The 144,179-nt window shown below is 40.4% G+C and overlaps 5 protein-coding genes across 9 annotated transcripts; all 5 read left to right on the top strand.

The window, feature by feature from the left end:
• The first annotated feature begins 26,132 nt into the window (after nucleotides 1–26,132).
• rpl38 (ribosomal protein L38) lies at nucleotides 26,133–29,008 on the top strand. Its single transcript, XM_079660509.1, has 5 exons — nucleotides 26,133–26,200; nucleotides 26,407–26,433; nucleotides 27,023–27,083; nucleotides 27,468–27,590; nucleotides 28,945–29,008. Exons 2-5 carry the CDS (start codon nucleotides 26,431–26,433, stop codon nucleotides 28,968–28,970), a joined length of 213 nt encoding a protein of 70 aa, XP_079516635.1. The 5' UTR covers nucleotides 26,133–26,200; nucleotides 26,407–26,430; the 3' UTR covers nucleotides 28,971–29,008.
• A 1,055-nt stretch (nucleotides 29,009–30,063) lies between these two features.
• Nucleotides 30,064–85,129, top strand: ttyh2 (tweety family member 2). 3 transcript variants are annotated; one of them, XM_079658071.1, is made up of 15 exons: nucleotides 30,064–30,505; nucleotides 44,769–44,941; nucleotides 54,065–54,176; nucleotides 62,279–62,499; nucleotides 66,272–66,367; nucleotides 71,223–71,295; nucleotides 75,441–75,510; nucleotides 75,657–75,712; nucleotides 78,831–78,923; nucleotides 79,029–79,121; nucleotides 79,527–79,669; nucleotides 80,866–81,051; nucleotides 81,139–81,217; nucleotides 82,894–82,920; nucleotides 83,861–85,129. In XM_079658071.1, exons 1-15 carry the CDS (start codon nucleotides 30,377–30,379, stop codon nucleotides 83,939–83,941), a joined length of 1,632 nt encoding a protein of 543 aa, XP_079514197.1. In that variant the 5' UTR covers nucleotides 30,064–30,376; the 3' UTR covers nucleotides 83,942–85,129. The 3 variants fall into 3 exon arrangements, with proteins under 3 accessions (XP_079514197.1, XP_079514199.1, XP_079514198.1); XM_079658072.1 differs by lacking the exon at nucleotides 82,894–82,920 and having other exon boundaries at nucleotides 30,066–30,505; XM_079658073.1 differs by lacking the exons at nucleotides 81,139–81,217; nucleotides 82,894–82,920 and having other exon boundaries at nucleotides 30,065–30,505; nucleotides 80,866–81,069.
• Nucleotides 85,130–85,940: 811 nt separating this feature from the next.
• kif19 (kinesin family member 19) lies at nucleotides 85,941–121,046 on the top strand. Of its 2 annotated transcripts, XM_079657913.1 has the most exons (20): nucleotides 85,941–86,466; nucleotides 88,690–88,770; nucleotides 107,268–107,378; nucleotides 107,511–107,598; nucleotides 108,883–109,019; nucleotides 112,426–112,551; nucleotides 112,638–112,832; nucleotides 114,751–114,897; nucleotides 115,009–115,131; nucleotides 115,468–115,624; nucleotides 115,747–115,921; nucleotides 116,056–116,254; nucleotides 116,347–116,617; nucleotides 117,041–117,165; nucleotides 117,254–117,417; nucleotides 117,521–117,626; nucleotides 118,622–118,736; nucleotides 118,972–119,360; nucleotides 119,806–119,974; nucleotides 120,067–121,046. In XM_079657913.1, exons 1-20 carry the CDS (start codon nucleotides 86,428–86,430, stop codon nucleotides 120,192–120,194), a joined length of 3,045 nt encoding a protein of 1,014 aa, XP_079514039.1. In that variant the 5' UTR covers nucleotides 85,941–86,427; the 3' UTR covers nucleotides 120,195–121,046. The 2 variants fall into 2 exon arrangements, with proteins under 2 accessions (XP_079514039.1, XP_079514040.1); XM_079657914.1 differs by lacking the exons at nucleotides 85,941–86,466; nucleotides 88,690–88,770; nucleotides 107,268–107,378; nucleotides 107,511–107,598 and adding an exon at nucleotides 108,614–108,773 and having other exon boundaries at nucleotides 120,067–121,045.
• An 847-nt stretch (nucleotides 121,047–121,893) lies between these two features.
• LOC307024669 (uncharacterized protein) lies at nucleotides 121,894–127,975 on the top strand. Its single transcript, XM_079658992.1, has 5 exons — nucleotides 121,894–122,052; nucleotides 124,633–125,301; nucleotides 125,431–125,631; nucleotides 125,724–125,853; nucleotides 125,935–127,975. Exons 2-5 carry the CDS (start codon nucleotides 124,911–124,913, stop codon nucleotides 126,419–126,421), a joined length of 1,209 nt encoding a protein of 402 aa, XP_079515118.1. The 5' UTR covers nucleotides 121,894–122,052; nucleotides 124,633–124,910; the 3' UTR covers nucleotides 126,422–127,975.
• Nucleotides 127,976–128,305: 330 nt separating this feature from the next.
• On the top strand, nucleotides 128,306–133,370 carry LOC307024952 (rap1 GTPase-GDP dissociation stimulator 1-A). Of its 2 annotated transcripts, XM_079659473.1 has the most exons (5): nucleotides 128,312–128,780; nucleotides 129,972–130,079; nucleotides 130,706–130,828; nucleotides 130,994–131,119; nucleotides 131,783–133,370. In XM_079659473.1, the coding sequence occupies exons 1-5, from the start codon at nucleotides 128,687–128,689 to the stop codon at nucleotides 132,253–132,255; spliced, it is 924 nt and encodes a 307-aa protein (XP_079515599.1). In that variant the 5' UTR covers nucleotides 128,312–128,686; the 3' UTR covers nucleotides 132,256–133,370. The 2 variants fall into 2 exon arrangements, with proteins under 2 accessions (XP_079515600.1, XP_079515599.1); XM_079659474.1 differs by lacking the exon at nucleotides 129,972–130,079 and having other exon boundaries at nucleotides 128,306–128,780.
• The last annotated feature ends 10,809 nt before the right edge of the window (nucleotides 133,371–144,179 follow it).

The raw sequence follows: 144,179 nt of genomic DNA, 5'->3' as shown, positions 1-144,179 counted from the left end.
GAACAAACACTCTATTACAGTATGTCATAAATTATGCCATTATCCAACATATTAGATTGTCTTGTATTATCTCCAATTGAATATGGTGGAGCAGACACTAGAACAGAGCAGGAAATTAGTCTTGATGGGAAATGTGTCCACACAAAGTGGAAAACAAGTCATACCCCGGTCAAGAAATGGATCTCATTTCATAGAAAGCTGTGGGAGGGACGCCTGATGTTACACGTTTTAGCCTCATCTTAATTCAATTCCAGTCACTTCTTGAAAACATCTCTGCTTCAAGCCCTTGATGATAGTGCAAATCAATATCTGAATAAGCCTGTACACATTTTCTGCTGTGTACTTTGAAATGGTTGCATTCAAAAATGTTGCCTTTTCCCCTTATCGCTCATTCTGTCCCTTTGGAACATACTCACTGTTTAACCCCTCTCAATGCTCTCTGATTCGGGATATGCTCTAATCTCAAACCACTATCTTCAAAAGGCCATATGCCATGCCTCTCTTTTGGAGGCCGCCACAGATTGCCTCCTAGTAAGCTGTTTCTGGGGAGCTCTGTGGGGATTGCTCCGTTTGATCCATGCTACCTGGACTACAATGGAGCAGCAGAGGAGGATCCCCTCTCTCTGATCTCTTCAGCATGCCGGCAGCACACTCAGTCTTCCCCTGCAGGCTAGGCTAGTGCCTTCTGAGAAATACAACCCACAGTGTTTCGTAGACGCACCATTTCGACTCCAATAGTTCACCGTCTCAAATCCAATTGAAGCTTTGAGATATCTGTGGCCCCAGGTAAAGCCAAAGCGTGCTTCTCGAGGGCCAGTTCACTGACGATAAGAAAGCCTCCCTCGTGATGAAATACTGGCCTCATGCTTACTTTTCTTTGGCATATCTAGAAGCTTTATTTTAATGAATCCTTGGTAGAAAGTGCAGCACATGACTTACAACTTACTTGGTGTCATTTTGTGGCCAGCTTTGCTTGATATAAAAAATCAAAGGAAAGAATGAGATGATTTTTTTAGGCTTTTGTCTGCAAGATGTTTGAGAACTATGAGTTTTTTTACTAGGGATGTTCCGAATGACTACTGTCCTTGAAGTTTAGACTTAGACTGGTTGCCTGCTAGAAATGTAACAAAACACAGAAATAAGGAAACATTTGAATGAATACATTTAAACAACAATATGTTTTACGGACTAGCATTTCCGGCGCTAACGCCATTTAGCAATCGACTTGTTAACTAATGTGACGAGTCAACTAATTGGCACATGCACACTTTTGACAAGAACTTCAGGGTTTGGTTTGCATTGGGTATCATTTAGGACTAATCTCATCTTCAGATTTCTTATCAAACCATCAATGGAGCTGAAAACATTTGACAGAAAACTGTCTGAAGTGGAGTCTTTAATAAAGGTTTATGCCCAATAGGATACCAAATAATACATAGAGGAACTGCGAGACAGACACAACGGATAAGTGTGGTCAATATAGATTTTTTATCACGTTTACACTTAATTACTTTGAAAAGTCAGAGATATTAAATGAAGAAAAGGGCCAACTGGCAGGAGGTCAACAGAATACATGGTCGTCAGGGCCATCTAGGCCTTCTCTGGATTTTGTGTACAAATAATCAAACTTATTGGTAAGTATAGGCTATAACGACTTTTATACAAATGTTTTGATATTTTCTTGTCATTCTTGTCAATGAAAGGAGACCTATCATGCTATATTTAAAGGATATAGTGTATATCCATACCTATATAAGGTATATTTATACATTTTATTTTTCAAAATACCATACAGATCATTTTTTAGCCATGCCTCGTTTCGCTCATTTTCGCTCTATTCCAAGCCTGTCTTTGAAAATTCTGAGCAGCAGCTGACCCCCCTGCAGAAGAGGGGGGCATGAGCCGGCGAGAGTCACGTTACCATGTTTGCTTTGATTACGAGTGTGGAATAAACATGTCATCTCAGAGCAATGCATGTGTTCAAGCATATTATCAATTTGATCCAGAAACTGACCCTGAAGCAGCGGAGGTTTTGGTGGAGGTGCAAACATCTCGGTTGCAGCAGGACGTTTCTGAATGGTTAGTTGACAAGCTGTTGTCCCTATTTATTTTTACTCTGTTTGTTACGATGCATGCTACTTATTCCGTTCATATTTTGGCTAATTAGCAAGAATGCAATGTGTACAGTTTGTAACTTAGAGTTTGACCCAGCAATAAGTCTCTGAAAGGCGGGGGAAAGTTGTGTGGATAGAGGCAGAGCGCAGCGGCAGGCAGGCAGAGAGGAGCTGGCTGCGATAACACCCCCCCCCCCAAGGAGCAGGAATCCTGGGTACGTGAGTGTTAAAAGTGCATTAAACTGTTTTCGACAGTCGACAATCCGACAGCCGCTGATGTGCACGGAAGTCTGTCCGTTTCGTTAACATTTGAATAGCCAAATGGACGGAAATCCGTCCTACAGAATATGCGAATGAGAGGTTTGGCAATGCACGTGACCGTGGCTCATTCCCCTGATACTTGGAGAGTTGACCAATAAGCGGAGCACCTCTTTGTGACGTAGAAAAGTGTTGAAATCTGGATCTGTTTTTTTCAGATCCGTTGCAGCCCCTTTTTTAGAGATTTGGCTAAGGAGGAAAATAGAGAGGGTTGTGTTTTCTGACACTTGGTGAGTTCCCTGGAATACCGGGGACACATATTCATGTATAAAATACGTACAAAAGTGCACTTTGCATGATAGGTCCCCTTTAAATATTGATGCTGTGGCCGCAGTGAAAGGAGAATTGTTGAATCTTTTCATTTGAGTTTCTTGATTTAGTAATGGCATTCATTCTCGCAACATTAGATACCTGTTTGTGATGCAACATGCTGTTATACTGCGTTTCTGTACAATATCAATGGCTTCTATAGCATGACGTCATAATGCTGGTATTAAGAGGTGGATCTATTCAGGTAGGACACTACTGAAGGCCCAGGTGTGAAATGCACAGCCACCTACTGACAGAATATAGTAAAGTAGGAATGGCACCAGACCAGAGCCTGGGGCTTCCCCTTGGGACCGGGCAGCTGCCCAGAGGGAGACATCATTAGCTGCTAGTTGCTGCCCCTCTCTGCTCTGTAATGTCAGCCAAGCCCTTTTGAATCTGAAGACCGAGAGGGACAGGTAAGGATTAAAGATGGAGTACTGCATGATGCTGCACAATCATTTCTGATGATCGTCTTTCGTCAAGATGATAAGGTATACAGCTATGTAGTGTCACAGACCCCTGTAGCATTTGGTCACATGACCCCACTACTTTTCCTGGAGTGCATGTTGGTAAATGTTGCATTCTTTTTCCTCTGTCACTTTGATTTAGTATCAGCTCCTAAAAGCATTCAAATTCAGTTTCAGAAAAAGGCTCCCAACTTGGTGAGGAACATTTCCCACTGGATAGTAAACTTATTCAACACTGATGTTATTCATTACACAGGAAATTTTACAAGAAAAGATCATCAGATGGATTTAATTTCTGAATGTGTTCTGTCTTGCGAATGCACAAAATTGATACTAATGTTTTTCAGATTGCCTCATTACCATTCAAGATTAAAGATAGCTGGATGCAGACTAGAAAATGTTTGTGTTAAAAAGGTTGTTTTGATGCAAAACTGTAATGTGACACTGTCTGTGGGAGAAACTTCTGTGTAGCAATGCAGTGGGAGTCACCGACTCAGGAAGGAGACACGGGATGAGCTGGAGCTCTGATGTCAAACACTGATGGTTTATTTGGAGCTTCGGCCGGAGAATACACAAAACAAGTCCAAGAGCCAGAGGTTCTGACTTCACGGTAGAGTTGCCACGTTAATTCTGAAGAACTCTACCCCAGACCCATGTATTTAGCTAGTTCAGAGAGAATAATCAACATCGTGCATAATAGGATAGAATCATAACACCTCTATCAGCTGTAGCCAACAGGCAGGAACAGGGAGACAACGCACTGAGAGCACAGCAGCCAAGGTTACAGGTGCCTGAGCTCAGTCAGGACAGTATGAATAAACTGGGTCAAAGTTATGGGCCTTGGAAAATATTTCCCCAACACTGTCAATCACAACCGCTCTGTCATCTCTGTTTGATTTGTGTACAAAAATCAATAAACAAAGTTTATGTTTTGGATTTCTAACAGGTGTCCAATGTGATAGCTAACAGGTGTCCAATGTGATAGCTCATTAAAAGGATTCCCTTAACTATTCAGTAAATCTGAATAGTGCCTGCAACAGTATGCTTAGCCTCATAATCAACGCATACAGTGTTCTTTAAGGACACACACATTTTATTTACTGCCATAGAATCAAAATACCTAATTATAATCGTAAAGAACCAGCAAGGGATACGAACATCAAAGGTTAGAAAAGTACACTATTATAAGTAGTAATATGACAAATATTTACCCTAATGGGGCAACAACAAAGGATCATATGCAAATTGGGTACTTCAACAAAGACATAGCGCTGAAATAGACTATTGAACAAAAATACAAATCTAAAAACACTGATAAATCAGGCTGATTAAGTATACGACTACATATGGCTCAGCTGTTGAAGCATATGGCATTGTATTTCTCATCAACCTCAATTTAATGTATACCTTTAGGCTGACCAATAAATAGGTGCCAGCTACTCTGAATAAAGCAGTTGGGATCAATTACTGAACAACAAAGCTCCTTATTTATTCCTCTTTTATACAGTTTTTCCACATTTGAGCACAACACCAATCAACTTTTGGACTACAATACCCAGAAGTCTAAAGGTCCTTACACACAAAACTGACACCAAAGAACACCAGAGAACACGTCCCGAAGGAACGTCGCCTCGCCTCTCCTCACCTGCGTCTTGGCCATGTTTCGCACTGGAACACACCGCAAAGACTTCAGCCGACGGCCGAGTTGCACGTACGAACTGCGCATGCGTGAGTGTAGTGTGTATTCATCATTCAAAAGAGGCAACAACCGGAAGACAGACTGCGTGATACAAAGAGAGAAGAAGAACAGACTGCGTGATATAAACAAACAACAAATAGCGTGTGCGTTCCGTTTTCACTCTACAGCGAGAAGCTAATGGGGCTTTCCCGAACCTGTGTCGAGAGCTGGAGTTAAATGAAATCACAGATATGGCTTCTTAATAGTTTGTTCGGGTCCCTCACTTCCGTTTCGCTTCTCATGCACTGATACCCTAAGCTGAACAGCCAATCAGAGTGATTTCTTTGGCCGACGGCCTTTAGCTGACAGTCTCCCGATTCAACATGTCGAATCGGCGGCGGAAGGTGTCGGCACGGCCGAAAAGACACGACGGTGCAGTACACACCAAGACACACCAATCTGAGTAGGGCGACACGACACTCATCGACATCTATCGTCAACTATCAACGCCGAAAATCAGCTTGGTATGTAAGGACCTTAAAATCAAATCACAACAACATGTGTATCTGAACTCTCATTGCCCCGACTCTGACCCTCATAACTCCTCTTTCAAGCAATACATATGTTTACCAGCTCTGCTTCAGCCGGAAGGCTGCTGCCATGAAATAATCTCACTATGTGATCTCTCTTGTAGAATTTTCCCTTACAGGACAAAATGGTAAATGAGCTGAGTCGTTTCAAGGTCAAACATGCAGAGCCAGAACGGTGTTATTAAGGGTTGCATTAGTGTGAATGCAAGGGCACTTGTGTGTATTCTGTCTTTGTGAGCAATCTGTGATGAAGCCTTAGCCTGTTTCGTAAAGATGTGGATATACTGAATGTGTAACTTGATGGTTGGTGCAATAGTAAAGCTGTCTGTTTAACGTCTTTTTTTTATTATTCCTACGCAAATGTCTTTTCAGAGAAACATTTAAAATTCAATTACCTGCAGATGCGGAGAAATTACTTTCATTCTAGAACATACGTTTTGCACAACTATTTCCACTTTGTCGTTCCTAATGCAATTACAGAAAAAGTGTTAATGAAGACTGGAAATGGAGCAGTTTAGGAAGGGCAGTGGAAGGATGGGAAGACTAGAGTCAGAAAACTGATCATCGATATTGATGTCTGCCATTAAATGATAATGCCACATGCTTTTCTTGCTGCCTGGGAAAAGGACTTGGTAATATGACATTATTTAAATTGTGAGACCTGCTAGAAATGGGAAACATTTCTTTTCCACAGCTTGTTTCATAATGGTTTTGACATTCATGATTTTGTTTAGGGAATTTCAAACAAAGGGCTTATTGTAGAATGTTATACCAAGTTTCCAAAGGGCTCTTAATAAATCACTGGCAACACAGAGAAGCAATCACTGAAATAATGAAAAAGAGGGAAGGGTGTTCTCTTGAATTTATCATTCCACAATAAATCTGTGATCTCTAGTAAACAAAAGGGAAGATAAATTGCTTTCTTGTCAGGCACATCCTTCAATTTGAATTATTTCCCCCCCACTACACTTACATGTTGCACTCAGGAAAATATGGGATTCATTGCGACAGGAAAAAGGGGGCAAGAATTATGAGCGGTCAGACAATGTGACAGGTTGTAAACATGCCAACAGTTTAGCCAAAGTATGTAACCCACTATTTGCAGTTAAAACAAAAAGTGAGCACACCAGCATTATCTGATCATCTGTCATTGCACAGAAAAACTGTGTGCATAACTCAGTACAACTCAGTTAAAACAGGAAGTCTGTCAACTTTGATGGACGTTTAATCTCTTGGTCCAAGATCAGCAATTACTTTGATGACACTCTTAACAAATAAAAGTTGGCCAAAAATACAGAAGAAGATGGGTTCTTTTATTTAAACCTGCAGCTTTCAATTGAGCCAGCAGAACAATCTGTAAATGCAACAACATCCAATCATATTTCTAAAGCACATTTAAAAACAACTGAGTTGACCAAAGTGCTGTACATCAATAAATATATATTGATGCCAGTTGTTGGCAAACAATATGACATTTACACATCCAGCTGCCACAGATTGAAATTATGACATTTTCCACATATCCATCTTTAATGCGCTTAATCACATTGCATTCCATTTGTACTTGTAAAAACCCAAATTTTAGCTATCCAACTTCCATCAGTGGACATGCGCCTATGTTGTTTGAATATGTTGACAACATGGTTGTCTTAAACTGGTAATGCTAACAATGCCTAACAAAGATAATGGATTTCCGACGTGTTACTGGATAGCAGTCTACTAAAGTGTGACGTCAATCCAAACTCCAACTTCCGAGGTAAATTGAATACACTGCAAATTACCTTTACAAGATAGATGCCAACTTTGTATGTCTAAAGTTTGATGATGGATGTAGAAATAAGGTTAATGTTAAACAAAACAATAAACTGTGCTTAAAAGACCTGAAGCGCTCTGTAAGGCTGACGGGAGCTGGTCAGTTGATTGGTAAAGCCCTTTTCCACTGTCTTTGTGTGTGTTTGTTTTATTGGCAAATGCTAAATTGATTGACTATCAATGTGCTTGATTGTTTCGGATAATTATTCTTACTCCCTAACCACCATGATGAATCTTGAGGAAAACATTATTTTGAAGGCAAACCTTAGGATATATAAACCAGGAGGGTTGCATGAACATTCACAGAAGGGACTCGTGTTTAATGCAGGATCTGATATACACACACACAAGGGCAAATACATGTCTTGTACATGATCTTTAAATGTGTATATTGACTTATTGAAGTGGTCCTGGATCCCAGAGCAGTGAAGCATGACGCTTTATGTTGAGAGATTACAACGAGAACTGGGCCTCCATATCTCTGCTCCAGTCTAGAGGGGCTCAATGTTATCTGGCCTTTTCTCATTAACCGGGAGATGAAAGTGGGAGCTCCCCTTCTGCCATTCGTCCCTTAGAGAAAACCAGGACTGGGACATTAATAAAAGGCCTGAAGTCTGAGGGGAATAACTCGGGTCCTATCTCTGAGTCATTTTTCAGGGCGCTTTTCAAATAAGACTCATCTTCCACTTCTGTCTTTCCCATTTCCATGAAACCCTGTCTCAGACCAACCCCTAACTCAAACAAGAGCACTGTGTGCAAAGCAGAGGGGTTACATTTCACAGAGCCCTTAAGACAGTTATAATGTATTACATTTTAACAATAAGGCAGTTATCTTTAACTGCTTTATGTTTAACATTACAATTTAATATGTGTACAATTGTCCCAAGGCACCAAAGAGACCTACAAAAAAGAAGACATTTTACTTTTGAAAGTGTACATTTGTAATGTGACCAGAATGTGTCACTAGTATTAAGATGAAAAGTAACTGCAGTCTTAAGTAGGTCATACATGCATTCAAGAGATAGAAGAATAGGAAACAATGGCTATAAAACATGCAGGCCCAGGAAATGGTAACAAAGTGCTTAATTTGAGCCAATGAAAGTTGCAACACATGCAAAGTGAGCAATGAAATAAGTCGATTAGACTCTTGGTAGATTGCAATTAAAGTGGATGTTTACGGCGAAAAGTCCTAATGAGCCTTCATGACCTGCAGCTCCATGCAGAGATGGAGTACTCGAGTCCTGGACTCGGACTCGAGTGTCGATTTTCGGGACTCATGACTCGCGACACTGATTGACACGACTCGGAATTCTCGTGTACGATGACTTGGACTCATGAATTTTTTCCCCCACGATGACTCGGACTCGACTTGTACATTGACGCTCCGACTTGGACTCGGACAAGTTTTCTCTGGAGTATGATGTCCTCGTCATTTTGCATGCTAAGTAGCCATGTGCTTTCTGGGGCTTAATCTTTATTGATAGCATTTAAACATTCACTATAATAATTGTAGCGTCCCCGGCTGAATGATGGTCAGACTCTCCAACGGATGGTATCTGTTTATTGCACACCCTTGCTTGTATACAATCATTACCAACGTAAGAGCTTGTGCCCTTATCAGCCAGGTACTAGAAACCCAATGTAACTATTTAGTATGTTATTTATTTGTCATCTATCCTTCATTATACATGTGTGTTTACACTGCTCCTTTGTCCATTGACTTCCGGTAAAAGTTCCTTCAAATAAGAGTCCCGAGCTTATTACTATAAAAAAAGTGCAAAACAAAAACTTTATCTTAAGAAAATATTGGCATACAAATATAATCACTTCTCTAAAAAGGTAACTCATTTTAAATATAGTTAGACATATTAAAGATAATTTACAATAATAATATTAGTAATACGCTTTATATTTGTATAGCACCTATTACAAGAATTGTAGCCAAACTCGCTTCACAGCAGTTCAATAGACCCATTAGTATACAATGACAGGATGAAAGCAATGTAGAGGAGCAGCTACATTTCAACACATATATCCACAAAGATTAATACATGAAGACTTGTGACTCGGACTTGACTTGTACTCTTCTTAGATGACTCGTACTTGGACTTGGACTCGGACACAGGTAATGATGACTCGGACTCGACTACGACTCTCCCTAGGTGACTCGGACTCGACTACGACTCTCCCTAGGTGACTCGGACTTGGACTCGAAGAGTGGTGAATCGATAGTGACTAGGACTCTTGAATTGGTGACTTGACTACAACACTGGCTCCATGTATGACCTGACTTTTCTGACATAAGGACGGTTTGGCAGTCTTGGCACTCTTTTAAAGATTACAACATGTTCTACTTCTGTGTCCAGGTTCAGAAGTCATCCATGCCTGGAGTGCATTCCTGGCCACGAAACAAGGATGAGACAAACTTAAAAGATGGCAGCCTAGTTAAGGCTTGGCAAAGAAGACCTTCAATCCCCTGAAATCTACAGAGATGGATGTCTGGAAATGCTTTACAAAAGCACATCTTATGAATCTTAACAGCTCTACCCTCCCATCCGTCTGGAAAAGACAAAGTACAGAAACACACAGTTTTCCCTTGGAGGTTTGACAGAGATATCAAAGATAGACTTTGTCAATTGCTCCGTGTATTCAACCAATTAGGCCAAGACAGCCAGATGAAACTTTCTGACAGCATGACACTAATTTGAAACAACGTTTTAGATCAGTGTCTAGACTTCTTGGACGCCAAGTGTACTTTAATTTGGATCAACAGTTAGTTAAACATTTACTTGATGAAAATCCCCCTCTGGTTAATTTCAGGTAAAGTACTAAATCAACAATTGTAAAATAGCAGGTCAGACAAAAATAACGAATTTCACAATAAAGACACAAATGAGAAATGGATATTTGCTCAGCCTAAGCACAAGGGAAAGATTGAATGAAAATGTTGATTCTGGAAGAAAAGGGGAAGGTGGACAATATATTACAAATTGACTACAGATGAATGATGTGCTTTACCTGCTTTTTGTAAAACAACTTCCCATCCCTCTGTTGAATTTGGTGCTCAGATTGTCTGGTGAACTCCTATCATCAAATAACAAGAAGCAATCTTCAAAAATAATGGAGCTTGCAATGTAAGATGGAAGCCAATAAGCCGTGAAAAGAAATAGATTTACACCGTGATTATAATTTCAAATCGAAGTTTGTGGTCAATGTAGAGTACAAATATACATTAGAAAGGCATAGTCTGTGCACAACTCAATAAAGCAACTCTGAATGACACCCAAGTGATGGCTTCCCAGAGTTCAATTATAGTTTTTGCTGTGTGACAAAAAAACTTTATTTTTTACATCCGTTTCATCAAAAAGAAGACAATGTATAAAGTTTTTCATGGAAGAAATAATGTATGTTTTGCCAAGGCCATGTTTGTTCTCGGTTTCATTTGAAAGTCCTGGATGTTGAATGCAACATCTGACTTAATAAAACATAACTTGTATTCAATCTGTCTCTGGATGCCCAAGCAAATAAGTTGAGGCTTTGCTCAGGATTTGCCTTTTTGATGAGAAAATGCCAGATGAAATGAAAGCCCATCTTTCTAAATGACAGAGAATTAGCTCATAGACAGAAGATTGTGGGGGAGCCGTCTCACTTGGGCAATTTGACATAATAACTCTATCTAATAACAGTCAATTCTTCAGTCGGAGCCCTTCCTGGTTTCTAACTGGGTTTTGAATGACTATCTTGTGAATTACCTGTGAGAGCCGTATCACTAATGGCTTTTTAATCACCTTGAAAATCACTATATCCACCTCAAAACCCGTTCTCTTTTATTTGTAGAGAAACTTTTACGTTGCCTTAATGAAACAAGCACAGACTGTTATTGTTTTTCTGTTGGTTTGTGTTTCTGTTTGGGGTGAAGCTGGCTCACTCTTAAAAGCATCTTCCATTGCCAATCTCCAATTTATTTACTGCTTCATCTCTGACAAATCAACAAAAAGGCACTGGAATAAAAAGAAAAAGAAAAAAAGGAAGAAAGGAGGAACAGAAGGGGACATTGCGATCCCTTGGCTGAATGTACGGAGAAGATAATCTAAATTGAGTCAAATCCATAAAAAGATGGTATTAGACTTTCATGGTGTAGCATCAGTGCAGAGAGTAACTAATAAGGGAATTAATCCCACTGCTGCGGCTCACAGGCTTCCACTGCCTCGTCCTGCTTCCCTAATCTATCATTTCCTTCCCTTATAAACAAATACTATGCTCATTCATTCATGTCGTTTTGGATATAATGGAGTAACCGCAAAAGCATGAAAATGCCACTAGTTTAGGTGTCAACTCTCGTTAGTGGAAAACTTGTGTATCTAAAAGTGCAGCTTGCAGACGCTTGGCATCGTGCGAGGGGGCAGCTGAAAAGAGGCAAATCTTTCTCTGAGTATTTGCCAATTCTTCACAACCATTATACTGATAGTGTAATGGTTTGGCAAAGGGCCAGAAGCCACAGTGTCATATGAGAATGCTAAAAACATTTAAACGGTTCAATGGTATCCTTTATTACATTCTCTGAAAATAAAAGAGACTGCTTAGGCGTCAGCCAAAGGCAAAAACAAGGGAATCTGAAGTGCTCCTTAGACACATGGATACAGGAGCAGTGCAATATTAGCACAGCAGAGAAGCTGAGATTGATGACTGTCAATGTTATGAAGCACAGACATATTTATGGAAGGATAACAAAAATACACCAATTAACACAAAACATTTGGCAAGTCAGTCAAATGAGACTTCCTCTCGCTGTTAAACAACCTTTTTACAGCTTGTCTCTCAAAAAAGGACTACAAGTTCAAAGAGCACTACACTTCAACATGAAGACTTAGGTCTTTTGGGGCGGGCAGAGAAATTCTTCTGATGTTCTTTCGTGATTTTGTCAATCCTACAGTACTGCAATGCTACCCGGTACAAGTGTTTGTCAACAGCTTTCAAATCAAAACTGCTCCACCTGTTAAAAATCTGCTCAAAGATTGTTAGTCAACCCTGTCAGAGACTTCATTACCCAGTATATCAGGGGTTTTCAATTAAAATTCAACGAGGTCCAGTTAGAGAAAATCTCCCCATGCAAAGGTCGGGAACATCAAAATGTCTAACTTGCTTCATGAATTAGTGTGATATAAGTAGCCTGTAGCTTTATCAACGTCTGCATGTAATCAACAACTGACTTCCAATCAAATACAGAAAATACAATTCATAAACAACAATATTTATTGTCAATTAACATTGAACTATAAATATATACAGTAAATACTGTGGATATAATGTTCATCTCTGTGCTTAATTTTAGATAAACAAATAAAATAAAGTGTAGCAGTAGCTTGAGTTTCCCTTTTTCTTTGTTAACCGTTTCACATCATGACCTAACATCATAATAATTGAGCAGTTTTGAAGTTTCTCTTTCTTTCCCTCTTATATTGCAGTCCCTCACTCACTTGTTTTTGTTCAGTGCGAGAATTGAGCTCGAGCTTGTCCTGCCAGGAGTTTAAATCTGGGCTGAAATGGTGTCAGGGCCATTCTCATACACACATGCAGACTCATTGGTTAGCCTGCCCTGGAACGATATTTAGTTTTAGATTTGATCCTGGTGGACAGATCATATTGGGCTCTGAGACAGCTTATTTGACCTCAGTTCTGAGTTGAGAGGGAATGTTTGGTCAAACACTTTGTGTTTTGTCTCATAGTGGCGTTATGGCACTTTTAATGAGCGCCACAGTCTCTGAACAAATGAGACACACTGGTTCTGTGGTCCCAGTGGGCAGGATGAACATGAATGAGTCCGTCCACAAGCTCTGTTCTCACTGTCCACTTTCCTCTTCTTGGAGAGCGCCATGTGTAATTATTTGTCTCTCCCTTTCTGCCGCTAACACGCATGTTCACTCTCCTCTCCATCTTCTCTCCTGTATCGCTAACTCTTCTCTTCACTCACTTTCCTCTCCGCTGCTATCTGCCGCTCTCTCGTCTCTTCTTCTGTGTTTCTCCCCCTGTATCGCTCACTCGTCTCTTTCGCCCCCTTTCGTCAGCGGTTAAAATAGAATCGCCCAGTCAAAATTGAAATCCCCTATTAACGTATTGATTATAGGTCCGGGTCCTTATAGGTCGGCTTCTGGGTCCGGACCACGGACTGAACTATGCAGTATATCATAACAACCCTATGATGCTGTCCAACAACATCATCTCTGACCCAAACCATGTTCTTAACAGCAAATATGAACTGCTACCATCTAATCGGAGATACAGGGTCCAATAAAGTCACACTGAAGCACTCCTTTGTGCTACAGTCAATCCTCACATTAAATACGGAGCTAAATCCCAGATCAAATGCATGCTGAAGGGTCTTTGAGCTATTTCTCTTAGGGATATGTTCAATGTTTGTGGTTTGTTTTTCATGTATTGTGTCTTGATATGTGTCTATGTTGATGATCATATGGAGCTGCTGTGATAAAAGTCAAATTTCAGACTTGATCTGACCATTAAAGTATTATCGTATCGAACTGAGACTGCACATCAAAAGTCATCATAGAGCCTCCCAATTGTATACACCATTGTTTGCCCCAATGCTAACATACAATGAACTGCGACCTTAGCTTTGGGTTATGAAGGACAAGCCATTGTCAGTTTTGACTGGAAGTGAATTGGTATGGAGTGAGGGATGTCACATATAAAGGGGCGCAGGCCCTAACAGCTTTTTGGCCCTGTGTTTGTCCCATGGGATGATCCATAATTCATGTGGGAGCCATGCACTTGTCACTGGGGCTCTGTATAGTGAGGTTTACAAAGAGGAAAGGTGTGGGTGAATAGCAAACACAAATGTGATGCATCTTCCAGCCTCATCCTCCAGGAGCACAGCTCAGTTCCTTAAGCAACTGTGGCCTTTGTGTGCACATTCATGTTTAATATGCTTGTCGTTGACTCAGTCACTCGCAAGGACAGATCTAGAGACTGAAATATTTGGCGAGAGTTTGTAAATAAAATAAATACGAGATTTATCAAGCCTAGATGACACTTGTAGGGATCTACATTCACATACCTCCTTATTATTTCTCTATGGCAAAATGACATGAACACATGTACATATAAGACAGCTAGTAGAAAATAGACAGTCTATAGTTACCATATAGGGCTAGGCTATAGAACAAGATTGTATCTATATTGTGACAGGAGAATATTGTCTTAGATTTAGGATATCGTCATACGTGTCATCTTCAGCAAAAGCTGCTAACAGTAAAGTGATGTAATTTTCTGAACTTACTGACTGCATAGTTGTTTGCCTTTGTGTAGACATTTAGTGAAAAATAAACCCAACAATTTTGTTTGTAAAATTGATTGTGGTATTTGAGGTCCTCCATATACTGTAGCTTAGCTCTAAGAAAGGCTCAATGAACTCAACAGAAAATGAGTATTGTGAGCTTCAAAAAAGTTAGTATTTATTCTAGGAGCATCTATAAAACATTTGTGCATGGACTAACCTAACCGTAACCTGTTTTCATATAATCTTGGAAGAGAGTGCAAGATATGCATCATGACAAGCCTAAATGTGAAACACAGTGTAAACTCATGGACCATCCGTGTGGCTACCAGCTGACTATTAACGTCTACTCGTATGTATATGAAAGCACAGAGCAGATTTATTTTTCATGTGCATCTTTGATAAGGCCAGTTTAGTTCTCTTTGAAACTCTCTCAGAAACCTTGTTGCCATGGAAATTATTGTAAAGCTCCCTCAAATAGCCTTTTCCCCTCAAATGTAACTTGTCAACTCTCTGGTATAAAGGTCAATTTCTAGACAGAAGTAAGTGTCAGAGTAAAGTGACTCTTTACATGCAATAGAATTGTTTACATGACTCGAATTGTAATATTTGTATTTAAGGTAAAGTATCATATTTGTAAAATCCTTTTTTAGGCAACTTTCTTCTGAATCCCCTCATGTTGGTAAAACTACTTAAAGAGCCTGTGACACGGGTTTCCCCCATCATCCAAACCCATCAATTTGAGTAAATATTGTCCCCTTGAAACCGTTACTGAACTGACTTGGGATATTTGTACTTTGATAACCATTAATCTCCCATTCAATGTTGACCATATTCTGGATCTTCTTGGGGATTCTTCAAATCCCGCCAAATTATGTGTGACGTCATTGCGGGCCAAGAGCTCCAGCTGCACCCTTCCGGATCCCAGCATCTGCATGCAAACGCACAATGGCGCACACAGCAGCAAGCTCAGACAGCGATGACAGTTTAATTTTGAACGTGTCTGAGAGCTCATATGAGGCTGAAGGATCGGAAAGTGATAGTCATGACATCGTAGACGATATTGGCTATATGCCCTACAGATTCGAACCATATGCCTCTGAGTCTGAATCGGATGAAACAAATTCCGAGTCGGACAGTGGAGACGACAACCCACTCGACGATCGTGAGATACCTCTCGATCTACAACGCTTGAATAACGATTCTGTTTTAAAATAATGGCAGTGGACACTAATCAGTTTATGTTTTATATGTTCGCCGAATTGACATGAAAGCACTAATACATTTACTTTAATCCACTTGAGTTTACAACTACAAAAATAATCGGTTTGTTTTTATATCACGTCCGACAGGAGGAAATTCAGCAGCTCTCACTACCGATTTTTAATCCTAATTTAAATCATCATCTTCACCACGATCATTTATGTTTATGTTCGCCGAATTGACATGAAAAGCACTAACAAATATGAATATACTGTAGTCAACTTCATTGAAACGTTATTAACGTGCCTAAACTCAGTAATTCACCATTTCTACGAATGACAACACACTTTGTCCGTGTTTGGTTCTCTCGCCGCACAGTGAAGCATTCCCGCATTGACGTCACTTCCGGCTTCCCCCAAAACTTCAAAATGAGTCGAAGGAATTTCCCCGCGATCTTAGAAATTATTGATAATTATCGTAACGGTATCGCACCTTCTTTTTTAAGCTGACGGTTCGAGATGACTAGTAGCCCAATATTTCATTGCACAACAGTTGTTGGGAGGCTGTCACAGGATCTTACCCCACAGAGACCCATAATATTTCCTATAATATTATCTCTTTGATATCTCCGACCAGAGTTACTATTCTCATAAATTATTACTTATCCTCTCCATGATAAGTTAAAGTTATCTTATCGCTGTCTTGCACTTTAGGGGAGGTCCCACTGTATTTTATATATGCACCGCATGCTCCAAAAAGCCACTTTCTTCCTTTGATCTGGTGCTGTGTAATTCATATTTGTGAAATCCAGCAGTTGAAAAACTGACACAAGAGAATGAATTCTTATGTGATGCCATGCTACTGAACAATAAAATGGATGAATCATGAACGGGATTCTGTGGGCGCAATAGAACAGGAAACCCTGACTGCATGCTGCCAACTAGATTCAGAGAAAAAGCTTTTGGGTACCTTCAGAACAAACTTCTCGATTTCTTCAAATGCATATATGTGATTCAGTAATGAGATTTCAGAGATCAGATGCATAAAGAACAAATTAACAGAAATGATATGATGAGTGAAAGGCATCTTGGCTATTTTTGCTTTAAAAAACATTTGCAGTCTTTATCCCATTTTCAAGTGAGATAAGATACCCTGCATGCACACAGAAAATGTCCCCCCTCTTTCTTCTAGAAAAGTAAGTTAAATGCTTTCCATCATACCCAATTTGCACTATTAACACATGTGGGTGTACAGGAGTGTTTGCGACCTATCCTTATTTAATAGCTCAATGCTTGGGGTCAAGACTGGGTCAGAAATGGGAAATAAATGCAACTATCACCATTTAAAAGATATGGCCTTTTCCTTCCAAGTTAATACACTTTCTATACATGCTTGCATACAACCTGGTATTAAGTCTATCTGTGATTACAAAAGCTGAAGATGTGTTCAAAAGGATGTCAACATGTTTGTGTGGTGATACATATCTTATTTTTAAACAAGACCGCTAAAAGATCTCCATGACCTTCCCCCATGAATGAAATGTGTTTACATGCCTCCATTGGCAGTCAGTAAATGTGAAGTTAAAGAATGGAGAAATAGAGCCATTTTGTTTTGAAGATCATTTAAATATCTCATCTAACTATAACCGCATGGTGGAGGAGAGATTGGATAAATATTCAATGGCGTGAGGGGAGTAGGTGGAAAGACACACATTTCAATATACCTCCATAAAGCAATAGACGGCAGTAGCAATATTCTCTATGCACAAAAAAACAAGTGCCGCTGAACTGTTTTGGGCATTTCAAAATAGATTCTCGGCCCCATCTTCCCAAAGTGCCCCGAAGCCATTTCATAGCTTAATCAGGGCACTGGAAGAAGGACTTATCTCATTCTATGATACCGCCAATTGCCCTTAGAATTCGTCTTAATATCTTTTGCTACAGATCATCACCTAATTACAGCTGACAAAGAGCAGCTGGAAGGTACATGGTATTAGAGGAAGTAATGATCCAATGGTAATGAGAACAGCGAGTGAGATATAGACATTATGAAATGTACTGATAAACCTAATGGAATCATTGTTGCCACACTAGTTTCAAGTATTGGGGTGGGGGGAAAAAAAGACAAACAATCGAGAAGGAGGAGTTTGGAGTTCTGTTCAACTCACAACAAAACCACTATGTGTAGGGGTCAATTGTATAAAGTTGTCATAGCAACCATGTCAGAAAGGCTACAGTCTCAACATGATTGCTCTTAAGGGGTAATTGTTTGCATCGCTTTGAAAGCTCTGAAAAAAGTAGTGTAACACTTTATAACAACCATAAATAAATGGCGAATGGATATTAAGCAATTAGTTTATTGTTTTATTGTTAACCATGAAATAATAATTAATAATGTTTACTTATTTACATTATAAAATGTAGGTTAATTAAGCAGGTTATTGTAGTTAATGTTAATCAAATGCTTTCGGAAAAACATTCAATAATAAATGGATGGAGTACTCCTAATACTAATCAGGGCTTGGTGAAACACACATTGATATTAGAATGTTTCCCTAAAAGGGAAAATGTTGCTAATGGAGGCACATGTTAGAAAAACTACTTCGAATGACAGTGATGCTTACAGACTAAAGATGAAATAAGGCTTTGCGCAATTGAAGAGCCATCATAGATATTTATAGCATAGGTTTCCTTTGATGTTACCACAGAATGTCTCCCGGTGATGGCTTCACAGCCACTTGAAACACATGTGTTGTACATGTTAAGGCTATATCATACTGTATTTCAGAGCTACATACAAGAAGCATAGAAGACTGCGGCAGTAGGCAGGTTTGCTTGAAGATGTTCTTATTCCAAAAAGACAGTTATGTGCATAGGGTCCGAGTTTACAGAGTATCCCCTTAACGTTCAACTATAAATCAAGTTTAACTCCCACACATGTGTAACCGAGCAGGACTTACACAACAAACACAGATTCACAAAACCAATGAAATTTGTCATCTTAATGATTGCATTTGTAAGCTGCCCTGATGCTAAGAGGTGGGTATCAGCACAGCATACAGCCAACAGCTCTGCCCAGGCTGAGCAAACAGAGGCCAGGAAGTGTTAGCTGGCTAATGCAAGCCTGTTGTCAGCCAACACTGACACTGTGGGGGCAGAGGGGAGCAGGCAAGGGCAATCTGACTGAGGGCATGAGGGACGATAGACATCCTGGCACTGCAGGTGGGTGTGTGTTTGTGTGAGTGTGTCTGTGTGTTGGCTGAAGGGGAAAGAGTGGAAATGGATGGCTGTACAGACACCAAATAGCAGCGGGCAGGTCTCAGGCACGGTCCAGAGGACAGTCAGAGAGGACCTTGTTATGATGTACTAGTCACTGCTGTACAGTGAGAACAGAACTGCATAGATTCAGTGGACATGTAATCATTGGAAATTACTTTCAAGGCCAGTACAGCCCTTTCCATGCATGGAGTAATATGCCCATATGAGAAACACTACAAGATTCTAAGCAAATAATTTAAAAAAATTAGCAGACCTGCCCAGCCTTTAAAAGTTAATATCCTCTTCCTCTGTGCTGGAGCCAGACATATGATAGTAATAAATGCAACAGTTGTACATTTGCTGGGGTGGCTTTTAAACTGTTACTATTCTTTAATCATTTAGAAATGGTTGAATCCAGAGACAATCATAGAGTCTTTATCTGTGTTGAATACACTTCATTTTATATAGTATACAGGTTTAATTAAATGTATCATAATGCGATTTGACTTAAGTTTGAGAAATGCATAGCCATCTATAAAGAAGAATGTGAGGATAAAAAAGGTACTCCTATATTCTTCTAATATTTTATTTATTTTCTGTGTACAACTATTCTTTCATTCTGTGTTCTATTCTTCATTACATAGAAAACATTTGCTTGCAAAATTCTGTCTTCAGCAAAAAAGTATCAAGCTGCTATTCGCCTTGTTAACCCCAAACCCTGAAATAATGTGTTTTTAATACCCCTTTTTTCCGTTCAAACTATCTACACCTGTCACAACTTTGTTCCCATGATCGGCCCAATCGCATTTAACCTGTGAGTCACAACAACTCAAGTTTGAATCGCTACCCACACACTTTGCACCTACATTTGCTGTAATAATAATAATCACATTATCATCATGTTGTCCATTAATAACACTATTAAAACCACGACAGTTGTGGTCGTATCAAAATACACATTTCCGAATAGACAGCAAATTGTAAAGCTGATCCAACCCTAGGCCACTGATAAGGGCTGCATGCAACACATTTTCTAATTATTTCCAAACCTTATGTCAGAATACTTTAAAAGATGCTGTGGGTTTTATTTAAACAGACTTTTAAGGCTAGTAAATCCCCTTTCGCATCTTGCTTCCACTAAAACCAAAATGTTTAACATCTACTGTTCTGTCCACCTTCAATGTAACATTCATCCAGCACCACAAAGTCCCTCAGCATGATTGAAGGCGCAGTTTCTCAGCCCTTAGGCCCTGCACGATGGGTACGATGGAAACGGCCTGAGGGGTAACAGGTGGGATGGATGAATGCATGGCTTGGATGGAATAGGTGGAACATCTTTTCCTTTTCTTCCTCCTTCTCTCTGTTCTTCTAACTGAACACTTCTGATTGGCAGCAACATTTGTCTTTGAGCATAATTGAGAACTTTACAGCAAACTTTCTCAACAGTTTGTGGATATTCTGAAGTCCAAGCATATTCACATTGAGATTCTGTCAGGGTAAACCCTCAGACTCTCTAATAATCTCCCCTCGTCTGCAGATGTACTTTAAGTTTGCCTCTGATAAGGCTGCCGTGAAACGGATCAATACTTGACAAATCAATCGCATCAATAATCAGGGAGATTAGTGAAGCAGTGCGGGAGAGAATTTTGAAGTACTCTCCTCCCGCATTGCTAATGACAGGTGCACTTGAACATAAGTTCAATGACACAGCCATTTGTTGTAATTTTCCCATTAACTTTTAAGCCTTTGTATTTCATCCCACATTTCTACAGGAGGAGGTTGCCTGCAGTGAATCACTTGAGATACACTTAATCCTTTACACAAAAAAACCCTACCACCTTTGCTCTATGTTAGTGCATTCATGCTAGACATGCATTTAATAACTTCTACTAAATTCATGCCCAAAGTAAATCCAATAATGGTGCTTTAATAAACCATTTCAGGTAATATTCTTTTGCTTTTATCTATGGGTCAAATAGTGATTAAAAAGTGATACCTGCCGATGCATTACTTAGGAGCCGGCAGAGCTTCTTCTGTCACCCATACAGGCGGCAGAAGTGATGTGTATCATTACAATGTGTTGGAGCTCCTGAAATACCATTAGCCACGCTATAAGTGTGCGTTAGAGTCAAAAGAAGATCTCTAAGCCAAAGTGTTTTTCCTTCAACTCCACTTTCCCTTTTAATAAGCCAGCACATTGTAAAAGTGCAAGTATCCCTAAGGGCACATACTGTTATTACTAACTTAACACGAAAATTGATAGTTTCAGGGTACTTTAACATGTGTGTCCAAAAATAAATAGGACTTTAAATTAGTTTTCAGTGTAGAATGAAATCAAAAAAGAAACACTGCTGAGTAAATTAATTAAAAGTTGCCATAGGTAGGCTTATTGAATCGTTTAACTTTTGGAGGAGAAATAGTAATCAGTATTTATAAATTATGAAGCAAGGCAGAGAAAAAGTCCATATATTAAAATACTCATTAGATGAAAGTCTTTAAACTTAAACTAAGCTCGGATGCATAGTGACCTGGGCTGTTTATGTCCACATATCGCATGTTATAGAAGATGTGGGGGTATAAGACCGATTTTAAAGGGCATAAGGAATAGACTTGGGAATTTGTGGGGCCAGTTCAAGTCCAAACAGGAGTCAGACAGTGTTATGAAGTGTGGAATAACAGGTGCGCCTTTGAGCAAGGCATTGAACCCAAAACAGCTTGGATGCCAACGATGTGGCAGCCCTGTTGCTTTGGCACTGTACAATGCATGGGTTACCTGTGTTTGTAACAATATAACTAAGGAGGGATTCATAGTGAATTTCTGCTCTATTTATATGGAGTCTTTTTAATTATACTCATATGAAGTCAAATGTGTTTGTTTTAGTCCCACAATTACTCCCTTTGCAAAGTATGATGACTAGTGCAGTCCATTTCTTGATACACAGCGTCTCCCATAGTCACAGTGAGGATGACACACACACACGCACTCCAGCTCCTTTTGAGCAATTACTCACTGCCCTCTACTGCCGGTAAAGAAGGACTGCAACTGTGAAAAAAAAGGATATTAGGAATCATGCTGGGTTTCCACAAACAGCTTGGCACAGAGGATCATGTTTGTTGCTGTGCGAGCAAATGGAATAAAGATCATCCCGGTGCAAAAGAGCTTTAGTTAAAACGAGCATGGTCATTTGTTGTAATCTATGTGGGTGAGCTGATCCTCCCATGTACTATTACTGTGACACATCCACGCACAGATAAACATTCAATGAAACACATTCAATAAAAGAGAAGAAATGAAGAATATTATAATGAAATGAGGACAAATACCGAAAGCATTAAGTCAATCTCAAAGTCATAACCAAGGATGAAGCACTTTAATCATATTTAGATGGGGAAATATTCTCAAAACACTCATACTTTACGAGATTTCATACTGCAGTTTCATCACATAGCACTCTTTAAACATGGATGGAAGACATCTTTCATCATCTTTAGGAACGGAACAATAATCCAGCTTTATTTCTTTGAAGATGCGAGTTCCCCTCACATTGCCTCAGCTATGCCAGGCAGCGGTGTGACTGAAGGTCGGTACAAAAAATAACATGTTCTTCTCTGCAGCAAGGAGTACAAAGCCTGCTGAGAAAAAACAGTTCATTATAGTCCCCGTTGTGGAAAGGGAAAGTGGTTCAAGACTGCAAACAAGTACACAAAACCTCAAGAAAGGACGAAAAGTTTAAAAACATACATTCTGAAGTGGAGATAGGCTGTACTTCAGAAACCGCCCCAAATAGACCCCCTCACACACACACACGACAACACAGACTATCACACCCCTTGTTGTTCAATACCAACCATGTGCAATATGTGTGTGTGTGTGTGTATATATGCCGTGAATAACAATATGGCTGCTACATACTACATCTGAACTGTTACAGAATTACAAAAAAAAAGTTACAAATTGTGTAATTCTTTTTTTTTTAAAACATTTTTATCTTCAGCAGGTAGATAGAAGGTTGATTAAAAAACGACTGAACTTGTGTTTCATGGCTTTATGAATTAATGTCATGTCAAAGTGGATTTCAATAGAAAATGGGCAGAGGTGTCACTCAAACTATACCTACCAAATATGCAAGGCTCGCACAGAGCTCCTGGTGTAAATTATTGACAAAGCTAGTCTGTCATATTTGAAACTTGAATACTAAAACAGTCTGGGGCTGTTGGAGCTCATTAATGAACTTGGTTCCTGTACGAACATAGAAAATCTGTATTCAAATGGTGCAATGGAGTGCATTTCTGAGCCAAACCATATAAAACAAAGAATGTGTGGAATCAATTAAAAGGCAAAGCATTTAACTTAAGCTAAAGAAATGTAAAGGAAACTGACATCACAAAAATGTGTTAAACAACTTAAGAGTATAGAAGGATTGGTCTTTTGACTGTGCTTTGCTGCTGTAGATACTATTATATTATTTTTGTCAATTGTGGGGAAAATAGACAGGGATTTCTTCAATGTGAACCATTAAAACACTTACAGGATTATTCAGGCACCCTTTGGATTTATCTGCCTTTGAACAAGATAATTGAGCACATAAGTCAGCAGGTTTGGATGTAATAGTGTGCATCGTCTCAGAAGTGTCTCTTAGTGAATCTTTTAGCTTTTTGGTCAACGACAATTCACAGTTGGAAAGAAAGAAATACCTGCCAGAATACATCAAACCAAAACACAGCCTTCTTGCAGGAAATGAATTGGGCCTGTGGGCGTACATGGTGGGCCAACGACCTCTTTTCATAAATGCAAAGACATTGCAAAACCTGAAAATTGCACAATTTGACATATGCACACTTCGGACACAAGTTCAATTTCACACAATGCTAATGGCCACAGCCCACATACCTGTTTTCCTTCACTTGCAGCTCAATTCCCTGTTCAATGTGCGTTTTCTGTCAGCTTTCCTATTTAGAAATCCTGTCAAGAAGGTGCTAAATCCTTAAAGCCTTCTTTTCTTCCGAATAATCCAAACGAATCAAAGTGTCTTCTAGCTAGCAGGCTAGCAGTTAGCCATGGCTTCACTGGAGGACACATTTTTACAAGCAGTTTTGTTTATAACAATAGCCTATCTCGCGGCTGGTGAGCCTATAAGGTGTTTCATTTCAAGTTTTTCTTCAAAAGCTAGACTTTAAAGTATGTGCTGCATAAGGTTATCCGCGTTGTTTATGGTCACCGCAGTTACTTTCTTCTAAAGACGGAAAAATAAAAACGTCTGTCAATTACGACGACAACATTCGAAAGGCCAATCAAGTTGCAGGTGTTCAGTTAATTAGCCTCACCTGTGTCATCATATCTTCGAGCATGCACATTGTTGTTTTGTTACATTCAGAGCACTTGACAGCAGCTGCCAAATTAAACAAAAAAAACCTTGGAAACTATTGTATTCAGGCACTGTCAATAAAATGTTGAATCATTATAAAAATACATATACATATTTATAAATAATTTCTTAATAAAAATTTTTCATGTATTGCTATTGCCAGCAGATGGGGCCTTTTCTCTTGGAGTATTGTTTACAATCTAAAGAAATGACAAATTACGTTTTTTTAGAGGTTGATTTGGATGTGTTTTTATTCTCTGTAGCCTATACATTTTAAATTCAACTGCATCAAGCAAAGAAAAACTCAAACTTTATTCTGCTTTGGTATGGGCCGCATGCTTTACCGCAATGTTTCAACCAGGTCTTCAGGGGACGGAAAAGTCAATATTTTAAAGCAGATATGTAATCAGTTTGGCAGGGTTAGTACTACTCTTCAATACAGAAATCAAATACACAATACAAAATATCAAAAGGGTTTCCTAAATTCATTTTTTAAGCCTCAGTGCAGGAAAAGGAATTGATAGGGCATCCATCTCTGCCTGCATACAGTGTCTAACTGTTTTCGTAGCAGCTTACAAGCCTAGAGGAAAGGGTCAGTATTCACTGAGGGAGAGGCACAAACAACATTCAATGGACTATTCACGTGAAGAGCTCAATAAAGAACGATGCATGATTGGAGGATGACAAAAGTGCAATAGGAAAATTAGCAATGGCCTCTGCATGATATGCTTGCTTTACAGGTATTATATCCTTTATGATACATGCTGGAATGAAAATGGCTCAAGTGTATCATCTGTGTGTCCAGATAAGAACCATATGAATACATTCATAGTTTGCCATGTGATATGCCAGAGGCAACAAATGATTGATAAGCAGCTGAGATTAACTGAGATTTTTGAGTTTATGAGGTCTGCAATCAAACTGTGTAAAGAAAGTACACTGTACACATGCTCCTTTATTAATCAGAAGTAGTCTTTGGCTTGCTTCTTTACATGTAAATAGATACATATTGTTTGTAAGATGTAATTCGTTTCCCATAGTGTTTTCACAAACTGTGCTCAAAACAGGTAATAGTGCACAGTTAGGTCACACACAGTGATGAAAGGGGATCTGCTTGATTAAAATAAATTCCTCCCTCATAAGCTGGCCTAACACATCTTGGATGTTTGTTATGCCAGTGTATTTCTATGATTGTATAACATCTGTCTGCGCTAATAATGGAGCCTATCAAGATGTACAACAGTAAGTAAAATAGAGGTATTTAAAATTAAAAAAGAATTTCCATCTAAATACAAATATGAAATATACTTAAGAAGTGGCATCTTCACATTTCACATTTCAGCATAGTCGTAAACTACATTTATGTACACATTAAAACAAATGATTATATCACACATCATATATATTTTGAGACGCTCAACAAATCATACTGTTGAGAGATGTAGGCCTATCATAAATTATACAAATTTAAAATGCTCCGTCTCAGTCAAATCACATGACAACTTTTGTATATGAGCTTGTGTGAATCATTAGATAATATAGATAACATACAAATTTAAATACTATTCAAACCAAGTTTGTTAGGGTTTCTGTGTTTTCTACTTACGTACATGAATATAGTATTATCAAATTATTATGATGATATTGATCTTTTTGGGTTATATGATTTTGTAAACGACAACGGGTAAATCGCTTTTATTACTTACCCCTGGCCCTCTTTGCTTGCCGTAGCAGCGTATAAAGCCTTTCCTAACCGGAAGTTCCGTCCCTCTTCATCCCCTCTCTGAACGACTGAGTGAGTTCCACATTGACACATACAAAAATTACAAATACTATCATCATCCATCCTCATCTCCACCAATAGTTATATCCCCGCTACTGCTAAAATACAATGTATCAATTCAGCTGGCCCATGACAATATAATCATTTTTATTTCCGGGACATCTATTCCCGTTGTTATAACCGATAAACTGACTCCATCTTTTTCTGCTTTCCCGCAGCGTTCAGTCCGCTGACACGGCAGAATGGTAAGAACTTCTCATTTAAATACTTTAATAGCTCGGTGTGAATAGCTGATAATGATGTCTCTTGTGTTTGTTGGAATGGTGTTACCTGAAATGTGTTGTTTGTTATATTTAGAGCGTCAGATACGGTGGCTAGCATTGGTGATTAGCATTAGGATACTGCTGCTCACTGGGCCACCCGGCTGCTGTCGGTTACATGTTCACGAGCCCATAGTCGCATGTATTTACCCAAATTGTGATGTGCTAGAGTTAATCATTTCATATATATTTTTGAACTATGTTAGCTGTAGCTAATAACATCTGATTTATACTTAATTAATCTTACGTTAGCCACCTGAGACTGGCGTTACTAGCTAATGTAGCTTTTGACCTATGGTTGTCATCAGCAAGGCATGCTATCATCTCAGGCTGCTGTGCTCGTGATGCTTTTTAAGTCTTGCAAGAATAATGATGGACCTAGTGCTGGGTTTCGATTGTGACCAGAAACATCAGTTCCACCGGTCCCCTAACATCACTGTGTTGTCCATTGTCAATCTCTGTCTTGATACTTTGCCTCAATAATAATATTAGTGCCTTCTGTTTTTCTGCATAGCCTCGCAAGATCGAAGAAATCAAAGATTTCCTGCTCACAGCCAGGAGGAAGGATGCCAAGTGTAAGTCTTAAGTTCCTATATGGTTAATTTTAGTTGTGCAATGCATGCCTTAACTTCATGTTTGGCCTCTGCAAGAAACTTAAACAAGTAAATAGAATCTTTGTTGTTAAAATAAATACCTGAACACTTAATAATCTATTTCAGTACAGACTAATGGGCTCTCCCACATTACTCAGTAATTACTAGGGTTACATTCAGTGTTAAGATTAGTCAAATTGAAAATGTGTCTAAAAACGTACATACAGTTTTAGATTTGTAAAGCATCACTACAGTCTTGGTTTGAAAGTGAAGAGATGCTCACATGTGTCCCTGATGTTTGAATGTTTTTTAATCCAAGTAGTTGTCAAGAGCTGCAACTAAACTGGCTTCTTTCTCTTTCTTCAGCCGTAAAGATCAAGAAGAACAAGGACAATGTTAAGTTCAAGGTCCGCTGCAGCAGGTACCTGTACACCCTTGTCATCACAGACAAAGAGAAGGCTGAGAAGCTGAAGCAGTCTCTGCCCCCAGGTCAGTATCTAACAAGACATTTCATTTGACCTTGCTCATAGTCTTACATTTTCGTTTTTTTAAAGAAGTTTCCCTCTTTCCTGATGGAACCCTGTTGTGCACCACTTGAATGATGTTAGGATTTGTTGGTCTGAGTTTCTTATTCTACTAGTATGTTTTCAAGGATTCATTTACTGGGATGGTGTGGTGCATATTTGACAGCAGAGGATAGTTCTAGTTGTAGCAATCTACTGTAGAATAATGTAAAACTCAAATTATCTAAACGAGGCAATTCTCGGAGCATTCACAGAAACACATTGCAACTGTTTTACGGTGCTTGAAGGGATTTCAATGCATTTCTTAGGCCTCAGGAGCACAACCTGTGTTTTGGACAGTAACTAAACAGAAGTTGAAATAGATTAAAACGGCTTTGGTTTGTAGCAAATGTGAAGAGTCCACATAGGGTAGATATATGGTTGTTGACAACTGGTCTAAAGGCTGAAGCAGGCAGGAACAACATCAGAACTTAAACTGAAAAAAACATAATGTAGAATACTCCCATCATTGCAACAAAGGCTAAACAAAAAATAGACATAACAATTTTCTCAATTTTAACATGACTAAAGAAGGATGGACAGGGAGAACCTTCATTTGTGTACACTGAGCAACCGGACATATATCTCCCTTAGTTGTGATATTTGCAGTGACTCAAAGTTGACTTTAATATAGTTTTTGTATCTTATTGATATTAGATAAGTACAAATAATTCAGCTGCATGTGGGGTTGGCTATTTTTCTCTTCTATAAATCAGAATGACAGACACAGATGTTTTCAGTCTTCACTAGTGTATTTAGGTGGCTGCTTATAAGTGATCATAGTTGAATAATTAAGAGGTTATTTAAATGGTATATGGGCCAAGGCATTAACTAGTTATAACTAGTGTGCAAGCAAAATACCTACAAATTGTGCTTCTGATGTAGTTAATGTCCTTTTTTTTAAAGCACACATGGGTGTAAATAAAGCATTTGTTTGCATCTCTTAACTAGGGATCAAACATGCTGCAACATAAATATAATTTCATTATTACAAAACGTTGCTTACTCCTTGAATCTCAATAATAGCGTCTTTGAAGTTTGGTATTTGTAATGCTGACATGAGCCAGTCTGTCTGGTTTCTCAGATATACAACAATGAGTGTTGTTTTTTTGCAATTCCAAACATGTGTTAATTAGTGAGTTACCTCAAACCAAAAGTGATTACTTGTATTCAGAAGTGAAAAATGTTTAGTTGGGTACATTAAATTAGTGTCATTGTTTGCAGGTGTGATGTTTTTTGCTGGTGACTCTTTCTAACCAATGTTCCTTTCCTCTTCACAGGTCTGGCTGTCAAGGAACTGAAGTAAATCCGAGATCAGATAATTGTAATAAAAAATGGAAAACAGTTATTTCTCTTTGTTTTTTTTTTCTCAACTGAATTGTCCTGGTCTAGCCTGTTTGCTAAAACAGCATGGTCATATGTATTTGTACCTCTTTCCACAAGATGTCACATTTGAGCTATAATCAGTAGTAAGAGGAGAAGTGAGGGGAACCACTGTCAGTGTCAAAGCTCTGTAAAAACTATCCCAAATGATGAGACATTAACCTTGAATATGCCTCACTTATTTATTGAACGTGCTCAATTGCCCTCAATTAATTAATTTAGTTTTATACAGTCTTGCTATAACTCAGGTGGAAGAGTATTTAAGTAGTATATGTTCCCTCAAAAAATGTAATATCGCCTATGGAAAAAGTAACCTTTTGAAGACGAACATTTGCTGTCCTTCAAATGATCTGGAGCATTTGTAAAACACGAGCTAGTTGGCCCTTCACTGCTGAACACTACTGCAATGCTTTATTTGACCAAAAATACATATCAAAAACAGTGCGAGAATCCTTTTACACTGTTAATCAAGCACAATGCAACTAGCCAAACAGTTTCATGTCGTGCTACAGCACCATTACAAACTTAGCATGTAGACCTTTCTGAATAGATGCTTTACATCGAATAGTTACTGGGATTTAATTTAGCAGAAAATCACTACTGCAGTTTCTACAGATTTCACAAGTATGTTCATTGGGGTATGTGCAGATATATATGCTGACTCAACACCTTTTTCCTTTTCAAATAAATGGTGAAGCTAAGGTTGCTCATGGTTGATTCTGACGTCCAGCATGAGGACATGACCTGCACACCTGCTGTAAATGATAGCTATTTGTAATGGCTTGCATTAACCACTAGGTGGCAGTGCGGAAGTTAATTCCGCAGAGAGACGGCTGAAACAATGGTTAAACAATTTAAAGATGTCGATATTAAATATATATCACTACACATTGAATACACATTCTTTTTTACCAATATTAGTTCCTCCTGGAAAACATTTTTGTAAACATCAGGGGCTTCCTTGCGCGCTCCCGTCTCTCTTCGTGTCCTAACTCGGTGCGCGTCCCCTCTGAGTGTGTATAGTATCTGTCGGCCGGATAGGAGCGGAGGGTCCTCACTGACACGGAGTCGGAGACATGGGCGCTGTGTGATTATTTCTTCTTTATGCAAAAACCTCTGCCGGATTTCACTTTGCAGCCACACTGGTGTCTGACTGGACTTCTTATACGGTTTCTCTCATGTGTGGCTGAGAGAGTGTCTCCACAGTCGAGCATGCTTTTATCTCCGTCTTTGTTTGATATGAGACGGGATTAAGATCTCCGGAGTCCGCTTCAGTAACGGGAGGCTAATTTAGGCTGTAGTCGAACTTTTTTTTGTAACTGGGCAGGGATGTCTTCGGCCCGGGTCGATTACATAGCGCCCTGGTGGACTTACTGGCTTCACAATTTCCCTCATATCAACCTGAGGTTTCAGCCCATTGACAACAGCTTCCAGCCCGAAGAGGAGAACTACCAGCAGGTCAGTACAAGGGGATGGGACAGGAGCCCGGTTATCAATGCCAAAACTGAAAAACCGGACCCCTTTTGCACAATATAGTGCTCAATTGTGAGTTTTTCCAACAATATTGCAACATATTTATCAATCTTTCTTTGATAATCCTCCAAAAAATATAACTCGATAGTCTTGGCACTTGTGCTATCATCAGTTCGAGGGTGTTATCAATAAGATTGCTACTGCCTCCATGTTACATTTTGCACGATTGATGACAAAAGATGCATATATGTCTATAAAAAGTCTCTTACAGGAAACTTAAGTAGAAGAAGAGTCCACCATATATTTGGACCCAAAGATCAGTGGACCAATGTATTTTAGGTGTTCCAATTTGTTTTGTATTTAAAAAAAAAGTCTTTGCTAAATGTTATCTCATTATATGTATATGTTTCAAGGAATATTACAGATATGTTTCCAGTAGAAACAGAACATTCAGAATTTGTAAATACAGGCCTCAATTGGGCATGTTACATTTTTTATTTATTTTTAAGTTGGACAAATAAGCCTTTGTCTCGGTTGGAGAGCGATATAATCAGGGAAATGTGTGCGTGTGTGTCTGACTGTCTGAGAGTATGTCTGTGTGTTTGCGTGTGTGTATGTTGTATGGATGTTTTACACCCATTAAGTGGTTCCTGTCTAACTCCAGAGGCGGTGACAGGACAGGTTCACACAGTTTTGAAGTGGCCTGGGATCAACTGTTGGATGACTAATGACCTGCTTGCGATCACATGTCAAGAACAATGAATGATTTATAATTTCACTGTTTAATCTTTCAGGGTTCAGCGTAGCTCCTGTCAGTGCATGTGGACATCATGCTCAGAAGAGATGACATATTAGTTAATTGCTGCAGCGTTAAAGCACGGGGTTGATCAGGGTGAGGTTAGTGGACTTTTAGGGTGTGAATTGTCCATCAGAGAGGGGCCTCATATTCATGTGCAGTGACAGACAATGGAAATAAGTAAGTGTTGTGAGTCAAATGAAAAACGTCTTACAAAGGATTACATTGGGCTACATTTAGGCTATTAATTCCTGGAGATGTCTGTATTGTACTCTGCAATCACGCTTTCACTTCCCTTATCATCTACTGTACAAAAATATTGCCAACAAGCTGGAGCTTATTGGCTTGGAGAGGAAACATATGTGTCTGTGGCCCAATACCATCTTATTCAACAATAGATTTGCGTAAAAAGTGGCTGTGATGCATTTCAACAAAATATCCGGTGGCAGCACAACTAAATTTGATTTTTCTCTACCTAGTATCAGTTAAGAGGCGAAGAGAGCCTAAATGATGAAGATTTTTGTCTTTTTATACTGCCAGTTTCCATTCTCAGTAGCACTGTGGAAGTGGAGACAGAGCCACAGGGTGTGGAAGTGGAGGGTGGGGAGTCTCAGCTGGAGAACATCACTTCCTTCTGAAAAGATAGTCAACCACAGGCAGACACTTGAGTCATGGGTGGGAAACCCTGTCATCGCAACCATTTACTTCTCTTCTTTGAATTTCATATCTCTGTTTTTCTCTCGACACAGCTTCTCCTCTCCTCTCGGTTGTCTATTTTTTCACTGATATGGGTCCTGCCCTGACTATCAAACTTAATTCTGACCACCACCTCCTTGGTTTACTGCATTATCAGCAGTGATGATATGCTGCATATGGGGAAGAAGGTGATACATCGCTCCTGGTTGTAGGCTACATGCAAAGTTGTTCAGTTGTTTCACTTTTAATCAAACATTAAAATAGTCTGTGTTGAAGGGAATGTAATTGATCATCTTGTTCCATAACACTGCACAGCATCACACTGTGGTCTTAATGACATTTTTTCAATTTTTCATCTGCTCCTGGAGGATTATCAGCTGTGCAACAAATAGTGGAATTCCATCTAATGGAACAAAAATTGAACTTCTTAATCGAGCGATGTAATGTTGAGTCCACTCTTTATCGAAAGGAATTGCTGGATCGATATTGAATTGGCCTCGTCAGTGGAGAGTATTGATTTGCCTTTTACCCAGGCTCGTATTCCTTTTATCGGGAGTTGTAATTAGCTAGTTGTAGTGTGGGCAATCCTGGGGAATTCCTCTCTTGGCTTTGCGCCATCCAATGTGATGGAATGCAAGGGGTCTTTCCCTGTTCTTTTTCTGTGTGCTTGTAGTACGTTTCTCACCCTCTGTTGGACACTGGTATTGTCTGTAATGGAATGTCAGAATCACCTGACTAGAGGTCCCTCTAATTTATGTCTTCTGACAATAAGCAAGCTATTCTATCTGGGGCTGCACGATATATCGTGTCGTGACGATAAACGCGATATGCGCATGCGGGATATTCACATCGCAGGACGTGACGATTTAAAAAAACAAAAACGTTTTAAATTTATATATTTTTTAGGACTTGCGATATTATTTTCGGCGCTGCTAACCGAGCTAGCTCAGCTTGTTGCTCTGAAAACTTAAGATCCAGACGTCCGTGACTAAAATCCTTTATCCGGTTAAATATAGTTAAAAAAATACCAATTGTATAGCATTAAAGTTCAAGAAAGGATGGTTTGCGGGGGGGAAAAACGGTCTTTTCTTCAATTCCTGTATATTTTCATATCGCAATATATATCGCAGGGGGGGGAAAAAATCGCAATGTCAGTTTTTTCCAATATCGTGCAGCCCTAATTCTATCCTTGCCTTACAGTAGCGTATTTTGGAATTTCTCACTCATAGCTGCATAAAACTGTAGAGTTAAGGGTTTTGAATGCTAGCATTAACTAGTGTAGGTCATACTTCTATTGCTCAGGACAATCTGGACCATTTTGGACAGTTTCTTCCAGGGAACTCATGACGTTGCCTTCAGTAATACACATAATGATAACTTTTTTTTAAGTATACCGATACCTTCACTCACTGACCCCTCTGTGCGATAGTGACATCCCAGCATTGTTGATGATTGCTTTGCTGATGCACATCCTCTCCTCAGCGGTCACACAGCACTCCTCAGTCAGGACTGTCTAATGTGTTAAATGTATTTCTCTCTGCTCCTGATGTATTTGTCCCGAGTCCTGGAAGATGAAACGAATGCTAAAACTGACAACTGGAAAAGCCCCCCCAAAAATAGGACGGGGGCCTAGTTTTTTTCTATTATGTGTGTGTGAGCTCATGTGTGTGTGCATGTCTTTGTGTGTTTTGAGTCAGACATCATGTGTAGGTCAGCAGGTCCTTGTCCATCTGATTTCCCCTCCCATTTCCTGCTTTGTGACCCAGACACGTTTTTGCCAAATGTTTTCTGTGTTCATCATGTGGACTGCTGCTCCTCCAGAGCCAGGGTCACAGCAGTTTATCTGTGAGTTGATGGTCATTGTGAACGCTGTGATGGAGCAACTTAATTCCAGAACTTGGTAATAAGGCCAAAGTAAAAGAGGGGGAAACATTTGCATTACAAATATTGCCATGCTTCGGTTTGCTTCGTGGTATAGTGTCACGATTCTTATGTTATGTCACGTTTTTAGTTTTGTATGTCTTGTTGTGGGTGTTTTGCTGTTCTGTTCTCCCTGTCATGTTTTCCTCCTTGTTTCTTGTCTGGTCCTTCTCCCTGTGTTTTCCTCCCTGTCGTTAGTTTCCCTGGTGTGTCTAATTGTCTGATTGTGTTCACCTTTTTCCCTTGTGTGTCTCATACCAGCCCCGCCCCTGATTGTTTTCACCTGTGTCTTGTTGTCGTGTGTTTAAATTCCCCAGTCTTCCAGGCCCTTTCTCATTTCATCAAATCCCTCTCCTCGACTCCTCGGTCCTCCGGTAGTGACCCGGAAATGAATTTCAGCGCGCCATGTTGAAGGATATCTCCTTTCTCTAAATGCACTTCGAGGACCGAGGACAGAGGATCGAGCGTCGAGGAGGCTCTCTGAAGGAGCTCTAACCAAGGATACACTGATGGGTCCTCCACGGTCCTCCACGGCTCCTTCGTGGATGCATTTCCGGGAACAGAGATGTTTCAAAGAGTCGTGACGCACGGCCAGACTTATCTCAGCCAATGACAGCTCTGCATGCATCCCCTGGATATAATTTTATTAACTGCTTTCATCGTGATGCGATGTTTACAGCGAGAACAGCTGTGAGGTCCGTGCAGAAAGCAGAGCAGTGTGTATAATATATATCACTCAGTATAACAGGCCTACTCTCTGTATCTGCTGTAGTTTAGTAGATATCTACAGTCCATATTTTTCTAAAACCATTTAGTGCTTCACATAATAAAATACACAACAGCTGTAGCCTGATGATGCTTTAGGAGCTGTAGGTGTGTGCGTGGTACAGTGTGTAGGTGTGTGTTGTACAGTGCGTAGATGCGGCGTACAGGGTATATCCAGTCTCTGACTGTGTGTGTGTGTGTGTGTGTGTGTGTGTGTGTGTGTGTGTGTGTGTGTGTGTGTGTGTGTGTGTGTGTGTGTGTGTGTGTGTGTGTGTGTGTGTGTGTGTGTGTGTGTGTGTGTGTGTGTGTGTGTGTGTGTGTGTGTGTGTGTGTGTGTGTGTGTGTGTGTGTGTGTGTGTGTGTGTGTGTGTGTGTGTGTGTGTGAGAATCAAAGTAAATATATAAGTGGTCATGAACACATCAGACGGAGGGCTGCTGTGCCTCCTGTCATCATTAATGGACGTCTCTTTAAAATGAACGCTCAGAGGAGAGGAGTTGTCATTTCTCTAACCGCCTGCTGCTGCCCCTCCTCTCTCCTCGGTTCCCCTCCTCGGCTCCTCCGCTCGCATCTCCTGTGGGCGGGACTAAGTCTCGAGGATTTGGAGTCGAGGAGGGGAGTTAGAGAAATGAGAGAGGGCCCCAGTGTTCATTGTCATCTCATCCTGAGATTCGATAGGGACCTTTTTTGTTCATCTTGCTGTTTTGGAAAAAATAAAGTATCTTACCAATACTTTACCTCTGTCTTCCGGGTCGTGCAATTGGGTCCTATATCCTGAGTGTCTGAGTTCGTAACATATAGTATGTTTATGTTGTATCAGTATTCTGGTCTCTGGGCCTTGCTGTTATTAGGGCTAATTATATCCAACACACTTAGGCTGTTGCTTTTTATTACAACCTGATGAACTACTTGGAACAATCCTTGGCCCTGTTGATGTTATATACTTCTCTGTTAACTGTCTGTTAAATATGAAACCAGAAGGCACCGGCTTAGCTTAGCACATAGACGTATTGCAAAGACAACAGGAAGTCACTGACTCGTGCTAAGACCCTTGTTCATTTAGACTACATTTTTTGTCCAGATTAAACACATTCGATTTAACATGTTTATTAGGTACATCTTATTATCTTTAGACAAGGTGGGACTAGCTGTTTTCAGTCTTCATGCTAAGCTAAGGTAGCCTAACCATACTCTGCGCCGGCTTCATTTAAAACACACAGATAAGGTATCAATCATTAATTCCTCTAACAGTATGGCAACAGAGATTGATCATCAACATATCTCTCTTTTTAGTCGTTTTAGTCCTTTTTGGCGGAAGTTATCCTTTTACAGCTTTTACTAGCTGCCTCTCTGACAGCCCTGTTATGTCAATTTGAATGGAGATATTCTGCTTCATTCTATTTCTATGGTATGTACTCTCAAGAACCGACTTGAGTGTCATATTGTCCTGAACATAGGGCTGCTCAATTAATCGTATTTTAATCACAATTACGATTTTGGCTTGCAACGATTACGAAAACAACGTAATCGAAATAAAACTATTATTTATTTATTATTGTTTTTTTTATTGTTTTTTTTTTATTATTATTATTTATTTTTGTATTGGTTTTTCAGTTACATTATACTTAAAGTTCAAGGTAATCAACTGTTAAAAACATACTGTTAAACGTTTTTATTTCAATAAATGGATGTTTTCAAAGTAAAAAGTTTAATAATCGTGTTATCAATTATTTTTGCCATAATCGAGCAGCCCTACCTGAACATGAACAATAACTGCAGGAAAGCTTGTGTATTTACAGCAGACATCTATAATGTTTCGTCCTTGAGGTAATTCCAACTTCAGGTCACTTTATAGAACTGAGAACCTGCTCAGTGATTGCAGCATTTAATGCCTAAAAGGAAATATGTTTCATTCACTTAACTAACATTAACATCTAGCTAGATTTCACACTCCCTGTTCATAAATACATTTGATTAGAAAACATTTACCATCCTTTTGCAAAGGGGACCAGGCACACTTTGTTTAATAGCAGCACCGTCCTTGACTAAAAAGCATTTCCCATCTCACCACTAATCACTTTAATGTCCAGACTGGAAAAGTTTCTATTGAAAGCTTTTATCTAGCTATTACCGCGACCAAGAATGTTATTGGAGAAATGAACAAGGCAAGCCACAGACTATGCCTTTCAATTACGGGAGCCAACACGCACTCTTAACACACTCGATCTTTCTGCGTCATTGGCTACTGAGATTCCCTGGGAACAGTGTTCCACCCGGGTGCATGCAAACAGTCTCCTCCTCCAGACCTTTTCTGTTTCTTTGTTTTCCCTTTTTTGTCTTCATCAGCATTTTCTTCACCTTCCCCTTTTGTTTATTGATGTTAGACCTTGACATACTTATCTAAGTGGATGTGCCATTGTGTCAGAGCTGCTCATGTGTGGACAACAGAGAATTCATGTGAATTTAGGAGTATAATATATATATATTTCCCACTTAGAGAGTTAGCTTCAAGAACCACATTTACTTTGAATTGTAGTGATGTGGTTACGGTGTCAATTGTCAATAATTGTAATGTTGTGTTCTCAAATATTTAATTGTCTTTGCAGCTGCCCATCTTTCCACAATGCATTCACCCTTTTACTGATTACAGCTTATTTTTTACAGCTGGGTTCATAGGCCGTTGTGTTAGCTGTGTTTGGCTTGTGTGATAGAAAATGGAAAATTACGCATAACAAGGGCTGAAAATCAATTATGTGTTCAGCTATCACATCTGCCTTGATTTCATTGTAAATTTAACAACTCCTCAATCATCTCCTCCTCATGAAAATTAATCTCAAATCTATTGCTCTTGATTTCCACGCTTTTTATCCGACCTCAGCCTCTCCCTGTTTGTGTACATCACTCAATGTTAAAACAATGATTCAGCTTCTGTAGTAGTCATGATGTATTTGTTTCCCTACTAAGTCCTTGTTTCTATCATGCATGCATACAGAAAGATGCACTTACAGTGTCCCCTCTGGCTTTCCAGAAGGTCATTAACCCCAATATGTCTCCATAGTGCTTGAAGCCAGTGATTAGCATCCCCCGATTGGCTGGATGGTATGCCCCAGGTCTGTGCTAATAAGGCATCCCTCATGCTGATCATTTAAACACGATATGACAGAACTGAATGCTCATATATGATTCCATGGGGTTTATGATTGTTTCTTCGTTTTTCCTTGTGTCACGATTTAACTTTGGTATTGAAGATCCGATCGTGCATGGGACAAGTGGATTCTCGCTGCCACATTCCCCTCCAGCAAAAACAACAATGAAAATCTGTTCTCCCATTGGAAGCTAGGGGGTTGGGTTTCCTTTGTTGTGGGGGGAGTAGCATCAAAAACAAGACCTTTGACTCCCCCAAGGGAAAGCTTTGGGCTTTGGGGTTCACAGAAGGTGAAAGGAAGATAACCCGAAAAAGATTCATGGACGTTTTACAGAACAACAGGAATAGAGTGGTGCAGGAATGAGTCCTGAAACCCAGAAATTAGTCAGCATTTTAGCACTTCCCTTTCCCATGTTTTTTAAATGGGATTTGGTTAGATGCCTGAAATATGGCCTTAGGTTAAAACAAGCTTAACACCTTTTAGCGTTTCTTTCTATGACCTAAAAGAAATGAGTACATACTGTACCACATCCTTAAATGTGAGAAGCTTCTATGTTTCAGAAAAATTGGGAAATGAGACCACTAAACGTCCTCATGCCATCAAGAGTCCGCTATAAGACCAACGGTGATGGTAGGAACCCATGCAACAGTGATGTTATTTGTTTATCGCCTAATGTTAGCTATTCTGGTGATTGTATTTGCGCTTCAAAACCTATAAAGGTGGAAATATTTGGAGATGATCCTACCGAGCAACATATGTATGTTTCATGAACTTTTGTTTGCCTCAGAGTTCCTGGAATATTCCAAAATCCAATGGAAAAACCCCATTGGCTTTTTGTCTATGGGGTTTTGACATAAAACTAAATGACATCATCACTGCATCTCTCTACGAGCCAAACATTTCTCTTGACGAAGCAGAACTAAATACAATCTTTTGATGAGCACCACACCTCACCAGGCTCCTGAGACCCTCAGTTTGTTATGGAAAAGGTCCAGTGCAACAAATCAGTGAAGCGTATTACAATTTAAAGGGTACTTTAGCAATGAAGCCCCTCCCCTTTCCTCCTCTCATTCATAACCCATGGGTCGCTTTGCTGGGACTTAATGGTGTCCCAGCTGTGAACATGGGATGGCCCCTGCCGAGTGCATTCTGCCGGAAAGAGCCTCAAGCCCTTGGGCGTTTTTCCCGAGTGTTAGAGTGAGACGGGCAGCAGCATGGAGGGGGACAGTGAGTCAGAGTGATCTGTGGAGGGGTGGGGTACATTTCCCCATAGGGAATCTTATTTCTCAAGTAAGCCTACATTCAGCTCTCCATGGAGGTATACATCCCTTTTATAAAATGTTCTTAAGATTCTCTGCTATGTGTTGATTTGTCTTAAAGGAGGACAGTTGCTCCACAATAAGTTTCCAAAAGGAATCTGTGTTTTGGCTCTTCACATGAGCCCTCCATCAAGAGTGTTTACTTGTCATGAGAAGCACTGAAAACATCTTTATAATGTGCGGGGGAACTTTGTTAAGCCTAAGGAAATAACTGAGAGGTGTCTCGGCTTCAGCTTGCATTATGGGATTGTACGATTTTGGAGCTTTGGAGTCTTTTGCTAGTCTCCCGACTTCATGGAAGCGCCATATACTAAATCATTGGACTTAGAAATCTTTGGAATAAGAAAAAGAGAGGGAATTACAAGTGAAGTAAAAAACACCAAAATGATGACTATAGATTTCTCACAGCAAGAAAAGAGCCGTCCTGCTCACTATGCTTCTACTTTCAAGGTGGAATTTCTCTCTTTGCCCATGTCTTCTTCTTTCTCTAACTGACCTGACACCCGTTTAACCCCTATCATATTAAAGGAATGTCACTGTACATCCAAGCCACATACCCTTACACACACATACACAAATATATTGCACATGGTTGCACAATGCGCCTTGAGACCTCTTCCACCTCCGCACAGCTGCCTGCCACCTGCTGTGCAGCAGCCTTGCTTGGGGAAGACACTTCATATCGCTTAGCATGCATTTAGCACTACTCCGAGCTAGTAGAATTCCTCTGTCACATGGCTTAGTCCTGCTTAGCAGATGCACTGCAACAGATGGAGGTGCTTTCCGTCGCTATATATTAATTATGGCCTCTACTTGTGTTTTAAAAATTGATTTTTAATGGGTCCTTGGCATAAGGCACACACTATGTACCAATTAGACAGTTGTGAGTTTGCATCTGTTTCATCTGCTCCAATAAAGCATCCTGTGTATCAGTCAGGCCATCAATAAGTTGTATTTTCTGGTTAAAATGTACTGTATATATGGATATTGAGCACTTGTATTTTCTCAGTCAGTCATTTATTCATTTGACAGGGGTTTAACTGACAGTTATATAACAATAGATTGATCGATCAGGGATATCAATTGTAATGTCCTGTACTCATAACTGGATTACAGTGTATTCATGTTTTGGAAGCTTTGTGACTCACAGATGGCTAAAATAGTTCCCCTTGTTTAACTTTTCTGGGTTAACCAATGGTGTCATCCCTTGTAGTCCATTAGTCATGCTTTTGGGCAGAGCAAATGGCCAATTTTCTTACCATGCGCTTGTGCGTTTATTTTTGGTCATCCAACAATGATATTCATAGGTTGGCCCACTATTTTAGGGGAAGAAGTGGTAGCATTATGCAACAATACAACCTCAGGGGAAAGCCATCTACAATAGATTTGTAATAGGAAACTGGGCCGTGCACTGAGGGGTAAGAAGACTGAGGTAGCCATGTGGATGAGGAATCTTTGTCTTCCCATCATGGGCCGACACACTTTGTCTCTCTTTATCTCCTTCCTGTGTCTTCAGTCTTCCTCATCCACATCCTGCTGTCTCACTGCTTTGATTTCCTTACATTTTCATCCATCACTCTATTCCTATTTCAATTTTGTTCTCATTTATCTACTTTCTCCACATCCTCATCTCAGGGATTGTCTTTCCGCTCAGCTAGATCTCCCTTCCTTTCTCTCCTTGTGTGATCGCCTCAGGCCTCGTGGTCGCCCCACCCCCTGTCTGTTGGGACAATTGAGAGGAAACAAAACAGAGAAGACAGCCGAGTGGGCCTCTTGAGTTAGGAATGAGTAAGTAAAGAGAAGGGTGTTAACATATTGAGTCTGCTTTTACCAGGGGGAACTACTCAGACCTAATTTAGGTAGCAGTTAAGTGGTCGGGGCTTCCAATTTGATTCTTAACCAAGGAGCGAATGTGTGCACACTCCAGTCAGTAAAAGATAAATGGTGTTTTTAAACTTAATGGAAGGTTTGAGCACTTGGGAAGAGATGGTTTCAAGGATGGGCTTTTTCAGTGTGTGTGTTTGTGCAGGTACATTCTCTGTGTGCATCCTTCCTCTGAATGGATGTGCTACATAATTCAGAAGCCATTATTGGTGCGCCCTACTGCTGAGAAGAAAGGACAGTAGAGATAGAGAGAGAAAGAGTGATGGACAGAAAAAAAGAGGAGAGTGTTGTTCTTGCTTTAAAAGCTACCTTGGAATAAATATTTCCCCTGAAAAGAATACATGTATGGGCTCCTTCCAAAGCCCAGTGCATGTTTAAAACACCATGGGTCTAACGTCTTTAAAGGGGCCCTTTTATGCCTTTTGTGGTTTTCCCCTTCCTGTAGTGCAGGGGCGTCAAACTCAAGGCCCGGGGGCCAAATCCGGCCCGTGACTTCATGTTATGTTGCACCGCAAGAACTTGCAAAGAATATAATATGTTTATTATACGGTTACATGCCGCTTTACATAAGCACGTTGCCCATGAACTACATGTACCACAATGCATCTCATGTATGCCTTTTTTCTCAGAATTTGACTTTTTTTCTTCAAAAATATGCTCTCTTTCTCAGAATTTGCAATTTTTTTCAGAATTTTCCTTTTTTTCTCAAAATGTTACTTTTTTTTTGCAAAATGTCACTTATTTTCAAAAATATTACTTCTTTTTTTTATTTTGACTTTTTTTTCTTCAGAATTTGTCTTTTTTTTTCAACCATTTTGTGACATTCTCACTGAAAAGACTTGCAATCATTTGCCCTAGACTTCTGCTTTCAGACGTAGTTAATTATGAAGTTATTACCCTATCCGATAATAATCCAATGCAGAGGCAATAATGTAATATAATACATTTTATATATATTAAATATTTATATATGTATTTTTACATAGTGTTATATATAAAACTGGCCCTTTGAGTGCAACCATGATGCTAATGTGGCCCAGAGGAAATTGAGTTTGACACCCCTGCTGTAGTGTGTTATATAGGTTTTTATCCATGCAAATGGTCTGCAAAGTCTCAAAGTTCCCTCGCCCCACAATCCCCCCCTGACTAAAATGCCCCGATTGTAGTCCTTTGCTTACTTCGGTAACACTTCTTTAACATAGTGACATCACTATGTAACACTTGCGCTTCTATTGGCTAGTTATCCAACAAATTGTCCGTGATAGGCTGAGGGGCTGGACATCTCTTAGTGGTTGACCAATCACAACAGAGCCAGCCAGCTAACCAATCAGAGCAGACTGGGCTCTGGTTTCAGACAGAGGGTGAAAAGAGGTGCTGCAGCACAGGCAGTATGAGAAAAATAAAGAGCTTGGAGACATTTCACATTAGAGGCAGAAAATACAAATATGAAACCTGAAGTAAAAGATAATTTAAAGCTTAATAAAGTGTATTCCTTTCAATAGTTTTCCTCTCCCATTCATTCCCTCTTTTCTCTACATTGCCCTGGTTGCAGAGGGAATCACAAGACAGGCCCGTCACATGCTGCTTATTTCAATCAGGCTGAGATAATTCGCCCTTTCACTCGTCCTCTCTCGCTTACGCAAGGGAACCAACTAACCTGCACGTTACCATGCCGATTAGAGCGTCTGGGTGGCCCAGTGTGTGTGCGTACAGCAGGAGTTTCCCCCTTTGTCTCCTCTGTGGAAACAATTTTAGTCTGTCCCTCCCCCTCCTTCCACGTTCAAATGATCCACCTGAGCCCCACATTCTCCGTCTCATTTATCGTGTTCACCTCAATTACACCCAGTTTACGCCAACTCCCATCACTCTTAGCCCCCACCCGCCCACAGGACCGGATGAGGAGCATCTCTTTGTCTCACCTTGGTGCACACTGCCATCCATCTGTCTGAGCGCATGCCCATTAACACATTTTACAATCCCCTCTCTTAAACCGCGGCACTACATTTCCACAAATCTCCGCACCTGTTTTATGGCGCACTGGAGAATATGAGAAAGTTGAAAGGTCAATGATTGGAGCCAAATCCTTCCTTTGAATCTGCTTCTGCATTTTCCTCTTTTTTTCCGTCAGAAGATGTGTGTCCATCTACTTAAAAAGGCATGTAGCCGTGAAATGGGACAAGATGAGGCACTGCACCCCAACAGATGGAGCCAGGGAGAGAAAGATTGTTTAAAGAGAAAGGGAGCAAAAGAACACACATTATCTTGATATCTATAAATATCAATCAGAGGGACTTTGTCAGATGGCGTAAGCAGCTGTTTTGAGGCTTGGGAAGGATTATTCAGTTTTCATCTTACTTGCCTCTTTTATAGCAGTCGTTGACATAAACCCTTCCATTTTTGGATTTGAATCCCACTACTTGACTTGCAGGACACACAGTGTCACAGCATGAAAGCAGATGGCTCGGCACAAAAAGATTTTAGACAAATTAAAGGAAGAGTAAAAGGGGCGGGGAGGGGGGGTTTGAAGAGGGAATGAGCTTGAATAAACCCACCGTCTGACAGATGGATGCAGAATTCATTCGAGGCTGTTAGGACAGGCTTGTTGCTATTTTCGTCACGACACTCATCTCATGCAGAAGGTGGTATGGGGGCTAAAGGAAGGATGAGAGGCACAGAAGTAGATCCAGAGATGTGTATGAGGAGGTGTCTGCTCTCCAGCTGGAGACAGAGAGGATAACAAGCTCCCAGAATGCAGTTGGTCTTGTTTCTGGGGCAGATGAAGACATATTTATACGTTTTTTTGGGTGTCTTTTTACCATACTAATCAGAGCTAATGTGGACGTTTGTTTGAAAATGTTTGTTTGAAGTCAGAACGTTGTGGAATCATGACATAATGTTACTGGGATATTTAACAGAGGGCGGGATTTAGCTGATTTTCTAGTCGGTTTTGACTTTCAAAGTTAAACGTTTTTAAGAGTAAGAGCATTTTTGTGAAACTGTAACTCCCTTTGCTATGTCAATTCATTTTGCTGACGATACTTTTACTGTTTTTTTTTGTATGCCTGCATGTACAGCTTTTTGTACGTTAAAGTTCAAATCTTTCGGCCAAATTTGAAAAGTGCCGGTCAAAGGTATTCTTTGTTATTTATTGAGCTTTGAAACAAATGAATAACGACTCCATATAACAATATAAAAAGAATACACGGAGCCTCTCTTTTCCTCCCCCTCTCCTGACAGCCCGTCAGTATTTTCGTTATCAGGAAATGATCGTATAGGTCGTAATCACGGAGCCGTTTGCCCCCCAAGAGCGTTGCGTCCCCGTAGATCTACCCACCTTGGGACCCGTTATCGTTATCCGCGTTTCCCTGTCGGCCTCGTGTGGCCGAACCGTCTATATATAAGATAGAGAACTGGAGCGGATACGACCCGTTTCGTCACCGTGTGGCTAGGCCTTAGCCAACAGAAGCGCAAGTGTTATGTAGTGGTCTCATTATCTCATGGAGGTAATCAAAGGATTTCAATCGAGGCTTTATAGACAGGGGGGGTGGGTGTGGGAGAGAACCTCCTTCTGAAGAGAACTTTGGTGTTGACGCCGTTGCCGTAGCTTAAGTGAATCTCCTGTTCAGCACAAGTAACAACAAACGTAAGTGGACTCAGACGGTTAGAAGAAACAAGTGACCTTATATTTCACTTCACTCATTCCCTGTTTTCTCTCTCTCTGCAGTCTCTCATATTCCTAGCCTGCGTGGCGGCTGCGGGGCTCGGCCTCAACCTGCTGTGTCTCGCCATCTACCTGAGCTGTTTGTGCTGCTGCCACAAAGACGAAGAGGAGGAGAGCAAGAAGCCCAACTCCTGCTGCGTCACCTGGTCCGCTGTCACCGCCGGCCTCATCACATGGTGAGAGGCACAATGACATCATGACTAACTGCTGATTACAGTGTGCACACACACGTACAAACACAAACGCAGTCCGTCCATGTTTTCCCATTTTCTTTATTGGTCGCTCAGTATTCCTACTGGAATGGGTTGATGTTTTCCCATTTCCAACACTCTCAGTCTGTTTCTCTATCCCCACATGATATGACCTAGTTGGTAGTGTGTAGGTGCTCTGTATATTGTCCCATACTGTTTGTCTCTGTTTTCATGTATATATGCTTTTCAGACAACCTCTTTTTTGTAATACCCTATGCTTATATTTGTAGAACATTATGGCTTGGATTCACAATAGCCTAGGAAGACGTCTCTATTCCTTACTTTACCTCAGTGAGACTTTGATGTTGTTTGAAATATTTCTGATAACCCCTACCCTTTCCACGTAATTGTAAGACTTGTGCTTTGAAAACCAGACATAAAATGCTCAAAGCAGTGGATGTTTTTGATACTAGTACAAGCAGAGTTTACTTTCAACCTCAGTCCGACATGTGTTTTTCAAAACAGCTCTCTATAGCAAGCTATGGCCTCTGGTTTTGGAGGATATTGTCAGAATAATGTTGTTATTCACCAGGATTTAGTTTACACTGGCATTAAACAACCAGTTAGCATTCTGACTGTTGATGCACCGTCGTTGTGGGCGAAGCGTTCCCGATTATGTGGGTGTATTATGAATATTCTGCTGACAATAATGTAATTGTGCAGCCAACTGCCAGATGTAGCTCTTCACCTTGATGCTCTAAACCTTTGGAAAATATGCATCAACTGAGTTTGTAAAATACAGAGAAAAAAAGACATGACAAATTCAATAAAATCTAGAGAAACCTATAGTACCGTTTGTTGTGCACGCTAACAGTAATACATATAAAAGCCAAGTAGAAATAAGACAAATCTACATCAGAATATTATCAAATATTATCAAATATTTGAGGAATGATATACTCTTGGTTAGAAAGAAAAGTCACTATACCCTACTATTAAATCTTGAAAGGAATATTATAAACAGTTTTAGGAGCTACTGTAAGTACAGCTCAGATTCTCTTTTTACTTACCCTCCAGTTTAATGCTTGCCTGAACTTGGCACTGTAAAACTAATCAAGCCTAGCCTATTTGTTTTGCCTTTCTTTTTTTAAATCTCCTGTTCACATGGCTGGCTGGATAATGCAGAACAGATCATGGAAAACCAGTCACAGGTTACTAATGATGCATTAAGGTAGAATTGTTATTAGTCCCATTAGCACATATCTGATGTCATTCATAGCACGTCATAGCACAGATCTGATGTCATTCCCCAGGACACAGAATAAGTCATTTAAATGTGTTCAATAAACCTCTCAAATAAGACTATTTTTGAGGGGATATTTAGCTTTTTTTAAGATATCTGACCCAGTGTTTCCCCTCAGATTTAACAGAGGAGCGCTGCAGTAAGATGTTATTTGTTTTGGCTGGAGGCCGCCTGATATCATCGACTCAATTGTGAACTGAAGTCTTTCTTGACATTATGTTAAGCTGCAATCTAAAAACGAATAACATCACTATCATAGCCTTTAGCTGGTGTACACACAATGGAGAAGTTCATTGTTTTGACTTGGATAGGAAACATTAACTGTTACAAACTTTAAGGGAAAGATTGTGTGAAACAAATGACTGATGCAAGACAGTCAGCACCAGATAGAAAGTTCCTCGGAGCAGCTAATTGAATTTGTTTCATGAGGAGTGGAAACCTCCCTCAGCCATGTGACAGTCATGTTCAGCAACCAGCCGGTATTATTGAATTAAGCCTTGAGCATTATCGCACGTCTTTCTTTTTCTCAGAGAGGGTTAATTGTTTAAATGTAAATCCTGAAAGCTCAGCTAAAGCTCGTGTTCTGTACCATCTGAAGGTGAATAGGTCATTCTCACAGAAGATAATACAATAAATACTTATCAAAGAGTTTTTTATAGAGGAAATATGAACTTTTGTACCCCCTCAATTTATAAGTAAATGCTGGTTACTATTGAACATTCTGTACGTCAAATTGCCTTCGTAAAACAGCACTAAAGCACACCAAACAACACTTTTATTCAACAGATGCAAACTCAAACTGCTTCATTTCCCATGCAGTCTTTATAATGTGATATTTTATTATGCATGTGTAATTCTTTAAATGTATAGAAATGATTGACTCAAATATGGCAGCCTTCCTCGCATTAAAGAAGTTTGTTGCAAAGTAATAAATAGATAAGTAATAAATACAGAAAGAAGCAAAGGAGAACTGTTTTTTAATGGCAGACAGTGAGTTTACATACAGTAAATGTTTTAGTTTTTTAACTCTGACTCGAAATATTGACTCAATATGTTGTTTGCTTTCGGAAGCCCCTTCAGAGTTGATTGGCCGGGTAGTGGATTAGATTTGAGACCAATCTGCAAGAGTTCTCCCCACTCTAAATACAATTATATCCATCTGTTTGCTCATCTCTGGCTTCATGCAGGGACCTTTGTAAGGCAAGGCAAGGCACGTTTATTTATATAGCACCTTTCAACACAAGGCAATTCAAAGTGCTTTACAACAATGAAATACATTAAGAGCATTAAGAAACATATTATAAAAAGATATCTAGAAAAACTAATTTAAAAGCAATGATATAAAAGGACATTTAAAAACACTCATTTAAAAGCAAAGATAATAAAAGTTACAGTGCAGTTTAAGATATGGATATATCAATTAAAAGCAGCAGCAAAAAGAAAAGTCTTCAGCCTGGATTTAAAAGTAGTAAGAGTTGCAGCGGACCTGCAGGTTTCTGGGAGTTTGTTCCAGATATTTGGAGCATAATAACTAAACGCTGCTTCTCCATGTTTAGTTCTGACTCTGGGGACAGAAAGCAGACTAGTCCCTGAAGACCTGAGAGATCTGGATGGTTCATAATTTAGCAGGAGGTCAGAAATGTATTTTGGGCCTAAACCATTCAAAGCTTTACAAACCAACAGCAGTATTTTGAAATCTATTCTTTGACACACAGGAAGCCAGTGTAAAGACTTCAGAACAGGAGTGATGTGATCCACTTTCTTAGTGTTAGTGAGGAGTCGAACAGCGGCGTTCTGAATCAGCTGCAGCTTTCTAATAGATTTTTTAGTGAGACCTGTGAAGACACCATTACAGTAGTCCAGTCTACTGAAGATAAAAGCATGGGCAAGTTTTTCCAAATCCTGCTGTGACATCAGTCTTTTAATCCTAGATATGTTCTTTAGGTGATAGTCGGCTGATTTAGTAACTGTATTAATGTGACTGTTGAAACTCAGGTCAGAGTCCATGACTACACCTAGATTTCTGGTTTTATCTGTTGTTTTGAACATTGCAGACTGAAGCTCAGCGCTAACTTTCATACGTTCTGCCTTGGCTCCAAAAAACATTACCTCCGTTTTATCTTTGTTTAATTGGAGAAAGTTCTGACACATCCAGTCATTGATTTGTTTAATGCACTTACTCAGTATTTGAATTGGAGCATAGTCTCCTGGTGAAATGGTTATGTAAATGTGGGTGTCATCTGCATAGCTATGGTAACTTATTTTGTAGTTTTTCATTATCTCAGCCAGTGGTAGCATTTAGATGTTAAAGAGAAGAGGCCCCAAGATGGAGCCTTGAGGATCCCCACATGTCATATTTGTCAACTCAGATGTGTATTTACCTATAGGAACAAAGTTGTTTCTGTCCTTTAAGTAGGATTCAAACCAATTTAGAACTGTTGCCGAAAGTCCCACCCTGTTTTTCAGTCGGTCTAGTAACATGTTGTGGTCAACAGTGTCAAACGCAGCACTGAGATCTAGTAATACTAACACTGAGGTATTGCCACTGTCTGTGTTTAAGTGGATGTCATTGAAGACCTTTACAAGAGCAGTCTCAGTGCTGTGGTTTGGACGAAAGCCTGACTGGAACACATCAAAACAGTTATTTAAATGCAAGAAATTACTCAACTACTTTTTCAATGATTTTACCTAGAAATGGGAGGTTTGATATTGGCCTGTAATTGTTCATTACTGAAGCATCTAGATTATTATTTTTTAAGAGCGGTTTAATGACTGCAGTTTTCAGGGCTTGTGGAAAAACACCTGAGTGAAGAGACTTGTTTACTATATGAAGTAGATCTAAGGTCGTGCAATGAAAAACATTTTTGAAAAATACTGTTGGAATAATATCAAGGCAGCAGCAGGAGGAGGATTTCAGATGTTGAATAATGCCCTCTAGGTTTTTATCATTAATCTGTTAGAATTGTGTCATGGTGTTTGAATTGATTTTAAGTGGACACAGGGACAACACATTTGCTGTACCTGATACAGAGGCACCAACTGCTTGTCTGATTTTCTGTATTTTGTCAGTGAAGAAGGAGTCAAATTCATTGTACGGTTGTACTAGAATAGAAAATTATGTCATGTGTGGTATTTCATGTATTTTTGCGTAGATCAAAATAATCTACGTGGCCCTGCCAGATACGTTGTAGGAACATTATGAGATGAATGAAGTTAACCCTGTGGGAAATCAACTCTCTTTCATGTGATTCCCAACTTTGATTGTGTCTACTGAAGTTAAAGAGTGATGTCCAGTGGGTTTTCAATTAGACTTGGTACCAGCTTCATTTTTTATCTCATGAGTCCAGATTCTCCTTTCACCTTCACTTACTCCTCATTTCCCTTCTTAAGTCTTCTACCCTTTTCCCCCCCATTTTCCTCTCCCTGTTTGACCTCCCCTCTTGTTTCTGTCCCTGCTTAATGTCCTCCACTCTAATTAAGTTTGACAAAGACAGCTGATACGCTGTGATGTCCATCCAAATTAACATTGAGCAGATGTCACTCAATTGTACTCATGTATACGCTACTGTAGCTCATCAAGCTGCTCATGCTGAGGACATGTGGACTGTAACTTTAACGTCTATAGCATTATTATTTTGTATATTATAATATCACTTGTGGACTGATTCCCAAAGAAGGATGTTCAAGGCAATTTGCAATAGATGAAAGCATAAACATTTAGGAATATGTTTTTGTCTAGAAGGTCTTTTCACCACAGAATTTAACCTCATATTTGTCCTCTTACTTGTAGGTTTACAAATGCATTTAATATGTACAAATGTCCACAATCAAAGGAAATTAGAAGCCAGCATGTTTTAAACACCAAAAACCCACAAATAATTAATTCACACATGAATATAGAAATACAAAATATAATGAGGAAAAGCTAAATGGGTTATTACACGAGATTTAATTGAATGGCTTAGCAATAACATGCCAACAATATCCAAACCACTTAGGCGGACTATGACACGACGAGAAAGTCCATATGTCTTTATAAATGTATACAAGGTAAACTGAGCATCTGTTTTATCTTGAGTGTTTAACAGTTTTAGGGCTCCTGGAATGTAACCATAGCGTTATAATTCTGGGGTCATTGATATGGGACTTTATGTTCTGCCAATCATTTAAGACTCTACACCCTACAGTCTTGTGCAAAGTAAGCAAATGAATAAAAAAATCCTTTTAATGAAAGTGTTCTATTTACATAGTCAGTTGAGTGAGACACAGCACACTCTCTTCACAGATTATGCAAATTATCATCAGAAGTTGTTCTCCCTTCTAACCCACTTGAAATATTTATTTGCATTTTTTAATTGGAATAGGTGTCTGTTGCCAAACGGAAATGAGAATGGAGAAGACAAGAAAAGGGGGAGGGGAAGAAAGCAAGACGTCTGTTTGCATGATATATCATATAAATGTCCTCCATTGGATCCCATTCAGAAATTAATTGGCACACCTTGATATTTAACAGCATGCCTACAATTTTGGCAATAAAAGCATAGCAGCAGTAGAGTTTTAAAGACCTCATTTACTTTTTTTCGGGGTCATTTATTTTTTAGTAACTTCATCTTAGTCATTAATCCACTCTTTTGGCATTTTTCTAGCTTTGAAAATGGAAATGTGTGCATGAAAAATTTAGAAAGTGACTTTTTGTATTTTATATTATACGCCTACTGAATATTAAGGGGATTTCTTTTGATGATCCTTAATGGGACATCAGGAGGGCTGAGTGAAATATAAAATGTCTTTATTTGTTATCTCAAGACAGACACTGCTGCCATTTTGGGGCACAATCTCCAATATTCAAACATGTCTGGATAGTGGCCGGGGGCATTTTTCTGCTGCAGGCTGAATATATTGGTTCCTTTTTCTGCATTCCGCACAATGTCTTTTATTCACTTTGTCATTTATCAACATGACAGTTTTGACTTTTGCTCAGTACATGCCTACTCCGATATTCTTTCTTGTTGAATCAGACTATGGATATTTGAAGAAGCGGCACCAAGGCAACTGGAAAGGGTAGAAAACAAGGGGTATTCTCTCTCTTTGCACGCCTCCCTGTGTTCCCTTATTCATTAGATTCTGTCCATTCAAATATTTCCTCGGGTCTACCAAGTCCACATTTCTCCCGGCTACTTTTACACAATACATTACACTTTCTCACACAGATGAAAAGAGAGAAACTCCTGAAAGCATCCAACATAGGAAATGGACTGTTACATCATCAGTAGATTATTATTATTATTAAAAGTTGGTGCTCAAAGCAAGGTGAACCACTCTTACTCTAAAATAGCTAGCTAAGTAACGTATTTAATAAACAGCTGAAATAGTTAGCTAGAAGAAGAGATAAACTGCTTTAATAGTATGCTAGGAAAACAAAGATATTAAACTGACATATTAAGCTAGGAGAAATAGTAAAAAAGCTGAGATATTTAGCTTAAAGATAATGGAATAACTGCTTGGATAATTAGCTCAAAGAAATGAATAAAGAGCTAAAATAGTTAGCTAAGAGTTAATGGACAGCTGGAATATATGGCTAAGAGAAATAATAAACTTCTGAGAGTTAAATGAGAAAAAAACTGATAAACAGCTGAAACTGTAAGTGAGGATATATAGCTGCAACAGTTAAAAACTGGTGAAATAGTAAAAAGTGATTAATTTACTTATAATGGATTTAAACACTTGAGATATTTAGCTTAGAGCTAGCGATGCGTGGTTGTAATTGCTAAAAGGTAGGCCTACTAATACATGGTTAAAACAAACTGTGAGGTAGCTTTAAGTGGGTCTGGCGATTATGAGATCAGAGAAATCTATATTGATGTTTTATATTTTGAGAGGAGGGCAACCCTCAAGCCGTGTAGAATTAATTAGGTCATACAATATTAAAGATCTATAATAAAGCATCAAGTCAAATAGCCATTTGGTGTGTCTGCTCACTTATCAGCAGTGAAATGGATCCTTGCACTCCTTCCTACTTTATATTAACTGCCATTGATTATCAGGTAATGGGTTCTGAGTGAAAAATGAGGTGTCAGTGCAAAAGGTATAGCTACATTGTATTCCAAGAAAACACATTTGAAATATAATAGTGTCGTTTTACAGCTCCAAAAGTACAGCTACCAAATTAAGCAAGACAGGCTATGAATTAAAGGAAAACCATACATTAGTGGGAAGACAAACATGAATGCAGACCCTTGTTTAGGAAGGCACAGGGGTTAAATTATAATGCTATTATGTACTGTCACATCTCAAAATCTCTTTGAAGTTGTTGGTGCTGGAACACCAGTCTGTTTCTCAGAACTGGACAAGCTTACCACTATCTACTGTAGGTAATACACTGACTTTGGATAGTTAGGGATAACTATGAAGTACAACTCCACTTTAAACACCCCTTAAAGTTGATTCAACACATGCTTCATAAAAAAATAATCAACTTCAGTGCTGTCAGTGGAGGTAGCTCTAGGTGTACTTAATAAACTTGTGTATTGAGAGTTCCCCTGAGAGAAATATGTCAGCCTGAGTCAGATCTGAACTCCCTCTCATCATATGTTCAATTTAGTTTGATGTGTAACTCATTACTGTAACTTTATGGCTTTTGCCGTGTCATTTAGTAACACAAGTTCCCTGAAGCTTCCATAAAAGGTTAATAGTTTTCTTAGGTTTGCGCAGGTGGTCAGTATTGCAGGTGAATAAGCACATCTCTACTGCAACATAATTGACTTTGCAAGAAATCTCTTCACAGGGTTTTCAGAGTTTGTTGTGAGACATTATGCATCTATGTCTGATTTTGTAGCTTCTTCCAAGTCATATTATAGCAGAGGAGCAATGCCACAGCACTTCAGAGGCAACTGAAGCTCAGAGGAACTACTTAAGAGTGGGTGTTTATGTTGGTGGTTATTTAGTTTGTGCTGATGCTCCAGCTGAACAAATGAAATCCTTGGTTGACTTGAGTATGCAAAAGCGGTTTCCAAATTATGCACACACATTCCAAAACCCTGTATTGTTGTATCATTTCTGGTTCAAAGAGTGGTGTTTACATAAATGAACACAGAATCACAGTGTTATGCAGCTCCAGTGCCTTACTGATACAGTATATTTGTTTTGCCTCCTGTAGACAACACGCACGCACGCACGCACGCACGCACACACACACACACACACACACACACACACACACACACACACACACACACACACACACACACACACACACACAGACACAACATCCCAATTCACTGTCATTTATTCTGTTTGGATAACTGTTTTCACCTTGACTATTAACTATTGCATAGACAATATTTCCGTCTCCTTTCAGGGATTGTCCCAACGTGCCTCATTACCTTTGCATTTTGTTTCCTCTTTTTTTATTTTTTTTTATGTAAAAGTCAGGGTTGATAGAGAAATTGATGACACTGCTTTATGCTAATACCCAATTGCTTGCAAAAAAGAAGGCATGAAATATTCATAAAGCCTGGTGTAGGGGGTGTATTCCATTGTGCCACTCACCGTGTAGGCAGCACATCTCTAACACAGGATGACACATTGTTTCAGAACAGGAAGAAATCCTTATTTTTAGCGTGCGTTCATTTTTTTATTTGAGCAAATGTTGTAATAAATGGCTTTCAAGCTGATAAATCTCAGTGCCTGAAAAGGATATCACCTGTGACACCTGTGATTTACAAGCCAAGCAGCACTTATGTAGTGCTACTGTCACTCATTTATCAAAAGGCTTACTTCTCCCTCCATACTTCTTCTCTCTGTAGCATCGCCGTTGGTGTGGGTTTCTATGGCAACAGCGAGACCAATGACGGCGTGTACCAGTTGACTTACTCCCTGTACAATGCCAATCACACGCTGGGCGGTGTGGACAGTCTGGTAAGTAAAACATTAGGGTCACATGATGAATGTCTCCTATACATAAACATACCTGCGTGTGTGAAGAAAAAACGGTATCCTGATTTGAGTTTGTAAAAACAAACTGGAAACATTCAGTACAGTTTCACAAGACATGCAGTTTATACATGAGAGGCCCATTTAGCTGGAAATAAACAGCTCCCTGTGAAGGCTTCAGAAATGCTGTTGTGATGTATTTACCCACACACAGGAGGAAAGCCCAGAGGACTCCATTTAGTATGCATTTAAATGTTTTTATAGTCTTTTTATGGCCTTTTACCGCTACACACAAATTGACTGCCTGACTCTTTGCTCCACAGACAGCTCACACACACTCTCACCCGCTCTGCTCCACCTTCTCCCAGCTGCTGTGGCCTCGGCAGGAACAAAGCATCGCCCTGTGTCTTTGCTTGTGCTTCCTTTAGCTCCTTTTTCTATTTGTATCTGCCTCACCTCCCATCACACACCCAAATGTAGCTCGCTGTTTCAAAATGATACACCAATGACAAGGCATCAAAACGGTTTGATATTTTTCTCCATCTCAATTTTTCCTCACCTATGTTTATCAAACAAAAGTTGTGGTAATTAATACTAAAGTACATTACTTGCCAACACTATTGATGAAAGTATTTGGCAATTTGGCTTGATAATAAACCGTATTTGGTTATCATCTGAGCTGTACACTTGAGATTTGAGATGTTAATAATAATAATAATGCGTTACATTTTTTATAAGAGTGCTTTTACAGGTGCTCAAAGCGCTTTACAATTACACATTACACATATTAGACATGCAAGAGTCATTACTGTGGACATTACCCAGAGGAGCAAATGCGGGTAAAGTGTCTTGCCCAAGGACACAACGGCCTGACGAGGCAAACTGGTTGAACTGGAGTTCACCAACGCCCCTTGGTCTGATGATCAACGCTCTAACCACTGCGCCAAAACCGCCCATGTTATCTCTAATCGTTTGAGAGTCAACTTGGACTTGACTTAAAACAAACTATAAACAGTGCTATAAGAGCAGGATATTCAAATGTTGTGTAACCAAAATAGTGAACAGGTACATGATGAATTTGCACATGAGATTAGCTTTGACAAGATTTAAGACTTCAGACTGATTTTTTTTTTGAGTTGCACAGATTAATTGATGGCTTCTTCTTGTTAAGACGTGTTAAGATGAACCTGATTGACTTTTTTTCGTGAAACTTCTAGAAAAATGGCCTTCGGACTTTACCTCACACTTGTAGATATCAACTTGAGACTTTTACCAATTGATTTGGCACTTGTAAAGATGAACTTGAGACTCCTACTTGAGATTTGTAAAGATAACCATGACACAAAGATTAACTTGAAACTTGACTTGAAACTATGATAAACATACTATGCTTTTTTTATGTAGTGTCTATAAGGACCAGTTTTGTGTTGTCGCCTCAGCAGTGTGTCCCGTGTTGGTCCGGGGTCTGTATCAGCGTGGGCGGAGACCTAACGTGACTAGCTGTCAAAGAGTGGGGATTAGGTCTCCATCTGCGTTAATGGAGATTAATGTGGTGGTATGTGAGCCACTCAACATGGCCTCAGTACGAAACACTTTGCTCAGAGGATATAGAGACTCTTTAACGGAGGGAAGTACTTAGCTGTCTGGCTCTGATTTATGCACTTTATACATAATTTAAACTGAAAACATGGGAGAATGTAATTACTTATGTTGGGAGAAGATCAGTAGAGTTGCTGTAGATTGTCAGTTGGGATTACTTCTCATTAACAAGCTAGCATTTACATGTCTTTGATTTACTCCATTGAATCGATACAACAGCATGTAAAGCGTGTATTACCTTAATACAGAGGGATAGACCATCTCTTTGTCATGACCAGATTGGATGAATTGTTCACGCATTGTTTCCTGTTATTCTTGTAAAGCACTTAGCCAGGTTCATTTCTCAAAGTCATATTAGCAGAAAGAACACATTTACATATAGCTCATCTGAAAAGCTTGTCAGTGAGTCCTTCTGGGATGTGTGAACTCGTGCAAGCACACACAATTGGACATGGTGGCCTTTATTTTATGCGTGTGATTGTGCTCGCCTGTGCCTTAGTGTGTGTGTGGATGACTGAGTTCATTGCATGCAGCAATAGACTGTTAAGGAGGCTAGTTCTAGGCTAGTATAAAGAGCCCAGTGTGCCACACACAGTTCCCAGTCTCCCCCCACCTAATCAACCATGAGCCCAGGAGACAAAGCCGTTTGATGGGCAAGAACAACGAGCAAGGCTGGCCTGTCTGATTGGCAGAGTTGGAGATTGAAATCTGAATTGAAATCATTGACAATGAAGGCCTCACTGCCCTTCGGCCAACACAAATCCCCTTAAAGCCCAACTCCGAGAGAGTTTAGAAGTGAGTTTTCTTCTAAAGGCTCAGTTTATAAGAGAGGAAAAGAAGGAAGTTAGGCTCATTATCACTCAATGTTTTTTTTCTCAGCAGCTGTTTAGGCCTTGATTGGTTACGGTCTGAAATATATGCATATGATTTGTTTATGAACAGTTACTGGCTCTCTTAGTTAGAATATCAATTAAAACAAAGCACTATACAGAGAGGTGCAATTTGGAGACGTAACGCTCAAACTGAGATGCAAAAAAAACATCAATAGGGCTGTTCAATCTGGAAACGGGCCAATTGGGATGCTGTAATGGGAATGATGTGATATTTGAAGTCTGGCCACACTAATAATAACACTAATAATAACTCTATTGTTTGGAGATGGGTGTTGAGAGAGTTTTGGCAGCCCGCAGTCACCAAGCGGAGTGGGTCGGTGTCTGTGTCAGTCACGGAGCATTTGGCCAGAGCTCAAGCACGGTTTGGAAGGTGGCCCAGTAAATACGCTCTTATAATACGATTTGTTTCTATATGATGAGATATTCATAATGTGAAGGAGAAAGATAATGAAAGTGTAATTATTATTGTTTCCATTGGACATGGGACAATGTGAAATATCCCAAAGTTATTGGAATTCATGATATTGTTTTGATAAGAATCAAAATGTGCTCTAAACTCTTAAAGTTAATCTGTTATTGTATTTAAAGTAGGCCCTATTTTACCATGATAACAAGCTAGACAGATGTTCAAGTCACTTATGAGAGGATATTGGCGATTATCATGATTCACTACCATCAACTTATTTCATTGCAATCCTGATATTTAACCTTATGCTGTGAGCAGGAGATCGGAACACAGGTGGAGTGTATGTCTGGCTGTAAAACAAAAGCGCTAACAACTGAGCCTCATGTTGTTTCTGTGTGTGTGCCTGTTTGCAGTCTGATCCTGGGTTTTGTCCAGAAAAAAGTGTTTTTCAGACATAAAATACACCTCAAAGAAGTGCAAGTATCTGTGGGTCTTTGTGTATATTTTAGAGGAATGAGACAAATCAGTGCAGAAAAAAACACATTTCTTGTCACTACAAGAGGTTAACTGGAGTCAAGCTGTATTACTTCCAGCATTGTTTTCTATTCAGTGTTTGGCTCAGCATCACATTTCTCCTCTTGATATCACCACAATAATACTAGCTGTTGTTCATTACCAGGCTTTTGCCTCCAGGAGCCCTTCTCAACTCCTCTTGTCATCCCCACAACAGTAACTTCAGCTGTTATAAAGAGATCAGGCTGTTACATCATCAGTAGAGGATCCCATTTGTTCTCAGTTGTTTAAGAAATGTCTCATTAAAAGCTGCCATCCGTGAGTGCAAGGAGAAACCTCTTTGACATCTGGATGTGTGTACTAATATGTGTACTGCCTGGCAGGTGGTACCCAGTTGGCTAATTGGGCACTTTTTCTGACTTCTTCACTCTCACGTCAAGCTGAAGGGAAAGTGCTGGCGCTGAGGTTATCTCTGAGGCTAAACCACTTCCAACACTCTGTGAACCTTCGCTCCCTCTAGACCAGAAGACCATAAGACGGTAGATCCAACGACTCAATGAATGTGTGTCAAACACCAGCACACCATTGTTACAGCAAACCATTCATAGCGTGACGATCCCACTTCCTTCCTTTTGGTTAACAATCTTTGCTCTGTGGGCCATCGGTTTCTCAAAGGTCTTCATTTGAAGCCTGCTCAATGTTTCATATACAAACCAATCCAGGCCGACCACTTTGAGGCTCTGTGGTCACCACGTGTGTGAGGGGAGAAAAGGAGGTAGGAAAGAATGCATTTTGAAAGAGCTTTGTTTCAGAGCAGTGAAGATGGTCTCTATCTTAGCAGGGACCGAGCTACTGAGGCACTTCAGAAGCATGTTCCATTTCACGCTCTAGCTCCCACATTCAATTTTAATTGAAAAAAAAGCCTCTCCACTATCGAGCAGAGACGACCAGTTAGAGCGAGAAAAAAAGCTTTAATCATTTATCTTATCCTTTGTTTTACTTTAACAAATAGCCTTATTGGGTCTCATTTATCAAGCGATTACGGGACGAGTAAGGAATATAGAGAAAGTGATTATGAGATCATCGCTCACACTTGGCAAGCTATTTTCTGTTTCAACTCAAAGATGGACACTCTGGGAGGTATGCGTCTGAAAGAAAGAGATGTTCTTTTACAGCCTCTCTCTGTTTCGTGCTCCCAGAGTTATCTCTGAAGCACTGCTCTCTCCGAGGCCATGTACCAACAACAATAGGCTTACAGATAGATATCCCATTTTAGTGAAGGAATTGGGGTTAATATTCTGTAGAGATTATTATTATTAGGAATGATTGATTCTGGAACTATTGTTCTTGTCCGTGCAAGTAAGTCGATATTTGAAATGGCATATGATAAATGTGTGAAAGGTAGATATAATAGATACATTTCAGGCATCTATTTTGTAATAAGAAATAAGACTTTGAGAAATGACCCTCCTCCTTAAGCCCAGGGTCTTCATTCGGAATACACTATGGTCAACCACAACCAACATAATGCTCATTGATCTATATTTATATCCCTTTCCTCAAGCTAGAATCTACATTAGATTTTTGACAGCCACTTTTCAGCCGCCGCTCTCCATTCGTAACCGTTTATCGTGATTTCTTCTTTTTTTTTCTTTTTTTTAAATTTATTTGTAACCTCCGGTGTGTAGAAATGAATACCCCACCGAACAACCGCTATGCAGCCAAACACAATCCGCTGCAAATTGTTTGTTTTGAAAGATGTGAGGAGGAGAATGCCCTCGAAACATCAGATTGAGATAAAGACCGGGACTGGGAATTAAATCTTCTTGATCGGCGCGGATCATTAACACGGTGAGGATCAGACCAAGAGGAAGGAAAGATTAGCTGGATTGACTGTCTCCCCAGGCGGTTGAGATAAGATTCTCTCACAAGAGGCAAGAATCAGATACTTGACTTCATTTCTCAACTGCGATTTCTTCAGCTAAGTCTGAGGAGGAAGTGGTCTCAATCAGAGATCAGATAACAAACTACAGAGCACAGATACAATGTCCCATGGAGAGGACTGTTGGTTCACAGGTTGACTCCCTTAGGGAACAGCGGGTATAGTTGATGGATTAACAGATTGATAGATGGATTAATGGATATTTTTAGCTGTGCTAGCATGGCGTTATATGGGAATGTCAGTCTGAACCTTGGTTCACCACTTTGTCGCTGACTGAAGACCTTCATTAACAACAGAATGGATTTCCATTTCATTTGGTGCACATTAGGGCATTCACAATTATTGCATTTTAGTCATCATTGAGTACTCCTGACAAAAATGTACTCAAATAGCTGTTATTTCTTTGTAGTTTTTTCCCCTACCAAATAACAATGATCAAATCCCGTCAAGAATGTCTCGATTAAATACAGTGGAGTGTTAGCTAGCTAGCTTAGTTAGTCCTACTGCAGGACCTACAGTAGGTGAAACAACAGAGTCTATGAGAGGCTGTTTACAAATGAGCCTCAATCTGATTCAACTCAACCCAGGCTTTTCGGTGCTGGAGTACCTGGACAGATTTTCCAAGGATAGCTGATTGTTTTCTTCTCTACTTACCTACATTTCTGTTATTTAACAGAATGAACATAGAAAATTCTTCTTCAAACAAATCTATCTTTCAAAAATAACCAAATATGTCAACCTTTGTTTGCTACAAGTTCATCTCAAAAGATACACCGCCACTTCTTTTTACCTGCATGATGCTAAAAAACCCAGATCGATTAGTCTACAACGATGCATTAAACCCACTACTGCATATATTCATGGTCTCCAGAGGATGAAGCCTAATGACTTTAATGATCTATTGACTTCCTTAAGCATCAGTAGGAGGTTGACTTTTTAAAAAAATATTCTGAAATATGTTTGCTACAGATGTTCAAATTTCCAAGATGATACATTAAAATAACTTTGGTAATCCTGTAACATTTAACAGAGAAATCGTCAAAATTGTCCAATAGTTTATGACTAAATGTTGTGTTTAGTGCTATGCTATTAGTCAAACGAAGGTGGTCCACTTCGTTACTATTTCCTACAATATAAACATTCTCACTGTGAGCGTGTTAGCATGCTTATATTAGCGTTTGGCTAGAACTACAACTCTGACTATAAGAGTAGCCCCACACTAGCTGTAGACTCTTTTATTTGCAGCCATCTAGTGCTGGTCGACCGTTGAATGCAGACCGACTAATTACTCCCACCCAACATGCCCTCGCCTCAGCTTCAGCTCCAGCAAATCCTGTGCCTGTCAAACACGGCAACAATATGAGTGTTCTCTTCATTGAATGCCAAGTACCCTAAGCTGAATGGAAGCATTTATTACCCTTTTTAATGAACAAATAGCAGGATGTCTCTCTGAATGCCATCTCCCAGTAAACAAAGTTTCCCTTCAAGCTAAGTACAGAGACATTAAACCTGAAGAAATGGAAAGGGCTTTTACAGGAGATGTTCACACCACAAAGATAATGTGGTCTTGGTTTAGTTGGCCCGGCTAGGTAAGAATCTGATAAAACTCCCACTTTGGGAAAAGGATTACATTATCTGTGATTACCTGGTGTATACAGATACAAATTAATGAGTTATCAGTTTAGAGAAAGGTCTGAAAGACAACAGCAGTCGTAAATAAAAATCTCTCCTCTATCTCACCTCCGGGCTCTCTAGTTTTGGCTGTTTTCCAGCTGTTTGCTCAAAGAGGAGCTCTTCACCGACACCCACACTCAGCATTTTAGCTCTCCCACACTGCCCCGCCCACCCACCTATTTTTACTCTGCAGCACGTACCTCACGTTTGGGTTTATCTCACCTTAGGTCACCTTTTTTTTTTTTTTTTTTTTTTCCGGGGAAGCTTTGTCAGGCGGAAAAGTTGACCAAAGGCACCCACATGCTGTTTGAGAGGATTCCTTTCTGTGCTCGGCTCTAAGAAAAGTCGGTCAACACATTAATGTTTTAGTAGAAAGGTGGAGGTTATAAAACATTTCTATCCCCTCAAACTGTCAGGTTTTTCTGCGGACCGTTTTCTCAAATAAAATGATTTGCTATTACCAGAAGGAAACTCAATCATCAATTACTTATTGTTGGGAGAATACTGAATGTACTCTTCCAATATCAGAGTAGCACGTGATAACAAAGGTCCTACATAGCTGTGTACGTAACCGGATGTATGATTACCTAGAAGATCGTCAGGACTGTGTTAGGCATATGTATGTGACAACGATTAACATGATGATTCAGCCTCTATGGAGATAGACATATGACTGTCATGTGTATTGCTTACGTTGGCCTTAACTAATCTGAACTAAGCATACAGTAGAATACTGCTTTGAACTGGTATACATGTATCTTTTGACTGAATAACATCCTGTCTTGTATATAAAGCATCTGAAGGACACTGCTCGAGGAACTAGTTGTCCCAAATGCTCTGTGTGTGATGACTACTTCCATTCTTGCAAGGATTAATAAATACATGTATCCTGATTATTGAAGCTTAAGCCGGTGAAGAGTGATATGTTTCGAACACTTATCAATACATTATACCTCAGGAATGGGTCAGTGCATTAGCTTTCATGCTTGGTATTCCAACCCCGGTCACAGTGCTGTTGTACTTATTCACCTCACGCCTCCTCTCCTCTCCTGCCCTCCAGGTGACTGGCACGATGGGCAGCATGAAGAGCGGCCTGCACCAGCACCTCGCCAGGCTGGACGAGATCTTTGCCACGCGGGGTGACTATGTGCAGACCCTGCAGTTCATGCAGCAGATGACGGACAACGTGATCAAACAGCTGCTGGGTCTGCCTGACTGGGAGGAGGCTAAAGTGGACCTTGCATCCATCGCCGATCAAACGGCAAGAGTGGAGTACTACAGGTGAGGAACAGTGTCCTAAAGTGCAGGGTGGAATAGTGAACAATGAACAATGCCTGGGATGCTACTGAAGTGCACATCTGTAGGAAAACAGTTAGAGAAATGAGAAAAACACTTAGGATATATCTTTTCCATACATTTTTTCTTTTGGATAAATCGCATCCAAAATGATGTGAATGTCTCAAATGTTCACATGGATTTCTAAATGCAGATCTATGGAGTTATGGATGGAGAATTATTGCCACATGATACAAATGTATATGAAAAAAGTTCTTGGTTTGAAGTAGAGAATAACATAAAGTGATTAGTCTGACTTTCTTCTGCCGAAGTCTGATTTTATTAACAGAATTATAAGAATTTCCACGTGACCCAAACCTCTTTCATAGAAATCAGTAGAGAACTGTTATATATATAAAGTTATTTACATCTTGTCTAAACACGTGGGAAGATGCTAATCAACCAGGAAAGACCTATCACGTTTTTATGATCATATATAAATGCTACAAATTACCGTTAAATATGCATATAATGGATTCTCGGAGATGCAAAGTACATTTAAGTTTATGATATCATGTCTCGATAATGGCTGCAATCACTGGGAAACTTGAACATGCAGTCAAATAGATAATTCATGTGTTCTCATACCTCTATGACCTGAATATATCGCATGATATTTAAAGGATGGGATGAAATATGGTGTTTGCATACGTGCATCATCCATTTACTGTATGTGGATTGAGCTGTCCACTGAGCACACGGCTCCGTGAGGTGTTTGAAATGTATATCACCTAAAAAAAGGCTCAGTGCCAATGTGTCAGTCCTTGTGAAGCCTTGATAGTATTTCTGTGGAGTCTGCGGTAACACACAAGCTGGTGTTTGTATTGATCTGCAATGTGACTCTTCTTCTCTGCCAATAATTCAATAAACCACATAGCTGTGCACTGATAGAGTAAGCCAACCGACGGCAGACAGCCAGACACTGTGTAAACTGTTAATGGACTCATTATCACTGCCTCATGCCCAGACAAATAGCTGTGGTTGAGCGTGTGTGTGTGTGTGTGTGTGTGTGTGTGTGTGTGTGTGTGTGTGTGTGTGTGTGTGTGTGTGTGTGTGTGTGTGTGTGTGTGTGTGTGTGTGTGTGTGTGTGTGTGTGTGTGTGTGTGTGTGTGTGTGTGTGTGTGTGTGTGTGTGTGTGTGTGTGTGTGTGTGTGTGTGTGTGTGTGTGTGTGTGTGTGTGTGTGTGTGTGTGTGTGTGATTTGACTCTTCACAGTGTTGCTGTGTCAGAGTTGGCTGTCCATCTTCAGTGTGTTCATCCTGGAACATTTTGTCTACTTTAAGAATCTTAAATAATCTCTCAGTTTTCTGAAAATAACTAAATGTTTTACACCTTGAGACCTTGCAACCTCAGGTACTTTAAAGACAGTGCTGTCATTTACGTTTTTAAAATGTTATAACACCCCTTTCAACACATTTTATATTTACTCTTGGAGTTGATATCTCTAGATTTGACACCAAGGGTTACTGTGAATTTGCTGTCACAGAACTTAAACTGTGGAATTGACAACCTTTCAAACAAAGCAGTCATTTATATTTTGTAGTAAAAGTAAAAGACTCACCTTTTAACTGGATATATGAGTTACTTTTGTTCATTTCCTTAATTATACTATACTATTATCTGTAATGGTATTAAAAAATAAAAGGAGTATAAGATGTGGTTTTATGGGCTTCTTAATGGGGTCTCTGGGCGAGTGTGTGCATAGGGTCAGCTGTCAAATGCCTCCCCATAAAATCAAGGGATCACAGTGACCTTTGACCTCTCTATTAGGAACGTTCGATAAATTGCTATTTCCTTTATCATATTTAACCTTTCAACTGAATCTAGCACATTCAGAGCTGCTTCTTGCTTTCCGACACAATTTCTTGCAGACGTACTTCTCTATTATACATGAATGTAACCCCCTGTAGCAGCGTGCCTCTGTGCAGCACTCAGTTTGACTTTAATTGGATTAAGATGACACAGACAAACACGGTGGCAGTGTCACCCAAGAGCCTCCGTGTGCATGTTGATGTCCCAGCTTCTCGTGCTGTACAGTGCCAAGAGGGGGAAAGATGAAACGAGGAAGAGAGGGAAAGAAGGGCAAAGAGGGAAGAGGGGCTGAAAGGGAGAGAGAGGACGGGGAGGGGGGTTAAAGGGAGTGGAAGGAAAGTGAAGGGGGAAAAAGAAAGATATGAGGGAGATGTAGAAAGGATGCAGCATAGTGATGGAGAACACAAATGGGAAGGAAATCAAATAAATAATTTAAGAGAAAAGAGGAATGTACAAAGTGAGAATGTAAGTGCAGGAGTTAAGATTAAAAGATGCACAATGATGGAGATAAATAATATGAGAAGAAATCAAAGCAACTTGAATTGGATTGATACATCCGAGTTCAAAGGTGATGTAGCGACCCCTCCCCCCATTTGTTTCACAGCATGAAACATTCAATCATATGGAATTGAGTCCATTCATTATTAACCATCTGGACAGGCTTTCTGTGTGTCCGGTCTCAGACTGACCACTGCTCACGTAACAGATGGGTTCACTGAGGAGGGCAATACTGGACAGGATTATACCCTCAAGCATCAACACACCTCAGATGAGAGCATGTGCCTGTTGAGCTGAAAATAAGTGTTACACTATAACATTTTGGGTTTTAACTCCCTCAAGAGTTTTTCTGATGGGGGTACTTTTTGTAAAACCACATTGCTTTTAACTTTAGTAATACATTCTGGTTTATTATTATTTGGTATTTTTTCTTTTTCTCCTTCTGTCAAGATTGCTCAACATTTTTGCTAAGGCACGGGAAATATGCATTGTTTGTCCCTGATTTGAGACAAATTTGGATAAAATAATGTTATATCACTAGCTATTTAGCAAGTTAACTAATTAAGCTAACAAAAGATAACATAGGCTCCATGAGTTGGAGTAATAAAAGGAAAACCATGTAAAGTTGGGCCTTACATATCTATAATATAAAGACACTAATATACATTGATATTGTGCAAAAGCTACATGTCTAAGGCAAACAGTCAGAATACTAAGTGGTTTATAACAAATGTAGAAGACTTTGCTAAAAAAAGCAGCTTTGTTCTTGTATTGCCTGTTAGCTAGTCAACCTAAGTATCATGGCACAGTATTATTAATGATCAATCAATCAATCAATCAATCAATCAATCAATCAATGTTTATTTATATAGCCCAATATCACAAATGTTACATTTGTCTCAGTGGACTTCACAGTTTGTACAGAATATCAGTATGACAACACGACACCCTCTATCCTTAGACCCTCACATCGTACAAGGAGAAACTTCCAGAGAAAACCCACAGTTTAAAGGGGAACATGGGAGAAACCTCAGGGAGAGCAACAGAGGAGGGATCCCTCTCCCAGGACGGACAGACGTGCAATAGATGCCGTGTGTACATTGAAAAGATAATACATTTACAACATAGGTAGTCCAAATGTTTGGCACAGCCACGACTCAAGATCCCGCCGTACATAGACACCAAATGATAATGATGAATGTAAAGTTTAGTTCATTTGAATATAAGCCTGTGTATAATCTTACATTTTAATTAAGCCGAATTGGGAAGCTTGGGAAATAACTACCGTACATCAATAACGCCTTGCTTAAATGTAACCAGCATTTTCTTTTAACAAAGCTCAACCCAATTTGCCAAAAAATAAATTTCCCAGCAGCACTGTGATTGTCTCTCTCTGTCTGTCCCTGCAGGTGGCTCACCTACCTGCTGATCCTCATCCTGGACCTGATCATCTGCCTGCTGGCCTGTCTGGGCCTGGCCAAGCAGTCTCGCTGGTTGCTTACCACGTGAGTCTCTTACACTCATAGATTTAACATAGATTTAAACAAAAGCAAGAGCTGTATTTTGTGGATAGGGAGGTTAGCTGACTAAGTAAATCCCAACTAACTGGAAACATTTACTTAGTTTTGGTCACTATGACTCATCAGCTGCTAACTACAGCATGTTGCATCGGGAACTGAACCTACACAATAGTCACTTTTCCAAGTCAGAAATAGGTTATTTATTGTAATCTAAGCCAAAACCGGGCCAAAACTATGTTTTCTTCCAGTTACTCCTTTTTGGATTCACTTTACTTCATATATTTCTAAAAGACCAACTGCATCTAAGAAGTTGAAAGCTTTAGATTGGAGGTCTTGCATCTATTGTGGCAGGTAAACACCCTCTCGTACACATCTTATTCACAGTTAGATAATTGTATCAAAATAACCCATGCAGTGCCTTAAATGTGTCGTGTATTCCAAACAGGAACAACAGATATGATATTTTGAGTTAGAATGAGATTGATTATGAGTTGGTGTAGAAATAGAGAGAGAGGGAGCTGGAGGCAGGAGTTATTCTCATGGGAAATTGCAAAATCCAGTATTGGATCATGTCATTGTACAAACACTGCCCTGCAAGCCTTCTCGTAATTAACTTGCCTTACAACGTTGCCAGGTTGCATTTGCTCTTACTCTTGCTCCGTCAAAAGTTCTCTCTACAAATTGTATTTGAGAGCTGTGGAGAGATGGGAGTGAAGCCATTGGATGTTATCAACCATACAACTTCCTAAAGATTGTTATTCCAGTTTAACACTCGACCTGCTTTAAATGGCTTCAGACATAAATCACATTTGATACCAGAAAGATATCTCTTGACCCTGGTATAGTACTTAATTAATTATTAAGCTTTGTATTTTTAGTCTTTTTTCAGATTAATATTTGATTGATTTTGCGTTTGTGAGTGATGGAAAACATAATGAATTAAAACAGCACATGCAGGGTATAAAAAAAAGATAAGATTTTCTGTACTATAAATATGTCCTGAAGATAGGAAACAATAATATAATTACTGTTTTTCTGTGGATTGGGGAGGCAGGAAGTGGAGAAGGATATTATTATAAATGATTGCATAAAAAGAACTCCCACACATCAAAATACATGTTACAAGGAAAGATGACAGAACAAGCGGTGATAAATGGCACACAAATACTTTACTGTATCTTCACTATATTTTTACATGCCGTGCCCCCGCTTTCATTTAATCTCCTTACAGCATCAAAGTGTATCCATCTAGACTGGAATGTGATTTTTTTTTTCTGCTCTAAAGGAGCTTTTCACAGGGCATGAAATCAACCCGGTCTCCATTCATCAAGCCGAGTGTTGCTCTGTCTCTCTCAATCACTCAGTTCAGGGTGTGATCTCCACGAAATGTGCCCTACTAACCACAAACCCACCCCCACCACACTTTCCCACCCCCTTTGCACACACAAGATGAGTCAGAGTCAAGAGTGTCTGCCCTCCCATGCATGCATTCTTCCAGTGGAGTGGAAGTGGTTGGAGGCTCTCCGGAGAAGATTACACTCTGGGGGCCTGTCGGCTCTTCCTGGTGCTATTAACTGGCTGGCTGGGTGTTAGCATGACACACAGTAGGAGCTTAGACAAGAAGACGCATTTATAGACCTTTCTGTCAGCTGTTTCTATTTGGAATACAGTTTGTCATTTCCTTTTTTTTTTTTTTTTGTGGATTTTTCTTTCAATTGGAGCACTGCAAACACAATCCATCTACCTCCATTGCATTGGGATTGTGGCAGAAATCTGAGAAACTGACATTGCAAAACCCTATTTCATAACGCAGCTTCCATCAGGTGAACTGAACCTTACAGTGTTGTGATACAAACACAACCTATTCCCCAACCTAATTTTATGGATTGCACAATTCCGTGCGCCTCATGCATTAGAAAATAATCGAGAGAAATAACTAATCTCCCTGGAGGACAGAAATCATTTGAGCTGTCATGAGCAATGACTTACACCGAGAAGAATTGGCATTTAAACAAAAATGCACATGAGTGGGATGTGCTGAAATTATAATGAAAAACAATCACAGCATTGGTAAGCATGGAGAAGAAAAATGTATATCGGCTGCCTGAAGGACGTGGTAATTGTTTTAGCAATAAACAGTTTGATATGGCAGCTGAGTTCAGCAATTGGTATCACACCTGTGCAGTAAAAATATATTCTTCCTCTATAAAAGAGTTTAGTTTATCCAAGAAGGGGATTTTTGTTTGAAACCAGATGAATAAACAAATGAAGGTCAAGAGGAATATTACTCTAGAAAGCTTAACACCAAGGCAACCTTTTCTTACGTTTATATACTACTAATTTGCAACATAATTGATGGTGTATCACAGGGAAGTGTACTCAGACCTTTGGTGTTCTGCATCTTTATGTTTAATGTATAGGAGACATACATTTCTCACTGACATTGCACTCTCATTTCACTCAGTTTTAATACAGATATAATGATTGTTTGTATAGCAATGCATGGAAGAAAATCTACTTGCCACTCTGATTTAATTGAGAGTGACTTGACCTCAGCCATTGAGGGTGTATTTGCTGGCATCATCCGCCCTGTTCCTTGGCCTCTTTGAATTTTCCACTTGATTTGCTTTGCGTCAGGTTTACACCCGATTTCCTTCGAATCAGTGTAGCTCATTGAAACCCCTTTGCCAACCAGAGCAAACATCGTAATAGTTGCTCGGTTTCTGCTGTTGTTGAGGAAGAGATCAGAGCGCATTCCTCCCTTTTGCTTGCTCATCCAATGTCAACGTTTTTTAAAGAAATTCACAGTCTAGTTCTACACCTTGCGACAGCATTACTGTCAAATACTGTAGGCATTGCCTTTTTAAAATCATTTTATGGTAAAGACATTATGTAATTTACAAGAATAAAAGCAGGAATTAGAGAAAATCCATAAATAATGACTGATTGATTGGGTCAGCAACAAATTCCATATAAATGTAAGTGTGTGTAGGTGTTCACAGATGGATGAGCACAACAAAAAGACACATTTAGTAAAATAATGAGGGACAGAAACATTTTTAGGGAACTCAATAACATACTTTCCTTGTAACTACAGTATATGCAGATCCATACACACATTGGTGCGGTAAAAAACATTCAACCACAAAGACAGTTGAGCAACCTTTGCATCTGTTCTACTTCTTGATTTTAAATCAAGTGAAAGATGCCTTGCTCTCTTCCCTTCAATTTCCTTGTTAAGTGTCAGGGCACGGGGGGCTCTGTATCTCAGAGAAGGAGGTTGACAGACTAGAAGAGTGAAAAACTGATAAACTGCCAGGAAGAAGGCAGAGAAAGACAGGGGTGAGGGAAAGTGAAGAAATTGAATACTGAAAAAAGAATGAGTACACAAGTTGTGGCTTGTAAGTGTCAATGATGGGAGTTCAGTATCTTCTCAGCACATTGGGAATTTGATTCTTCCGGGAGAGTGTTGAAATGAACAGGGTCTTGGAATAGCAGGTGACATGCTGTAAAGGGAGTATCTCAAAGTGCCACAGTGTTGAAATCAGCAGGACTTTATTGAATTTTCTAGAGATGATTTCACCCAATTAGCTGATCTATGATAGGACAACTGTTAATCTTTTAATGGCTATTGATCTTCTGCTGTACACACACAGACAGACCCATCACTGCCCCCCTTCATGGGGAGATTTTCCCAAACCCCCCATTCATGTCCCTTATGTCATTTTCTGATATGAGATAATCACGGAGGGAGCCTACTGTAGAAATTGGTACAGGCAACATTCACCCACCCAGGGGGCCGTAATCTAGTGTGGGCCAGCAGAGCGGATATGCACGTTCTTCGGTACATAAAGCCTCATCTATGCAGAAGTATGTTCAGGCTACAGTATCAACCCCCACAGAATATAAACATGACCTCTGACTTCTTCTGTTGATGACAGGACAATGAGATCACCGCTCCTGCCCCTGAGGGCTCACGCTGTTTCCTTTCAATAACAGTAACTGTTATGAAAATAGCTCCATCTGCGTCACTGTACTCCCGCTGTAGGATGCTGATAATTATATTCTGAACTCTGCAAAATTCGACTTGCTTGCTTTAGTTTTGAGTTTTTCCATCTGTATTTATCATAGATGCCGGGTAGATGCATATTACCTCATGTTATTTCTTCTCATGTTTTATGAACATATGAATAGGATGATAGCTGGTTGTGGTGACAAACCCACAAAGAATTTTCAATCAAGTCTTCATTTCCTCAGCTTTATAGCTTTCTAGTTTTTTTTTCCTGGCTTGCTATTTACTGTTTTGGTTCTCATCAGCCTCTCTTAGGTCTTATCAGGGTGAAAAAAAGACTTCTCTAAATGTCCAACAATTACCAGGCAGAAGTTAAAACCTCTCAGGTCAACATTGTGCAGTGCATTTAAAAGCACAAGTAGCTCAAATTGTCCTAGTGGACACAAACCAATTGCAAATCAATGTTAATGTTGCTCCTTTTCTGTGAATAAGCATATGTTTGCTAACAAGTTTAGTCATGATATGTCAGTATTCTTTTTACAAATTGTTTCTTGGGCCACCAGGTGGCCAAAAACAATATTGCAGGTTTAAATGAAAAACCCTTAGTACTCTCCTAATTTTCTAATGATGTATTTTTAGAAAGAAAGGGTGCTCCACCTGTAATCAATAGAACAATCTCACATCAAAGTGGGACAATTAGTGTAAATCATTAACCATTGTGTTTCAATGGTACAATACTTCATTTAGATAAATAGCAAGCTTTACCGAGCTATCATTTCCATGTTCTGAGCTGCACTGTGACCTTGTTGTTGCTTGGTGTCCCTGCAGGATGATGGTGTTTGGAGTGCTGACGCTGGTCCTGAGCTGGACCTCCCTGGGAGCTGACCTGGCCACTGCTGTGGTGAGCTGCTTCACGCTGCTTCGCTTCCTAACCCCTGGCTGACTTGCTTACCCTAATATCAAATTGTGTAAACTGGTCTGCAATCAATTCTCGTCTTGCCTGGCAGTGGTGATGAATTGCTTTAACGCACACTGCACTTGACAAATGTCTTTGAATGTGTAGGGGTAAGGGAAGAGAGATGATGCTGCTCATGTGCTTATGTTCATATACCTGCATGTGTATGGATGTGTTTAAAATATCTGCAGTGTCATTTTTCACATGAATTTTATCATCTCTAAAATAAAACATCTCTCAGATCACATCACAGCAAAGTCTTTCTCACACATCCAAAATAGTGCATGTGTTAGCTCCACAGCTGCTAAACAAGGATCCTAGCTTTCTCAGTAAAATGTGTGTGTGCTAGAAAAAGCCTTTACAGCCTTGCAGTGTCATCCCAAAACGTATTAGTGCTTTCTCACTGCCCAATCTAAAAATTCCTCTGATCTTGGTTCGTCTTTCTGTCCCCTCATACGCTTTTCATCTCTGCTGAGAAATGGCACACTGTTGAAAATAGACCAACAAAAAGAGTCAAATGCCAAACAGTGAATTCAAGTCACCTGAGTACACTGCTTTTAATCATGCTGATTAGGTGAATAATCTCACTGTTCTTCTCTTTTAATGACCTAAAAAAACCGCACAAGTGACCTAGAGGGTTACCGATAAGATGGATATGCGAAAATAGAGAGATGCATTTGAATATGAGATGTATGAGCACTGGTGTTTGTGTCACCTGCCTCAGGCCTTTGTGCTATTTTTCTCAGGTTTTTCGTCAGGTGTGGTGTTTTGACTCGAGACTGTAGAGGATTGTTAACAAGAGATCATTTAAGTTGGAGATCATGAGCATGGAGTAGAAAGCAGCAGCAGGTGTGAGTAGATCATATGCCGTCTATGGAGTGACTATTCTCTGGTTTCCTCCTTCTCTTTCATCTAGAAGTTTAGTGTCTGCTTTACAAGTCTACACTATTATGTGTTCTACATTGGCATGGTAGTAGGTTGAAACCCGGGTGGATACCTGGCGATATCAAAGCTAGAAAAACACAGTTACCATCCCAAACCCCGCAAGAATGTTTTGTTGAATATTCTGGACAATAATTAGCTACATCAAAATCAAACCTACCTACAAATGTTGAGTGTCTGGGCTTTGGGGCCCTTCCTTGAAAGGAGCAAGAAAGCATCCAATAAATGTCTTGGTATTCCGTTCGTTATATTTCAAACTGTTTGTTAACAAGTAATCGTTGCCTGTAGGAGGAAGCAGTGGAGGAAATGTTAGAAATCCTCAGAGGACCATGAATATCTGCAGCCACCTTTCCCAGACCCAAATGTTTGTCAAAGAGAAATGATGTCATAGCTTGACAACAAATGGTAAGGGGGTCGTTCCAAAAATCTTTGGAAATGTTCATCTGGCTTCCATAAATACCCAAACCAAATTTCATATCTGAACAAAGTTTGTTGTATTGTAGCCACTTGATAATTGACAGAAATCGATTTGTGGGTTACAAAATCCTGCCATTTATTGTGGTTATGTAAGCTTTCTGTTCCGCTGTGTTTGTCTGCTGCTGACCCCGACTGCACTGGATGCTTAACGTCCACTGGGCTGTTCTCTGCCTGAGAGCAAACATGGAGGTTGAAAGGGCTTCATAATTGCTGAGGCAGGGATACAAACAGCTGTGTGCAAAGCAATTACATGAACAGTCTGCACGGCTCCTTCACTTTTCAGACATCATGCTTTTGTCACAATTGTGTGTTCGTGTTGTTTGTCTCCTTAATTGGGTGTTCATTTGAGGGGTTCATGCCTGTATCTGGAGTGTGAGTAACCAGGCTTAACGAAGGTTATACTGTGTGTGTGTGTGTGTGTGTGTGTGTGTGTGTGTGTGTGTGTGTGTGTGTGTGTGTGTGTGTGTGTGTGTGTGTGTGTGTGTGTGTGTGTGTGTGTGTGTGTGTGTGTGTGTGTGTGTGTGTGTGTGTGTGTGTGTGTGTGTGTGTGTGTGTGTGTGTGTGTGTGTGTGTGTGTGTGTGTGTGTGTGTGTGTGTGTGTGTGTGTGTGTGTGTACTGCTTTGTGACTCGCATGCATTGCTCTGAATGCGAATGACTCAGTTCTAGTCAAATATACCGTACTGTATATAACACCGTGTAGGGCTGTCATTCCATTCATCATTTACTGTATGAAATGTTGGAAAAAGGCCATGGTAATGTTTTCATAATAGCTTATTTAGGTCAGACTAGAAGTAAAAAAAACCTAGATCTTCCATAAAAATGATATAAGATAAAGAAAAGCAGCATATTTTCACATTTTTTGTATCGTTTATTTGGCAGGGACAATGCACAATAATGAACACTTAAAACATTAAAATGTGTCAAGCGTAACAGTGCCAGACTTAGCTTTGAGCTAATTTCCATTCGCAGTCCCTCACATAAAATATTTGATTGTGTGATGGATTGATTGCTTTATAGATTACTTAAATACCGTATCCATGTTCAAATATTCAGAAATGACAGTTCATTTTCTGCCACTGGAATGATTAGTGATGATAATAGACTGATTCAGCCTTAGAACTGTGTGCGAGGACATAGATCATGGAAGGTTTTGCTTTTATTTTACTGCATTTCCTATTTTTTCAGTAATGGTTTGACTCCAACTCTTGACACCAGTCCTTGATCTGTGGGAGCTTTCAGGAGCTGCAGTCTGTAGCAAACTCTGGACAGGTCATCAGTCTACTGCGGGATCAAATAAATGACGTGCACACCTGCGTGCCACTCTCCACGTGAACCTGCTTTAATGGTTTTGCACTGTACTTGCCAGCAGCATGCCAGCAGCAGTGGACACTTTAAAAGCATTACATATATTAAACACACTATTGCCATCTGAAAAATGTCTGAAAATCAACTTCTTTAAACCTTTCTCAGGTTTTAACTTTTAAAAATGTACTTGCTACTGCTGCCTGTCAGCTGTGCCCCACTTAAAATCCGAACTAGTTTTGTTGCTGCGCTCTAATGATGTCAGACACCCAGCACATCGGGAGCAGCCCAGCACCCCAGTGTGTGGTATTAGTGTTCACACTTTGCGTTTGTCTTCCTGAGTATCTTCCGGTGATGCAACTATTCCTGTTCAGATATGTGCATGTTAGAAAGCGCTTCAAAACTAGATAGACAAAAAAATGATCTATAGCTATTTTGGGTTATCGACTAAGTCTTGTTTTAAACAAAATATGTCTGGATGTTCTCAGTTTTATATCACGTTTAAGTGAATACCTTTTGTGTTTTTTGGACTGACTGACAAAAGAAGACATACAAGCAATCTCTTTGAACTAGATTAGTCTAGAAAGCAATCAGAATAATAGAGAATAACCGGTAGTTGCAGTGCTATCGTCAGATTACCTTATCCTTAACTGACTCCCAATGTGTGTGTCGACATGGGAATCTTCAAATTGTGTATGTGTGTGTTTATGGGTGTGTGGGGCTGTTCAGTTCTCTAGTTAGTACACAGTCAATGAATGCATAATGAATGCACCCCTCCGCAGAACTCTTAATGAAAGACAGTGGGAAGTCAGAACTCTGCCTTCTCAGAGAATCACTGCTTCCCCTTCAGGAATTCTAACTAATTTACTCCTGAATTGCAGAGCTCCTTCGTCTCCCTTGTGTCTTAACAATCCAGCTCGGGTTTGCTAGAGATCTACACTGCATCTCATCTGTGTGCGGCGCTCATTAGCGTCCCCCGCCCCCTCAGAGAAAGTTAAGCTACAGGCAGTGTGTTTGACCTGAGCCCGGGGGACATTCAATATTCAGACAGTGCACAGAGCACCGCGCCTCGGTTTTGTTATTTTGCAAAAGCAGGTTTCTTTTTACCACTGTACTTTGGAGGGAAAAGGGTTGAGAGTGACAGAACTGAGAACATATTCATGTCTAGGTATGTAAAAGTGGATTAAAAGTGCGGTTTCCTTTTGACTCAAAAGTATGTGAAAAAGATGTATGACTTTTCAAAGTGTTAATAAACTGCCAGGTAGAGTATTTGACCTTCTCTTCCTGAATGGTTCTTTATGAATGTATTTAAAAAATGATTCCTTTTCATTTGTTTTCTGCACTTACATGTGTCCTGTCTTCATTCCAGGGCACAAGTGATTTCTGCGTGTCCCCTGACAAGTTCCTCCTGAGCCAGACAAAGGGAGTCATCGGCACTGGTGAGCTTCATTGGGAATCATTTTGTGTTAATGGAGTTGTAATTAAGAGAGCATAAAGCTGTGGCCATGACACCAATGTAGAAGTAGGACATTCGAGTTGAATGTGCATTTAATCTGCTTGATTTGTCTGTTTGTGTTTTCCACAGATATTGTTCATTATTACCTTTACTGCAACCAAACCCTCTCCAACCCCTTCCAGCAGGTAGGAAACAGGATGCTTTGCTTTGACTTGTTTGTACTTGTATATGACTTATTGGGCATTGTTTGTGCTTTACAGGTCATAACACATCTACATGTTGAAGTTAAAACACCTAATTAAGTTGTCATGTCATTGAATTGTACATTATTTATTATTCTACCATTACAAACTGAAACACAGTATGTATTTTACAACACTTAATGTACTAAAATATGTTTTCTTTAGGAAGAAAAGGTTTGGTATCTATATCTGAGCCAGATTTCTATGGGATATATGAACCTGTTTTCATCCTTTCTTTTGAAAAATAAATCAAACTTGGCAATAGATCAGTTTTAACTATATGTTTCCTAATTATTCACAAAGTTACAAATATTTCCAGATTAAAGTGATTTAAAATGTGTAAAGACACATTTATATTTTACTACCTAAAAAGTGATGCTATACATTTTGGTCAGTACTCCACGTAATACTATTAATACTAATGTGTTTCCAATACCCAGCAGGACCTCTTTTAAAACATTCACTTTGGAATAATAATATAACATTTGTGTAAAAGAATATAAATGAACAGTTCAAACTAATCATTTAATAGTTATTTGCAAAATCCTCACTGTCAAGGTCACACAAAACCATTATTAAAATAGGATGTAAATGATTGTATTTCCATTTGGAGCAGGTCCTGACTAATAAAACACAGTCATTTAAATACTTAATTGTCTTGTGTTAGCTAAGTGTTTTAAAACTTTTCACCTGAATGTCAAACACCTTTTGTAATTCACTAAATCAGAGCTGGATGGGGATTTTGTTTCTCCTCTCATGTTCAATCTTTGTCAAACTCTCCCTCTCTATCCAGCGCTGCCTGTCTGATTTACATCCTTACTTCACCTCACAGGTCTGGCTGAACGTTAGAAAATTGCAAATCACCCAACCCTATCTCCCAGGCTGTCACACCATCAATTTTCAATTTCTTCTCTGTAAGCAAACAAGCAACAACATGCCAACATTTAACAAAGCCCCGAAAAACAAAGGCTATACATCCGCATCTCTTCTGAGGCTCTGTGCGGTGACTCTTCCCAGACACAGAGTAGATATTGTGGGTCACATCACTGGCTTCCACCGCTGACATCAGTCAGTGGTTAAGTCCATTTTCTGTGAGCTCTGGTCCAGCGGAGCTCAAATCTTATTATCTGGCTCTTGTAGACATGCCCAGAGGAAAACATGAGTGCAGCAGCAGCGGCCGTCACCCCGCCTGGTAAACAAAGCCAGCGCTCATTCCCTCCGCCACGCAGATACCCAACAGGTGCAAAGTTCGAGCTGCCTGGATTTCACACTGATTGGGAAACACAAACCTTCTCTCTTGTTTTATCAGCCTGAGTCACAGCAGTGCTTCCTGCCCTGCTCTGTGCCCTCGCTCTGGGGCTTTACTCCTGCGTCAACTATCTTTTATATTTATTTTTGTATTATTATTTTTATTGAATTTATTTATTCCAGATATTTTATTAGCGCATGGTGGAAAGGAGCAGGGAGAAGGAACTCTTATTTTAACTGCCCCTCCATACAAAATAAAATACAAAATGAAATAACCATAACAAAATCAAATAAAAGCAATATTCTTTCAGTCATAGATGGTCTGTCCTTCATATTTTCTTATTCACACCCAATCATTGCAGTATCGTAGGAAAATAAGAGAAGCACAAAAACGTAGAAAAAATACTTAGTTCCCACTTGACAGTTAAAGGAAGGATACAAAACAAAAGAACAACACTAAAACATCACATCAACAAGGAAAAGTGCAACCCCGGCCCTCATCTGAGTCCGACTGGAGTAGAAGGGAAAGCGGCTTATTTCCACGGCTCTTTTTATATTCCTATCAACCTCATCTCTCTGCTTTCCTTACTGTCCTCCTCCATCCACTTTCTACGCTACAAAACTCACCAAAGCTTGAAAAAAGAATCTGATCAGGCGGTTAGATAGACTCAAAAGAGAGCACAATGGATAGTCATGCAGATCTGCAGAAAAAGAAAAAAAATTCAGATCAGAGGAAAGCAATTACATTTATGGATGGTTGAGGTAATTGACCACATCCTGTTCAAATTGAACATTGAGCCACAGGCCTTTAAAGGTTCCCAAGCTACTCTTATAAGGTTGGGTGACTGTGAAGATACAAGTTTACTTTGGAGATGTGACAGAATGATTCATTTATGGTAACGCTTGAATGTTAATTTAACAAAAGGTGCTGTCTCTCAGGCAGCTTGTGGTTATCTGCTCACTCTACATCGCACTGAATGTAAGGGGCTTATTTGGCCCCCTGTTGGTGGGAACTTAAACCTACATCACCATAAGTAAAGAAACCAAATACAGAATGTTGTGAACTAGTTTTTAATATGAGTTTAGAGCCCTAAAAAGCTGCCATTTATCTATTCTGCTTTGTCTGTGTGTTGTTTTTGTGCTTATGTTCTTAGTTCACATCCTGTTGTTCATTTATGTCAAGTGAAAGGGTTAGGGGTTTCTTTTACTTATGTATTTTACTGTATGCATTGTTGTTTTGGGATAAAACAACATATTACATTGCATACAAATGTAATCCATTATATTTGCTAATGGCTTTCTTCTAAGGCTGCACAATTAATCCAAATGTTATACACTGAACATTGACTTTAATTGAATGTATTATGTCAACAAATGTCACGTAACTGTATTAGGTTAGTTAAAAGCAATAATATTAAGTTGAAATATTAGGTACAACTTGACATTTGTTGACATAATACATTTAATTAAAGTGATTTTCATTGTACAATTCACAATATGGACTTATGCACTATATCTAAAATATGTGAAAATATTATTCTAAATAAAGTATTGTGTTTAGGTCTCGGCGTAAAAACGGTATTCCTCTGATTCCCTCTAATATTTTGAATCTTATCACAGTTGCAATATCAGTCAAAAATAATTACAACTAAATATGTTTTCCCAAATTGTGCAGCCCTTCTTTATTCCTTATGTTATCACTTTGTGGAAGAAGTTTGCGCGTTCTTTAAGAACCTTTTCAAACTAGGCGTTATGGTGTGTCTATTAAGGTGAATCTTCACATTGCCATGCTCTTCACTCTTCTTGTGTGCAGCCTCTGACCATCTTCCAGAGGTCCCTGACCACCATGCAGATCCAGATCCACGGTCTTCTGCAGTTTGCTGTGCCTCTGTTCCCTACAGCTGAGGTATCACCCACTCAATGATGTATATGCTGCATTACAACAGACTCAAATGATTTTAGGAGTATCATTAGCAGGACTTTTTCACAAGTATTTCTGACCTCTCCACAGAGAGACCTGCTGGGTATTCAGCATGTGCTCAACTCCTCGGAGGCCAGTCTGCACCAGCTGACCGCCCTGCTGGACTGCAGGGGGCTTAACAAGGTGTGTGCACTGCATCCTAATTGGCAACACAACAGCACAACTAGGTCAACAGTGAAATAAAGTGGCCACGCAGGATTGTCAAATCAAACCGAATGTGGAACTAGGAACACAGCGGAGCAAGGCACAGCAGAGAGGATTTCAAAATGTAATGAGAATAGCTTTTTCTAAAATATGTGAGTTTCCTGCTCTGTTACACTTGTACATTGTGGCTCATAACTGCACTGCGGTTTAAATAAGAATGTTGAACATCCCATTGAATCTGCATGACACCAATAAAGCAGACTAGAGGACACACTCCCAGGGCTCTAAGTGCTTTTCCATCCTCGCTTCATTTTGTCTACTGTAAGATTCAAAGCCTGTGCCTCTACCTTTTTGTCTGTTTTATTATTTGTTTGACCTCTTTAGGATTACCTGGATGCGATGGTGGGGGTGTGCTACGACGGGGTGGAGGGTGTACTCTACCTCTGCCTCTTCTCCTCCCTGGCATCCTGTGCCTTCACCGTCATGCTGTGTGCCATTCCCAGGGCATGGAGACAAATAGCCTCCAGGTCAGTTCGTTCTCTGCTTCTCTGCCTCAGTGCCCTCATTTCTTCACCCTGCAGCCATCTTTATGCAGCTTCACATAGTGTATGAGCCAGCCTGAATATAAGTGTGTGTGTGAGTGTATATGTATATCATTGTTTTTTTATTTGTACAATTGTTAAAAATACAAACTGAGGTCTGAAAGCAAGGTGTTGGGCCCCAGGCAATGGTGTACAACAACTTAATAATGTCAAGAAACTATTGATAATCCAACTTCAAAAAGCTAATACTAATGGATTTTGTCCCTGCTGTTATTACTTTTTCAGCAAATTTCGACAACATTTACATTTTTTAGCTACAGGTCCCATGACGCTGTTTTTGGTTGTAAACAAAGTAATATCATTGCCATGGATTTAGTGAGTTGTAAAGGACTGCATACAGGGCTGGAGCTGGGACCCCTTTCATTCTAAAAGTCATACAAGTTTCTCAGGGACATGACAATACAAAAGATATGAGAAATGGTTAATGTTATAAAGGCACAGCTTATTTGTCAGAAATGGGCAAGTGTCCCCACAATACAATCTTTTCAAGTAATAACCCAAAAAGTCTGAATGCCGGGTGTAAAATCACCTGTATCGTCTGCATCCATGGGGCCTGTAGGGGTCAAGGCTTGCTCACATGAACAGCAATTGTTATGCTAGTGAAAATACCTTGATTCAGAATTAAGTAACTTGACACATTTTTAGAACATAATCATTTTAATATTATACTCTGATTTGTAAATATCTATTACCCAATGTAAGTCTAAGGGAAAAGGTATTTTAAAGGTGTTGTAAAGAAGTTAAACATGTTTGTTACCTGGTGCTGTTCCTGGGGGTTTGGTTTTAGGATGTACCATACACACACACAATACAGCTTGAGTCCAGCCTTAGGGCCTGTCATCTTTTACACTTTGGCACATTGGCACCATTAACAGAATGCCAGATAAACGATCAGCTACCTTTGGGTGTACAGACAATTACATTCACTTTGAGACTTGATATACAACATTCAGAATGTTGATATAGCAGCAAACCTCATTCATAAAGATATAATGTAGTAATGGAGCATGACCACAGAATGAAGTCACTCTCCCTCTGTGTGTTTTGTAATCCGAACATCTCTGTGTTTACTTAACCCGACTGACCGAGGTGTAACATGTACCCTCTCTCTTCTCCTTTAGGGAACGAGATTATGACGACATCGATGAGGAGGATCCCTTCAACCCGCGGGCCCGGAGGATAATGGCTCAGAACCCCAACATCACCAACATGCACAGCTTCTGCAGCTACAGCAGCAGCATGGGCAGCCAGACCAGCATCCACCCCCCCGCCCCCACCGTCTCCAACGCACCCATGTCCGAGAACATGTGAGTGCACGACAAAATGTAAACATCAATATGTGTTGTCTGAATATCCCCTAATTCCTCTGAGCCGCTTCTTTTATTCTTTAACAGGAACCAAGCGGCTCTGTTCGGGGGGAATCCACGGTACGAGAACGTTCCTCTGATAGGACGAGGCTCTCCACCCCCCTCGGTGCGTTGGGTCCCAGAGGCCAAGTCCTTCCTATGATGTCACTTTCATCTAAGCTAACACACGTTTAGCCTTTAAAGCACAGGAAATAGTTTTTATAAAGTAACTGCTAATTATTTCATTCATATTTTTACCGGATGACTCGATTCACTCAAATGTTAAGCCATATCTCATAACCTTTCTTTAATTTAATCAATTTCTTTAAAGATTTCTTAAAGCAGTTTCACGTGATACACTTGTACTCGGTGCCTTCTTCTGCCCTTTGTAACTTACTGAGACCGTTTTCTAACAGTGCCAAAGCCAGGCGAGGAGAAGTAATGTGGTTAATATTTAATCATGAAGTGAAAATCCTTTAGCCTCTCTCAGGCCAAATTCCCCAGAGGGAGTGACCCGGACCGTAAATGATAAACTCTATGTTGACACTAAAGATTTTCTTCCTCGGTGAATACATCTGCCCCCCCACCCCCTGCCCCACCCCCCTGCTGAGACGCTTGTCTCCTGTTACTGTACATCGCAGGGATACAAATAGAAACATTCTCGATTAAATAATCATTGGGCACAGCCTCTTGTAGTACAAATGTGTGATGAAATACAGCAGTTAAATGTGTTCTGCAGGTAATCTACTTTAGACCAGTTTTTCCTTTTAATTATTTTTAAAGTGTTATTTAAAGGGGCACTTTTATGCTTGTTGGGGTTTGCACTTTCTTGTAGTGTGTTATATAGGTTTTTGTGCATGTAAATGATCCACAAAGGCTAAAATCCCAAAGTTCCTCCCACCAGAGGAAGGTTTCTCTCCCACACAATCACCCCCTGCTTGAAACGCCTCAATGGGACTCTTTCCTTTACCTCCGGAACATAGTGACATCACTATGTAACATCTGCGCTTCTATTGGCTAGCGCTCCAACACATTGTGCGGAGGAGGCGTGTGGCGCAGTGGATAGAGCCTTGGTGGTGGGATCAGGGGGTCACAGGTTCAGACCCCACTGCAGTCAGCATGTCGATGTAACCCTGGGCAAGACACTTCACCCCAAATTGCTCCTGTGGGGATTGTCCACAGTATTGAGTATGTAAGTCACTTTGGATAAAAGCGTCAAACAAGAAACATGTAATGTAATATAATGTGCGTGATAGGCTAAGGGGCGGGACATAGAGGGTGAAAAGAGTTGCTGCAGCACAGGCAGTATGAGAAAAATTAAACACTTTTTGAACATGGAAGCAGTCACAGTAGAGACACAAAATACAAATATGAACCTGAAAATGTTCCATAATAGGGCCCCTTTAAAGAGACGATTTGATCATAAGGTCAGGGAATATGAACTGCATGTTATTTATTGCCATGTTTAAAGGTTTCAATTAGAAAACGACTTGTGCAATAACACATATTAAGTTTATAGATGAAAGTAGTCATCTTTCTCATTAACCTTCAGCCTATAGTTCCAACATGAGTTAACCAAACAAATGTGATGTACTCTGCTTCCTGACGTCCTTCCTAATGAATGCCAGCAAACTATGTATAATTCAATTCTCCATCATGACCTCCAATGTGCAGCACCATGCAGTAGTCTGCGGCTAACAGCTTCTTTTATATATTTTTTGTTTGTTCGTTTGTCATGTGTATGTTTGTTTGTTTGTATCTTTTCATTTCTATATTTCCTCTTTTTTTTATCAACTTTTGGAGGTATACTCTCAGCCGTATAGAAACAATGTAAGTCTTTTCAACTCTCTCAGGGTTTACTCCCTCATTTTTCCTTTGTTGCATCTCCGTCTTTTACCTCTCCTTCACCTCAAATGACTTTTGGTTCCTGTGCAGTTTTCCTGTTTGGCATGGCTTATTCACTTGTAGCCTAAAGTCTTAATTCAAGAACCTCTCTTTGAATTAGTGATGGTTTGTCTTCCCCTAGCGTTCACAGGGTGGTACTTCAGTTGTGTCCCTGGGTTTCCTCACAGTTAGCCTCCCTGTGCATGCACTTCTATAGCTTGTACTGCCACAAGGTGGTAGTTAGGCACCAGGCATCGTGTATGGGCTATAGTAATGATTTGATCCTGGTATTGACAGATATAAAGTGATATCAGAGAGTAAATTGATGTTTTACAAACTGTACATCATTTTAGTAATAGATTTGAAGAAGATCTATTCCCAGAGTATGTTTTGTTGGTTTGATTTAAAGGAATACTCCGCAGAAAATCCATCTTTTTAGCATGAAATACCCTGTACTTGTAGACTTGAAGGTGGCTCTTTTAAAGTTTTATGGCATGCGTCCTTGTGGAAGATGACATCATGCACTCAGCGTGGACTTACAGCAGTCGTACCACTAAAATCTATATATTCAGTGTGTATATTTACAGATGTATTGGTGTAGTGAGAACACAGCTAGTCTGCATTGCTGGATTTCTTTGAATCTTAATTGAATCCAAGTTGACTACAACTACTAAGCTTTAACCTTAACAGGACCACTTTTCAACCCTACACATGGTGAACAATTGATAATCAATAGAATGATTTTCTGTGGACTCCTTTAAACCCCCATGGCATTTCCCTTCGTCTTAGCCGGAGATTAACCTCAGCCCATAACTGTGTGAAATCTACCATGAGCTCACTGAATCAGCTTGTAACATCCTCCATGTGTTCACTTTTCCCTCCACAGTACTCCCCGAGTATGCGTGCCACCTATCTGTCCATGACCGAGGAACAGATAAGACACTTTGGGAACGACTTCCAAGCATAGACTCCTTTATCTGACGGAGGAAGGAAATGGCATCACACGCTCAACAGACAGAAAGTGTGTGTGGCTTCTCCACGCATCACAGGGGACAGTGTGTAACGTCTCATTGTTCCAGGACTCCAGGCTTTGAAGTCTCAGGACAATGTAACCATCGCGGTACTCTTCTCTGCGCTCATAAACGACTCATCGCACTTGTCCTCCCCAAGGCATATTTTGGGGAACTTGCTAAATATGTCTGACCCTGATGCTGGACTTAACCTGCTCTTAATATGTTATGTTCTTCATCTTTCATCATCTATTAGTAAAGCATTGAGGGAACATGTGTCATTATGTACCAGGTAAAAAAAACAACTAATCATGACTTTGATGAAATGGGGAGAGAAGCAATGTTGAGGATTAACTTCTCATTGCAGTAAAGCAACCTGCTCACAATAAAGAAATACAAAAAAAACTATATTTACACTACAAAACTTAGATTCAGGTCTCCAAAGAGAAAAAAATGTGAACATGACAGCTGATGTATTATTTTCTATGTATCATGCTTGATATTTGTGAAGCACAAACCCAGCACTGGCAGCACACAGCAGGAGGTATGTCGAGATATAATTTATTTACATTTACACACTGACACGTCTGCAATATGAAGCTTTATGTTTCTATATCTTCTGCAGACGAGACTGCCTTGAAAACACGGCTTCTGTACATACGTTGTACAATAACAGAACGTTTTCTCATATCCAATGTGTTTTGTTTTGATTTTGTTCAAACAACGTGCCAACTTTTATATATTTTTGCTAGCTTCGTGTGGCATTGTCACATAGGATCACTATTTTTTTGTACTTTCTAAAGGGCCATTCATTCATGTTCTCTACATACAGTATGTAATCCAGCTAATACAATAACGTTGTAGTTTCTGTCATAACCTTGCTGCTCTAACCATGATAAATAAGAATATTCAGGTAATTCTATTTCATTAATTCCAAACATCACATTTTTTATTTGACTAACCATGATTTTCCGTAGGGATTTAATACATGCAGTTTTGTTTAATATTATTTTGGTAAGTGTCATTTCTTCTAGCATGTTACATTGTACAGGCACTGAGAATGGTGCTTAATTTTATGTTTGACCCCCCCCCCCCCCCAACTACGGGGTCTAACTGTGAGTTGAATAAATCAGTTTTGAGTACAACCTATTGTTTCTTTACTTGTGTTCATGTCCTTTGGGTGCACTTTGCCACAGGAAAGGCTTTAATCGAAACAAAAGGGCCCCTAAATAATTGTGGCTAAATGAAACTGTGGGCACAGGCACAGCAATGTATTTCTGTATACTTCCAGTAGATGTCAGCATAGTCTCGCAAAAAGTGCTACTTAGTAAAAGCTGAATTAACTCCAGTAGAAAAGGCTTTAGTGTTTAACTGCAATGAAGGCTATACAACATTATATAGGTGTGGAATGTTAAACAGCTATAACATGTATTTGTAGTGTCGCGAGAACCATTAGGGTATTTTACATAAATTAGTTGTTAGATGGCAAATTAGAAGTTAAGTCTTGCATTCAAAATCTTTACTGTACAAGTAGCCGAGTAGCATCACAAAAAGGTATACTCTCAATATGCAATATATCTCATTTCAGAAAGAAACATAACTATTGGTTTATATTTTGTTGTTAATTTAAATTCTGGATTATATGTAGGCCTATAATCTAAACCTGTCAAGTAAATAAAGAGTAGTAAAAAAGAAAAGTATAAACATACTAATGAAGATTTAGTATAACATATCAATGAAGTCTAAACTAAAATATCTCAAAATTGTAATTATGCAAAGTATTTGAGTATGTGTCGGCTGCTTAGTTAAATTAAACCACTATTCGTTGGTAAAAGAAAAGAATATTAGAAAATCCAGGTTGTTTATTTTCTAATCGGAAGTCGCACTGTTAAAACAACCGTGCTCCTCGGATCTCCGGGACAACAAGGTGCACGCACGCGCACTCGCTCAGGCGCACGCGCGCACACACACACTTAGCGTAGCGCAAGAGCAGCAGCAGGGCAGCGGGCAGAGAGGAGGACAGACAGGGACTAGCAGGTGGGCAGCTGCCGGTGTTACCCACCTCTACAGCTCTTCTTCTGCCGCCAGATAAATTATTTCCGTCTTTCGTGTTGCTAGCCTGCCGAGAGGAAACACAGAGGACGAGCTGTCGGAGCGAAGTCGCACTTTGAAGGACGTAGACAGAGAAAAAAGAGACACTAGCTTGGACTGATAGTTAAACGAGAGGTTTTAAAGTGAAAACGACGCGACGTGAGCTTGTTAAGCTCGGTAGTAGCTGCTGTCAGAAAGCATTAGCAACTACACCGAGTCCATTAGTTGTTGAGTGATTGTGTCTGCCGAGGGCTGCAGGTGTTTTTCTTTCCAGAGGTGACATGCAGGCAGTGAGGAAAATTGTCCAGTGTCCCGTTTGACTAGTTATCCTTCACTCTGACCGTAAGTGACCATGAAGGACACGGGGGAATCTAAGGAACAACAACTCACGGTGAGTTTAAACTATGTCCTATTAAATCTAACTTCCTAGTAGGCAGGGGTTTTAAATATCCCGAGTTTTAGCTTAACATTTCCATAATTTAGTCTGTATAACAGTTTCCCCTTTACTCAAACTAGCTGTGTTAGTTGTCATACATTTTAAACCATTACCATGTTACACCAAGAAATCTGCTGCAAACTGGCCTATTCAATAGGATTGCCCCATAGCAACTAATGCAATCCAATTGAACTTTTCTGTGTTAAATTCTACTTATATGATGCCTATAATTTGACTTTAACTTTAACTATATATTTATTTGTTGTTCCTTTTTCTTTTCTTTTCACTATATCTGTAAAGTGTCTTTGAGCACCTGTAAAAGCGCTAACAAAATAAATCTATTATTATTATAATGTTCAGTTTTTGTTGAAATTGTATGAAATGTTGTTAAGTATTTCAATAAGAGGTAATGTTTGTTTTACTTACGGAAAACTCCTCTTAACATCATGCAGTCAACACCAACACAACTAAGATTTCATAAAACATACTATATAATCACAACTTGTATTAAATGCAAAGGATATGAACAATTCAAGATTAGAAGCATCCCAAATGTAGACTGTGACAGGTAGCATGTACAGGTGTACCTTAATAAAGTGTATTTTTCAGTTTTCTTGTGGTATTAACTGCAAGATGTTTCTTTCTAAATTCCCCAAATCATCCATTGTTGGTGTTATATTTTATATTTCCGAGCCGTTCACTACCTGCAGTGTGTTCCGCAGCTCGTATCTGAATAATTGAAGTGGCTGTTTCAGTTGCCTGGCCTCTCTCTTGTCCAGCATGTAATACACTTTCTACAGGGTGCTGACAGAGACAGGGCCTTATTATTACCCCTTTGCGTGCCCCATTTTAACCGTCTGTCGGGCACATACATGCCAGCCTCTGGGTACATGAGACTCCTGCTTTGATTGTTAATGTATATTTTCCTCCTTTTACCACCCATTTAAAAGCCTTCATACTCATCTCTGAATGTTTGCATATAGGCAGAAACCATGCAAGGGGAGAAAGTTTAACACCAGTGTGGCCAGGCATTGTGTATTGATCCATACAATTAGTCATTTTGTATTTGCCAGTGTTCATAATTGAAGGTTTAAACGTCCTCTGAGATTACAGGTGTCTTTTAGTGTTGCTGATTGTGAGGAAATGTCATCATTCTAACTTTTTTTTTGATGGACACATTCACATTCCTCACGCTGCGAAGTGATTAGAAGTGGAATGTGAAGTTTAATTGGATAGTCGATCCATTCAGCCACCGGTTTTCTATACCTATTTATCACAATGAAAGTGGCAGTGGCACTGAACTTAAGCTCAGCATGCACTGCTCTAAAGGCAGGGTAGACCTTGGACAGCCGATTCAGTTTCCTGTTTACAATGTTTACATGATTTGTGTCTGTGGGACTGGAAAAACACCATGTGAAAATGAGGACAATATGTTAAATTCACAGGAAAAAATCAACCAACAAAGCTTCGTTCAAGCACAGGAAATGCTAGTGATTTGTCATCTGGTTTAGTGGATGAGAAATTGTACATCATGTGCTTGACATTTTAAAAGATTAGGCGTGCACGTTTTGTTATGCACTTCAAGGAATCTGATCAAAATTCATGAAGATATTTAGACTCTTAGTCACCTCCCCTAATGGAATACAGTGGCTATAACTCTACATGTTTTAAATCCTACATCTCAAATCTCAGACATAGATAATCTCAATGTTATCTTCAAGGGTTATTTCCTAAGACTGGACAAAGCTCCTCAAGGCCACAAAAGACCTTATTCATCAGGTTTTTCACAACTTGTAAACTGAGTTCAATGTCAAAAATAAACAGATTTCCGCCTTGAGAAAACATAGGAAACACATACAGTATATGCTGCAACTGGCAGATACACTAAATATTTTCTCCTGCACCACATTTTCTTTCACTTCAGAAGCCATCCAAGAAGCGCTCTGAACACATGTACATATTCAGGTACAGCTCTAGCTGAATCAATAGACTCCAGGCTAGACTCCTTGTAAATAAGAACTCATTTATTGTAGAAGCCAGGGTTCTTGTTTGCCGTCTATGTTATTCCTACTAGTCAAGGCAGAGTCCAATTGGATGTCTAACCTTTGATTTCAGCAAATTGAATACCTTTGTGTTGATTAAATAGAAAGAGGACTAAGTTATCTCTGTGTGCCGCAGGTTGCCTTGAGGATCCGACCTGTGAGCGATGCTGAGCGGGAGGAAGCGGCTACGACCGTGGCTCACAGAGTGGACGAACAGGTGAGAGGGCCTCCTTTCTGCTGCTGCTGTGTGTGCGGCAGTAACCTGTTCACCCCTGTGTGCATACTGTATGTTAGTGAGTGATGGGGTCAGGGCATGTGCTTGCGTGGGAGAGGGTCAGGTCTCTGTTTCAGAACTCTCTTCTCTCATGAGGCGGCACAGATAAGATATCTGCTGGGACCTTGGTAAAGCCGAAAGCTCCTTTTCAAAACCAACTCATTTGCGCATGACTCACAACTGTAGCACACAGAGTGACCTTTCTAATGATAGAAAGCCTGAAACTCTTTCAAAGCAGACGACTGAGAGCTTCGCCATAGTGAATGCCCCGGGTTTAATTGGACATCAACCACCGCAGAGCTGTGTTACGCTTCTTACATTACAACTGCAACTAATCATCTCTTTTACCATATTATCTCACCATTTTTGTTGCAATGTATGCCCTTTGGGTCTTTAACACACCAACCCTTACACTTGTTTTGTTATTTAAGGCACTGCTGTTGTTTACTACTTGTTCTTGCAACCGCTATCTGCTATTTACTGCAGTCAACACAGCATCGCTAGCTGTAATTCCACCTATATGTAACACATTATAAGCTGATTGAAGGATTATTAGATTACTAAATCCCTATAAAACTATTAAGCGATTACAAAAAAATAATCAGCAACTATTTATTTGAATCCATAAATAATTAAGTAATATGTTGAGCAATCAATTTTAAATCAGCAACATAATCCATATATTAATATCTAATGGACATAATGGACCAGACTGTCTTTCAGCATTCTGTATATTTCAATGGCCTGATATGCTGACATTTTAAAACAGATGATGCTAACAACACTATTCCCATCAGCCTTGTTTAGTTTTCCCCTGACACGAGATGAGATGCCTTTCTAATTTATTTGGCAAATGAACTGCCTAGATCGGAGCCAGATTTAGCTTATTGTATTTTCCATTAGAGTAAGCCATGACTAGAATATTTCTGAATGAACAGAATGTGGCTATGATGGCCACAGCCATGCACCACAGCAGAGGGCTAGTGTGACATCACAGAGTGACTGACTCTGCCACTGACAACCTGCGGCACACACACACACACACACACACACACACAGACACACACACACACACACACACACACACACACACACACACACACACACACACACACACACACACACACACACCAAACATTTCCTGCTCTCCTCCGTTCGTAATTAAATAAGGTTAAACCATCACTAAACGTCCCTTTTCCCCCCTCCCATTCTGTAGCGCGACCATGAGTGCACGCTTGTGAGTTTACAATTATTTAAACGTACATTAAACCATAGTACACGATACTTGCGTGACGGGCAGCGAACGGAGTTTCGCCGCCGTCTCCCCAGCAAAGGGGAATGTGGAAAAGACGGAGGCGCATCACTTCCGTGGTTTAAATATGATGCAAATATGATGCAATTTATTATTTATTTTGCGTTTATTAATTATGGGGGATGATTGTGTTATGAGATAGTTAACCTGTTTATGTTTGGGTCGGATAGTTGTTCTCATGTTTGAGGGGTTAAAATAATGTTGACTATGTGTTTTTGAATTAATTGTGCAACCTGTTGACGGTAAGCCTGTTGGGAGGGGCTATGGGTTCATAAGTGACGGTGTTGGCCCTGGAAGATTCATTCGGGAGATTGTTGCAGTGAAGGCAACAGCTAGTACGTGTTTACTCCATAGATCAGTGATAGACAACCTAATTTGGTAACTTTGATTTTGTTTATTTAAGTTATACTGTTTCAATATTGTCAAACAGTATATATTTTGTTGTTGTTGTTAAATAACGTTTTTGGAGCGTAAATCAACCGACTAAGCTTATGTTTACAAACGGACAAATATAACCCCGTCTTATATGCTGTACATTACACTAGTAACAATGGACTTTAGATGCATCTATCTATTCTAGTCATGATAACAAGAAACTAACTATACTAACACAACCAAGGTGTTTTCCCATCAGAGGTCCTTGGAGCACGACAACTCGACAAAATAATGTAATGATGCTGTTGGCATGTGACCATATGAGCAGGACATGCAAGCTCCATCAGGTCCCTGTTTACCAGCAGCTCTCACTTTTCAACCGCCCCTCTTGGAGACCATTTAGCAACAACACCGGTGTGACTTGTGAGTGTGCGATAGTGATGAAGGGATTGCGAATGATAATGAGCATCGTGACTGGAAACCTGCTGAGGTGTCTCCCTGCTCACTGTAGGCTGATTGAGGCAGTAGTGGGCATACTTATGGTGGGCAGTTGAATCCAGTAAAGTAACAGCATGGCAACAGCTGACATAGCCGCTCAGATGTGCCTTGGTGTAACTGTGCTTGAGAGAAAATGATCATGTACATTAAGTGTGTAATTTGTTGGAGCTGTTCATACTGATGGAGGATATTACTAGAGAAATCTTCTAGAAACAAAGACTGAGACTTGTTTGTCTGTCTTCTCAGAAGTAATTCAATTACATCCTGTCTTAAGGACAACATCAGCACTTATGTCTGCGACGACATAATTAAAATTGGCTTTGACACAGGGGATTAGAGTATAGCGGTAAGCAGGTAGATATGGTGCTGACACAGCAACCATAACAAGGCATTGTTATTGTCTCCAGCTCAACCAAACCTCACCTCGAGAAGAAGTGTTTGTTGCGTGTTGCATTTACCTTGCAGTGTATTGATTTGATATCTGGATAGCATAGCTTTTACAGTAATTTGATAGGATAATACTTTATTGTCAGATCAAGTCTGGAATTATAATGTTTTAGATCAAATTACAATCACTGAAGACAATCTTTCCAAGAACCTTTAAAGTGCATTTGAGGATAGCTAAATGTGTTTAACTATTACGAGCACTCCTGCCTGAGCCACCACACATGGAAACAGTAACCGTACCTACAAGTAACTTCAGTCCCTCCACAAATACACAACACTGTGTACTGACTACTTTGTTTGCGAGACAGGCAGACGAGCGATGGCCATATGGCCGGGTTGTAGTGCTCAGACAGATTAGCGGTTTGCCGGTGGCTGGCTTGATGGACTGGGTAAGACTACACAGATCTCTTGGCAAAAAAACAGACAACTTGACGCTTTCTGAGCCCGTGTAAATGAGCTCATTGGACGGGTTTTAGCTCAGGTTAAGCCTTCTACCACCTGCTCTCTTTCTCCCTCTCTGGCCTTATTCTTTCATCACTGACAGCCTCAGGGGACACTGCCTTTCATGGAGCACCTGTTATGCTCAATGGACTTCTTTTTGTCCTTGAGTGAGCAGTACACAGGTCTGAGTTATCAGAGATATGAATGAGGTAATCAGAGGTTTGAATGAGATATTGAACGGCTCAAGTTGAGCTTTTTTCAGTGCCTTATAGTAACGTGGTGTCCATGTCCATGCTGTACAAGATACAATATCAAAGCATGATTTAAGTGGACTTTAATGAATCAACTTGATTTCAGAAGAAGCAGGGGCAGTGAACTAATCTTTTGGATGAGTGTAATGTAAGAACGCATTTCAGTGGGGGGACAAAGTGTTCTGATCAGCCCAACAACCAGTGTTGTCGTGAACACTACGGACAGTGAAAAGGACAAATGACCACCCATGGAGACCAGATACTTTTTCGTAATAGCCATTGCAAGAAGTTACAGTTGGAATGTTTGTTGTATCGCTTAGTATTTTTTTTTTATCTAGACCCTATATTTCCATGTTGTTGTGTCTTGTGACAGGCCTATAATGAGGATGTATTAGTTTAAAGTGGTCCAGTATTGAGTGAGATTGCTGCAGACTGACAGCCTGGGGCGGTCCTGCATATCAATGTGCATCCACCAAAAGGGCTTATTTTTTTAATAAGCTTAGAGTTATAAAAAAGATAACAAAATATTGGATCCCACAAATATAGCTTGTGGGCAAACATAGTGCTAACAAAGTGCCATGACCCTACCAGTCATCTTTGTTATGCAATGGACAATGCAAACCAATCAAGAAATCATTTTTATTACAACATTTTAATATCAAAAAGCTTGGGTTCTCTTAGAATTGATTCTCAGAATAATTGTTGTTTTTAAACTTAGACCAAACTCAGAGTAACCCTTGTCTGTTGGACAGTGTTTTTCCGTCCCATGTTGGAGTTAAAGGCCCAGAGAGGTGATATCATCCTCCCTTAAGACGTTACCAGGAAGCTATGTTTATTCCCTAAGGGATAAAGACGATGGTTCAACCTCGTAAAAGACGCACAGAGGGGACCATATTATATCACCACCGATTAAACCCTTCTTACAAAAGATTGTTGTGGAAGCTATGCGTACTTGTTAAGGATTAAGAGCATACATTAGACGGGAACACTGATCTGAATTAGCTATATACTACAGAATGCACTTAAATCCTCAAAGCAACTGTTTAGCTTGAGTACACTTGGAAAAAAATCCTAAGTTCCTTCTTGCAAAACAATTCGTTTTTTTTCTCAGTCAGTGCATTTATCATGTTGTAATGTATTGATACAAACACATCCAAATGTCTTTCTAGAAGCATTGAGGATTTGTCTTCCTTAGCCCTCGAACCTGTTAAGCATGTCTTCTGCAGGGTTGGCCTGTCAGTAGCACACAGTGGGGAATGCTTTATAGTGAGGCCTTGTCTCCATGGAGACACATAGACAAGGTCAGGGCCATTGTTTGTTTGTATTCCTGCTTCTCAGATAGACCTAAAGTCCTACATTTAGAAGAATAGGAAGAAAAAACCACGGGAAGTATCTCAGTTTTTTCCATGTCTGAAGATGAATTGGCTGTTATAAATGTGTTCTTTAAAATGTGATCATTTCGATTGTTGGCAGGCTTCTGAGTGCAATTCTTCGTGGGCTTTAAGTGTTAAGTAATAAAAGTCACACAATGTATTGATGGTGGCATTTCATGGTCAGCTCCTCAGCAGGGGGAATTCTGTTGTGTAAAGATAATGGATAACTTAAGAGCCCTTTTGACAACAGGGACTTACAAAAAATACTTTGCCATCTATTCCTTAAAAATAAAAAGAAGAGGTTTATCATTCTGATCCTTGAATGGAAAGAGAGAATGTCAGCCATCAGGAAACTCAAATGTACCATTTGCCTCTCAGTTCCTTCGTAGAGAGTCCTTCAAAACAATAAGCAGCAGTCAACGTGCTCCATATAAAAGCCTACTTGATTACAGTATACCATGAATTGGCACATTTTCTGCCCATGTGGAGTACAAAGCATCTCATCTCAAGTGCTCAGTGTTGAGTTTACGCCACCCTCTACACGGGTATGTCTGTGAAAGGAAATTCAAATTGCTTTCACCTTAGAGGCTGCACTGTAGTTAGCCTGATTCAGCAAGAAAGCAGCTCCTCGTGGAAAACAATCTACTTTGATTGAGAAGGGCAAACTAAATGTAGCTTGCTGCAGTCGATTTATTTTTTCGGTTATACATTTTTGTCAAATTCCAGGCAGCAAGGTAGAGAGGAGAACAATGCTGTGATAAATTGTAAAAGTGTAGAGTATGACATCCTGACATTAAACACCATCAGATTTGTTTCAATCAAAGTACACCACTTTACAAAACACGGCAATTCTGATATATATTTTGGAAAGCTTACCGCCATAAATGTTAATATCAATGCACAATACTGTATCAGTTCTCCAAAGTTCTATTGATTTAGAATTTGCAGTTTACAAGAAAAGATTCTTGGCATACAGTGGCTTTGATTGCATACAAATGAGTACTACGCAATTGTAACCCCTAAATCATGATATGTATAGGTCGCCAGATTCTTGCCAATACACTGCCTGGCCTACTGCTGGCTGATAGCGGGGGTAAGTAGTAGATAAGTAATGTGCATCAAAAAGGTCTAAAATCTGCATAAAAATGACCCAGCTCAATTGTTGTCTTAATGTCGCCCCACTCTTGGCTGATGGAAAATGTTCTCTCCAACACAGCCCATTACCATAAGAGCCTAGTAAAATATCTGGGTGAAAAAGGGCACACTTGGTCCATGCAGTTTTTTTTTTTACGAGGTGAAGTGTTTGAATAGCCTCACGGCTGAACAAGGGAGAGAAAAGAACTACAAATAGCCATGTCCTTAATAGCAGAGGAGATTTACTCTCCAAACACAGAGAAACAGCCAGAAAAAAAACCTGCACCTAAAATGGCAACAGCGGAGAGACACAGAAACGGTCAAGAAGAGTTTATTTTGGGTCATGCCAGAAGGTAGTACTACTTTTGCGTAAAGCTTAATAGACTGCCTGGTTCCAGAAAATGGATTAGCTTTGCTTTTCTCTCAACTCCACTTCTACTCTCTCGCCACTCTCACTGATTCCTCTGATCCTAGTCCCTCCCTCGAGCCTCTTTTACAACAAGGGCTATTGTGTGTGTGTGTGTGTGTGTGTGTGTGTGTGTGTGTGTGTGTGTGTGTGTGTGTGTGTGTGTGTGTGTGTGTGTGTGTGTGTGTGTGTGTGTGTGTGTGTGTGTGTGTGTGTGTGTGTGTGTGTGTGTGTGTGTGTGTGTGTGTGTGTGTGTGTGTGTGTGTGTGTGTGTGTGTGTGTGTGTGTGTGTGTGTGTGTGTGTGTGTGTGTGTGTGTGTGTGTGTGTGTGTGTGTGTGTGTGTGTGTGTGTGTGTGTGTGTGTGTGTGTCGTGATCCCTCTCCATGCCCTGCCTGCTAATCTTGTTGAGAGGGCAGGGCGTGGCAGCTCACAACAAGCATCCTCTGAAGGAGACTAGATGTTGGAGTAGCCCTACAAGCCCTCTCTGTGAACAGCTTTTTATTTTAAGACCAGGAGACACCAAGAACTCAAAATGAGTTCATTATGCATAAGAAAACCCCATTATTATACAATCTAGCTGGTATATATCAAGGAGGTAATGTCAGGTTTGAATTGTTCACACCGCGCTTGGTGTCTCATGAGTTATCCTGCAAAACACAGAGGGTTGATGAAAAGGAAGAAGTACTAACAGGGCTTTTACTGAAACCCCATAAACTAATTATGTTACAGATTGCGCAGGCATAACATCCTTTCTGTTTTATGGGAAAAGCCACGTTGAGAGCCCATCATTAGGCCCTGTGTTCTGTGTAACAGAATCAGGAGCACAATGTTCCCCTGCTTCCTCCATGACCACCTAATACCTACAAGCAGGAAGCACAGGCCAGCCCCGGGGCCATTAATGTGCCGTCTTCATTGGGCTCCTGGCCAGAAACACAGGTGGCAATTTTTCCATTGCAACACAGCTATTGGGGTATAAGTTGATTCTCCCAAAAACAATTCTAGACCTTTAAATATGAAAAAGAATAGCTGAGTGTAGTGAGCTGGATGGATAAGAGGTGCCAAATCAGGACAGAGGAAATATGTGGCACAAGGACAGATGTGAGTGTTTACATTCCCTTCTCCCGTTTGCCTTAGATTTGAAGGAACCAGTGGGAGTATGACTCTAAGGGGGATTCCTGTGTAACACCCCAGTCATAACAACATGTTGTTTGTCTGGCTTGTCCATGTGACCGCCTTCCCAGAAAATAAAATGATGTCAATATTTTTGCACAGTACCTATGCAGGAATTAGCAGTGGTACCTTATTCCCAATGGTGGTGGATCAGAAAAATTGTAATTTTTGTTGAACAGTTGTTGTTTAGTTGTGGCTAGAGGGGTACCGTCTGTGACTTACTTTGTTGATTCAGTTTTTAGTTTGTATTTTGCCTGCTGATTTTCATTCTTTCTAATAACTTTAAATGTCATGGCAAACATTTGTGTAACTTCGTAATGGCTTTGACCTGCAGGTGTAACAAAATGCAAGCATTATACTTCACTCTCCCTGAAAAACTTCCTAGGCGACGGCATAAAGTGTTAATGTGTGGGTGTACTGTGTAGCAGCTGCCACTGTGTGCATGGCTCCAAACAGTCAAGCAATGTCACACGTGTGTTAATATGGCTGACAAAATAATCAGTTATATAAGACTGATCAGTTAAAGCATTTATAGTTCGGGGGACATATTAGAGATGACAAAAGTGCCAGGAATGAATCCCGTTTCAAACATTCTAGAGGAGAGGGCTTAAGAAACTTAACTTTATTGTCCCCAATTATCTTTTAGCCAATAAAAAACATCGAACACAGACTTACAATTGTGTAAAATCTTATGCGAAAACCCAAAATACAAGCTAACATGAAGCATCATTCAAAATGTATAGAACATCCGGGTCCATCCTCCAGTTTAAGAACAGACGAGGCTCACAGCTTCAATCAAGGTAGATACATGTTTTGTAGTGACAGGAAATCATACAAAAAATGTGCCAACATATGTCAATCAAACTGTGACCCTAAAACATACTACCGTAATTTTCGGACTATAAGCCGCGAGTTTTCCCCCATTTTTCGACGCTGCGGTTTATATAACGGTGCGGCTAATCTATGGATTTTTACAGCTAACGGCCACCACCTTTAACTCTATGGGCTCTATGGCCGGTCCGCGGACCCCGACCTTTAAGCGGCGGGTTCCAGCAGGAAAAGCTGGAGGCCGGAAAAGAGTGAGACAGGTAGCGCGCAAAAGTAAAAGTGGAACCGAGAGTGGTATGCCGCTGCTGCGGCTTATATTCAGGTGCGCTTTATAGTCCGAAAATTACGGTAATTGAAACATAACAATATGGTTTCCAGTGCTTTTATACGGTTTGTTTTGCTTTTTGGGCAGACTTACTAACATCTGACATACCAAAATATACTTGCCCACTCAAAAAAACAGCAGATTAGATATAAGAAAAAAACTGATTTATTTTTAAAGGATTCTTAATTTTGACACCCAAATCCCACATTGTCTGTCTATTTTTTACCCATCCAACTCAGGGGCAGCGAAGGCAAAATCAGACAACACACAACATATAGCTTTACAGAGCCACAACGGCAAATACGCCTTACCTTTGCTGTTTTCTGATCATAAGTTGTGTTCAATGGCATTAAAACGCATACAAACGCTGCTGAAGGTTAATCCAATGTGTCACTTTGAAATGATTACTGATAATCCATCATAACATTTTTGTCAAAAACTGAGATTTCATATAGTGTGTGAGACCCACCCTACAATTACTACCGCAATAACCCAGCTTCTGGTTTTGGGCATTATGGCTACGCATCACTCATTCACCAATGGGTAATGTTTAGATGGATTTAAGAACTTCTCTCTCGATTCTATTGGCTCTAACGGTTCAAAAGAGGTGTTGATCATCAAAATTGATCGAGGGGGTCCAGAGATATGGAAAATCCACCCAAATGACCCCAGAAGTGGGTTTTTGCTAAACCTCTCTAAAAAGGTCAAATGTCACTTGTTTTGCATCAATCTTGATACAGGGTACTTATTATGTTAGTTTGGATTCCTAAAGCTTTTAGTTTACTATCCCATCATTCAAGGGTGGTTTTCACTACAAGTAATGTTTTTTTTTGGACGGACACTATCATTTACATTTTCTTACTATCTTCAATATGAATTGACTTTAAAATAAAAAAATGGATTCTGACTTTTCTACATCCAACTCACAGGTTTATCATTGCTTTGAGAAAAAAGATGATTAACTTACCCCTTTTTAGAAGTGAAGATATAGTCAATTGTTCTGGGAAAACAGGCTTGGGGCTTAACAGGTTAAATGGTATGTTCCATTAATATTTGTATACTGATAACTCACCACGTTAACCTTTCATTTGTGAAGAATCCAAAGACTAAGAAAAGTCTGATAAAATTAGCCAAATAGAGGTTTTTAACAACAGCAAAGCTACAGTTAAACCAGGTGTCATTATTTTGGTCGTTTGCTCACTATTTCCCAAAAATATGCAATTGGATTCTTTGTTCACCGTGGAGGTATGCAAGAAAAATAAAGTTTCAAACTTAAAGAAACATGGTGCAAATTACAAATTGTAATTTTTTGTGTGGAGTATTGGTTAAACAATAATAATAATATATATTCTACAATAATTATGAATATTCTTAATGAAACTACTAAGAGTTATTTGGATGCTGTCATCGCTTTGATACTGTAGCTCCAAGTTAATGACATGTGACCAGATTGCAGTTATTTACTTTAATGAAGCAGTGTAAGATAGATAAGTCTGTTTTATTCGACTACAAAAATCTATTATTCGCGTCTTTTGCTGTCAGTCGCTTAGCAACGGTGTCCTCAAGAGTTGAAACCACCTGAAAGTGAAGCATACTTACTTCCATATAAAAAGAAACTCAATTGTTTTACATGAGGGAAGCAATAATTTCTGGCTCAGATGTTTTTAGCACTGCCAAAACTGTTCATTTATCTTGGCAGACTGTAACTCCAGCATTATAGGATGCTCCTCAGTCATTATTGTTTTCCCATTATAATGACATGTTATAAACACCAATGCACATCTAGACGGACTAAATGTAATGAATCAAAATACACAATCAACAATATCCCACCTGATGATTTAAATCTTCAAGTAAAGAACTTATCATGCTTTGATTTATAGAATTTTACGTACGGAAATGAAGGACACATATGTCAGAGTTCTCTACGTTTCCAGGTAACCTGATTTTAATCCTGAGATGTCCTTCTTTGACCTTCCTCCATTACGCCAAAAGTGCAGCCTTAAGGCTTCCTCTTTACGCCTAACATGTTCTTCTGGCACACAAAGGGCCAGCCTCTGGACATCACATTACATGTCATTTGTTAGACGCTTTTATCCAAAGCGACTTACATACATTCAGTACTGTGGACAATCCCCACAGGAGCAATTTGGGGTGAAGTGTCTCAGGGACACAACGACATGCTGACTGCAGTGGGACTCGAACTTGCTATCGCCTGATTCGAAGTCCAGCACACTATCCACTGAGCTACAGCCTCCTGTGTGTCTCGATGTTGACCCAAAAGACCAAAGAGCTGTAACTTGTGTGTGTGTGTGTGTGTGTGTGTGTGTGTGTGTGTGTGTGTGTGTGTGTGTGTGTGTGTGTGTGTGTGTGTGTGTGTGTGTGTGTGTGTGTGTGTGTGTGTGTGTGTGTGTGTGTGTGTGTGTGTGTGTGTGTGTGTGTGTGTGTGTGTGTGTGTGTGTGTGTGTGTGTGTGTGTGTGTGTGTGTGTGTGTGTGTGTGTGTGTGTGTGTGTGTGTGTGTGTGTGTGTGTGTGAGCACTTAGTGATTGCCCTTAATGTGTGTTGTGGCTGAACTCCAGCCTCTGAACTCAAGGCTTCCTCTGATCTTGAAATTGAATAGGCAGTCTCTGGCAAGAAGCTACTGAGCTTTCCTGCCAGGTGATGTATCCTTGGATGTTTGTGGATAAATAAAAGCTTTCCTGGTAATCGGCCTAAGTACCTCCTCCAGGCAGGTTGTGCTTTTTGGTTTGCTCGTTTTCAGGATATCAATGAACGATTAAGTGTTAAAATATATGCTATTAATACCAATAACCTTTTGACATTAATGGCAACAGCAGGGCACCCTGCCTTCACCCTTCACATTTTCACACTAATTGCTATCCCAAGGCTTCAGTGAATTTCTTTCATCGATGACACATTTCTGCTTTGTTCCTGTTATCCTTTGTTGCCATCTTTTCCTTGGCTCTCCAGTATTTCATCTGTGCAACATTCCCTCAAAACTGGAATGTCTAGGGGTAATTAGCAAGGGAGAAAGGGAGAGGTGGCAGAAAGAAAGAAATAAGAGCAATTTCTCGGTTGTTGATCAAGATCTCTTGTTGCATAAGAGGCTGGGAATCCTATTGTAAGTGTATGTCTGCAGGTGCTCAAATGAGTGTCCGTTTCTGAATGACAGCGACCTCCGTCTGGCTGTACTCATCTGGCATTCGTTTGTCCCAGCCAGACGTCTTATGTGACCACAAAATGAAGAGCAGACCTTGCTATCAAGCACCCTGTATCAGGTACACTGTGAGCCAACACACACCTCCGATCATCAAGAGCCCCTGAAACAGGATATACAGTAGCATTGTTGGGGTGCAGGGAGGGCAGCACTGAGGTTTTCTATCAGATAACCGGCCGCGATTGTGCCCTTTCCACTTTCAAAAGCTTCGGTTGCATTTTTGAAAGAGCAGCTTGAAAGGTTGCCCCGCAAAGGTCACCGCTTACACCTGATTGCTTTCTTTTTGTGATCCTTTATTCTTCACCGTATTCTTGACTCAGCGCACAGATGTCATTGCTAAACGACTCGGCGGTTATGTCATTGTGCAACCCAAAGATAAGGGATTGGGTGGAGCCCAGCTCTCCACACAGTTCAGCCATTTCCTGGAGCATCAGGTGGTCATTTTTTGTGGGAATACAACTATTTCTTTTTTAAAGGATTTTATTTGGTACACCCTCTTCCTGATCCCCTGATTGCATACTTTTCCTTTTATATCAGCTTGTCAATCGAGGTATCTTTAATCTATTCTAGGATTACAATAGTATAGCCTTGCTGGAGCCTTAATGATGATCCCACTTTTTCACTGAATCACACAAAGCAGTTGAAACTGAATTGGAAACAACAATGTCACATGGAGATGTTTTGCAAAACAAGATGCACGGACATGCATTTCAGATACGACACACTGATAAATGTCCCGAAGGTAAAAGCCTCTTTGTCTCTTAATCTCTCCAAGACATGCTTCTTGGACCCTATTGGCTACATGATGTCACCTAATCACCTCTGACACCAAAGCAATAAAGACAAGTACAAATGTAAGCAATAAAATGTGATGTGTATACAGGTGGTATCGCTTTGATTCAGGCACGTCAGGCCTCTTTGTTGTTTCTTATTTTTATCGGGATATAATTGTAGCACTCATATTTATCTGAATATATATCTTGTTGATTACAATTAAAATGTTGAGCAAAACATTTCTTTAGTTTCAATCCAGTTTCTGGCAGTGAGATCAGATAGATTTGTGATTGTGATGATAATACCAGTCAGGGAATGATTAATTCAGCTTCTAATCAAACTGTGCGAGCTATGACAGTATAAGTGATAGCCAGTGAATTGTAGGCCTTTTATATGATTGAGATTTCCAATTGCCCTTTTGTATTTTTATTAGTGATCCGAGCCATCTTTTAGGTGTAGTGAAACAAGTGCCTATAAAAGCCGTTGATGTCTACACGACTTCTGACTTTTGTTGGTTAGCTTGGCAGCATTTGCCACTTGGCACACAACAGTGGAGCAAGTCAGGGAGAACCAACCCGGGCCGGCTGACTTGTGAAACCGTACCACATCCAGGCTTTGAATTATGGATCTGCTTTGGGAGCTAGCAGCGCTATAATCAGCAGGATGGCCAACCAAGTCAACCCTGCTGCTTTAACGACCTGAACAGCAGGGCCTCTGGATTAGAAAAGCCATCAGCCAAGAAAAGGCGCAGGGCGAGGGTGCTCCATCGCACCCCGCTGCTTTTTATGGCATTAAGATCGCCTCATCATGCTAATTGGTTTCATGTCGCTGCATAAGCAAGCTGTTGTTTTGACTTTGGCTGATCCTCGGGAGGATATGAATATTTTAGGAGCCCTCCTTTTTTTCATAGCCACGGTGTGTAAATTCACGCTGCGACCATTTGTTTTGGTACCCCCCGGGGTCATGTTAAATTGACTCCAGCCCTGCAGCGAAATGAAAAGTGGCTGAGGATTGTGACGTCCATTGTGAATAGGGGGCATCGTGATTAAAAGTGATACAAATTGACAGCACGTTTACAGAGGCCATCAACCAGGAAATTACTTTCCATTTTGCCCCATGTGGTTCTAAGGTCCCTCTGGCCGGCTTGTATCGAAAACTGACGTCTCCTTTAGTGCCGACCATGAATTAGTCAGCTGTCAGCCAAAGAGGGCTGATTGGTCTCATTAGAAAGGGCAACCATACTAAACCCAATTTAGACCCGAACGGAAAATCTGACCTTCTATTAACTGGACCATAGATGAGAGATACTTATGTCTTTAATAATATGCTAATTGTTTATATATACCCTATAATATTCTGATCTTTCGATGGTCCAGGTTATAAGCTGTGAACCTGTCTCTGCCTTCTTGATAGAAGCAGAGTTATTGTAGCTAAAGGTCAGGACAGAATTTAACACCACCACGGCCATTTGGAAAATTACACTGAAGACTCTACATACACTGTTTCTACCTTGTATCGTAGTTTTAAATATCAAATTATAAGTGTTCAACAAAATCATAATCTCGACTGGATTCCAGCATTGGAAGTTACACGATTAACAGTAAAGGAACATATAAAAGGATTAGTATTAGAGAGACATATACATTGGCAAAATACGAATAGATGGCTGATAAACGGGCAGCCATAGTCTTCCAATTAGAGTCACAGCCAATTGTTCTAGTAATAAATTATTATTGCCATAGCTACAGCTTGCCCACTATTTTGTTCATTAACAGCGACACAAGAACATTTCTATCAATCTTATCAGGTTCTGTGTGTTTGCTGTATGGTGCCATTTGTGTTTATAGAGTGGTTGCTGTGCAGCTGTGCACTCACTCAGAGTTGGATTCATGATTCAGGTTCCACAAACAAGAGGGAGAATCGCTCAGCTTTTCTACGGCTGATTCTGCAGATTCTGACTGCCTGATGAGGACTTGCTGATTTTTGCCATGGGATATTGTTAGCCAATCCATGTGGCAATACATTATACAAATAATTGGTCTCATTTTACAGGTTTCTCTTGTTTTGTCTGACTGACAGTTCACACCCAAAAGATATCCATTTTGTTGTCAGAAAACAAAGAAATGTAGTAAATAGTCCCAACTAAGAAGCTAGAATCAGTGAAATATGCGTTTTTTTCCTTTTTAAAAAGACGAAAAGACTAATCAACTTGCAAAATTGTTAACCTGTAGATAGATTAATCGAATAATTGTTGCAGCTATAAAACGTACTGTTGCACTCTGAATCTTCTCTCAGCATTGCTTAACCATCAACCTTTTTGTCAGTGTACACACATGCTGCAGACTTAGAGAGTCGCCATTGCCTGTATTTTTTTTTGTGCGCACACAGGTGAGCTCTGACTATGAGGAAGTGTGCTGGTCTCAGCACTTGTGGTCAGTCATGCCTCTTGTCAACCTGGTTGCATAGACTTGCTTGTAGTATAAAATCCTGCTTTCTGAGTTGCTATGTGTCTATGAGTACATGTTTCTATGCAACTGTGTGAGAGAGTGTGGGAGATTTACTGGTTTCTATGAGACGTCCATGTTTCCAAATACTCCTTAACCTCTTCTGTACACTAGACGTCAATGCTCAGGACTGACCCGTACTTCACCCCAGGCTCTTTGTTTCTTAGAAGCCTCGGAACTCAGAGGACAGTCAACTGTGAAGGGCGCCAATGTTGGCAAAGTTTAATCCCAGGGAGGTTACCGGTAGTCCATTGCTGGCATCAAAATCCAGCATCAATGCCCAGACATCCAGTCCTATGTTGCCACACAGTGTACTGTCATCAGAGCCAGCATCTTACAGTCTTACCAGAAGACTTATTAGTGCTATAGAAACTGCCGAGCACCAGCTGCTGCATGTGGATGTTGGGTGGAGTTCTAGAAGGTACTGTAACTCAAGAAACATGGGCGACAGATGGGACTAGAGGTGTTATCAACACCCTTGCCTTTAATGATATTCCCAAGTGCTTTCACAAAGACACAACTGTGCATGGATGAGCACACTATTTGATACCTAATATACATGCAATAATGTAAGAGCATTGTCGCATGCTTATCGGCTTTCTCAAGAAACACCTTTACACATGCACTCACCAGGCGTATAGTAACAGGCTGAACTGCCATATTTTAAATGACAAAGCGGGGTAAATTAATGAACAATATAGTTACTTAAAGACAGCCTTGGTGCAGCAGTTCAGTTTGTTTGCCATGGTAAATAGGTATTGTATGAGCCATTCTTTTTGTTGCTATTGCTCAGTTTGCCAAAACAAAACACATAAATGACACTTGAAATGCAAAATTGTGTCTCCATCAAAATCGAAACAAATTTAAAGACATCACGTACAGTTGGAGGCGATGGAAAAGATGTGTACAAGACCTTCTACTGCTTTCTAAATGATGGCTGTCATTCGCTTATGACAATTAATAGCAATATTATCTGCGATTAAGGAGATGAGATGATTGCTATTGCTCCTGCTGATTATAAGACGCTATATTCCTGCTTTATTTATTGTGTGTTGGGTCAAAATGTATTTATCAAGTGTATATACCTTTAAAACCAGAATTAGATTTAACAGCCTATACCAAAGGCAACCTAAGCTCTCTGTTCTGCATGTCTGTACTCTGTACCATGACACGTCTCACAGCGGGCTCCTGCTACACATGCTAGCCCTTAACTGCTGTAATGTCCCATTTTGGTTAGACGATGGCTAATTAGACCACACGACACTGTCTTCTAATGACAAAAGCTTTACATGGCGCTCTGGAGGGGACGACAATAATAGGACTTCAGCCTGAAGACAACCCTCATCCTAATAGAGACAGATATGAATCCACTTCAGTGTGAACATCCTTGTATTGCTGCATGTCCCTTTTTCATGCAATTCAAAAGATTCAGAAGTCATCAGATCGGCCGAGACTAAGAAGTACTCCTTTGTTCTTTCCTGTGAAATGTGATCACAACTTCCACGTCATTGCATCTGGACGGCGTGCAAAGAAGAGTGAGAGGAGAAGCAGGAAGTTACAAGACTGGGGAGAAAGAAGAAGGGGAGAAAAGAGAGTATCATCAAATGCTGCACAAGCTACCGGTACTTTCTTCTCAAATCCTCTCGTGTGTCTCGAGCCCAATTGGTCCTCATATTCCCTGTGAGCACGCCAGGGAAAAGCATAAGCTCTTCTTGGAAAAGCAGCATGAAAAGGCATATTTTCTTCTCAGTAAATGAATTAACTAAAAAAAGACAACCATGTCATATTGTTGCTTCATCTCTCTTCCACCCATCCGTCTTTCGTCTCCTCTTGAATTTCAATTGAGGGGCTTCAAAGTGAGCGGCTCAGTGGTTGAGGGGGTCATCAAACAAGCCGGGTGATTCAGCATTACAGGCCTCAGAGGGCTCTCCAGGCCCACTGATGAACGGTTCCTATCGGCTGATATACCTGGCAAACTCCCCTTCTCGTATCTGAAAAGGTTGTCTGCGTTCTTGTCTTTATTATTATTATTGACTTTCCCGCCAATTACATAGCAGGAGTTAAAAACCAACCACTCAGTGAAGAGAAACATTTTCCTTAGCACCCACTCAATGATTTGTCAACAGCAGTAGAATATCGCGCTGTGCCTTTCCCGACTAGAATGTGTCCATGAAATGTTCTTTGGGACAGCTGGGATTTACAGATGATTGTAGTTAAGGAAGAGGCTTTTGTCAAACAGCACAATCGAAACAATGAGACATCTCAATCTGTTTGTAATCACATGTACTGCTCAAACGGTCACATGCACAAAACCAACATATTTGTTGTAATTGCAGCTGATCACTCTCCTTTAGATGCTACTGTATGAAGGCTCTTGTCCTTGAGTCATTGTGTTCTAACCAGCATTCAGTTTGGCAGATGGCTCGAGTGGATGCCCATTTGCTTACATTCAGACGTACATGCTATGAAGTGTCCCGGATCTGAACGGAGGCTGTTTTTGACAGCCTGTCATACTTTGGCACAAACAGCTTCTATTGACATTTTCATTTATTTTAATGACATCTCTTACAATGTTTTGTAATACCATGTTGGAAAAATAAATATGGACTATAAAGAAGAGTGCATTGAAGTTAATTTGATAGCTTTTATATTTCAAGTTCAGAACAATACCCACTTTTATATGATTAATTCCATGTAGTTTAAAATAAATTCAAATGGACACTTTAGGGACATGACGGAGTACTCATGATCTGATCGAGCTGTGCAGTTACATCAAATCGGAAAAAAGGTTGGAAACCACTAATAAAAAATTCTTGACACTTATAGCAGACAGAATAATTAGCTGATCAGATCATTATTACAGTCTGATGTCTTTACACTTTCTTCAGCACATGCAAAGTGATTCAAAGGAAACAGCATCTGCAACCAATAGGGAGCCATCTGCATTTTGTGTGAGCTCGTCCCAACAGCTGATGCTCCAGCTGTGCAATGTACCTGTTGATTTATTCATTAATTATTCTACAGCTATCATCATAACGCACATTATAATCCAAACAAACAGTAAAAGATAATGGTAGCACCAAGGGAAACTGTAATGGTCTGATCTGTGAGACAGGGACTTTATTTGGGAAAGGATGTTCAGTGGTGCTCAAACTGTCAGACTTTCGGTCATTTACTTTTCCAAGATGAAACTCAAGTCACTGAATTAAGGGGACATTTGCTCATTAGCTCAATTTACCATTGTGATCGACAAGAGACATATCAAGTTAATTGGCTGCTCAGACGTCAACATGTTCTTGAAGACGTAACACCTTAACACCTACTCATACTGTGTGTCTCTTTTTTGTTCTCTTTCCTGTCTTTTCCTTCCTCTTCATCATTAGATGGTGGTTCTGATGGACCCCATGGAGGACCCGGACGACATCCTGCGTGCCAACCGCTCCAGGGAGAAAACCTACATGTTTGATGTGGCGTTCGACTACTCAGCCAGTCAGGTAGAAAAGCACATTTTTCAAATAGAAAATACACATTTTAGTGTTTTGGCTTGTTATAAACCGTAAATAAAATCTAAACATATGCCGCACATTATTTGAGTCCCTACAAATATTTTTCTCCATCTTGTGCAGGATGAGGTGTACCGAGCTACCACCAAAGGGCTGATTGAGGGCCTCATTTCAGGCTACAATGCCACCGTGTTTGCCTACGGACCCACAGGTTTGTGTGTGTGTGAGTGAGTGTGTGTTTGTGTGTGTTGCTCTAACCCACAGAGTTAACTGAGTACTCTGTCTGAACAGAAGTGTATCATCTACCAATTACATGTGTTAGCTCTTGATGCAGAAAGTCTGGTCAACAGTAGAAGGGTGAGTCACTGAAAACAGCTAGCTTTAAGCATTTTGCTTTTTTGGTGTGTTTTGGTTCAGAATCACGTATTTATTATTTAGTTACCGATAAGCAGAGATGGCAAAAGTACACACATCCTTTACTCAAGTAGAAGTACAGATACTCGTGTTTAAAAATACTCTGGTAGAAGTACTGACTAAACTTCTTTATTGGCTTCGAAATGAAAGTACCCATAACTATCAGCTGTTTTCTTTTTTGAGTAACTGACCTCACTTTATATTAATAGAACAATAATGTCATGGTTAGCTAATGAATGTTTCCATGCTGAACAACGGCAACATGACAACGTTCTCATTGGTCCCTCTTCTTTAGAGAAGACCAGGAAATGAAGGATACACGGATCGTGTTCAAATCAATAGGCACGCAATGACTCTAAATAATAATGATAACGCCACCAAACACACATTCAAACTAAAGTAACAATTTGGAAAATGTAAGAAGTAGAAAGTACAGGTATTTGTGTTAAAAATATGAGAAGTAAAAGTAAAAAGTCGTCAGAAAAATAAGTAGTGGAGTAAAGTACTGATACCAGACAAATGTACTTAAGTACAGTAACGAAGTATTTGTACTCCACTACTTCCCACCTCTGCTGATAAGTATGATATTTTCAGAATTGCATTAAAGGTGGGGTAGGTAATTTTGGAGAAACCGGCTTGAGATCGCAAGAATTTGAAAATACACAACCGGGAAAAATCTGCCACTTCCTTGCAGAGCCCCTCCTCCAACACACACGAACGCGCACATGACCAATGAGGGCACGAGATAAGTTTGTGCACAGATGGAAGGCTGACAGGCAGGTAGGCCATCCAGTTATTTTAGCCGGGCCGGCTAAAATGATTGGTCGTGCTTTTTACAGTACTACAGCTTCCACAGATGACATTTTTGTATGGATTAGTTGTCAAAGCACTTCAGATATTCATTGCTATCGGGATGTTAAGAGCATTCCATGGAATATAACAAGAAGTCTGTCTCGAGCCGGTTTCTCAAACGTACCTACCCCACCTTTAACTCCTTGTTTTTTAAACTTTTAACCACTAGATTGACCCATTATCACCTTGTTAATATTCTTATTTAAACGTTTTCTGTTTCTGTTTCCAGGTTGTGGGAAGACATACACCATGTTGGGGACGGACAAGGAGCCGGGCATCTACGTCCGAACGTTAAACGACCTGTTCCGTGCCATTGAGGAGACAAGTGACGACATGCTGTACAGCGTCTCCATGTCCTATCTCGAGGTACAGATTCCATCTTCCACAACTTATCTCTAGACACTTATTCTCAACACTAAAATACTCATCCAGTTAAAGCAGTAGTGATGCAAAATAGATCCTCATTACCCTGAATCAGGGCTCCAAAGGTTACAGCCATTAACTTGATTGCTCACTAAGAGTTTAAAGATTCACATCCTAATTGTTTTTATCTCCGTTTCTGTCAGCGACACAATTAGAACTCCTTCTTTCTCCGTCATCTGTTCACACTGATAAGATCTGAGGTTGTTAGCTAATGCCAATTGCAGCCAGGTGTCCATTACTTTTGCCTGGCATTCGTTTCACATCTGAAATGACCCGAGCTAGCATCCACAGCGCTGACGAGAAGCCCAGACACGGATAAAAAGACTTTTCAGAACGTGTTAAATCCACACTAGTATATGTGTGTTGTTATACGCGTGTTTTTTTTTTATATCTTGTCTTGCTGCCTTTTTTATTTCTATTAAAAACTACTTTGAATTGTCTTCTAAATTGCTTTTGAAAGGCGCTATACCAGTTAATTTGCCTTGTCAAAAACAATTAAGGCTATTTTGTGTTACCTTCTTTCTTCTTCTAAAGGCAAAAGATCACAGGCTTAAAACATCAGTGCCACTTCAATGAATCAAACATTTTGTACATTTGTATTCTGAGCAGATATAACAGTGCGTTGCTTTTCTCTCTTTTATATTCTTAGAATACAAACACAGACTATTGAGTGATGGTTTTCTCTCATATGTGCTGTGGACTATGGTCTGTAGTGTTTACATTGTGTTTTATTGCACCTTTTTCACAGATAAATATACAAGACGAATTGAGGCAAAGCATTGAATCATTTGCACTTTTTGTCAGACCTTTTCGATGAAGTTGAGCATAGTTGCATGAATTTATATTGCAGACATTAGAGGGGGCAGCAATAATGACCCTAATAGACCATTACTCCAAATGAGTGAAGAGGTTTATTTTGAATTCTCATTATCTTTGATTTCATCACAGTGAGTAACCTTGCTGTAGGTGTAGAGGTGATTGTGTTTGGGTGAGGAGTGATCTGTGGTCCTGGTGGCTTAGTGATTATCTGCCTTTGTCACTGCATGATGCTGCCACTGATAGGCCTGCGGGCTGATGATGGCGGTTTCTCTGCGGGCCTGCTGGCTGCGGTTCCAAACCTCATTACTGAGAAGCAGGTACAGCTCAGACTGAGTGTTTGATGACAAAGCCCTTAATAGCACTGGATACAATGGAGCTGGTTCATCTGACTCGGATAGCAGTAACCAAGCCTCTTTGGTGTGGCTTATAGTGTTTCCACTAAAAGAGGTCACTTTTGGCTTTTCTTGACTTTATTGGTCAATTTGAAGTTTGTATAATCATACTTATCTATTTTCAGCTCTTACTCTGTAGGTAGCAGATTTTTATAATACACGCAATATTATATTGTGTGGAATTTTCCTTAATCAGAATCTAGTTTCGCTCCCAAAGTCATTTTGAAAGGGATGGCAGCATGAATATAGAGAAGAATGACTCAGAAAGTATTCTGTCAGAAAAGCAAATGAGAAAGCAAGAGGAACAAAGACAGATAGAAAGATAAATATACCCTTGTACAAAACGAAAAATTAGCTTTTATCTGAAAATGAAAATGTTTTTTTTTCCAGCAACCAAACAATTGCTGGGTACCGATTTTGCCTGCTGGGCAGAGGATTAGCTTCAGACATGGACATTTCGTTTTGTGTTTTCAGGGCCAAACACTGTAATTATATTTAATGATTGACCTCGTGTTTGAAGCTCCGCTCTTTAGTAGCTGCCAGAGTAACATTTTCCCATTAAAATGACAACCATAGAACCTGAATGTGCTGACCTGTATTGAACTCTCCGGGATCAATCCTGACACAAGTGTATGTGTGTGACGTGTGTGTTTACTGTTTCCAGGGAGCAATCTGTTGCCACCGCTGCCTCGCCACAAAGAGGTTAAACGCCATTTTACAGCCTGACTGAGCCAAATGCGCACATCTGCTCCCTTTCTTCTTCAAATCACTCTCTCTTTCACACGTGCAATCTCTAAAACACAGAAACACATAGGGTGAATGCAAATAAATAAACTGTGTGCGGATAAAAAAAGGCACATTTTATTCTTTACCTTTCACATGCACACGTCGCTCCCTCTCCATTCTCTTTTATGTTTTATTTTATTTCCCACGTCTTCTCACACCAGGAACCTCAATGGAAGAAAAAAACGTTTTAACTACTGTATGCTGGCCTCACGGGCGTCATTGGGGTTGTTTTACAAACAAATAATTAATGACATTCTCACTGTACTTTGTTTTAGTGCTGATAACGAATGTTACCGTGATAAACTCTGACATTGAACACTGTACCTGCTTAACATCTAAATGTCAGTGTTCTCTTTTTTAACATGTGAGAATGCTGACATTCAACATTAGCCCAAAGCACCATCAGCAGTGTTGGAAGAATTACAAAAAAAAAGTACAAGTAAAAGTCCTGATTTCAAAATGTTACTTGCTGTAAGTAAAAGTACAAAAGTATTAGGATTAGTACAAAATGTAAAACAATACTCTCCACAATGGCCCATTTCATAATAACATAAAGTATAGCATTATTATAAGCTGTGCACTTCAAGTATTAACAGTAAACATACTTTTTTTTCAAAGTATTATATTATTGTGTTTAATTGATCCTGTTTTTATTCATGTAAGAGTAGTTATTTAGATATGTGAAAGGCTGTGTATATTAGTACAGTAGCATGTGTTTTTCATATGTAGAAAGTAAATATGAGTGTTAAATAAATGTTGAGGAGTAAAAAGTAAAATATTGGCTTTCAAAGTGTAATAGAGTAGAAGTTTAAAGTATTATTACATGGAAATACTTAAGCAAAGTACAAATATGTCAAAACAAGTACAATTATTGAGTAAATGTACTTAGTTACTTTTCACCACTGACCTATCCACCTGGCTGTGTAGGTAACAGCTCCCCCTTTCAGAGTTTGTGGCTGAAGTCAGTTTGACAAATAAAAACTGTCCTCACAGCTCCGACCTAACAGCTTTGATGTCCAGTGCCCTTTTCCAGGATGTCACTTCCTGCACATAGCTTTTATGTCGTTTGAGGGGCTTTTGCAGCACCATCAAAGTCAGTTCAAAATTGCTTTTTGAGAAATAAAAGCACTGAAGACGACTAATGAAAGCCTGCCACCCAAATTGGTGTGGTTTCAAAATGACAAGTTGCTGAAAGCCTTGAAAGCCTGAATGTAGCATTTTCAGAGGACATCAAGCACCTCCAGTTGATGTTTGACTGTAACTCTAAGGAACATAACTTAATGCGCTTTACTTGGTTTATTTTGATGGTGCATTCAGCTGTTCATTTATTATTTCTATCCATGTCTTTTTAGATCTACAACGAGATGATCCGTGACCTGCTGAACCCCTCCTCGGGCTTCTTGGACCTGAGAGAAGACTCCAAAGGAGTGATTCAGGTGGCTGGCATCACAGAGGTGTCTACCATCAATGCACAAGAGGTTAGACAATCCACCTTACCCTGCATGTTCTCATTTATTTCAATGAAGACATTCTGATTACAACAAGTCTGCCTTTGTGTTTTCAGATCATGGAATTACTGATGAGGGGCAACAAGCAGCGCACCCAAGAGCCGACCGCCGCCAACCAGACGTCGTCCCGCTCCCACGCTGTGCTGCAGGTGGCCGTGAAGCAGCAGAGCCGGTGTCGAGACGTCCTGCAGGAAGTCCGCTTTGCACGCCTCTTCATGATCGACCTCGCCGGATCCGAACGAGCGGCACAGGTGTGTGTTTACATCCCCAGTCAGGAGGAGAGTCATTGGCGGAAATGACGTTTTACAGGTGTTTTTGTTTGCTGATTTCTACGTGGTTACAAACACTTCTGTAAAACCATTCTGCCAAACTGAAGTTCAAAGACTGTGTTTGTAAATCCCTTTTAAGCCTGTATGGACACATTATACATGTCCAACCTGAAAAGGCTTTGCTTTGTGAGAGTCTGCTCACTGGGGATGCTTGGCAGCCCATCTTTACAACAGACCAGAGGACTGTGGTTCCCATAAACCTCAGGACACTTTAATGAAAGCCCCTTTATATCTGCCATTACGGCCCACTATGCACTTAATTAAACTCCAACCTTTTGGCAAATGGGATGACGTTAAAGTGCAACACAATGCTTTGCAGTTTCACCAAAGAAAAGTAAAAGCTGTAGAGTGGAAAGTATGTGTATTTCCACTTTATACTCCACTTTTTGACAACTTTAAATACTTTTCAAATTAAGATTTGACATACAAACATTAACGTTAACATCTCGCCAAGCTTCAACAATGAAATATAACTTGCACATACACGAATCACCTATAATAAACATATATATAGTATAGCATTAAATTCCAGGAAACATTTGCTGCATTGGGTACTTTTCAGTTCTCATAATAGCTACTTTCTTATACTGAGGAAAGTCTGGATTTACCCAAACATTGTTGTTTATTCCTTTAACCAGGTCGACTGTAACCTTCATGATGTCATTTTCCCTTTCTCTCTGTGATCTTTGAAGCCAGGTTTATTTCCCGAAACATGGATATTTTTAGCATTATTACTTCTTTGACATTTTTTTGCAAGTGACAGGCAAAGTAAAAAAAATGACATGCAGTATCTACATGCCCTTTTACAAAGTTTTACGAAATAAGTCGATTGACGACTGAAGTTGGTAAGGACTTTCATGATTGCCAAATAAATCACAGCCAGTTCCGTGCTGTTGGCTGCTCGCTAGAGAAATGTGTCTCTGGTGTCTCACAGGTGCAGTCGATACTTCTGTAGAGAAGAGCAGGACTGTGTGTCAGACAGGGAAAATAACTACCTGTGAGCCCATTACTTTAAATCTTTTGCACTGACCTTCTCTTTTCAAGCACTCTAGGGAGGATGTTAAAAAGTATTTGTTCAGTTTGTTGCTGGAAGTTTTTTTGAGTTGACTCTGCTTTTGTTGGCAGATGAGTGGCTTGTTATTTATGCCATGTTAACACTGCCACCTCACCGCACATCATGAGAACAACATGCAAACGAACAGTGAGGGAGAGCACTTACTTAACATGGAGACCTTTTGAGAGGCCTTGCTATTGATGAACAGCACATGTGGCCTCCATTAAGAATTGAGCTGAACAAGAGTTTTGTCACTTGAAGCAGCTTTGAACATTGTATGTGCTCCTAAAGAAGAAGAGTGAAAGTGAAAGTTAGGGAGGTAATGCCATCTCCTGGGCAACGATGGAAAATTGAAAGAAATCCAAGAGCCGTATTTAGAGTAGGATGCCTTGGAGGTAAAGTCCTTAAAGCCCCTGAAAATGTTTAAATAATTAAATGATGCTCTGCTATGTTGGATACGTGTGACTCGTGTTAAAGAAATCACTGATTGGTATTATTTTTTTGGGTTTAAAATCAATGAGAAGGGGACAGATAAAAAAAACTCAAACATAAATGACTGTGTTCATGTTGGATCACATTGCCTATGGTAACAAGTTGATAAAGAAGTTATTTTGGTCATTAAGCTGCTGACATTAAAGTTACTGGTTGCCATTTAGCTTCAACCTGTGTTTCATGTTTTACCCCTCCCTGTATGTCCCTTCATTTCAGCTGTTTACTCTAACAATAAGACCATGGAATGCACAACTCATGTATATGTTTTCTCACACACATCTGTCTATCTATCAGACTCAGAATAGGGGTCAGCGATTGAAAGAGGGGGCCCACATCAACCGCTCTCTCCTCGCTTTGGGCAACTGCATCAACGCCCTGAGCGAAAAAAATGGGAGCAAGTACGTCAACTACCGAGACAGCAAGTTGACTCGATTACTGAAGGTACAGCAATATCATTTATAGGGAACAAACTGTAGAAAATACCCTCACTGTATGTGGTCATTCAGAAGTTATTTATGTATTATTAATTATTCTGATGGCTTTGATTGACAGGACTCGCTGGGCGGGAACAGCCGGACGGTCATGATCGCACACATTAGCCCCGCCTCCGTGGCTTTTGAGGAGTCTCGTAACACGCTGGCGTACGCTGACCGTGCCAAAAGCATACGCACACGGGTGAGAACTCACATTTCATCTTTACTCCTTATCTCTCTCTACTACTCGTAAAATTAGAAAGGACTGGATTTCTTGATACATTGACATGTTTCATATAAATACTCCTTCACTGTAAAATGTCTTTGATTGGCAGTATCTTGCAATTTGTTTTAATTTTGTAGGTCCCACTGCACCTATATCTTTGCAAAGTAGATTGTTAAGGTTTATTAAGACCATGTATTGCTATTTCAGTGTTGTAGTTCAGGACCAAATTAAGCTGCTTGGTTCGAATTTTAAGAGCCATGTAAATATCTAAAGTATTCTAATCCTTGTATTTCTCATCACTGTGTGCTTCAGGTTAAGAGGAACATGATACATGTGTCATACCACATTGCCCAGTACACCAACATCATCTCAGACCTGCGCTGCGAGATCCAGCGTCTCAAGAAGAAGATTGCAGATCAGGCGAGCCGCCAGCTCAACTCAGACCGGGCTGACATCCGCCATGTGCAGGGTAAAGTCTTTTCCACTCCGCCTCCAGCAGGACATGAAGAATATCTGCTCTAAAATCAATATTCTACACTGCTGTTTCCTTACTCCTCGCTTTTCATCGTCACCTTTCCTCACCTCTCGTAGCTGAGGTCCAGGCCCACTCCAGCCAGCAGAGTCGGGCGGAGATGGACCAGCTGAGGGAGCAGCTCTTAGATGCCTTCCGCCAACAGATGGAGATCAGGAGGAGCCTGATGGAGCTGGAAAACAACAACATGGAGATCCAGATCGACACCTCCAAACACCTGTTAACTATTGCAGAGTCAGTGTTAACACATCTTCCCTATCTGATAGCAAACATACAGTCATCTCTCAAAACAGAGGACAGAATAATCAACCAGATGACATATCATTATTCATGGCAGTTTAAATGTTTGTTTATCTTTCTTCACTCAGCTGGGAGCAGGAGCGGAGCAGACGCAGGAGGAAGTGGCGGGCTGAAAGGAGGAAGGAAAGTGTTAATAAGGATGAAAGTGAGAAGGACTCTGATTGCTCCGAGTCTCCTCCTGACAGCACAGAGACCCAGGAGGTGGCTATGGCCCGGGAAAACCTCGTTACACTCATGGCAGAACAGAAAAGGATCCACAAACAGAAGGTAGAGGAGACATCTATTAGATACTAAGCGCTGTATTATTATACCTTATAAACAAAAGAAAGTGTCTCATACCGTTTCTTCTCATCCTCAAGGCATTACACGAGCGCAGATTTCTGGAGCTTAGGGATCGGGCCCGGCGGTTGGAGGAGCTGCTGCCACGGCGGGTGAGCTCAGAGGAGCAGCGGGAGGTTCTGTGTCTCCTCTGCAAGGTCCACGAGCTGGAGATCGAGAACACAGAGATGCAGTCCCACGCACTGCTCAAAGACAACGTCATCCGGCACAAAAACGTTGTGGTGCAGCGCTTCGAGCAGCACAGACACCTGTGTGACGAGATCATACAGCAGCAGAGGCAGTTCATTGATGGTGGGTATGGCAGCAATAACTCCAACAACTGTTTAGCCCTTATACATCAATTTTAAAAAGTTATCAGAAATGCCAAGAAGTGTCAAAAAACTGTCATACTGTAAGCAATGATTTCTATGTATTTTTATTTGTTGTGCCATGTCAGATTATTAAAATATAATAAATATAAAATGTGCAAACAAAAAATATGCAATTATTTGGATAGAACACATTCCAAACTTCTGTTGGTTCCCGTTTCTCAGCCTTAAGGACGTTCTGCTTTCGTTGCTGTTAGATAATAGAAAACCTTATATATCGGGACTCTGAAATGTTTGTTCGACAAAACAAGGCATTTGATGACAATGCCTGAAAGTAATCAGTAGATTAACTGAAATAGAATAGTCGGTTGTTAATTTACCTGAACTGTATGTGTTTGTGTTCCAGACCACAGTCTGCTCGTCCCTCCACACCTCCAGGAGCTGTATGAGATCTACATGAGGCAGCTAGATGAGAGGAAGCTGGACCGAGCCATGGCCCTGGATAAGGTGACCATCAGACACACCATCAAGGTAAGTCAAATGTATTTAAACTAGATGATACAAACATATGGTTTTCCGTACGAATATCATCACTTATAATTCCTCACAATTATTTCAGGAGGGCTCTCTACCAAAGATCACCCTGCCTGGTCAGGGTCGCGACAACACGCAGGACATGGACTCAGACCAGGAGAGTGTACGCAACATGTGCTCTGATAACAGGCGAGGCCAAGCCAAAATCCGTAGACACACTCTGCCCCCCATCCTGCACGAGCCTGAGCTGTAAGGGCACAGCTGATTTTATATAAACAGCAAAAGTCACAAAATGTACATATTACAATAGCAAAGTTAATTTCTCCATTTGTTCTATTTTCTTTTCTGTCAGCGACAATAACAGAGTTTTCAAGAGCAGCCCTCATGCCAGGCAGTTGAAAAACTTGTCTGTAATGACCCCCCTTCCTATCCACATCAACGGCAAGGGCAACAGAGAGGTGAGGACTTTTCTAACTCTACTTATAATGAGCAGCATTCGCTCCGACTCATTCCATTTCAATAGCTGTCCCTGAGAGGTGCCTCGTGCTGTGAATGAATACAGCTGAGCTGCGTCAGGTGTTGCTTTTGACTTCAAGCCATACGAATTCCTCTTTAAATTATACTCACATATATATTCCCTCAACAACTTCATTTGCAGCCCACGCACCCACACAATGGAGAGCTGTCATGAGTATTCTCTCTCAACTCTCAGAAGGATATCTTTGTACGGATAGAGCTAACAATACATTTTCAAAGATTCATCTGCAAATTATTTTCAAAATTAAATGGTTCATCGTTTGGTTTGTAAAATGTCACAAAATATAGATGAATGTCCATCCCAGCTTCTCAAAGTCCAAGGTGTTTACATAGCCAGTCCAAAACAATCATTTTGAGAGGCTTAAAACTGAATTGTATGACATTTTTGCAAATAATACATGTTTTCATCTTTAAGAGGTTATCACCAGGCCTTTTAGAAGACAAGTAAAAAAGTATTGAAATGTAAGGAACATTTCTGCAAAATTACAATTCACCACCTGGTCCGTCCTGTTTTTTGATTAATTAAATATATAATTAAATATCCATAAAATATTTTATACAAAAAGTATTTATAAAAGTAAGGCACGGACCGTAAATTAACTCAATGATAAAAAAAAAACGTGTCTCTGAAGTTAAAGAGATGGGAACCACTGAGCTAGACTAATGGATGCAGCTCTACATATTGGTTCCAGGTTTAAGGAAACATTACCTCCATCTAATTTCCTCTTGTGTCAATGAGTCAGCAGTGTGACTCATAGACGAAATGAGAAAGAGTTATGAATGCTAGAATCCAAGTGCCCTATTCAAAGAAACATGTCATTTCTGAGAGGTACAGAGTTGATTCAGATGGCTCTCAACATGACCCTGACTGAAAGCAAAGTGACTCTGTGACCACCTCTGGATCTCATGTCTGCAGCTGCAGCCTCTGGCCCCTGAGAGCTCTCTGAGCTGCACCCACAGCATCAGCAGCCACCTCGACTCGTCCCCCGAGAGCAGCGAGGCCGGGGCGGAGGTCGCCCTGACTCGAACAGGTAAGATAACAGAATATATTCAGGACAGGTTAGTGGAGCGACAAAAGATATCATTAATGAATTGAGAATGTTCAACTTATAGTCTTTTAGCACATACAAATATGATATGAAATTTTCATTAATTTTCTTTTTCAATCTCTGAACAGTTAGCTGTGCCCATAAAATGTATTTTTTTCTTAAGTAGCCTTTAATGTGTGATACAGTGGCTCAAATATAAATCCCTGTGTCTCTGCAGAGCGGCAGCAAATCCTGAAAGGGGTCCAGAACATCGTAGTAAAAGCAGCCCGTCGTCGATCCAAAGCCCTGGAGGCGGACTCGTTACGGTTACCCCCTCCGCCCTCCCCTCTGGACCCCAAGAAGCAGAAGAGCAGCCTCTCTTTGAGTGAGGCCGCCCCCAGAGGTTTGCCGATGCGACGCGGCAGGCAGCCCAGCCCTGAGCTCAGACACGCCACCTCGGACGACAACCTGTCCAGCAGTACGGGGGAGGGGCCTGGCCTGCAGGTGACCTGGACGCGCCCACGCAACCGCCAGGTCCCGATCAAAAACCAGACGCCCCGAGAGGCGGACTTTGAGGCTCGCCGCAAGAAGAGGCGTTCTCGCTCTTTCGAGGTCACTGGTCAAGCAGTGAGTATTTTCCGAATGATGCATGCACAGGAGACAATGATGTATTAACATGAAATATGAATGCAGAACAAACAAAGCAGCCATTTCTTTATGGCCGTTAAGGGTAAGAAAAATTCAGGCAAATGGCAACCAGCCTCAATAGACCATATCAGGGTGTGACATTGCTCAAGGATGAACTGAGCAAACCTAAAACTAAAACTAAAGACGTTTTTTGGCCACATCCCAGTAATGCATAATGCTGATCATGACACTTTCACACAAGATTCCTTAAAGTATAATAAGGTGTAATAATGTTTTATGTGGGATGACAAATGTGTTTAATAATTAATAGAGGCTTCCTTTAATATTTGAATTAGCTTAGTAAAATCAAAGCAAATTGAATGAGTAACATTTTAGTACAAAATAAGAAAAGCATGATATCATTTCTCTCTCTTCTTGTTTACAGCTGCCTCAAACAAAGACAACCACAGCTCAGAGGTTCCGCCCTCTGGACAGCACATCAGACCCCCATCTTCACAACAACGGGCCCCCACAGGCTCCCATGCTCCGCCCCCAGTTCAGAGGGGTCCCTCCTCTCGCCAAAATCAGGGCACACCACAACATCCATCAAACAGGTGAACCACCTTCACTGCCAATGTAAACCAAGTATTGTCCTCAGTAACAAGTTTGTATTGAGTATATTTTTTATGTTCCTTTCTTTTTACAGGCTCAAACACAGAGCCCTCCACAGCCCACATGAATAACCTGAAGCGGGGATCCCAGCTGCGGCAGCCCCAGCCCCTCCTCTACATCACCACCACAGGGACCGGGGCGCAGCGCACACGAAGACACTGAGCCAGCACCCCGAATTTATCCTCAGCACCAGCACTAACACCCAAACCAGCCCCCCAGCCCAGCATTTAACCCCTGAGTGACCAACATCAGGCAGGACTGTGAGGCAGTATGACTGAGACACCTCCACGCAGGTCTCCTCTGCGCTTTGCTGTGGACACTGAGCAGCGGCTCTCTGAGAGCCATCAGCCTGCAGACGCCAAAGATTGTTCAACATAAAGTTCTGTTCGGTTCTGTCCAGTGTTTCCACTTTAGCTTGCTGTCGTGCTAAATTGTGTTTGGTATCCTCAGGTCAGGATAACGTCAAGCTCACTATGAATGCAACATTGTACTAATGTTTGTGCGTTATGAGAATATATGGTTTGGTAATGTTCAGTGCATGTGATAAGGGCCAGCATTGAGTTAATGGGGAATCATTAATGACTTTGTAATGGCAATGTGAAAACTGCATAACAGGAAGTGGCCCCACATCAAATTGTTTCAGTATCTTGTAGTGGCGTCCCGATTTAATGACACGCTCATATTTCAGTTAAAAAATCTTCTTGATTGTTGTGCCCGTCTGGATTCAAACTCAATGTTGTGTTCTCACACGCCCGGGGTTGATGCCTTCTCTTACCCAAACATGACTGTTTAATGTCATGTCTGTTTGTGTAGATGTATAGTACCACAAGTTGCTTTTCAAGAGTAGTTGGCTGTTTTTAATGAAATATTTAACTGTTGCCTTTTCTTGTATTTTGTTGTCATCGACATTGTTTTCATAATTACTACTTTCTATGCTTTATTTTGTACATTTTTTTTTATTTGTACCTAAATAAATTCAAAGAAGATGAGAAATGTTGCTCCTTGTTTCTCTGGTACAAACCCATTATTAATTGGCTCCATTTAAAAACACTTTGATTGCAACCAATGAAAATGCGGGACCAGAATTAAAATGAGTGTCAGTTTGTAATTGTATTTTTCTAAATAATGAATCTGGGCAAATGAATATTCTCCCATCTGTTACCATGACATTTCTTAGTCATTTCTACAGCAAAAAACGTTTACTCACATTATGCTTTCTGCTAATTGGATGTAATATTCTAAAACGTCCCCTAGAGGGTGAACAGTCACATATGGGCTGAAGAAATTCAGCATCCAAAGGAAAGTAGGCCATCTGATGGACCATTTCTGCACATTTGTTATCCTAAAAGAGGAATTTGAGCTGTTATCTAGCTTATTTGAGCATTTATTATTCAATTTGGAGGATTATAGTCATTGTATGGCTGATATTGAAAGTTGCATGTCCTATTTAGGATTAGGATTGTTTTGAGTCCTTAAATCTGGCATGGGCACCCTCGCCTGCACATATAATTGTAATCACAAATGCGTGTACATTTTATGAGTGAAAGGGCGATTTTATATATAAGGGTGTTCGCATCACTTGTCAAACTGTTTCTTCCATACTGCTGCACCAAATGCAAAGTATCTTTAAGTAAGTATATCATTTTGCAAATGGTTATGTACGCACTTATATGTTTGAAATAGACTTCGATATATTTGTGTATGAAAACACTTGTGAAATAAGTCCGACAGGAAAAAAAAGAATATTTTCATCCCATTGTATATGAAAAAGACTACGTCGGAAATCCCGCCTCCTCTGAACTACTGACGGCATTCCTAACCAATGAGGAGTCACATACTTCAAGATTGATGTGTCAATCGACCAATCAGCGGAGAGATTACGGCTCTCGGGCGGTAGTGCACGTACAGCTGATTTGCAACCCGCCGAAGCCACAGCAGAGAAGGAGGGAAAATGTCGCTGGTGTCGATACGGACCGTTCTAGGATCAGTGGCCTTTTAAGAAAACTCTGACGGCAGTTTGGTGAGTGGGGCAGCCGTCACTAGTTGCATCTTAGGTTAGCGGTTACATTTGGGCAGTCCCGTCCAGAACCGCTATAGTTTATCCCGTTTTGTGCAAAGTTTCGGGCCTGCCGTTTAGAAAAACCCAGCAGCAGCCGCCCATGGCAGCCATGATGAATGTTAGTTACGATAAATGAAGCATTGTTGATATAATGCGTCGATAGTTGATAAGGTTAGCTTTTATGTCAGCTTTTTCCTTATAAATTAATCCTACAATTCAAAATGAGCAACTGTGGTTATTAAATGTTTCCAAAATGAAGGAAAGTTTTCTTGTTGAATGATATATTCGAAAGTTATTCATTTGTACACCAGAGCTGCACATTCTGAGCGCGAGAATTAAAACGAGTAATTACTGTAGGGGAGAGTGGGTTAAGTTGAGCCACTTTTTAGTTATGCTGTCCTCTAAGCAAGGAGAAATGACACATAGTAAAAATGAAAACACACCTATAATTCAGGATGTCTCCTATCAATGGCAATGATAATAATTAATATTTGATCAAGGGCAGTGAAAATATTTCTTCTTTAAAAAAAAAAGTATTGTGGCTCAACTTGCCCCGGGTTAGGGGTAAATTGATCCAGGTCAGGGGGTCAATTTAACCACTGTTCAAACCTGGGCATACCTTTTCAAACCTGGGCATACCTACAACAAATCTTAAAGGTAACTATAAACAATAAATAACAAACCAAATACAAGCTTAGTTTTTCAAATATTTTTTATATAAATTTCGATTGATTGATTTTTTTTTAACATGTTAAAAGGAAAAGTAATCATACAAATGGTGATACAATTTCATACATCTTACCAATCAAACACAGGGTAAATTCAACTTTAAATGTAGCCTACAATGAGCTCTTATTATCAACTTGGCCTACTTTCATTACTTTCTCCATTGAAAAAATGGCTCAACTTACCCCAAGGCCCATGGTTCACTTTACCCCATAGCCACCATTTTAGAAAAAATAGCCTAGCATTACAATTCAGTCATCTTTAGCTTAATGATTCATATGGTTTAATACGCTGCCAACACATCAACATATACAATATGTGTTTAAACCTGGATACTTTTTTTTTTTACATGACAGCCGATATAGCTGACATCTAGAAAATGTACTTTGACAAGCCAAAAACCTTTTTAGTAAAAATGTTTACTTACCAGACCACAATGAGTATCTCTCTTTCACAGGCAATGATAAATGGGTGGAGCTTGCATAATTTCTGGTCACTTGATTACAACTATAAGGCGTTGCCTGGTTACAGGGGGTGGTTCAATTTACCCACTGGCTCAACTTACCCCCTTCTCCCCTATATGTATATATACAGTCTATGCCATTGTAATCAAGCGCGTTTAGCATGGGCTGATTCTCTGCGCCATTTATAACTATATACAGTTATATACTATATTTTTAAATTACATTTTATTGCGTGGTTACTTGGACAGTGACAGGATACTAAGTTGTTCTGAAATAGATATCCTGTTTATACGTCTCGTCCCAATCTCTTCTTTCAGCACTGGCTGCGAGTAAAACAGACAGCAGGAGTGATGTTGACACAGAAGCTGACCTTTTTAACTTGCCTGCTTAGCCCCTTTGCAAGGTCCAATTTAAACACATGCCATGCCAGGCGTACATTTTCCTTTTGTATGGTGCGTAATTCACCTGGATGGGTTTTTCTCACCGAGAAAATCATATTCCTGCTGTGTCTTTTTCATTCGATGAATACAATTAAAAAATATGTAGTGTCATTGTGACCCTGACTTCTACCAAACCACATTTACGTAAACTCACTTTGGACTCACTTGATTTTTCTTGTTCTCCAGATAACACTAACTCTTTCTTTATCCCTCAAATTAATGTTCAACCTCTATTCATACTTTTGCACATGTTCCATCATGGGCTTGTATTTGATAAAAACATCTAGTAAAGTCTAAAGAGAATAACATTGAAAAGGAACACAATTAGATGACCAGAACCACGTATCAATGGTGTTATTGGTGATTTGTATTCACATTTGTTTAAAACAATTTATGTTTGTATATAGTTATTTTACATGTGTACAATTTGAAATACTGCAGTCTAAAAAGAAAAGTCCTGGATTCAAAAAGGTTACCAATGTATAAGTGTTTGCATATAGCCTAAAATGAGAAATTCAATTACTCAGAACATGCAGAACTCATGCAGAACAGCTCAAATCAAAATATAAATAATTTAACTGGATTATAATTATGGATGTGTTCATCACTTAATGTTGTAGCTGGGTTAGGGTAACAACATTTGGTACAAAATCCTTTTGCCTTTTACTATTCCAAAACCAAATCAGTAATTATGGGTGAGTTCTCCGAAAACAATTATTATCATAGCTTCTAATGGATTGACTTTGACTTTCCCACAGGCGAGTTAGTAATTATAATGTTGTTTATTTATTATAGATTAGTATCATAATTAATAAAGTCAACAGAGCTTTCATTTTGAATGTGAAGCAGCTCAGTGAGAAAATTAGAAATGAGTTGGTACTAACCAGGTTTTTACTATGTTCTTCTTTCAGAATGAATCCTCTGCTGTGATGTTTCCATGAAGGATAACACGCTTCCTGATACTGCACAGAAAGTGGAACGCTCTAACAGTTTCAAAGTGGGAGGTTTATCTGTACTGTAGGGAGAGTCAGTTTACGTTTCCTTGTTGTCTAGTCAGCTTCAGCCATAACAATTTAAGAACAGAGGAGGATACTGTAACACTACATGGGCCTCGAAGGTGACCTGATCTGATCATTAAAGCCTCTGGAGCCTCCTCCCTCATCTAGAAAGGTCACATTTCAGCAAAGACATGGACCCAAATACTCGGGTGGTGGGCCTGGACGCCCAGGGGAACATGGTTTTCACCGTGGTCAAACCCGTAATGGGCATCTTCCAGGTGGCTTCAGAACAAACTGGCAATGTGGCACATGGCAGCATGGGGCTCCAGGGTTTATCTGAAAGCACATTAATTCTCCCTCAAATGCAAGGCCAGCTTGACCAGAACCAGATGGAAATGCACCATTTACAGCCTCTTATTCAGATGCCACAGATGCAGGTTTCTGCCCCAGAGCAGACAGAGGTTGTGCCCCAGAATCAGGACCCACCTCCAAACTCAAGCACAAATCCAGAATCTGCAACCCACATGCCTTTTGCTGAGGTGTCGTCACTTCTGGATCCCAACATGAAAGGATCTAAGGCTCGTAAGTGGCCAGATATGTAATTGAAAACATTGTACTTTTCAAGTTTAACGCATTTATGATTGACATTATTAAATACTATTAAGTCAATGCTGTGCTGACTCCCCTCCTACTGTCTTGATCTGTTTTAAGGGAAATATCTAATCTCGTATGATGAAATCAAGCGACGCCTGCAGGCCCCGGAGAAGATGTCGCTGCGCTCCCTGGCAGCGTACACTCGGGTCAGCAGAGGCCCGGCCAGCAAGAAAACTCTGCTGGAGTCACTGAATGTTCTCGGCCTCACACCAAGCACAACTACCTCTGTTTCTTCCTCTTTCTCCAAACTCACTGAAGGTGACACAGATCTGTTAAAGGATGTGTAAATGTGATGTTGCTAACAAGAAAGCAAAAGCCTTAACTGTGTTTTCATTTGTGTATGTGGTAAGGCGACACCCGAGCACTGTGTGACGATATGAAGGACTTTTCCCATGACTACATCGACTACAGCAACATGGCTAAACAACTCATCCCTGAGACCAACACAGTTCAACACTGGTCCAAAATAATTGAAACTAAGTACGTACTACATGTCCTCGTCATAACCTAGCCTTCAAGAAATGTGGATAAAGACCATAATAACACACTTTGTTTCCTTAGGAACCACCTGGAGGACATGAGGAAGTGCTTCATGGACCCGGTGAACAGCGGTGCGTTTGATAACGTCACTCACGGCCTGGGTCTCGGTATGTTGGACGCAGCCCTGGACATGGTCATTATGGTTATCGAGCAGCAGATCCGGATCCTGTCCGGCGCAGCGGCATCAGACCCCGCTGACTCCGCTCCGCCAATGCGCCGTATCCGCAGGCGCCATCGAAAATCCCGCCCGAACGACATTGAGTCCCCTCACAAGGCGTCTGCTGGGCTCAACGAGAAAGGGAAGGTCATTTCGAAGGGCAAAGCTCGAGGCAAAGCCAGGAAGAAGATAAGTCAGGAGAGTGCAGCTGTTGTTCTGATGGAAACCCAAGCAGAGCAGTGCCAGCCTGATGATGCGCAGGGTAATGTCCTCACTCTGGTGTCTGTTGGATATGAGACTGTCTCCAGTGGGCTCAATACAACAGGGATAGTTGGACACAATGTCACATGACCAGTCCAAAGAACCAATTATAGCAAACACAGGCTCTGCACACTCTGTGAAAAGAGATCCCAGCTATGGCGGGCTCTGAGCATCAACGTATTATGTTACATCTTGAAAAAAGACTTAAAGGAATAGTTTGATGTTTTTGGAAATGCTTTCCTGCAGAGTGTTAGATAAGGAGATTTATACCACTTTGTTGTCAGTCCGTATTCTAAACAAGTAGCTGGGAACAGCATGTGGTTAGCTTTACTTAAAGGCTGGAAACAGGTAAAAACACTTAGTGTCTGACCAAAAATAACAAAATCCACCTGCCAGCAACTGAAAGTCCACCCAATTAACACCTGACATCATATTTGTTAGAACCACACACTCAAATCTGAAGTGTAAGTGGTTTTACGGTTTGGTATTGTGTTTTCTACACTTCTTGTACAGAATAAGTCATGTTCAGTGAGCCCTAGCAGTTCAGATTTAATTTAATTTGGACGAAGCTGTTTCCACTCTTCATGCTCAGCTAAGATAACGAGCTGCTACTACAGATTTAATTTACATAAATGAATGTGGTTTCGATCTTCTGGTCTAACTCTTGGTCAGGGCCGGACTGGGATAATAATTCAAGCAAGGAATCTTACATCAACCCGGGCCAATCCTCACATTTTCACAGACCTTGTACTTGAAATGTATTTTTCTGGGTACTGTTTATGCCAGTAAAATATTATTTCGTTTTTATTTTGCTACTAAAGAAAAATCTGCCAAAAAAAAACCCCAACAAGGATAAAAACGTCTTCAGTTTAAAACATTCAACTGCACTTCAATAATCAATGCATCAGGAATAATTAGTTGATTTTTGAGCATTCTCGGAGTGTTTATTTGACACCAGGCATTTCCCTAGAGCTCTGATTGGACCTTCGTTGACGTCATGAAACTCTGTGTTAACGGAGGCATAGCATTGATGTGTGGAAGCCATGTATGAATTAAATCAGAAAACAGAGTCAACTAGGGAGAGGAGTTGGGATATTATAGTGTGCTATACCATCCCTGGTAGCATGTGTTTTTTAATACTCTCTTAGTATTACATTGAACAGTAATCCTGTCCCATGAGTAATTGGCCAGTATTAAGCTGTATGTCTCTTTTAATATTTTATTTTCATTTAGAAATGCAAAATGAAATGGGTAAATCAATAGCACATTTCCCTACCATCCCTTTAAGTGAATCCTCTGTTTATTTAGTAGCAGGTTTCATATATGTGTAGTCTAACTGAATGCAGTTCATCTTTTTAACTATGCTTTCAGTGAGAAAGAATTCAGATGTTTGTAGACATGTTGAACACTGAGGACCCTGCCTGTGCTCAGTTGTGCCGCTCATGATTTAGAACAGATAGTATCAGAGGTCTGGATTGTATTTTCTGATGGTGGTTCAATGTCTCCCGTGTCCCTGTTGTATTTATTGGTTACATTTCCAATTGAAACTATTTTTGTTCTGTACTAGATTGTTGATAAAACCTTTTGTTTTGACTGGAATCTCAGGATTTGAGTAAAATATAAAGATTGGATTTTTATAACAAACTCTCGATGCTGTTATTGTCTTGCATTTAGCCGTGCCTAAATAGAGAATGGCTTCAGATAGAATTTAAAAGTGATTGCATTGTTTTGAGTTTTGGGGAGATTTCTTTTTTTCAAATGCAGACGTCAGAGATGGATAATATTCACTTATTAACAAATTGTAATGATGGGTCAAATTATCATTTATATTAGTTGAATTATATAGAGACATCTGGCTTAAGAGTTGCAGTACATCTTTGTTAAACATTTTAGGAAACATGCCTTCTAATAATACACTTGTGTACAAAAACGGATGCCAGTTTCCCACCTGTGTTGTTTCTCAGAATTACTCTAAGCTTGCAAGGCATTGTGGGAGATGTTAGGGTGGTAAGAATACAGCCAAGCACTAATACCTTAACTGCTCTCACACCTACAGTACACACATGCACACCCAGGGAGGGGGGGGGGGGAGAGAGGAGCTTTAGGGAGGATTTGCTCGTATTAACCCTGAGAGTGGACAGGGCCAGACAGAGTACAAGGAAGACAGACTCAACAGGCGTGTAAACAGACATCTGTCTTATTTTGCACACGACAACAGGGCAGCAGTAAAGCGAGAGGCATGTGTAGGTTAAGTCGTTTCCTCAAATCAACAGCTAATGACTCCAAAGACCGACACAGCAAGAAAGAAAACTGAATATGTCGACCTGAGAAAGTTTCACCGGGAGATGGAGCAGAATGGGACACCCTAGTATGCCACCCACGTACAGCTACCCAAGTCCCTGCAGCAAGAAAAGTAGATCCAGCCAAATACAACCCTACACACCAAACGGTAAGTAGAGACGTATAGTTGATGAGTTGATGTTAATACAGTAATGTTCATGCTTTATGTTAGCACATGGGACCTGCTTATGCAACCAGACGTATTGTTGGACAGAGAGCTACAAGTGTTTGTCCATTAGCCACACCCCCAAAGTGTGGCTCTGGGTCCGATTTGGAGGGACCATTTGTGGTAGTTTTGTTTTTAAGGCTTATGTCCTATGATAGCGTTGCAGCTTTCTACATACTATTTACTATTTTTATACCTCCATCATTAAAAAAATGCATGTTTTCTCACCATTACACAACAGTCAGGATTAGGGGCGAAGGGTTACCTACAATACACAGAATATCATGATGTTATATATCATTGTAAAGCTTGGACTAAATCTGTTACCAGTCACATGTTCCTGACCCCGAGGACAACATAATGTGGTCTTTGGCCTTTAACACCCCAATCTGGCAGATCCTGAATACCCCTCTAATTCACTGCATAATTATATAATGTGCCTATAGATATTTCTTCACAAACATCTTCAAAAATAGATATTTTACATGATTAAAAACAATCCAAGGTGTATATTTAGGGAGTGAAACATTCGATCGGTCAGTATACCACGTTGGTTGTGACTGAAATAACTTGCAACAGATAGCCATAAGACTTTGTAGACACATTTGTGGTCTCAAGAGGATGAAACCTACCAACGTTTGAGATCCACTGACTGTCTCAAAAACGAAAATAACTATTGGATAGATTGATGCCCTCCTTGATGAACTTTAAAACCTTTTAATATCTCAACATTTCATCATTAGATCAAAGTTTGAATTTGTCCAGTACCTTGGTTTATGACCAAATATTTGCTTAAATAATGACACACTCACCTTCCTCTGTTGTACGCTGTTTAGTGTTTATTAGCACGTTAGCATGCTGTGGTTGTTTTGAAAGTAGGATGTATAGAAATAAATCAGAGCACCACACAATTATTGAAATTACTTGCATGATTCTTCACTCCTTATTCATAGGGATTCCCATTGCTTTTAAAGTCCCTATTGTATGATGTTGATGTGTTTATGAGCAGCCCTGCTTCTCTCTCACCCACCTGTAATAACTTTAGATTATTCCCACGCACACAGAATCCTTTCCTTATTTTCGCCCTGTTTTATAACTCTTAATACGTCTCCATTTCCCCAAATCTCTCTTCAGACAACCTGAACAATGCACTGGGCTCTATCAGAGTCCTGGGGTTGGAACTGATCGCACACGAACTTGAACCACATCTGAACACAGTGCTGGCCAACATTAAGGAGAGGAGTGAGTTCATTCCATTCTTAACATTGTGATATATCACGAGTAATTGTATTCCAGACTGTGCTAATACTCGAGCCTAGACTTAACACTTCATACTACAGCAGCAAATACATCAACACACGTCACAGAAATAACAAGTTTCCTTGTTGTTTTCTGGCCTTTCATTTGATGCTTATATTCCTGCTGCCACATGCAATGTACATATTTATGTCTTTCCATACACCTATACAATTCATAAGACATCATTCCTCCCACTCCTAGTGGCAGCTTTATCATAAGAGCTCCCCATTTTAAAACCTGGAGCAAACCGCACACCGCTGAGGGCTGAGAGGGGATCAGGTGTGTGACAGTTGTAAGTCCTCGCTAGACGCTAAGCTGTATTTGTGTCTCCCAGCAAAGAGCAGCAGGAGCATAGAGAAGCAGAGGAGGTAAAGGTGGGTTACAGAGATCACATTAACAGTGAGGCTGAAACAGATTTGATTCAGTTTGAACATTAAAGACACACATCTTATCGATATTCTTGATATTTAAAGCCTCATAATTCCTCGGCTGTGGCGTGTTAAATGACAGGATTACAACATGTTGTGTGTGACTGTGTTGTTTACATGTGTATTTCTGTGTGTGTCCAGAGAAAGGCGCTGCTGAGCAGGTAGTGATCAGTGGGATCTTGCCCATCCTGTCCCTGTCTCTGAGGAGCAGGGGGCCTCTCACTCTGCCCACCGCTAAACTTGTGGCTGAACTCGCCAAGGAGTGTAAGTTATTCAGACAGATCATTTATTAATACTTAGTTTCTTATTCAAGCCCTTGATTCTTAAAAGTACATTTCCTGTCAGTTGCCCTTAAGGCCTGCTTCTCTATTCTTTTCTTTTTACTGATGTGGTTTTATGTTAATTCATTGTTTGTTTGTTTCCTGTCAGCTGTGGTTCGTAAAGGTTTCGGTGATGCAGGTTTAGCTCCGGCTTTGCTGTCCGTGCTGACCAGTCTAGACCAAGAGCTGCTGCTTCACGCTGCAAGAGCCATCTCTCGCATGTCTTATGACAGCTGTGAGTACATGTCTTTAAAGGTTTCAATCTAATGCATCAGAATAGGAATCTGCTTCATTGGCTTTTCACACTAAAGGAATTTGCTTTGTTATTGGAAAAAATAAAAAGCAATAAAAGCACAATAGGGCGCCTTTAAAAGATAATAAAAAACAAATAAAAAAGATGTAGAATCAACATAAATATAGAATGCAAGGAAAAATACAATTACATAATTAAAAAAAATACGTTTCAAAAATATATTCAAGAAACATAAAGTGTTAAAGAATACAAATAAGTTAAAAACAATTAAATGTACAAGAAACATACATTTATAAAAGAAGAACTCTAGAATACAAATATGAAATAAAATGTTTTAAATATGAACAAGAAACATAAATATCAGATAAAAGAGAAGAAAATAAAAATACAATAACATTCGGAAAATGTACAATTGCGAAATATTTGCAAGAAACATAAGTTAAGCATAGAATGAAAATACAATAAAAATACGGAAAAAACACTTAAATATCAGAATTATACAAACAAAATGGATAATACAATAAAATATAACCATTCCCTTTTCCCCCCTTTTACATTTTTTGACATTATTCCAGTTTTTTTTCAATTGCTATGAAGCTCTCTTACATCTAAACAACTATCTTTAATTTTGTTCTATGCCTCCAGCCAAGCTGCAGCACCTGCTGCTCCGCTGGGGTGCGGTGCCTCGCCTGGTCTCCATCCTGCTCCGCTTCCCTGACAAGGAGGCCCTGGAGGAAGTGTGCCTGCAGGCGCTCTGTAACATCAGCGGCATGGGAGTGGCAGAGGAAGCAGGCATGGTCTGGGAGAGGGGTGCATCTGTGAGGCCGGGGGAGACTGTCTTTCACGGCGTTTCTCCTCACACCTGTGATTTTGCCTCTTCTGTGACTCTGGTGTGTGTGTCTCAATGGGCCCCGGGTCAATATGCGGTCAACATTGAGGTCTTCCAGCGCTGCTCCTCCTCTTTCTGGAGCCTTCACGGGAACAAACGGAATGCTGGTTGGTTTCCTTTCTCCAGATTGGGAAGCTTTTCTAATCTGTTGAAGATGATCAAATTCTCTACAAGGAGTGTTCCTGGAACCAAAGGTCTGAGGAATCGCGTGTTTCACACTTTCCTCTGACAGCTTATAAAACTCTGAAGAAGGGACTACTACAACCTCTCTGAACACTTCACCAATTATGGAATGTTTACACCTTATACACTTTTTTAAAAATATTTTGTCATATTCTCTAAATTGTTAAACGTCTCTTGTCTATTCCCGTTTACTTTTATCCGGCTCATGGCAATGTACATCCTCTCTGAACCACCTGTGTTACTAGAGTGGAACACTAGATGGCATGCATGTGCTTTGTGGAGACACATGTTTGTGTGCATTGCAATGCTTAAGAAATAGAACACCAGTTTGTGACTTGCACACATGCCTACTCAGATGGACTGAACTTGATAATGACAAGCTGCACATCTCAGTAGCTATTCTCAGATATTTACATAGATGTAATTGTGTTACTTTACCCTACTGTTGATGTCATAGTGTTGAATTGAGCGCTTGCTCTTTGACTGTAACTCTATTAAATACAAAGGCAGACACACAGATAGACACAAGTGTATCTATCCCCTCTCTCAATCGTTCTCCTATTTCTCTTCCTCTAATTACCTCTCTTATTGCTTCCCTCCTGCTCCAGGCGTGCCAAAGCAGGGGCACGCCCTCTAATCAATTCTTACTTTATTACTCTGGGAGCCACTTAAATAATTCATTTGATAGAGAATAGGCTTTGGAATTATTTACAGGTGGACAATAGGCCCACACACCTATTCTTGATCTGGTAGATGACTGTACACTTGTTACACAGAGTACAGAGTGGAATAAAAACATATTTACACAAGAGCATTATGGACAGACTAGTAGGAAGCGATATTCTTATAAGGTGACAGACTGTAATTAGTGCATTAGCGGCTGTAGTATCTTGGAAAAACCTTTTCAATATCAAAACAACGTGTCTAGGATGGCAAGACTAATTCCTGTGAGACAAGGCCCAGGAACAGTGCTAGAATTAAGAAGCTCAAACATTTTGAACCGGAGCAAATATGTCGGGTCCAACAAGTGTGCTGATTACTCTCAGCGAGTGCAGTTGACATGTTGGTTTTAAGGTTTGTGTAATGTGATCACAATTCAATTATAAAAATGCTGCTGGAAAAACAGAACCATTAAAGTGAATATTAAATATGTAAATGTTTGATCTAATGTCCTTCTGTTTTGACAGCTTTTATGTTGGATACTTGTTTAAGCCCCTCATGTGTAGCCAGGGGCGTAGCTGGGGGGGGGAGGTTAGGATGATTCCAAGGGCCCAGCACTGGGGGGGGGGCCCAGAGAACACTATTATTATCTTTTTATTAATATGGTTTTATTATTATCCTAAAGTAAGTTAATGTAAATGACTCAAAAGTATAATTGCCTGTATTAAAAAAAAACGTCCCAAAAGAAACAAACAGGTGCTTGTTACTCTGTTTGACAGAATGAGCACCCCTCCCTTCATTCATTGCATGGTATGGGCGCCTGAGCAATGGAGCAAGCGGAGCAGGTGCATCCCCACAATTGACCTTGGGGGAGCAAACGTGTGCTTTTGCACCCCCACTTTTTGATCATATGAAAAATATGACATTTCCCCCCCAATATATCACTGTAAACATAAGTGTGTAATTTCAATCGAATTAATAATACGCAATGAAAGAACTTGTGCTGATTATAGACACTTAATAGCGAGTTTTTAAGTTTCCAAAGATTGTGACCCCCCCCCCGCATTTCGCTCACAATGGTTTGATCAACTGCCTCCCACCCACAGCAGTCCTGATGCAGGTAGGCTGAGTGTAAATCACCGCGAACAGTCTGTCATTGGTGGCAGACCTTTTCAGTAAGTTGTTCAAACAAAGAATATGTTAGACATGTCTTTACTTCTACCACTCAATACAATAAAACACATTTATAATCATCACCTTCTCTTCATTTTCGCTGCATTGAATTACAGGTCACTCTTTATGTTAGCTAGCGGTTAGCTGACGTTTGCTAGCTAGCTAGTAACATCAATCAGTGTGTGTGTTTGACTAGCTAGCTACCTGGTAGATCGAAGCCCATTAGAGTTTGAGTTTATTAGGATCCCCATTAGCTGTTGCATGACAACAACTAGTCTTCCTGGGGTCCACACAAAACATAAAACATTGCATTCGACAAGACTTTTACAGAACAGTAAATACAAAATAAAAAACTTTTCCGAAGTCCATTTTCCTTCAAGCATTGACTTTCATATTTTCCATCATATACCACTTATTTTCTGATTTCATTTCATTGGAAAGAAAATAATGATAATAAAATAAGAATAAAGTACTTATATCTATCTGCATTTACAGATGCCAGCCTTCAATTCTCTTAAGGTACAACTACCTGAACTGAAAATAAAAGAAGAATGAATTATAGAATGATAGAAGATAATATGATAGAAGCCCATCTCCTACTGTAACTAACCTGCACACTGTGTGTGTGTGTGTGTGTGTGTGTGTGTGTGTGTGTGTGTGTGTGTGTGTGTGTGTGTGTGTGTGTGTGTGTGTGTGTGTGTGTGTGTGTGTGTGTGTGTGTGTGTGTGTGTGTGTGTGTGTGTGTGTGTGTGTGTGTGTGTGTGTGTGTGTGTGTGTGTGTGTGTGTGTGTGTGTGTGTGTGTGTGTGTGTGTGTGTGTGTGTGTGTGTGTGTGTGTGTGTAGCCAGCCAGCCAACCAGGTAGAACATGGCAGAAAAAATAAAAAATCATGTATTCAACCCAGTTCAGTGTATTCATACGTGTATTGCTCTCCTGTGTAGAATGATGTGGTGGTGACAGTGCAGACTCAGGGAGGAGGCAGAGAAGGAGAGAAAGAGACACAAGAGTTACAGGTAATGGAAATATCAGTCAGCTTAAAGTGTAGGATAACATAACAAATTAAGACACAAATACTTGGATAATATATTCCCCCCTCTCTCCCTTTCTTTACAGAGTAGCATAAAGATTGTGTATTCAAACCAGTTCAGTGTACTCATAAGTGTATTGCTCTCCTTAATGTAGAATGATGTGGTGACTGTGCAGACTCAGGGAGGAGGCAGAGGAAGTGAGAAAGAGACCTAGGATAACATCCCTAGTCAAAAAATGCTATAGGAATCTCTATACGTTTTTGGAACCCTATAGGAATCCTTTAGGATCCCATAGGATTTTGAGACAGTTCTGTGCTCTATATTGCAGGAAATTGCACGTACAGGTGTTCATTAAATTAAAACAATTCTGCCATGGAGGTGGTCGTGCCTGACCCACTCCAAACCACCCCTTGCCTGCCAGTTACTAATCTTGCACCCCCACTTTCAACTATAACTAGGCGGCACAGCAGTGCACCAGCAGCTTGCAGCTTGAACAGACTGACAGGAAAATGTCCTCTACAGCTCATGAATCAGGAGCTCAGAAACGAAAGAAAAAACGTCAGGAGGGAGGAAAATAATAAAAGAGGTCGACAGATAGTCACCAAGTATTTTCACAAGAAAGGTATTTATTCACAGAACTTGTTTTGAAGCCCATAACAGCTTAGCCAACATTTTGTGGCTGACGTTAGCTACCTGTTGCTATCAAAAATTAGATGAGTGTCGATGAGCCCAGTGAATTTGTATCCAGCAGCTATGCCCTTTTGCTATGGCTAGCTAACCTAACCTGTATAATGTTACATGCTAATCACATCTGCTCTAATGCACAGATGCGGCTTCAGGATCAGTACCCCTTCCCTCAGGCCGGTTCCCAGTTGAAGGAGAGGGAGGTAAAGCAGCAGGGCTTGGGGTTAACAAACAGATTTTAAATATGCTTACCATGCATTGAATACAACTTTAGGTAATATTCACATTTAGTTACTCTAGTTCTTCCAGTAATTGCAATACCATTGACCACTGGCACATTAAATTGAGGTTGTTACAGTAGCTATAGCTAGATTTGAGCAATTGAAAAATATCTATACAAATGATTATTATTATTATTATTATTATTATTATTATTATTATTATTATTATTATTATTATTATTATTATTATTATTATTATAACAATTAAGAGATAGCTCGAGCTGTACTGTGTTATTACTATTATAGGGCATTTTATAAATTATGTACACTATGGATACTCTAGAGCCAGGGCCTTCGAGCAAGGCAGCCAACGAGGAGAGCAGAGGTGAAGAGGCAGAGGTACCAGTACAAGAAGAGGTCGAGGACCATGAAAGCAGCACAGATGAGGAGGAAGCAGCTATGGACAGTCAATGTCAGGGACAAAGTGAGGCTCCGACACAGGATGCCACAGATACTGAGCCACCTGTAGTGGTGTCTGAGGTGGAAGATCTGCTATCACTTGACCCAGGGTTGTTCCCAGCTAGGATGAGTGACAAGGACAGGGCAACTATTGTAAAGAAATTAGCAATGCGAGAAACAGATCAAGAAATTCCACATGATTCAAAGGGAAAGAGATTTCCAGATTACTTGAAATACACCAAAGCAGATAAGGGTAGGGGAAAAGTGAAAAGGGACTGGTTGATTCACAGTGAAAGTGCAAATGCACTGTTCTGCATACCATGTGTTCTTTTCTCCAAGGAGCAAAAAATACCCTCTCTTAGTGCTTTGAGTAGTGACCAGGGATACAAGATGTGTGACGTCGAGTGGCGTCGCATGTATGATAAATTCCCAAGCCATGAAACAAGTAGGAATCACAGGGACTGTTATTTGCGATGGAAACACCTACAGTGTTCGGTTATGACTGCATGTGGCGTTGATCATCAGTTGCAGAGAGAGCTACAGTCTGAAATTGAGAAAAACAAAGCTATCTTGCAGAGACTCCTTGATGTCACTCTGCACTTGGCAACGAGGAATTTAGCTTTCCGAGGTAAAACGCATGCTTTGGGCGATGTCCACAATGGAAATGTTGTAGGTACGCTAGAACTTTTGTCACGATATGATCCACTCTTGAAAGACCACTTAGACAAAATCAGGACATCCAAAAAAGGAAGCCAGCTAACTCATTATCTGAGCCCAGACATCCAGAACGAGTTTATTGAATTGTGTGGGGGAAAGGTTTTAAAAACCATTCTGACGGAATGGGAGGATGCCATATACTATGGAATCATTTGTGATGCAACGCCTGACATTTCCCACACCGAGCAAAATGTTGTGCTCATAAGATATGTACATTATAATGAAGACACAGGCGAATGGGAGATCACTGAAAGATTTATTGAATTCAAAGATTTCAACGGAAAAACAGGATGTGAAATAGCAGGCATGATGGAGAGTGTGCTTCTGGATCTAGGGATAGACATTAGTGATTGCAGGGGGCAAGGGTATGATAATGGGGCGAATATGTCAGGGAAAATCAAGGGAGTCCAAGCACAAATACTGAAAAAGAATAATCTTGCTACTTTCTCACCTTGTGCCTCCCACACGTTGAATCTGGTAGGCGTGCATGCTGCAGAATCGAGCCCTGAAGTATCCAACTTTTTTGGTTACATTAACCGCCTCTACACATTTGTAAGTGCCAGTCCATCTCGTTGGTCTATATACAAAAAGAAAACAGGTTGCTCTGTACATAGGCTATCTGACACTCGCTGGAGTGCGAGAATTGATGCTGTGAAACCTGTAGCAAAGCACCTACCTGGTGTCATTGAAGCCCTTGCTACCATACTGAGCTCATGCAGTCTCACAGGTGAGGCCAGATCTGAAGCTGTTGGTCTGAGGAACTACCTCATGTCATTTGATGCCATTGTCCTTCTCACCATTTGGGTGAAAGTATTGCAATCTATTGATGACAGAAATGTGATACTCCAGTCAGGGAAAATCTCAATAGAGGTGGAGGCAGGTAATGTTGCTGCACTAAGAGATGAGATGCAGACTCTCAGAAATGGATGGGATGCTATTCTGTCTGAGGCATCAATGGTAGCTAAGGAAATGGAGGTTCCACCTCATTTCAAAAAAGAACTTTGCCGTGAGAGGAGGAGGAAGAGGTTTCATGATGAAACTGCTGAAGGAACAGGTCAGGAGGATAGGCCAGAAACAACATTCCGTAACACTGTGTTTCTCACTGCCATGGACCAGATCATAAGTGACTTGGACACTCGGTTCCAAACAACAGCAAATATTGTTGAAGAATTTGCTGCCATACTTAAAATTGGGAAGTTGAGTGACAGTGTCATGGCTTCTGTGTGTCAGCCACTGAGGGAGAAATACTCACAGGATCTCACAGATCAGTTTGAGAGTGAGATAAGGCATCTCAATAAAATATTTTCTGCCACTTTCCCCCCTGATTGTAGCTCTCTTGATCTACTGAATGCAATATACAAGATGGAACTCCAGAGCATTTTTGGAGACGTTTGCATTGCCCTCAGAATTTTCTTGACGCTCCCAGTTACCGTAGCTGGTGGTGAAAGATCATTTAGTAAGTTGAAACTTATCAAGAGCGATTTAAGATCTACCATGTCGCAAGAGAGGTTGAACAGCCTTGCAATGTTATCGATTGAAAGCAAGCTGGCTCTGTCACTTGATTTCAAAGAGCTCGTAAAAGATTTTGCCACCAAGAAGGTCCGGCGATTGGCGTTCGGGATTTAGGAATAAAAATCCAGTCTATGACAGGATTGTGGGATGTTTCCCTATAGTAAGCTGACAGGCTACAGCCCACATTGTGAACAATTACTATCTGATGCATAGTCCTCTCGCACTACATTTTTCATTGTTTGCTGTAAGTGTGTTCATGTCCTGAGAGTTTATTGTTTTATAATTATGTTCAAATCTTCAGTTAATTTATACTTTTGTCCTTGTGTTGTTCAAATCTTAATTTAATAAGTCAAAGAATGTTGAGATTTTTTGTTTGTTCATTCCTGTATTGGGTGTAATTTTCAATTAAATAGACAGAAGATAAAGTTGATAGTCAGTGCATGTTGATTTCTTGCAGTCCATTACAGTTCATTAACTTCAACAGGGTTTTCGAGGTTGGGTTTCATCGTGTCGTTTTGGGGGTGGACGCAAGGTTCTGACCCCACCAGTATCCAAGAATCCTGAATTGTCCCCACCAATAACTCAACACTTGTCACTCGCGCCTCCTCGAATTACTTGCGCGTGTAACAGGTAGGGCTTTAGCACTCTGCTGAGAAAGGCAGCAACCCGGCCGCTACAGCAAAAAAGCTAGTGCTCTGCCCGCGACAGTTCAAAATCTGCTTCGTAAAAGGTATATCCAAGCAGGGAACGATTGTATACTACAGAGCACATCAAAATGTAAGTGTCTGTCAACCTAATAGTGTGCTTGAGTAGACTATTTGTGTTGGAGATGGGATTACAGAGAGACAGGACAAGTAACAGCTTTTGTATGTTGAGTATCAGAAAACATTGTCACAAGAATAGGGGAAAATATGCCTAGCTAGTGCAACTCAAGGTTGTTTGGTAGACTATTGCATTGGTCCATTCATTGAAGATGAACGCAATGCGACATCCTGAACTGGTGCTGAACTGCTGATCCGAATGTATAGGTAAAAACCATATTATGCGTTTTCATCAATAAATAAATGGCCACATTTTTTTTAGCGTGCGCGCTAATGCGCACTCGCATGGATTGGGGGCCCACAAATAGATTCTTTCATGGGGCCCAGAATTTCCAGCTACGCCCCTGTGTGTAGCCACATTCACAGCTGCCATAGCAGTGATTTCCCCAAAAGATATATCTCTCAATCTGTTTTTTTAACAACAACTGATAATATTCTGAAGGTATTTCCAGAATAACCATCGAGATGAAAAAATATATTTGTCTGTTCCATGATAAAATACATATTTTGAACACATTATCCAAGTTGTGCCTCTTTCTCCTAACAAAGTTGGCAGATCTCTAGACATTAAACATATCTTTGATTAATCAAAAAACAAAACAAAATTATGAACCCGAGTTAAACCTTGTATACATTGATTTTTGCATTTAAAGAGAACCCACACAGCTCTGTGAACACGACACTAAAGCTGGCTCCTCACATGCTTAGTCAAGCTAACTAGCCAGCGAGGCCGCTAGCATGCAGAGCTTTTATAAGGCTAAACAAGTTGGAGTTGGATACTTTTTTCTGTCTACTTGGTTTATTTACATTGGATAATTCAGAATTTCTTTGACATTTGGTGTTGAGCTAGCTAACATGAGCTAATTAGCTAAATTTGGTAGCAGCAGTGGAGCTAGCTTGAAAGAGTCAGTCATGTGATGCAGGTGAGTTTTAAAGGTCCCATGTCATGGCCATTTCTACTGATCATAATTCCATTGTTGAGGTCTACTAGAATATATTTAAATTGTTCAATGTTCCAAACTCACATTGGTTTCTCATACAGCATCTCTGTAAAGTATGTGTATTCACTCTCTGTCCTAAACGGCTTGTTGGAGCTCCTGCCCCCCCCCTATGAGCCCACTGTGCTCTGATGTATGTTTATGTGTTACAACAGCGTTTGTTAGCAACCGGAAAAGGACACCAGTAATGACAAACAGATGAGAATGCTGCGTGGGGTCTTGGTGCGGACAGTGTGAGCTGGTTTACTGGTGTCGTTTCCTGGTTGCTGTGTGGGGTCTGCAAGACAGCGAGACATCGCGAAACTCAGCCTGAGAAATCCGCGGTGCCGCTGCTGAGAAAAGATAAGGCTGCGTGAGTGTGTGTGTGAGGAGCTCCACAGATTGGTCCATTTGGACCTGGGTAAGGTCACGTCACTATACTCGGGAAGCAGTGGCGGCTGGTGGAAAATATTTTTGGTGGGGCTATGGAAATGATGACAAAAACATACTAGGGCATTTCAAATCACGGTGTGTGTGTGTGTGTGTGTGTGTGTGTGTGTGTGTGTGTGTGTGTGTGTGTGTGTGTGTGTCACACTAATACTTGCCAACCCTCCAGATTTTCCCGATTTCTGACAAAATCAGATTTACTCACGTCTGTTTCCACTCGGACTTTAATACAGCGACACCATTGTTTGGTTTCCATGGTAGCGCGTCTCTTTAGCAGCGCGCGCAACTCAAAGTCTGAGAGGGTGATGAAAACTGAACAAGAATCGACAACTCCACCCTCTGCTCACTCCTTTCCTGTAAAATACAGGTTCAGCCCGCACATATGCTCCATGGTGCCACAGGCATTGCCCTTACAACTACAATAAGCATGTAAATGTTAATCTACAGCTCCGGCGATCCACTCGCACCGGAGTCTCCACCTGCAACTACTGTGGCGTCACCTTGGATACGAGTCTAAACAACTCACAGACACACAGGCCAGGGCACCCTGTCAGCTGATGATGTTCAATTCAATGATGACGCTGATTGGCTGAAATTATGTTTCGGCGGCATAGTTTACAGATAGCAACAGTCAGCTTGTTGGCTACAGCTGCTCTGGTTGAGGGCTCTTTCTTACCGCCCGGACGAGAGAGGGTAATGATAAACGCTGCGGCCAGGCAGGAAACATGTGACTTATCAGTAACTTTAGAGATCGTAAAACAATTTTTTAACGAGATTTTATTGTAGATTATACATTTTACTCATACCAACTATATAATGTTTGCCTTGATCTTTAAAAATACAAATAAAAAATATATATATTTTGGAAATATATTTTTTTATTTATTTTTTATTTTGAATGACAATCAAACATGTGGGATGAGGGGGCCGGCTGCCACTGTCAGGAAGAAAAAAATGGAAAAAGAAAAATCTCCAATGAGGCGTTCTGGGTCAGCATAGACAGGTATTTTCTGTGTTAAGAGTTCTCATTCATAACACTCCGTTCGATGTCTCACTATGGGATGCGCCTCATCGCGGAGCAAACAGAAGCATTAATCTCATTACGCCAATCCTGATTGGCTGGTGATCTTGACGTCAGCGTCAGGGAATCCACCCCCTATAAGTAGCTTGCGCTACGCCGCATGCGTCATTCAAACACCTCTTCTCGCTTCAGAGCACATCTCGAGAAAGATCAGTAGCTAGCTAGCTTAACGGTCCACAGACTGATTTACGAAGCTAACCTTCGGTCGACGGGCGCTCGCCGGCTACTTCTATATATACTTCTGCAAGAAGACTGTTAATACCAACACACCAGTTAGTATTGCAAATCGACCTCGCCGTTTTCTCCTCGGGAATAAAGGTAAGGTTTTGATTTTTTCAAGCTAGCAACACACGTGTTGCTAGCTTGTCTTCCCTCACTACCGACACCACGGTAGCGAGGACGTTTTTTCTTTTTCTCTCTCACACCAGAGGAGGGGAAGATAAAAAGGGTATTAACACACCAGTTAATATTCTTTGAGAATAAAATTCTACACCGTCGTTTTTTCTCCGGATTAACGACAGTTGGGGAAGTATTTTTTCTCAGCAACGTACCTGTTACGAGCGGGTCCTCTCCACGCCGTCACCACGGCGACCGAGATGGACGCTTCTCTCCCTCACACCAGAGGAGTCAGGGACTCGGAGGCTCGGCTCTGTGGCTGCGGGTTGAAGATATCAGGCACAGACTCACACCAGGTCTGCTCGTCCTGTCTCGTGCTGGAACACGCCCAGGAGGCTATCGACAACCCCGGCTCGTGCGGACATTGTGCCCGCTTCACCATCAAGAGCCTCCGCCGACGGCTAGCACGCCAAGCTAGCTTGTCGGGTCAGGACTCCCTCATGTCCTCTGATTTACCGGACGGAAATCAGGACACGGGGGCGTCCACCACAGAGATGGAGCCCCGCACTGTGTCGGTCTGGGGCTCATCAGTAGTGGCAGCTGCAGAACCGGAGTCCCGCGCCGTGTCAGGCTGGGACTCGGTGGCAGCGAGGGACGTGCGAGCGGAGCCCCGCGCTGTGTCAAGCTGGGGCTCCCAACTGGACCTCACCATGGTCTCGCCCGCGGATGATGTCCCGGAGTTGGACTACATGGAGGACGAAGAGGATGAAACCTCTGGATTCCTCCTGTCCGACTCTGATGAGCAAGACGATGATGTCTTCGTGTCATCAGCTCAGGCTGCAAAGCCGGGAGCGATGGCTGCTCTCCCGGGCGATAGCACACCAGCTTTGCCCTGTCTGAGTATAGACCTGCAGGCCGTGTGTCAGCGTGCCGCAGCCAGCCTAGACGTCCCATGGCCCGAAATGGCCAAGGAGACCTACAGGTCCCGTTACGAGGGGAAAAATTTGCCCCAAGCAACGAGGACAAAGAGGCAACTCCTGCCGGTCTTCCCGGAGATGTTGGATGAGGTGTCGATCTCGTGGAGAGACCGGCCCTTCAGCAACAAGGCCCCAATCCAGGGTGCCTCCTCCCCTAGACTGCGACGGTATGGAGAGGCTCGGCCTGCTCCGCATACCGCCGATGGAACCGCTGGTGGCAGCTCACCTCCTCCCGAGGATGGCGACTACACCGAGCAGGAACCCCACGCTGCCGGCAAAGGCGGACCGGTTCCAGTCAACCATGACTGAACGGTCCTACAGAGCCGCAGCATTGTCTGCCAGGGCTTTGAACATTTCCTCGCTGCTAACCGCTTACCAAGCGGAGCTCTGCGAGGATCTATCGAGTAATCCTGGACCGGCAGTACTGGACGAGATAGCCGCGATCACGGACATCTGTCTCCGCGTTCAACGCTGCGCCGTCCAGGCCACGGGAAAGGCAATGGGAATTATGGTGGTGCAGGAAAGAGCTAGATGGCTCAACCTCACCAACCTCCCAAAACCGGGAAAGAGAGGATGTGCTGGACATGCCCATCGTTCCCGAGGGGATTTTCGGATCTGCGCTCGCTTCTATGCAGAAGAGATGCGAGTCCAAGAAGAAGGAAGACGAGGCCCTCCACCTCTGTCTTCCTCGATGGGTCGAGCCGCTGCCTTCACAGCGGCAGTCCCTCGCCCAAGCTACCTCAGCTGCTCGGTTTAAAGTACCGAAACAGCAGAGGTCACGGCCCGCCCCGAGTCCCCAGCCCAGGCAGGAGACGAGGGCGAATTGGCCCAGAAAGTCTCCGGTTCCGGCTGCAGCCCAGGCGCAGCCAACCCGGAAT

Source organism: Notothenia rossii (assembly GCF_949606895.1).
Source record: "Notothenia rossii genome assembly, chromosome: 11".
NCBI lineage: Eukaryota > Metazoa > Chordata > Actinopteri > Perciformes > Nototheniidae > Notothenia > Notothenia rossii.
Note: the sequence above shows the minus strand (reverse complement) of the source record. Positions and strands in the feature narration are given on the sequence as shown.

Excerpts from the sequence above, each read along its gene's own strand:
- kif19 (XM_079657913.1), top strand. The coding sequence starts at position 86,428 with ATGAAGGACACGGGGGAATCTAAGGAACAACAACTCACG. Across the intron at positions 107,599-108,882 it reads GTTTGCCTACGGACCCACAG|GTTGTGGGAAGACATACACC; the intron begins GTTTGTGTGTGT and ends TTCTGTTTCCAG. Across the intron at positions 112,833-114,750 it reads GATCCGAACGAGCGGCACAG|ACTCAGAATAGGGGTCAGCG; the intron begins GTGTGTGTTTAC and ends TCTATCTATCAG.
- LOC307024669 (XM_079658992.1), top strand. The coding sequence starts at position 124,911 with ATGGACCCAAATACTCGGGTGGTGGGCCTGGACGCCCAGGGGAACATG. Across the intron at positions 125,302-125,430 it reads CATGAAAGGATCTAAGGCTC|GGAAATATCTAATCTCGTAT; the intron begins GTAAGTGGCCAG and ends ATCTGTTTTAAG. Across the intron at positions 125,632-125,723 it reads TTTCTCCAAACTCACTGAAG|GCGACACCCGAGCACTGTGT; the intron begins GTGACACAGATC and ends GTATGTGGTAAG.
- rpl38 (XM_079660509.1), top strand. Across the intron at positions 27,084-27,467 it reads CAGGAGGAAGGATGCCAAGT|CCGTAAAGATCAAGAAGAAC; the intron begins GTAAGTCTTAAG and ends CTCTTTCTTCAG. Across the intron at positions 27,591-28,944 it reads GAAGCAGTCTCTGCCCCCAG|GTCTGGCTGTCAAGGAACTG; the intron begins GTCAGTATCTAA and ends TCCTCTTCACAG.
- LOC307024952 (XM_079659473.1), top strand. The coding sequence starts at position 128,687 with ATGGGACACCCTAGTATGCCACCCACGTACAGCTACCCAAGTCCCTGC. Across the intron at positions 128,781-129,971 it reads ACAACCCTACACACCAAACG|ACAACCTGAACAATGCACTG; the intron begins GTAAGTAGAGAC and ends ATCTCTCTTCAG. Across the intron at positions 130,080-130,705 it reads GGCCAACATTAAGGAGAGGA|AGAAAGGCGCTGCTGAGCAG; the intron begins GTGAGTTCATTC and ends GTGTGTGTCCAG.
- ttyh2 (XM_079658071.1), top strand. The coding sequence starts at position 30,377 with ATGTCTTCGGCCCGGGTCGATTACATAGCGCCCTGGTGGACTTACTGG. Across the intron at positions 54,177-62,278 it reads TGGGCGGTGTGGACAGTCTG|GTGACTGGCACGATGGGCAG; the intron begins GTAAGTAAAACA and ends CCTGCCCTCCAG. Across the intron at positions 75,713-78,830 it reads TCTCCAACCCCTTCCAGCAG|CCTCTGACCATCTTCCAGAG; the intron begins GTAGGAAACAGG and ends TCTTGTGTGCAG.